This window comes from Astyanax mexicanus, chromosome 12, assembly GCF_023375975.1.
Source record: "Astyanax mexicanus isolate ESR-SI-001 chromosome 12, AstMex3_surface, whole genome shotgun sequence".
Lineage (NCBI taxonomy): Eukaryota > Metazoa > Chordata > Actinopteri > Characiformes > Acestrorhamphidae > Astyanax > Astyanax mexicanus.
The window spans coordinates 860,965-983,368 of record NC_064419.1 but is presented as its reverse complement, the minus strand read 5'-3'; the positions used below and the strand labels follow the sequence as shown (position 1 = coordinate 983,368).

The following is a 122,404-nucleotide window of genomic DNA, read 5'->3' as shown; positions in this document are numbered from 1 at the left end:
GGGAACACTTTTGTTCCCATAGATGTGTCTAACAGGATAATAGGGGTTTTGCACTGGTGTGTTACTGTACTTCCTCACTGTTTCTGTGAAAGTGAGGTGACTCACGCGTAGTTGGGGGGGGGGGGGGGGGGGGGGGATGGGGTTGGGGGCTAAATACTTTTTAGCGTGTTACGAATTCACTTTATTTTTTTAGTAGTAGTTTAAGGACTTTTTAATTTACTTTCTAAAAAGTTACATGATACATTGTACTATAAGTGAACTGGTGTAACAGTTCTTTTTAACACACTTTGCTAAAAATGTGGAAATAAGTATTTTATAAGTATATTGAATTATAACATTAAACTAAAAGTGTACTTCATAGTAATCTATTTTATTTCAAATACACTATATTGTACTTTTTAAAAAGTATGATCAAAGTTTACTTTCAAGCAGTTGATGAACGCATAATATTAATGTACTTTTAATATATTTTAAGTAAGTACATAAATCTGTGAGTTGATTTACAGCATACTTAGACATTTCTCAATATGTTGGAAAAAGTACAGAAAATTGTACCTTTACTTTGCTAAAATTCTACTCAAGTAAAAGTAAAAGTACCCATCTAAAAATCTACTTGAGTAAAAGTAAAAAAGTACTCAATTTAAAATGTATTTAGAATAAAAGTTACATAGTTACTTTTATTTATTTGATGTAAAAAAATACAAATCATAAATTAAATAGTTTTTAATGAATTATTATTCCAAATAATAATTTGGAACTTTCAGGCAGTATTTGTTAAGACCAGCCCATAAAACATTTTCAAGAACAAGTGGCACAGGTTTCTATGGTCCATTTTTTTTTTTACTGTTAAAAAGCTAAAAAGTTTGGTCATATAGGTGAATATAAACCGTATTTATATAGTTTTACAATTAATTATTAAACTTGCCACATGTTTTTTTAAACATCCAAACAGACTGTTTAATGTTCCCAATAAAAAGTTCCCAATAATGCCGTAAAAAGAAGCACATATCGATGGGTAGCATAACTCGACAGAACATGATGATACAATGTAGCGATATAAAATACTTGTGTCAAAATGAGCTTGAGTAAAAGTAAAATTACCTATTTTAAAAACTACTTTTAAAATTACAAATTGCTAATAAAATCTACTCAATTACAGTAATGTGAGTAAATGTAATTTGTTACTTTCCACCTCTGGTTTTAAGTACAATTAAGTATATATTTTTTTCACCAGGGTGAAAAAGGGGTTAAACAGTTAAACACTCAGATTGTCCTAGAAAGTTGTGGTCTGTCCCGCTGCAAGTCCTGTAAGTCCTCCCCCCAGTTTTTGACGCCTTCCTTCCTGCAGGATCTCTCAGATTCTAGAAACTACCAGACAGGCCTGTACTGTCCCAGCTGTCGGGGACCAGGGGGACAAGTAACACCCCCATGCGCCCCCCCCCCCCCCCATCCCTGCGACTGGTGGGGGTTTAACATGTGTTGCTGATTGCTCAGCTGTCATTCCATCACCCCAAATAGAATACACTGGGACACTCTATTCCTATCTCTTATCTGGGGGGAGGAGCTGAAACTTGGCAGATTTAATGTCTTGTTGAAGGATCAGTGTAAGTATATAATGTTGTTAATTATTTTACTTATTTGATAAATTGATTTAATGGAAGTTCACACTTGTGTTTCTACTGAAAAGTGCAAAAAATTAACCATTTGCTTCCTAACAGGTGGTCCAGTTCACCCCCCCCCCCCCCCCCCCCCCCAGTCTACAATGGTTTAGCCCACCCTCCTGATATGTGCCCACTTAACTTCACTTAGAGATAAATATAAACGTGACCTGGAGGGCTGTCTCACTGAGAGTAAAGAACCTGAGAGAGAACACCACCACTACCACCACCACTACCACCACTACCACCACTACTCACGACTACTCTGCTCACCAATCACTGAACTGAACACAGGAATCCACCAACACCAATGACGGTAGGCTGATTTTAACAGAATTCTGCGTTTCTGTTCCTTTAATCATAAGACATGATTTATTTTCTTTTTACTTCTTTCCTTATTTTATTATTATTATACTTTTATATTTATTAGTTTTGTGTTACTGCTTTTTAACTTATTTTGGTTATCTTTTATTATTAGTACTATTATTATTTTTATTATTGCTTTTATGTTATTATGTTTTAACTTCTAATCGACTAAATCAAGTAATTATATTTAGCTATTATTTTCTTTGTAAATGCTCAATGCTCGGCTACTTTGAAATTGAAGGTTGCCCTCAATGTACTTCTGAGTCAAAATAAAGGTTGATTGATTGATTGATGATACAGAAATGATAGATACAGAATGGAGTGATAGTGTATCTTCAGAATAATGAACATTACTGTGAGCTGCTGTGAAGGAAAGGCCTTCAGCATGGCAACCTTTTGCCCAAATAAGGCCTGAGGGAAGCACACTTCAGGTTTGGGATGATAACATGTGCTTGACCATTTGTTAAAGAGCTTTTAGAAGAAGAATAGAAGAATTAAATGGTGGATTTCTTCAAATGAGTAAAAATGCTCTGTTAATGATCTATGTTTAATGATCTATTAGTGTGTAGTGCTGTATGTTGTAGGTAGAATCAGTACCATTAAATTTGAATGAAGTTTGAATGAAAAGAAGCAGTTTTAGTAGAATTAAAGGCATTGTTTGTTTTAAAAGTTAAAAGTAAAATTCCTCATTTTTGCTCGCAATGCCACACTCAATGTATTTCCCGTAAGGTTTTGATCGATTGTCATTCAGTTTGTTAGAGAATTTAAACAGTTGACTCTCTACAGATTGTCCTAGAAAGTTGTGGTCTGTCAGGATTCAGTAGAATTAAAATAAATTTTTATTTTAAATGTATTTTTAATTGGTTGATTTAAGAAAAAGTTAGTATCTTCTTTTGTGCATATAACATTGTGATGCGTGTACGTGTGTATGTATATTGAGTCTGGCTAGTAGTATTAGGATATATAAATATATATGTACGTCAGACTAACTCTAATTCTTCTCTTCACTGCTCAAAACTGAGACTCAGTCCTTAATCTAATGTTAATCTGAGCTAAAGGTAAAGCTGCTGTTTCCATGTGGGTCAGCCAGACGTCTTCCAATAGTCTTTTGAAGGTGTAGGAAACAGTACTCACTGCTCTCTGGCTTCTGTATCTGTAATTTCTCTAAAGAAAAGAACTTCTACTTTTAATAGTTACAGAGTTCTCTGTGTTTTTGTGTCTTTTTCTAGTTATTATGATGATGATGAAAGTGTGAATGTGCTGCAAGTGTGTAAAAGTGTGTAAATGCTCCTACAGTAGAGAGTAACAGCAGTAACTCCATCTGTTCTATATGATTTGTTTTTTTGTTTTTCAGATGGGAGAAATGGGAGATCCAGTCCAGTTAAAAGATGAAGGCAACAAGCACTTTCAGGCAGGAGAGATTGATAAAGCCATCGAGTCTTACACAAAAGCCCTGAAAGTCTGCAAAGACAAAAAGGTCCAGGCAGTTATCTTCAGAAACAGATCAGCCTGCTTCTTGAAAAAGGTATTTTCTCATTAATTTAGCCTAAAAAGCCATTTTTTATTATTATAGTTATTATAACTCAAAAATAAGTAATTAATTTTCAATTTTACATGTAAAACCCCCCCTTCTTTGCACTGTAGGAGAACTATACTTCTGCAGCTTCAGATGCTTCTAAAGGTAAGTCTATTTTTTTTATTTATTTTATGAGTCAATGTATTACAGCAGTAATTAATCAGCTCATTAACATGCCATTGTTGAGTTAAAGTGGTTGTGTTAAATCAGAAAAAGCACTAAATTTTATCATTATAGTTATTCCACCTTAAATTCTACGTCTGGGACATTAAATGTATTCATATTGGCATTATTTCAAACAGGAAATGAAATATAGTTGTTACTAAACATCAAACAAAAGAGGTTTTAAGTACCGAAGTACAAATACTTTGTTACCTTACTTAAGAAGAGAAAACATTAAAAAATATCCTCTTTACTCCTATTTAATTTCAGCTTATTTCATTTCGGGATTCTTATTGTTCAATATTCCAGACAAACTCCAGTCCAACTAAGCTTCTTTATTATATTTACATTCTACTAAAATACATTCATTTACAATCAGCTTATATGCAGCTGAAACACTAGAGAACAGCCGAGTGCAAAATCCCACATTATATTATCAGCATTAACATTTTAATATTTTAACATTATAGTCATTATGGCTTTTAGAAAATTGTGTTTTTGGGAGCAATGCAATAAAATAGAAATAAAACAATGTTTAAAATAGCAGTAAAATAGAAAAAGGCTAAATCCTTTTACTTGATTCTTTAAAACAGCCATAGATGTGGACGCTGCTGATATTAAAGCACTGTACAGAAGATGCCAGGCTCTGGAGAAGCTGGGAAAGCTGGACATGGCTTTTAAGGATGTTCAGAGATGTGCAACACTGGAGCCTAAAAACAAGACCTTTCTGGAGACTCTGAGGAGACTGGGAGCTGAGATCCAACAGAAGGTGAGTCCTAACATTTAGGAGAAATCTGTCTCCATGTTTTTCTAGCCATGTGCTCCTTAGCTCCTATGTGTGACATTTGTAGCCCCGCCCCCTCGTTACCTGTTCCATGGTGTTTCCTGTTACTTCCATGTATATATACACATATATATAACCCCTTTGTTTCACAGTGTTCCCTTGTCGGTTCCCTTGTCAAGTTTCACGTCTGTATAGGTGCTAGTCTCTTGTTTCTTGTTCTGGTTTATTTCTTTTTATTTCAGTTTATTGTATTCCTGTCTGTTTTTGTTTCTTCATTAAAATTACATACATAATTTTGTGTTTTAGAGGGTTTTAGAGTTTTAGGAGCTCTATCTGAACCAACCATTTCTTCCTCCACAGCTGAAGACCAGCTTCTCCACAGACTCCAGAGTGCAGAACATGTTTGACATTCTCTTCAGTGAGGAAGAAGATAAAGAAAAGAAAGAAAAGGTACGAAACAAGGTTTCACATGCTACAAATAATTATACAAGAGCTATAGAATATATGGATTTGGACATGGTAGTATACATAATGATTCTCAAAACAAAAAATTAAAACACTGAATGCTACTGTTACTGTGATAGTGTGATTTGATTTAGATGTTGTATTTGAAGTAGTTTCTTTAAAATGTTGCTTAAACTGTTGATTTCTCCTCTTTCAGGCAGCCAATAACCTGATAGTGCTGGCTCGAGAAGACGCGGGAGCTGAGAGAATCTTCCAGAATAACGGCGTGGCTCTGCTCATGCAGCTCATCGAGACGGGGAAGGCTGAGATGATCTTGGCCGCCATCCGAACGCTGTCAGGAATGTGCACCGGCCACAGAGCGAGGGTGAGTAACATTAGGAGGGGTGTAGGATATAACTAAAACAATCAGATAAAAAAATAAAAATATATAAATTAAAAATAAATAAATAAATCTCAGATTTTGATACAAATTTTCTGTTTTAAAGGATTTATGATTTATTTATGATTATTTTATTTTTTGTGTGTGTGGGTTTGTGTAGGCCACTGCAATCATCCACATGGTAAGAATTGAGAAGCTGTGCAGTATTATGGCCATGGACCATGAAGAGATTGCACTGGCCACGTGTAACCTGTTCCAGTGTATCTATGAATCCCTGTCCGGTGCAGACAACAGAGTTTATGGCAAAGAGGAAGCTCTTGTGCTCGGTAAGATTTATTATTATTATTATTATTATTTTTATTTATTTATTTTTTTACTTTTATTGCATGGTTTGTACCCGGGTCATTCTCAGAATACACTGCATTTTGTCAAGAAAAACATATTTAAGATTTTAAATTATTTTCCATCATGTTTAAAACTTTAAACTACACAGAAATCTTATAGGACAATGACAGGATGTACAAGTTGAGGGAAAATTAGCATTTGATTGTCATACATTGCAAATCAGACATGCTTTATGCTATTATATTATATTATATTATATTAATATATAATATTATATTGCATAAGGTGCATTAAGAGTCTTCAGTATAAAAATCATGATGTCACTAATATCAAAGGTTGTTTTTTTAACAGGGTGTTAAAGAAGTTATTCCAAGATAAATATCCACTCTGCCATCATTAAATCAAACTGTATAAAAGTACAGTATCAAGTAAATCTTAATAAATGTATTGTTACACATTGTTTGCATGACATTTAAACAGCTATGCAGCGAACACAACAAGGATATAATATTGATATTGACCCACCCAATGCTGCACTATGAATTCCTCTGTGCCGACACTTATTCGTATCATATTTAAACTTAATTTCTTCTTTGTTTTTGACGTAAAGACTCCAGTAAGGACCTGAAGACTATCCTGATCGCACTGCTGGAGATGGTCACTAGCAAGAAGGTCTCAGGACACGGCCGAGACCAGGCCCTCAACCTGCTGACCAAGAACGTGCCCAGAAAGGACAAGAAAGAATCGGATCACTCCAAGACCCTGTTCACTATTGACCACGGTGAGTGCTGGAACTGATTATTATGAACTGAAGTTTATGTGAAGATGTGAGAGTCAGCAGGACACTGTGGGGCAGTTTTCAGGACATGGATTCATTTTAATTTTTTATTTTTTACAGTTGAATCTATTTATTTATTTATTAGATTACTAATGAGAGTCACTGCATATAAATCAACATTTTATTTTCTATATCAATGTGATTTTTTATTATTATTATTATTATTATTATTATTATTATTATTAATAAACATTTACAAGGACATGGATTAAGCCTGGTCCACATGCTTAAAACAATTGATGCTACAGTGCCCTCTAGAGTGGCAAAAATAAGAGACAGAGTGCCTTTATTGGGTATTCTTGTTCAGGATAAATGTGATTAAGTGCCCACTTGGCCCACTATTGTGACACTTCTTGCTATAAATTATGATGTGCCTCTGGAATCAAACTCAAATTCATTATAATTCATTCATAAATAAACTAAAGGTTTGGAAGAGATGAACTGTTTGATTTGTGTTCAGGAAAATATTGATTTTAAAATGAAGTTAAGGAAAGAGCAAATATTTTGACATTAAAAGATTTACTTAAATATATATATATATATATATTATTACAGTTACAAATTCTATAACAGTTTCTTGTCAAACATGAAAGCTTTTTATGTGATGCTTGAATAGAAATCCTCAAGATTTGGTGGTGTAATGTCAGGCAGACAATTGACAAAAATCCTAAGTAAAAATGAAGGTTGATCGATTCATTGATCGATTGATTGATTGATTGATTGATTGATATCTCGACCCCAGGTCTGAAGAAGATTCTGAAGGTGTGTGGTCAGGTGCCAGAGCTGCCAGACCAGTTGCCCATGACGGAGAACACTCAGCTGATCGCCAGCGTCCTCCTCAACAAGCTGTACGACGACCTGCGCTGCGACCCTGAGAGAGACAACTACAGAGACGTCTGTGACGAATACATCAAGTACGTAAAATCTCAATCTAATGCTCTAATGCCATGTGGATGGAGTGTGTTCCTTTACACACGTTACTTTTCAGCAATTCCTTTTAAGCAAAACAATCTTCATCTTCATCTTTGTCCTTCGTTCACAGGGGCAAGTTTGACCCCAACGACATGGACAAGAACATCCACGCCATCAATGCCCTCTCAGGGCTGCTGCAGGGTCCGTTCGACGTGGGCAATGCGCTGGTGGGGCGTCAGGGAGTGATGGAGATGATGGTGGCTCTGTGTAGCTCTGAGAGGGAGGTAGACCAGCTGGTGGCCATCGAAGCTATCATCCACGCCTCCACCAAAATGAGCAGAGCCTCCTTCATCATCTCTAACGGAGTGTCTCTGCTGAAGGACATCTACAAGAAGACCAAGAACGAGAAGATCAAGATCAGGGCACTTGTGGTAAGCTTGGGAAAATATGCTATATAACCATTTTTATTTTTTAAAAGTTGGCTTTACTCTTCTATGTAACAGTTACAAGTTTGCACACACCTTAAATGTAGAGTTTTTTCATGATTTTAAAATATTTTGCATTGTAGATTAATGCCAATGGCATCCAAACAATGAAAAAAAAACCACATGTAATTATTTAGTACAAAACCAGAATATGTTTTATATATTCTGCACCTTTAAAGTAGCTTAGATGACAGCTTTGTACATTTTGGCATTGGGTGCTCAGGCAGTCCAGGGTCATACACAGAAAATCTAAAACACAGCAAGCAGGCAAAATCGTCAAAAGTCGAAAATACAAAAGAATCAGTAACACAGCAATCAATATAAAGGCTGTATCAAAAAACAAAACAGATCGATAACGGAAGACAAAACAAGAAATACATTGTATAAAAGCTAGAAACAAGGATCAATAACCTGCAGGGACAAAGAGAAACTGAGGGGTATGTATACACAGGTGAACAGGTGTCTGCAATCAGTAGCTGGGTGATCGGGCTCGCCGTAGCACCACATGATCGATGGAGTGTGTGAGAGTTCCGATGAGAGTGCATGCTGGGAACTGAAGTCCTGCGTGACAAGTTAAACAGAACTCAAATCGTGCATTTATTATTATTAATATTATTATTATTATTTTATTTTTTTTATTATTATGTCTGCTTTTTTTGTTTGGGGCAATAATGAAAATAACTATGTTTCCCCTCTTTCTAAAGAGATGACACTTTGTGGTAATATTAGAACAAAAACTATAATACAACAAACACAAACAGACAAAAGCAAGCAATTTAACATTAAATAATAAAACAATTAAACCTGAAAACAATATGCCAAAGAAAATTTCTCCATAATTCTGCTTTAAATATGATTTTTCTGATTGCTCTCCTCAGGGACTGTGTAAACTGGGCTCAGCCGGAGGTGATGATTACAGCATGAGACAGTTCGCCGAGGGCTCCACTGAGAAACTGGCCAAGCAGTGCAGAAAGTGAGTCTCCCGCTCAGGAATTGGTCCACGTCACTGATACGACCAGCACTGAAAGAATATAGTGTTTTAATGATAGACATGCTGTGACGCATAAATGAAACACACCTTCAGCATGTTTAACAGAATGCAGAATAACGGCATGTTATCGTACACTCGTATTACAGATGGCTCTGCAACCCCACCCTGGACGTTCGCACAAGAAAGTGGGCCATCGAGGGTCTGGCCTATCTGACCAGCGATGCAGATGTTAAAGATGACTTTGTTGAGGATGAACCAGCCATGAGAGCCATGTTTGAGCTCGCCAAGGTAAGACGAGCAAAGCTGCATTTATCTCAAGAACATATCAAATAGATGCTGGTGTTCAGTGGTGCTTGAAGGTTTGTGAATCTTAGAAATATAGAATTTTCTATATTTCTGCATGATATCTGCATAAAACATCATCAGATTTTCACACTAAAAGTAGATATTATACTTGTTAATTTATTTATTGAAGGAAATCATTCGATATTACATATTTGGGTGCCACTTTAAAATAAGACTACCTTTATAAAGGGTTTATAAATGGTTTACACTTAGTTTATTAATGTTACTAATTAGATTGTAAATGCCTTAAAAATGAATCATCAATGAAGGCAAGCAGTCTTGATCCAGATGCAGCAAAATAGGCCCAAACCGTAATACTACCACCACCATGTTTAACAGATGTGATAAGGATCTTATGCTGAAATTGGATAGTTTTCTTTAATTAATAAATTGCCAAGTATAATACTTTTGTCTCTTATTTGTTTACACGGGATCGCTTTATCAACTTTTAGGAAATGTGTGATATATATGCAGAAATATAGAAAATATAGAAATAGAAAAACACCCTAGTAGTGATATGTGCTAGCTTTGTGGATTTATATAAATATTAGATATAGTTTCTATATATATTTAAGGGAAACATATGTTTTTTTCTTTTATAGTCAAAAGATAAGACCATCCTGTACGCTGTCGCCTGCACACTGGTCAACTGCACGAACAGCTATGATAAGAAGGAGATCATCCCGGAGATGGTACAGCTGGCCAAGTTCTCCAAGCAGCATGTTCCAGAACAGCATCCAAAGGTAACGCATTTCTAATGCTGATAGTAATAGACTGCCATAACCTCTTAAAGTCCAGGCTTATTAATCAGTTATTAATGTTAAATTCTACATTTATCTTGAAAACCATTTTGACTAAAGTGATTTATGTGCCAAAAACAGGCATAATTCTTTTATTTTTACATTAATTAAACAGACTGTTTTTGTGACTGTGCCTTTAAGACTGTAAATACACTATATATGTGTGTAAAAAAAAGCAGACACATTAGTTAAACTTTTGGCAATATAGTTTACTGGTATATGTAAATGACTTCTGGTCTGAACAGCCGCCCTCTGTTGAGCCTCGTTCACTAAGCAGTTTCAGCAGTCTGGGCTGAAACCGTCCCTAACACTTTAGTATTAACAGACAATGTATATATTGTATTCTTTATTCACAGGACAAGAAAGATTTCATTGACAGTCGAGTGAAAAAGCTCTTAAAGGCCGGAGTGACTTCAGCTCTCGCAGTCATGGTTAAAGCAGACAGTTCCATCCTGACTGATCAAACCAAGGAGATGCTCGCAAGGTAACAGTTCTGCACTGTAAAGTTTGATACCTTGATTTTAATGATAAGAAATTACCTTTTCAAAGTTAGGTAAATATAACTACTATTTTCAAATCTACTCTCAAAGTGTAGTGAAAACACACTTTTATTTACTTAATTTAGTTGTAGTAACTTTAAATATAAAAATAAATTGTAATTTCTAAGTGTTTGCATAATGGGTGCCCAACCACCATCTCTGGGTCAGGCTGCCTGCCGTTGGGTCTTTAGTTAATACACAAAAAAAGAGCAGGATGTTTTTCCAGGTCCTGAAAGGGGAGGAGCCTTAAACGTCTCTCCTTTTATAGAGATCTTTGGTGCTCCACACAGCAAACCCAGAAAACCCAGAAGATACCTGCAGTAGATACAAACAAAGTAATATTATGAACATGAGTCATAACAAAAAGCTAATATTCAGCATTTTCTCTCTTCCTCAGGGTTTTCCTTGCCTTGTCAGAAGATCCGAAGGACCGTGGCACCATTGTTGCTCATGGTGGTGGAAAGGTAAGCACTAAAAAGTATGACTTTGGTTCTAATGTGTGTGTAAACCTTGTGCATGAACAATTATTACAAACAATATTTTGGCTTCTGTTGTACAGGCTCTGATTCCTTTAGCCGTAGAGGGAACAGACGCAGGGAAAATAAAGGCCTGCCACGCACTGGCTAGGATTGCTGCCATTTCTAACCCAGATATTGCCTTCCCTGGAGAGAGGGCAAGACCATTTTGACACAACTCACACACATTTATGATGGAATAGATGTTATATAGCTAATTGGACACTGTTATTATAAAGCTAATTTGTTTGTTTTTCTCTGTTTCAGGTATATGAAGTTGTACGACCTCTCGTTTCCCTGCTGAATACTGAAAGAGACGGCACTCAGAACTTTGATGCCCTACGAAGTCTCACCAATTTGGCTGCCAAGAGTGATAAACTTCGGTGAGGACCGTATTTTAAATATTTTTTAGTTCAAAGCTATAGAACAGTGTTGTCTAAACTATTATTTTAAAGGAATAGCTAGACCTGCTAATGTTGCAGACATCATCAAGTTGCAAAAAAATAATTTGGGCTAAAATCACTATTACAAACTCTACAGTTTCACTTTTACCAGACATGGATATACTTTAGAGTAGTTAGAGGTGAAATGAGTTTTGATGGGAGCCATGATGCTCTTGAACGCATCCCATCCAGAAGGAAGAAAAATACACTACCCATCCACACTAAAAACTGATTGGCTGACTCACAAAGTCTTTGTAAAGAACAGGCCAATCAGAACAATCTCTGTTTTGTATGTTGTTCATGAATATGTACACGAGGGGACTGCTTTTCTCTCATTGATATTAAATTAGGGGTGGGCAATATCAAGGGGCAATATCAAGGGCCAATAGGAAAGATAAAGGAATAAAGGTAATTTTTGTGTAACGCACAAGAACTGAGGACTTGTCGTACTTGAATATATTCTAAGTGTTGCAAAATTCAATTTTATGGTGTTTATTCTCATAAAAAAGCAGTATATATTTTTGGGAAGTTCTTCAATCTAACCACATGCTTTTTTCTCGACTTCTATAGTTATATACATGAGTTGCATTACGTTCTACGTTAAACATTTACTTATGATTTTACTTGAATACAAGCAATTGGTTACAGTGAACATTACCGCTACTTAACAAACCTTCTATTTCTCTATATCTTACTATCTTCTCTCAGATTGAAGATCATGAAAGAGAAGGCTCTTCCAGAAATTGAAAACTACATGTTTGAGGAGCATGAGCAAATCAGACAGGCTGCCACAGAGTGCATGTGCAACCTGGTTTGCTGCAAAGAGGTAAGAATCAATCTTTCTAAACTCATCTTTTCAAACGTATGTTTATCATAAGATGTGAAAAACTAATTCAATCTCATTCCAACAGGTTCAGGAACGCTATATGGAGGATGGTAATGACAAGTTGAAGCTCCTCGTTCTCCTTTGCAGTGAGGAAGATGATAAACTGCAGATAGCAGCAGCTGGAGCTTTGGCTATGCTCACTGCAGCACAGAAGAAACTCTGTGTGAAGATGACCAAAGTGGTACGTAATTATATTATATTATATTATATTACATGGTAAACACTATAGAAATTAAACTTGGATATACCTTAATAGAGTAAAGTCATCAGTGTACAGCTGAAAATAACCTCTTCTGAAGCAGCTGCACAATAAAGCCTGCTAACAGTTTGCTGGCAATACCATAGCAAGCACATAGCATCCCCATAGCAATTGCCTAGCAATCACTTATCAACACAATACCAAGGACTTGTGATACCATAGCAACCACATAGCCATACCTTAGCGGACCATCTTGCATTTTCCTTCAGGTTTGAAGAGTCTTTAAATAGATGTGTCAATGATTATGATTTATTTATCGGCCTTTGTTGATTTGTTTGATTGGCAGACTGTTCAGTGGCTTGAGATCCTGCAGAGGCTGTGTCTTCACGACAATCCTCAGGTCCAGCACAGAGGAATGGTGATTATCTTTAACATGCTGGAGGCTGATGAAGAGCTGGCCAAGAAGCTGATTGAGAGTGAGCTGCTGGAGATCCTTTCCTACGTGGCCAAACAAGAAGACAACCCCAAGAGACAAGACGCCATCGATGCAGCACGCGCCTGCGTCTCCAGGGCCATGGATCTCGGACTCATCAAACCTTTCACACAATAAATCAGACATTAAACTGATAAATATGATCAAACTGAGACGTAAAGTTGAAGAATTAGAAGTGATAAAAAAGGAAAAGAGGCCCGTAGTGACTGCCCTGCTTTCTGGGAAAGTGGATGTATTTTTGTATTTGTAATGATATAAACACATTCGGATACATAGATCTTTTTTTTTTTTTTGCTTGAGATTGTTTTGATATGGGGTCCTAAATTGGGTTTTTATTTGATTTGATATTGTATACTGTATGTACACTGTATGTTTTTAAATAATATAGATTTTTTTTTAGATATAATGTGTCGGATGCCTTTATATTTTGTCTTGTTCAATAGGAGCTCAAAAATTCAATATTATATTGCATGAACAGGCAGATCATTCCTTCAATTAAAATATAGGTTCCTCTTTGAATTGTAATTAGGAGATAGGAGGTAACACAGACTTTCTATATACTGCACTAAATAATTAAGAGACTTAATAAACAAATGAAATTAAACAATAAATACATTAAAAAGGGTTTATCTTTATCAAATTTTAATTTGTGCTTTAATGGTGTTTTCTGGAAAGGATCATCAGATCAGATTCAAAGTAAAGTTGACAGTAGTAACCTTAGAGTTAAAACCAAAAATAACATTTTATGTATACCCTGTAATTCTTATGCTGTATTAGAAACTATTTTGCTTATACACATATAAATAAATAAATAATTTATACATTTATTGATTTATTTCTACATGTTTTTATTTATTTATTTCCACATTTCGCCATGTATTGTTTTATTTTATAAATTTGTGTGTACAATACAATACAACAGCATGAAATAGACACAATAATAGGACAAATTTACGGCATATAAACACATAAACATAAACACAAACAAACAACAATCATAAACAAACAGAAAAAAGAACAGTGGGATTCAAATAAAATAAAATAAAAACTTTAGAATATCTATGGATTTATTACTTTTTTTTAACTTGTCGAAAATTAGTCAGTAAGTGTATATAATTATATAAGTCTGAATAAACAAGTTGTTAGAATGAGGGTATCTTTTTAGCGAACTTTGTTCTGTGTATATAACATTTATCTACAATCCTTATTACATTTACTATAGTCAAATCTCTCCTTGTGGTCATAAAAAATAAAAATATAAACAAAATAGATTGGACTTTAAGGAGAATTTCCTTACTTTACTTTCTCTTCAAGTTTAAAAAATATATAAATTCAAAAAGAGCAAGAAAATACACAATAAAAAATACAAATACACTTCCATAACTTCCCACCCGATTCAAAAATATATCGTCACCAAAGTTGAGCGGCTTGCGCATGCGCAGACGCCGCTTGGCTCCTTGTATTCCTCCCGCCGCCGCCTCGCGGGTGAAGCGATACGGAGTAAATGAGGAGATTTTAAACAAAAACTGAGGTAAAATTCTCGGGTTTTCGCGGAGCGATGGCGGTGAATTTCGGCAGGATCGTTGTGGGCGTTTACGTGGAAATAAAACGCAGCGACGGTGAGTGGATTTATCTGTTTGTGTGAGGGGAGCTAGCCGGGCTAACCCACTATAACTAAAGTAAGCTAGTTAACCACTACACTTTCCAGCCTTTCTTGGATTAGATTAGCCGCAGCGCCGGCTAGGCTAAGCTAAAATAGCTGTGTGCTAATTCTAGCGCTAATGCTAATCTAGCGCGTTTATTTAAACGGACTTTACAGGGTAGTTAGCTGGGTTAGCTAGGTTAGCTAAGCTAACTTACTATATTGTCGGTTAGCCGGTGCGGCTCTCTGCTCCGTTGCTCTGGCAGCGAACGACCTACATATACACAACACACACACACACAACACAGCAACGGACACTGCGGACCGGAAACCTAACCCAGCCCAGAACCTAACCCACCTGATACTGCTCTCCTCAAACACACACCCGGCTCTCAGCCGCAGCTAAAACCCTTAAAAACCCCTTCAGAGCAGAGTGTGGTCATGCCTCAGTAATGCCAGCATACTGTAGATTAATGTAGTTAAGTTAGGGTTAGTTAGAGTTAGCCATGTTAGCTAGATTAGCTAGCTAACTACTGTATTTTTAGAAACAATGCCAGTTAGGTAACTTATAGTGCTGGAAAAAATAAGAAAGCACTTAAAAATGACGTTTCTTTGATTTTACTAAATTGAAAACCTCTGGAATATAATCAAGAGGAAGATGGATGATCACAAACCATCAAACCACCAAACTGAACTGCTTGAATTTTTGCATCAGGAGTAAAGCAGCATAAAGTTATCCAAAAGCAGTGTGTAAGACTGGTGGAGGAGAACATGATGCCAAGATGCATGAAAAAAAACTGTGATTAAAAACCAGGGTTGTTCCACCAAGTATTGATTGCTGAACTCTTAAGACTTTATGAATATGAACTTTTTAGTTTTCCTTGCATTATTTGAGGTCTGAAAGCTCTGCATCTTTTTGGTATTTGAGCCATTTCCCATTTTCTGCAAATAAATGCTCTAAATGGCAACATTTTTATTTGGATTTTGGGAGAAATGTCTGTAGCAACCTTAGATCATTTGCTTAGTTAAATCCTGGAGACCAGTTAAAGCTAAGCTAAAAGTTTTTGTCATTATTATCATTATTTATAGTAGTTTCTAAAAATGTATTGTTTTATTTAACTTGTTAACTAGTTATCTTAATAAATGTGAGACCAAAATCATTGTGAAACCAAACTTTTATTTTTTTTTTTGTTTTTATACAGTTGGTTGCAAGCTAAAATGAAAGGTACATAAATGTTAGATTAATTTCTAATGTTATATTGAGGTGTGTAGTCTCTTTAAGTTATAAATATGTATATTGGTTTTGGTATCCACATCAGCCGAGAATTCCTACATTGGTGCATCCCTGAAAATGACAATATTGTAAACTTTATAACCAGCTTAATAGTTTAACCCGCTAAAGGATGGGTTCTTCAGCTAAAACGGCTCAAGCTATCTATTATTCACTGTTTTCAGTAATGTTTTGATAAATTAACAACTGTGTTATTGGACATAAAGCCAGGAATACAATATAATATAATGGGTAGTAAAATCTTTTTAGGCTCCATGGTCGAACTAACATATAGTTGAGTAATCCTAAATTTCCTTTGTGATCAATAGTATCTGTCTGTCTGTCTAACTCAGATAATGTGACTAAACTTCAGTGGGTTTAAGCTAAAGCTTTACTGATAGCAGCTACTCTGCACAGCATTGTAAACTGAATATATTGCAAAGATCAGACCTGGTCTTTTCGACTCGTGAGTCATTCTGCTATAAAGTGTTACTCAGTGTGGGATGTGGGTGAATGAACTAACTTGTCCCAGTTTAAATAATGTATATTGCTGTTGCTTCTTATGTAAAAACACCAGCTTTTACCAGGATCAGATCCATTTACATTCCAACATTAGAGGTTAAAAATGACTTTTGTCATTGTTCTGTCTGCCCTTGTCAACTCAATTACACAACGGATGTGTTCATCTCAACACCCCCTCTTCCTTCTTGTGTAGTTCCTGTATGAGATGTATTGTCCTGTTTTTTGGTGACTATATGGTTTTTAAACGCCAGTCAGTTTAAAACAAGAAATAAACCTTTAGAGTCATCTTTTAATGTTGGAGAGATCACAGATTCAACCAATTTAACCATAAATATATTTTCTAGGGATGTCCTGTTAGGTTTCTTTGTGCCAGGTCTGTTTTCAGTACCTCATTGCTGAGATTTCTGTTTAACTTTAGTTTGAACTCATTTCAAATTATATCAGCATTACTGTATTAAAATAGCTGTATTATATTACTGTGATAAAAGTGACATTAACTACTGGTGTAATTAACCATTTTGAATATACATGTATTTAACTTAAATTTAACTTAAATTATGTACATTAACCTACACCTTTTTTTTTTAGGTTTTGAATGTGCTTTCCAGTGCTTGTTTAAAACCAGAGAAATGTGTGCTTTATTCCAACCAGTAAAATTGTAAAATTCTGTAAGGGATTAGTTTCTAACCAGCATTAATTTATATATATATATATATATATATATATATATATATATATATATATATATATATAATTTATATATATATATATAATTTATATATATAGACATGGAAAATATTAAAACACTGTTAAAGCACTTGAACTAAACCATCTACACCATATCTATGGTGGTTTAGTCTGAATACACAGACCGTTACAACATTGGGTTCTTTTATAATGTATTATTTAGTTATTACCCTAAACATTTCCTACTTTCCTACATTTCCTACATGTATAAGTATACTGGATTACATTGTAAACTGACATAAAGATATATATATATATATATATATAATTTTTTTTCCCTAGCCTGTAGGCTTTATGCTACTGGATAAAGTTGAAATATGCTGTTGGCTCTTGTTTTAAGCCGCTGTCGCACTGGGTACATTACTGTTGTGGTTACTATTAAATAATTTCAGAGATTGGGGTGTCTAAAGGGATTTCGCTGAATAATGGATACTGAGACATAGCTGTTTCTGCTCTGTTCTCCTCCGAGACGTTGCAGCACTGAGTACTACAACTTGAGAAATGTCCTGCAAAAAGGAGCTTTGTGTCTCTCACCTCTTGCTTGGCTAAACCAGGTCTCAGGGTTCTCTCTCTGAAGGAGAAAAACCTGCTAAAGTGCACAGATTTCACACATTTCACACATTTCATAAAGGCTGCAATGAGATTTCTTCAACCTTTCAAACCTTTCAGCATTTTCCAGAGCTCTAATCAACATCTCAAAAATATTATTTTTGCTTTATTGCAGGGCGAATACATCAGGCCATGGTGACGTCTTTAAACGAAGACAATGAAAGTGTTACTGTGGAATGGATAGAAAATGGAGACACAAAAGGAAAAGAGGTAAGCCCAACAGTCTTACGTAAGCTTACAACACTATAAATAATGTATGGAACAACAGTGCCAAGCTAGCTGCACTGTATAAAACTCTGCTCAGTGCCCCATACCTGGGGTTAGACTGCTTCCCTGCTGCACAGTTTATTATTATGATTATCCTGCTCCAACAGATCAACTAAACCTGGTAATTAACAGTTGAGTTGAGTTGAGTTGAATCAGGTGTATGTATGAAGTATGAAAAGCACAAAACTGTGCGGTAACCCAGCACTGAGGAAATTCAGCTCCTGTTCTGTACATTTTCATTTGTGAGACTAAATCTAGGTTCCTATGATTTCCCTAATGCAAAGAAAACAGGCACAGAATTGAGGGATAAAATGGAAATGCACAGAATTAGAAAATACAAAAAAAGCAAAATAAATTTGCACTTTTAGTTTCTGTGTGTTTGTGTGTACACTTTTCTTAAATTATAAAATATATTCCATGAATTTTATTTTTACTCCTTACATTTTGCCTAATTGCAAATGTATTTTAGCAGTATATTAGCAATATATACAATATAAAAATCCGACTCAAGACCAGCTTGTCATCAAAAAAAAATTACCTTGCGTAGGGTACTTTTCCTTTTTTTAGGTACTTTTTATCAGTATTAATCAGATTCTTTTAAACATTGTGATCTGCTTTCTAATTATATGTTTTTGATGTAGTTAATTCAGTAAATATTATATAGATAGGTCTATAGGATCAATAGTGAAAAGGGCCAATGTGGTCACGTATATTTTCTCTTTTAGCACATGCTAATTTGATATGTGTTTGTGTTTTTTTTGTTGAATAGATTGATTTGGAATGTATATTTTCGCTGAACCCAGATGTTGCTCCAGAGGAGGAGATTTCCTTGAGCCCTATAACTCCACCCCCTCCCACGCCAAGTTCTGTAAAAGTCAACAAGATGCCTAAGGTTGGTATAAGATTCCAGACTCAGTATAGGATTGCCTCCTATATCCTACCCAGGAAATGTTTTAAAGATTTTGGAGTGACATCACTGTGGCCACACCCACAAAGCACCTGAGCACACATTTTTAAATCAAATAATTACTTATTAATTTATTTATATTTTCCATTTATTTTGAACAAATAAAAAGAGATAAATAAAATTAAATTAAATATTTAACACAAGGCCTCCACTTTTATTTGATTGGCAAATATTTTACATCATTTAAAAAATGTAGTATTTTCTTTGTTTAAACATTCAAATTCAACAGGATGACCATATATATGCTGTTTGCAGCAGCTGTGATTGGCTAGGCAGTATTAGGGGAGCTGAAAATGAGCGTTGTGATTGGCTCAGTTTATTAGTAGTCAACATGTTAAAATTTGTTAAAATCAGTCAGCTCTCCCATTTCTCCAATTTCAGCTCCTTCTCTCCATTCCTACTCCTCTTCTCCGAAATTTCTGGATCTATTGACTTATACAGGTTTATCATTTGAAGTCGCTTGACATAAAATCAAAAATACTCTGTGTTTGATGTATTTTATTTGAAAAGATATTTAACTGTCCTGACTTATTTTGATGTACCCTCTTACTACTGTGCAGAATCGTAGAACCATTGCTCCTGGAAGGGCTGAAGTACCGACCAGAGACAATAGAGGTACGTTTGCTCTTGTGTGTTGAATTCAGATTGAGATTTTATTTGTATTATATTGCTGAGCAGGGTGTTTTTGGATTGAACAATATTGTTTTGTTGTGTTTTACTGTTAGTTGGCTCAACCCGGCTTCGGCCAGGCCAACAGCAGCAGCAGCAGCAGCAGCAGCCAGAGTCTGCCCCCCCTCCACCTGCCCAGCAACCAGCCCAACCTATACAGACCCAAACACAGCAGAGCCAGCAGCAGCAGCAGAACGGTAATCACACATTTAGCCAAACAGCACTTCACTGTTTACCACAGGAGGTAGTTATGGTCCAGTGACTGCCTCCTGCAGAGGATGTATCCTGTTGCGACCCAACAGTAGTGTTTTTGTGACGAGCAGTACTTTCTAATACTATCTAATAATAATAAAAAAATCTTATCGGACATAAGTTAAATGCAGCTTAATTGCAAATACATGACATGCAATATTGCATATTATATTCATCATGTATGGATGCTCATGCCACTCTCTGTAGAAACAAATTCCGCAGCTGTGTTCTTTAATCCTTTAGTAAAGCAGAAAACATCCCCCTTTTTACTGTGGAATTAATTCTTGTTTGTATGTAATCATTGAGCTTCCTCCTAGCGGGGGGTGATTTATAGCAGAGCCTCTGTAAAGAGTGAAGTTTCTTTAGAGCAGTTACTGACCTGGCTCCGGCATTGATTAATCCTCTTGCTTTGAATTTGTGGAGCTTATGTTGGTCTGGCTCCTGCCTTAAACTGGGCTTAAGTCAGCGCACAAATGTCAGTGTCTTAAATCTTAAGGGTGTAAACCTTCCACCATGTTTTTTACTGTATAATAATATTTTGTTTTGAATGGCGGCAATTTAGTATTTTGTAAAAATTCTGTTGTGTCTACTATAATTATTTTTACTGCTTTTTTTTTACTACAATTGTGGTTACTATTAAATAATTTCAGAGATTGGGGTGTCTAAAGGGATTTCGCTGAATAATGGATACTGAGACATAGCTGTTTCTGCATTTTTGATGGTTTTTATATTTGAGTTTCCATAAGGAATAACATTACATTGGCTAAATTGAATTATATTAGTGGTCTCAATCACTTAAACATGAATTATAATCATGATTCTTTTTTTTGTTGTTGTTGCACGGGTAGTGAGTAAGAGAAAGACAGCACGATTTAGTGAAAGAGTGAGTGAAAGAAAGACAGCATGAATTACAGACAGAGCAAGAGAGAAAGAGAGGGAGTGAGCGAGAAAGACAGCACGAGATAGCAAGAGAGAGGGAGAAAAGAAAGCGAGAGAGAAAGACAGCGAGAAAGGGAGAGGATGAGCAAATGAGACAGCGTGAGTTAGTAAGAGAGGGAAAGACAGAGCGAGTGAGTAAGACAGAGAGAAAGAGGGAGAGAGAAAGTGAGTGAGAAAGACAGCGAGAAAGAGAGAGACAGAGTGAGTGAGAGAGAGAGACAGAGTTGGCACCAAAATCAGTAGATATTCTTTATAATAGAGCGTTATCTAGAAAAGCCACTGCAAGCATTTTTGACCTGATCCATCTTTCTTATAAAAGTTTGAGTTTCTCCCTTCAGTCCAACGCTATAACATGCCTGTTATGAGTAAAAAAGTCTATGAAGGAGCATTTTTAGGTTTATATGTTGTACCTATGTCTGTTTAAGGTTTGTTATTTATTGTATTTTTACTTTTATTGATTGATATATGTCTGTTTTGTGCTGTACTGCGGATGTCTCTGTTATTTAATGCTCTTGCTATTGTGAGTTTATAGAACGCAAGGAAAACTGTGTTGTAGTCAGTGTCTGTGCAGTGCTGAGAAAGACCCACCACCCAAATAATAGCTGCTCTGTGGTTGTCCTGTGTAGTCCTGACCACTGCAGAACAGGGTGAAAGGAGGATAGAAAAAGAGTTTAGGAAAACAGAAGGTCTAAAATATTTTTCTATATGCTCAGTGAAGCTGTTCTTTTAAAATCAGAGGTATGATTCACTTCTGGCTGCTTTAAGCTGAGGGAGTGGAGGACTGTACTGAATTACATCACCTGCTCCACTCTTGTCTTGTGTTTGGCTGTTTGTTTGAGTCTTAAATGACTGGGATGTTAGTAGATCATTGTGCCGATCATCTGATTAAACTGACTATTCAATGGCAGTCAGATGCTGGACAAAAGCGAGTGGCTGTGAAGGAGAGAAACAGGCTTTTAAGACGAGTGCCACCTGCCGCAGGCTCTCAACCCGGCCTCTAAGAGAATGCATGCAGTCCTCCTGTCTCTCTTTAAAATGCATAGAGTGGGAGATGATGATAAGAAGAGGAAGAGATTCTCTCTCTCTCTCTCTCTCTTTCTCTCTCTCTCAGAGGAAGTGACCGATGCTTTTGTTGAGTAAGGATTGTCTGACCGTGTTTTCATGCATGTTTGGCAGCGAGGAGGAAGTCCAACTGTGTGAAGGAGGTGGAAAAACTGCAGGAGAAGAGAGAGAGGCGGAGACTGCAGCAGCAGGAGCTGAGGGAGAAGAGAGCACAGGTTAGTGTAACTTCTCACACTGTCAGTTAGTGCTGGGCGATATGGGAAAAATATATATTACATTTATATCACAATAACAATATATATCATGATATATCATATTTAAGTATGTTTTCAGTTATTCTTTGAAAAATATGACAAAAAATAATATAATTGCTTACTTTTTTTCCAACTTTATTTCAAACTGACATTAAACCCAACTTTCACAAATGAGAATTACTACCTTTTAGTGCAGCAATATATGTATATAAAATAAAAAAACAGATGAGGTAGATGCAGTAGATAATTCTTTTAAAAGAACAATGCGTCTCCATTGTTCAGCTCTCATGAGTTTAATAACGTAAAGCAGCGTCACGTCGCAAAAAAACACATTATAAAGATTTTTGTGAAGATTACTTTATTATCACTTATATAAACCGAGTTTATGCAAAGTGACCACGCCAATACATTTCATTGAAGCCTACTTGATATATTTGCATGAATAATTGATGAAATTACTGTAGAAATGATAGAGATGATATTTATTATCATATCTCACAGCACTACTGTCTGCTGATCATGCTTTAGTGAAAAACTGTTTTTTTTCCTCACTCATTTGAATAGCATGACGGGTAAATCTCCCTGCTTATTATATAAATGATGCGTGAATTCTGTGTTAAAGGAAGTTGACACGACAGTCCCTAACTACGAAATACTGCAGATGATTAGAGACTTCAGAGCGAGCTTGGACTACAGGCCGCTGACCACAGCAGATTTGGTGAGTATTAAATTAAATTAAAGTACAGATACACTAAACTTAGTATTTTTGGTGTAATATATGAGCTGGGCCATGTAAAGTGCAAAGTTTGAAATGCTTATTTCATTTACAAAATTTGGTGTTCTGTACTAGTGCATCTGGAAAACTTTTATGGAGATGCAGATTTCATTTTCCAGCAGGACTTGGCACACTGCCCACACTGTTACAAAAGTACCAATTGGTCTTTATTATATTTTAGTTTTCTAAGACACTGATTTTTTGGGGGGGGATTTTCATTGTCCGTAAGCCATAATCAATAATCAACAATAAAAAAATTAACAATTTAAATAGATCACTCTGTGTGTAATAAAGCTGTATAATATATGAGATTAAAATTTTCAACTGAATTACTGAAATTAAATAACTTTTCAATAATATTCAACATTTTTGAGATGCGCTAGCACCAATTTCTTGCAACTGGAAACTGATATAATATCTATATTTTGTCCCTGAATTGACAACTTGTGTTTAAACAAACCTGTTTTTTTATGTAATATTGTCAGATTGAAGAACACCGGATATGTGTTTGTGTGAGGAAACGTCCTCTCAACAAAAAAGGTAAAGATTACCTTTTTCTCTAAACATGTGATCCCATGTGTGATCACGCGTGCTATGGTTTATCTGTTATCACATGTATTATTATGTTGTAGAACTCACAGCAAAGGAGCTGGATGTGATCACCATCCCCAGTAAAGACGTGGTCATGGTCCACGAGCCTAAGCAGAAAGTGGACCTGACCCGATTCCTAGAGAACCAAACGTTTCGCTTTGATTATGCCTTTGACGACAGCACGACGAATGAAATGGTTTATAGGTGACCTTTCTTTTTTCTTCTTTACTTTATTCATAAATTGTGTTTTATAAGTTTATAAGTTGTAGATAATAAACTGCATTATAATGTATGGACTATTGTTGTGTGTGCAGGTTTACAGCGAGGCCCCTGGTGGAAACTATCTTTGAGAGAGGAATGGCCACATGCTTTGCCTATGGCCAAACTGGCAGTGGAAAAACGCATGTGAGGAAATAATATCATTATTATTGTATAATTTCTACATAGCATTTATTGTTGTTGACTAGGAATGAGCGAAATATGGCTCTCAAATAATATCACAATATTTATTTTTTTTTATTTTGCAATAACGCTACTCTTGGCGATATTATAAAAAACACTGAATTAAAAAAATATATATATTTAAAAAATATACTACTGCAACAAAATGAAAATAAAATTTTACTCTTGCATATGATATGGTAAGCAATACCCCTAACTAAGATATAAAAAAAAATACAAGAATTTTATCAGATTTATAACAGAAGTCAATGAATGATCCAGAATGTCATGATATTAGTAATAATAATACACTCTAAATATCTCCATATATCGAGGATTAAAGTAAAGTAAATGATGATGGACAGATATAATCTGTCTTAAGTAGATATATAATGGCAATTTATGAGAACAGTGTGAATTTTTCTTTAAAAAAAATCCTAAAACAGCCAAAAAAAAAAAAAATATTACAATGATGTAATAATTAGGGGGTTATTATTGCATACAATACAATATGGAACTATTATTGACCTGTTGTTTATAGTCAGGCTAATATTAAGCTGCATTTGCCCATTTCTGATGCACTCATACTTTGGAATACAATAATTCAGATGGTGTTGGTTTATCTTATTTTTTTTAATATTATTTTTCAGACTATGGGTGGAGATTTTTCTGGAAAGAATCAGGATTGTTCGAAAGGAATCTACGCATTAGCTGGTACCCTTTTATTTGTGAGATTGTGCAGCTGGAGCATTTTAAACCTGTGATTCTTCTGTCCTCCTAATTAAACCCTTTCACTTGCTCTGTTCCACTTATAGCTCGGGATGTTTTCCTCATGCTGAAGAAACCCAACTACAAGAAGCTGGAGCTTCAAGTCTACGCAACCTTCTTTGAAATCTACAGTGGGAAGGTATTTTTATTTATATATATATATATATATATATAATTTTTTTTTTATTATAATTTTTTTTGATGCATTAATTTATAGATTTTCACATTACAAAGTTTCACACTATTAACATTGATAATATTATTGCAATGTAGACAAACAGGTTTGTTAGTTAGCTTGTGTTGGTTTTGGTCTCCAGGTGTTTGATCTGCTGAATTGTAAGGCGAAGCTGCGAGTGCTGGAGGACGGGAAGCAGCAGGTACAGGTGGTTGGGCTGCAGGAGAGGGAGGTCAAATGCACTGAAGATGTCCTCAAGCTCATTGAGGTTGGGAACAGCTGCAGGTAAATCTTGGAACTATTGTTTATTGTTTGTACACAATGTACCAAACACTTTAGGTGAGATTTATATTAAGTAAGGAGCTATTTCATATTTAGCGGCTAACATAGCCAGTTAGCTGTTAGCATCACCGGGAAGCTGATGGGCTGATCTGCCAATTTTTACTTCAAATTAAAAGCCCCAGGGCAGATAATATTTTTTTTTTTTTTTATATTTTAACTATTTAACTATTTTATTTTGATGTAAACTTTTGATTAAAATATGGTCAAATGTCTAAATTCTTTCATCTCTTAAGCTCTTAATATGATTAGTTTAGATAATTATCACAAAGCATGTAATTAATTGGATACTTTTTTAATCGCCTGACACCATTAATAAAAACTAATAATACAAAATGTAATGATAAAAATGAAAGAAATAAAACAAGATTTGGCAAAAAATACAGTGGATTTCATAGGGCCCTGAGTATTGTACACACAATATATATTGGGATTAGGATTTAAAAAGTCAGTATTCTGGATTAAAAGCAGCATATGATTTACTGTTATTCTTTTTGCAGTTTGCAGTTCATATGCACGCATTAAATATACTATATTCTTAGTTTTTTTTGGAAGATTTGAAATAGTAAAATCTCCTGTTCAGTTTTTCTGTTTTGTAATATTAATCTACTCCTCTGCTTTCTCAGAACATCAGGCCAGACTTCTGCTAATGCTCACTCGTCCCGGAGCCACGCTGTCTTCCAAATCATTCTAAGACGAAAGGCAAAGATGCACGGCAAGTTCTCGCTCATTGACCTGGCAGGAAACGAGCGCGGGGCCGACACATCCAGCGCTGATCGGCAAACACGTCTGGAGGGAGCCGAAATCAACAAGAGTCTGCTTGCACTAAAGGTCAGTGAGACCGCAGTGAAGAGTGGAGGTACATACAGAGTTGGTGAGGGAAAAGGTTTGAAGGGCAGATTGGCTCAAAGTGACTTAAAGTTAGGATAGTTTAAACTGAGTGCCTCTAATTTTAGTATCTTACAACTAGGGATGGAATAAAATATTGATATAGTAATGTAAATGAATACTGACAAATGTAATGGCATTGAGAGATTAACAGCATAATGCAGTTTTACGCAATGCTGGCTTTAAGCTTCCATTACTCTTATTTTCTAGCTATCTTTATAGAATTTAGCTATTTTGCTGACTAAAATGCATACAAAAAAAATAATATCTCCAAAAATAAGACAAAACATCTATGCATTATTTATAGCCTGTATCCTTCATTATTAAGAAGTAAACTTAATATTGTAGTAAAAGTCTCAACTTTTAAGGATGTGCCCTGAATGGTGGAGATTAGTTCAGTGAAAATAGCCGTTATTTCGTTAAACTATAACAAATATTTTGATTATAGGTATAACAAATTCACGCTTTTGACATTTAAACCATTATCCTAAATGTTTAGATTAAAACTATCTGATCAGCTGAGGGCTGTAGGAGATTTTACCACAGGAGGTCATGCAGCATCATGAGAAGATGATTAGGCAGTTTTAAATATTATTATATTATTAATATTCAATAATTAAAAGAAAAATTATTATTAAATAGTTAGTAAAAAGTCTTCACTGGACAATAAAGTGAATCAAAGACAAGGATAAGCTCTCTCTTTTTTTATTACTCCTAGTTTCTGTAAAATAATGAAAAAGCATGTGTCCCAATACTTCTGTCCACACCATGTATTCCTCCTTACTTTTGGGAAATCCTCTTTATTTTAAATGACCAGTATCTTCTCTTTATCAGGAGTGCATCAGAGCCCTGGGGCGGAACAAACCCCACACACCGTTCAGAGCCAGTAAACTCACGCAGGTGCTCAGAGACTCATTCATTGGGGAGAACTCCAGGACTTGCATGGTAAATAACCACTTCCTGTTCCACACAGCACTTTATTCAGGAAAACCTGACCTGTTCATTAATGCAAATGATTGCTGATGGTGCATTTCAGCTTTATAATGATTAAGGCTTTGGTTTTCCTCTTTAGATTGCCACCATCTCTCCTGGAATGGCTTCCTGTGAAAACACATTGAATACACTACGATATGCTAACAGGTATGACCTCAGATGCTTCTTTAGTGCAATCAATTGTTTTTTATATGTTGTTTGCAGGTTTTCCTTGTTAAATTCTGGCTGAGATCATTTCTGTGCTGAAGAGCACATCATGCATTTTTATGTGTGGAATGGTTCAGAACTAGTTTTCAATGTTTTAATCTTTCATTTAAATCCAACCCCATTTTCAACAAAGTTGGGATTTTATGTAAAATGTACTGTATTTTACGGACTATAAGGCGCACTATCATATTTTTCTTTCGAAGTCAAACTAGCCCTGGATGTTAATCTACACAGATTTCTCTCCTGAAAATTATTTGCTATTTATTTGTGTGCGTAAAACGCTTCTGTTTATTTACAGAAAACTTAAATTTCCAGTATTTTAGCATCATTATCAGTAGTTAGCGCTAGTAAATGCTGCCTGACAGTGTGAGTGTTCTGGTAACACCGAGCGCTATCAGCTAGCGGTTAATCCCACCAATAGCTTGTTTTAACACGGTAAACAGGCAGACTACAGTTTGATATACTTTCCTCTAAACAGCAAAAGAGCTAGCGCTTAACACGGTTGGCAGCTAATTCTAATACTGCTCCAGCCTTAGTGCTGGAGAAACTTCACTGAAAACTCACCCTTATAACGCTGTACTTCAACACAGTGACTTTACTTCTCCTTAATATAAATACCTGACTCGTAAAATATATACATTATAAGATGCACTGTCATTTTTTTGGGGGTAAATTTAAAGATTTTAAGTGCGCCCAATAGTCTAGATTCAATTGTGAATAAAATATGGGTCTATGAGATTTATTAATCATTTTATCCTGATTTTATTTACTTTTTTTTTTTTTTGGACTATAAGGCGCACCTTAAATCCTTTAATTTTCTTAAAATCGACAGCGGGTCTTATAATCCGATGCACCTTCTGTATAAAATACACCAGAAAATAAACATTATTCTGGATTGTGCCTTATAGTGTAAAAAATGCAGTACATTTATTTTTATTTTGCGCAGCAAGCCAACTTTTTTGGATTTGGGGTTGCATTTACTATGTTATTATTGACTTATAATTGATTCCTGACTTCTGCTCTTTCTCCTCTTTCTCTGTCTTTGCCTGTCTGTCTTTCTTGCTTCTTCCTGGATTCTCCAGGGTAAAGGAGTTTGGGATTAGTCCTTCAGACATCCCGTTCTCTCAGGGGGGAGGAAGTCGATCTGAGCTTTCCCCCACCTATGAGTATGAGCACAAGCCTACTAATCCAGCTTCCAACCCGCCTCACAGGCACACTCATGCCATTCACTCTCTGGTTGCATCCTGTTGGCTGTTTTTTGACCCATGATAAGATGCATGAGAAAATATGTTCACCCTGATGCAGTGCTGTGCACTTAGATATAACCCACAGTCTGTAACCTGAGCAGGCACAGTGCGTTCTAGTGCAGGAGCAAATGCTGCTTCTTTACCTCTTATTTTGAGTGCTGTGCTTAAATTAATAGTATTCATTGGCTCTTTACCTATTTTAATCTTTTTTTAATTCATTTCATTTTAACCCTGGGCATGCGTGTTGTGCCTTTTCAGTGCTGTTGTCGTTGTGATTGCTTCCTCTCCTTTTTTGTGTCAGAAAACCATCCAATCTAACCTGAAAATGCTTAACTTTCCTCCTCTTAGAGGATCCTCTCTTAGAGATCTAATATCCTGCACACTTTTGTTCCAGCTAAGCCTGGCCTAAAGATAGTCTGTTATCTCAAATTCTGCAGAAGTAAGCTTTTCTGAAGATACTGGGGGTATCGTATTTAAAGAAATGGTTCAGCAGATCAGTAGATAAGCCTTTAGTACTTAGCAATTTAGTACTTAAGTACAAAAATGCTGTATCTGTATCTACTGGAGTATTATTTTTACTATTTCACTACTTAAGTGCTTAAGTACAGTAGTGAACAGATACAGCATTTTAGTACTTAAGTACAGTAGTGAAGTAAAAATAATACTCCAGTAGATACAGATCCAACATTTTAGTACTTAAGTATAGTAGTGAAGTAGTACAAATAATACTCCAGTAGATACAGATACAGCATTTTATTATTAAGTACAGTAGTGAAGTAAAAGAAATACTCCAGTAGTTACAGATACATCATTTTAGTACTTAAGTACAGTAGTGAAGTAGTGAAAAATAATACTCCAGTGAATACAGATACAGTATTTTAGTACTTTATTACGATAGTAAAGTAGTTATACTTTGACACTATACATCTCGTTGTTTGTGTGCATATGTTGAGAAGCTCGTAGGTATAGAACAGACATATAAAGTGAGAGAAGCATGTGGACAGAGGTGGAATAAAGAAAAATTACAGGATTTTTTTTACTGAATTGGACAGTTTTTTTTTTTTTAAACATTAGAAAATAAAAATATTGACTTTTTTTTTTAACATTCTGCCCACTCCTAGTTTAGCCCTGATGTGAAACGCCTGGCTGTACTATTGTGATGCTCCTGAAGAGTCTGAGGAACTCCTGCAGTTAGAGACTGTAAGATCTGTAAGATCGGGTGTGGAGGCACGTGGTGCAGGGTGGTTGATCTCTGGAAGCATGGGTGCACTGCTGGTCTAACCTTTTGTCCTTTAATGTAATAAAACCACTGTGGGGTACCAGGGCAACATTAAATGACATCATAAGCAGTCAAGATACATTAACTAAATGAAGCAATCACTGTATTAAAGGTATTTATATCTGAGAAATATAGGAGTAGAAAACTGTCAGGGTATGTTGAAGTTTTCACACCTGCATTTTGTTTCACCATCTATTGTTCAGCACCTCCAGGAACTCCTATAAGAAACTAAAAACTATTATAGGTGACTCTCCCTCATGAAGATACTAAGAAAATACCAAAAATGTGCAAATCTATCATTAAAAGCTAAACGTTGCTACTTTGAATAATCTCAATTATGAAACATGTTCTAAGTTTTTTATATTAAACGTTACAAGTTTAAAAATAAAAAATAAAGATAACACACTGAATGAAATGAGGTGTGTCCAAATTTCTGACTGGTACTGTCTGTATATTTGTGCAGTTTAAAACACTAAACACAGAAAATTTGTGCAGACGTGAGCAGCAAGCACTGCATATAAGTACTGCATTCAGTGTGAAAATAGCTTAGAATGAAGCAGCACAGAGATGACATTAGTTAGTTAATAGCTGTAGTTATTATCTGAGGAATAAATCAGGTTAAACTGCACCTGAAAAGCCATTTAGCTCAAACATGAGTATATTTGATATACTGGTCGGATCGAGGTCGGATCACTTTCGCGACAAAAACGAAGTGCTCCAGAGTGCGTTTGAGACCAGACCCAAGCCACCTCCTCTCAGTAGGGTCACATTGCGGTTGTTTTAGTTTGCATTTGAGTGTAATTACTGCTTTTACACCTGCAGAAACAAACCGCAACAAAAGTGCAAAAGAACCAGAGTCCGTTTTTAACTGGATCAAATAGTGCTGGTGTGAAAACACCCTTTTAGACTATTTCCTGTGCATGGTGTCCTTCACATTAATGTGTTCCGTGCAGAACATGGTGCAGTAGATATAAATTTACTCTCTTGTTTCTGTTCCCACAGAGTGAAGGAACTGACTGTGGACCCGAATGCTGTGGCAGAAGGGGTTCGACCCAACATGAACGCTATCAACCAACTGGACATCATGGATGAGGAGTGGGAGCTCAGCAACTCGCCTCAGAGAGACGACCTGAAGCTGCTGTGTGAACAGAACGTAAGGAGGGAGCCTCTCTGTAGCCTTTAAGTGCTGGGAATGCAGATATACTGGCCTGGCCTAGTTTTCAGCACAGCAGTATCGTGTGGAAGTTAAAAGACCAGGGTTGCAAACATCTGGCTTACAGTTGCATCAGTTTCTGTTGTGATAAATGATCCTGTCTAAAGATAAAAAAAGTACATAACAGTAGAATGGTAGCCAGTGCTGGAATAATATTAAATGTGCACACAGTAAGTAAGTAAGTTCATTGCTACAAAAATCATGTCTTGTTTTAAAGGAAGAGGAAGTGTCCCCTCAGCTCTTTACCTTCCACGAGGCCGTGTCCCAACTGGTGGAGATGGAGGAGCAGGTCCTGGAGGATCACAGGGCAGTGTTTCAGGTGACTGACAGCCTGTGCTACACTGTGCGCTTACATTTCATGCAAATATAACATACCTGGTTGAATTAATGCAGATTTTTTATTTATTTATTTATTATTATTATTATTTTTTTTTTTTTCAGAAATTAATTTATAATTATATTTTTTTTAACATTTATTTTACCAAGAACATGGGTCCTACTCGAGGTCAAAATAATATTGGGTTGGATAGTGCCTCTGTTTTCTATCATTTTCACATGTGGTAGACCTTCAGCATTAACATGTGATTGGTGGAGGTGTGCCCAGAAACAGTATATTTGCATAAATGTGGCAAAGCTAGAGTTTAGATTCTCTGCCTGAGCCTGAACTCGGGCCAATTTGGGCCAAGTCGGGCTCAAATAGTTTTTTTCTTTTTTCTATAAGTGTTTTTTTAATGCTATTTTTTTAATGCTATTAACATAATTCTGAACAGGTTTTGCTCTACTTGTAAAAAAAAAAAAAAAATAAATAATAAAAAAAAATTGGGGTTTAAATCAGGCTCATTATGAGGAGAGTCGCGGCGGGCAGAAAGTGCACGGGTTTGGGAAAAAGGTATAATAGGAAAGAAGTATATTATGTCACCTTTTTCATGTTTGACAGGGACGTAATATACCTGCTTTAATCTGTAGGGGAATAAATAATTGATTTTCAGTACAGATGTGTTCTCTGTGAGCTGATTGATACTTTCATATGTTATATTTAATCAATTGTTCTTTAATTTTTCATTTATAGGAGTCGATCAGGTGGTTGGAGGACGAGAAGGTTCTCCTGGAGATGACGGAGGAGGTGGATTATGATGTAGACACTTACTCTTCCCAGCTTGAGCAGATCCTGGATCAAAAGATTGAGATTCTGATTGAGCTCAGAGGTGATTCTATCAGTACTTTTACTTGGGAATCACAGGGCATCTCATAATACGATATTATCACCATAGTTGCATAGTTATTCGATTTATCACAAGACAGTTCTCTGATATATCACATCTGAAGAGGATAAAATACTTCTAAATAAGAAAAATACCAGGAATTATGGTTTTATTGGTGAATAATGGATTTATTGGTTTATTTGACGCAATGTAATAATGATGTATTGCAAATGAAAACAATCGATAATACATTGAGGGTGACCCTCACTTTCAAAGCAGCGGAGCATTTACATCTTAAAGGAACTGATTAATTAAAAATAAAGGTTAAAATCAAATATTTAATCAGGTGACCTAAATGAGTAACTTCTTAAACAAAACAAGCTAAATTAAATGGTAAAACTGTAAAAAAAAACAAGCAAGTTATATGATTTAATTAGTAATCAAAAAGTGGACAGGCTAAAATAATCAATATAAAAATTAAAACAAGTAAAACAATAAATAATAGAATGAAATTAATAGACAAAAAGGCTAAACGGTTTAACCGAAAATTATATGAGTACAAAGACAAAATAAATAAAAGGTAAAAGGAACTCCACTAAAACCTAACTCTACTAAAAATAATAATAAAATGCAAAAAAAAAACAATAAGTGACAATGAAGAGTGTGTCTAAACTTGTGATCAGTACTGTATAATATTATACTTTTGTTTTTCTGATTTTAATTTAATAAAACTTGTGTTTTCTTTCATTGCACAGATAAAGTGAGGTCTTTCCGCTCAGCGCTGCAGGAAGAGGAGCAAGCCAGCAAGCAGATCAATCCCAAAAGACCTCGCGCCCTATAGGCCGGGGTCAGAGGTCATCAGCGCCAGCATGTGACTGCTAGACACCTAGCGCTTTACAAAGAAGCAAATTCTGCAGAAAAAAACAAGGAAACAAACAGCAGCAAGGAGGAGGAGGAGGATCTGTGCTGGATGACCGGAGTTCAGAGGAGTTCTTCAGAAATTCATTTTTAAATTTTGTATTTTTGCTCAATATTCAAACCATTCGGTTGCGTTTGTGTTCTGATGAACTGCTTTGAGTTGGACGCTGATCATTCAGCTCGTTCACGTTTCTGGAATAAATCTATATCTGGCAGATCAGGAAGACAGCTGTACGGACATTTCCACATCAGGAAAGGATTTAGGAAGGTGAATTTATTTGTGTGTTTTTTTTTTTTTTGTCTGAGAAGTTGGTGATTCGAGTGAAGTAACACTGGTGGGAGTATTGGGGAATTTTGTTTTTATTTTTATTTTTTGTTCTTTAAATTTTTTTTATTTTCTTTTAATTTGTCTTTTTATTTAATTTATTTTTAGTTTTTAAATTTTAGCTAAATGGCTGTTGGTCCGCTCTTTTTTTTTTTTTTAGGGGTTGTTACCACTTCTTTTTGTTCATTTTTCATTTGAAGTTCTACAATTCTATGCATGAGCATTTAATACCTGCTGTTCACTGTTCTCCATTACCAGCATGACAAGAGAATACAAGACCCATCTGCACTTTAAAAATGTTAAACGCTGTTTTTTTTTAATGGAGTTTGTCAGTGGATCTCCTTCAGCGCTGCATAGACACACAACATGTATTATTAATCTATCGTCTCCCATTGGAGGGTCCATGTCCATTCTGTTGTTTTGTTTATAGTGTTTGTTTGATTTAGACCCACTGTTTAATTTTTTACAATTTATTTTTATGTTTAGTATGTTTTAAAAGGAGGCTGCTGCTATGCAGGGGTGGAAGTAAATAAGTAAGTAGAGCTGAGCTGATCTGGAGTCAGTCATTGAAAGTCTCAAATGGGCTCAAATGTGAAGGTTGTTTTAGTTTTACTGTATCTTTCTTAGTTCTCTTCATTTTCTTTACTGATGTGCCGACTCTGATGTGTTTGATCAGCTGTACAACGCTTCTCTGTTCCTCAAACCGTGTTTTCTGATTTCTGAAACTTAACTGTTGCACAAGCACTCCTCTGTTTGCTTTCTACATTTAATACTTCCAAAATTCTACACCATCCAGTAGCAAGATTTGTAAAATAATAATAAAAACAACAAAACAGAATTAGGACAAGAGGTTATTAACAGGTATTTAGGTCACAACACTCACCTACAGCTGACAGATTTCACTGTTGGCACCAACTAAAGTCAATGGTGTTGAAATAAACATCGATTTGACAAGTCTGATGTGATTTTTGTGGGAGGTGGGGACTATTCTGCATCGTATATATATAGATATATCACACCATCATTAACCTGCTCTTATGTGCTTTTTTCTTGTTTTGTAGGGCCAGAGCAGAGTGAGGCAATAATACAGAGGCAGGCAGACTCTAAGGAACCAGGCTCAGCCCACAGAGTCTTTAGACTGAAGACAGGGAGGAGACCTTTAGCAAGCAGGAAATTAGAGAAGGCATTTAGCATGTGTGGTATGTGCTTGGTTTTTGAGTGTTTTGAAAGAGGAGAATACACTTTTTAGGAGTTAAGACGTTTATTTGCTCTAAATATTGTGTCCTTATGATACACATAAAACAAATTAACTCAAGAGTACAACAAAGCGTTCAGAGATTCTTATTTTAGGCGTTGCACCACTTAAAATCATTTAATTCGCCCAAAAATTGACAGTGCATCTTGTATAAACCAATGCGCCTTATGTTATATTATATTCTACCAGTCAGGTATTAAAGAGCAGTAAAGCCACTCCACTGAAGTTTCTCCAGCACTAAGGCTGGGTGCAGCAGCATTAGCCTAGCATTAGCCACTAACTGCAGCGCTAGCACTGTAGTATGCATATTTATTGTGTTAAAACAAGATATGTGGGACGAACCGCTAGCTGATAGTGCCCTGGGTTACTAGAACACTCAGTCTAGCACTAAAGGTTAGCGACTAATGCTGCTACACCTAGCCTTAGTGCTGGAGAAACTTCACTGAAAACTGACCCTTAGACAAAATATTGGTAATGTAAGCTTACTGTAAATAAAAGGAAGCGCTTTACTCACCTAAATAAACAGTTTTCAGGAAGGAAATCTGTGTAGATTAACATCCAGCGCTCTTTTAACTTTAGAAAAAAAATGCTTTTTTGAGAATTACAGTTTTGTTTACTTCCTACTGGAGAATTGTAGAATTGTATGATGATACTGGTCAGCAGACAGTGAGAAGCATACTGTGCAGAGGTTACCAACTTTCTGCTGGTACTTTATACAAGAAACATTGAAAATTACTCCCAACTTTAAATGAATTATTTATATTGGAAAAAAGGTGTAATCTAAAGTAGTTCATGATGCTGAGATCTGCAGAAAGTCCTTTATAAAATCTGTATCTACCAGAAACATCCAGATTCTGGTACATTTCTGTGCTTCACATCCATCCAGAGTTCACATTACTCTCATGGATTTGGCTCCTCCTGTGAAATCTCTCTCTTAAATCCACAGAAAAGCACCAACAGTTCAAAAATTAGGTGACAGGTCCTCTCCATAGCTTGTCCAGAACATGGTGTCACTCAGACACACAACGCAGAGAAGCTTCATGAAGCAGAGTTCAAAAACTGCATCAATATTCAGTCCAAATATACTGTAGCTGTTTTTATTTCGCTGGATTTATGAGAAGTGGATCCCAGCAGAGTTGAAAGCATGAAGAAGTCTATAGAACAAAAAGAAACGTCATAAAGATGGAGAACATCAGATAGAGATCGAGATCACTTATCAAAATCACTGCATATATTAACTTACACCATGAAGTCGTCTATATCCATGGATCTCGCTCGCTTTTCATTAAACTCCGCCTCCCGAAGAACATCTTCAATCTTCTGAGCAATGCTGAAGTCCTGTGGAACTTCCTATTAATATAGAAATGTGAGAATTATAATTTGCATCACATTTTAATTAGACCTAATGACAAGATGTGCATGATAAAAGTTGTTAAAATGAGAAAACACACAATTGAGATTTTGTTTATACTTACTACGTTGTGAACAGAGCAATGAATTCTGTAGTTCTTCTCCAGAAGCTGCTCAACAGCAGTAGACCTTCAAACACATGATATAAAGCACAGTTATTATTATTATTTAAATATAGCTGAGCTATTTTTCTTCATTTCTCTTGTTAGTTCACTTGGTTTCACAGAAGTAAAATTGCAAGTGTAACAACTAAACACGTGAGCAAACAATGAACATAATGAGCACCCAACCAGAGTCTGTTTTAACTGGACCAAATATTGTTGGTGTAAAAATATAAAGTACTTACTTGAACGCTGCACTGAGTGTTTTGTTCTTTCTGACGAATGCAATCCTGACAAGGCCGTCCCACTCCTACAGAAAAAAAAAACCCAGATAAACATACTCAGTACTTGTGGTCATATCCACTCCAGCATATCCTCCATACTGCATACCTCATAATAAATTATATATATATATTCTATATATTATATAAATAGGGGTGGGCAATATAATATCGTATACAATATATCGTGACACAGAAGTGTCATGATACTAAAAATCCATATTGTGATAATAGGGCTGTTCTGTCTTAAAAGTAGTCTATTATTTACTGTGAAGCTTTAGGTGTATTTATTGTATAATTGTTTTAGTTTGCAGTTTATATGCATGCACTAAATATTCTGCAATATTATTTGCTGAATTATATTATTTTATGCTATATTATTTATTTTGCCACATTATGGTTATACAGTTATACTCTTATACTATATTCCTGAAATGAAGTATATCGTTATCGCAAAAATACCCTGAAATATCGTGATATTATTTTAGAACCATATCGCCCACACCTATTCTGAAATCTTTCTGAAAACTGATTCCTGTACCTGAAAGTTGATTGGTGGTGGCGGATTCTTTGGCTCTATCCTGACGACGCTGGATTCCACTTTAGGAGGCGGCCTGAAGTTGTTTTTCCCGACCTAAAAACAAACAAGAAATCAATCAACTGAAAACAGCAGCTCAACTTTACACTGTGCTGCTGCCCAAACTATCCTGTATTTAAGTCCTGTCTTGTCTGAAATAGTAAAGCTGACTGACCTTCATGATGTGGTCCACTCTGGCCAGTAGCTGTGTGTTGATGGAGAGTCTGCAGTAGAGTTTCTCTCCAGGCTTCGCCACCAAACGCATGGCAAACTCCCTCTGGAACATCAGCACTGCGCACCTTTAAAAATGTAGATTTTATTTATGTAGGATATTTACACTGTTCATATTCTATTTTCATTGACATCCAAATTTCAATGCTTTTGCATGCAATTTAATTGTTATTTGCATTTTAGAACACAAGTGAACTGAAATGCTTGTGATGAGGCTCAGGTAATTCTCTAGAGCAGAGTTACACAAGTATACAAAACTTAATATACTAAATAAAATAGAAAATTTACTAAAAACATACAGAAACAGGACCTATAAAAAAAAAAAAGAACTCTATCATATATCAGTACTGAAATTTTAATTCTGTTATTACAACAACAATTCCACTACCCTTTCCTACAACATATAATGTGAAATTCTGTTTTAATCAGTGTGCAGGTTGATTATAGGGAGCTTTTTTATTTTAATAAATGTTAAAATTCATACCTGAAGGAAGGTCTGTGAAGGAGGAGCTTGAAGACAAAAGGTGAAGAAATCTGCAAAATAATAAATATTACAATACTCATATGTAACTAAAATATAACTTCTAAAAAAAAAATAATACTGGAGGACTAACTAAAATGTAATGTAAAAAAATTGTATATTGTACCTGATATGGTAAATTTGCTACACAGACATCGAAGAACGGCAGTTCTGTCTTCAGAACGTCTCCGATTAAGATCTGAAGTTTGGACTGCAGGGGTCTGTAAATGATATTTTACACAGAACTGAGTTTCTACTGCAAAATAAAGATTTAACCAACATTAAAATAATAACACAGAATAATTGTAAAGAATAAAAACAGGTATTTACGTGCACTGCACTCTTTTCTGCAGTTCAGCCACGAGCCTGGTGTCCAACTCACACGCTACTACCTACATAAATAAATAAACACTGCGTTTATATCAATGTTATTACAACTTTACTATAGATTGTGAGGGGAAGAAATTAGGAAGAAAATATATATATAAAAAAAACATTTCTTCTTCACTATATCAAATGGAAAAAATATAATAGTGAATCTTTACACCAGACTTTATGTTTTTGTCATTTAACACCTCTGATAGTCATGCTGATCAAGTTTTATCATTTAATCAGTTATTCTCCAAAATAACTGATCAGTGTTACATGGGCTGATCAAATATAATCTACTTTATCCGAACTTATTATTATTTACTTTTTTTGCTTTCTCCAGAAGCTTCACCGTCATGTTACCAGTTCCAGGTCCCACTTCCAGAACCACATCTGTAGGTCTCAGAGCCGCCTGAGAAAAATAATAATAGTAATAATAATAATAATAATATACAATAAAACACCTTACATATGAGCATCCTATCATATATGCATTTAATATATTATAACATTATTAATACTAGATACAATTTATAAACACCAAATACTACTTTTTAAAAATGTATTTGTATTATCACTGAGAGATGATTTATTTGAAAGGTACATGCATCACATCAGCCCACAGTTCTGATACTGTTCCACATAAACATGCCCTAAACATCTATAAATTAAATAATCTGTTCTTCAGAAGATAATAAACAAACATGAATTCATTAATAAGATCAGAATTAACAAAGACCCACCTTCTCAATAATACCATTAACCACCAGAGGGTTTTTCAGGATATGCTGCCCAATACCAGTGTTAAACATAATCCCTGAAACATGAAGAGAAAATGACAGAATTTAATTACTGGTGACTTGTATTCAGTTCATTAACGCAGGTGCAGGAATTGAGATGAGGATTTCATTTTCCAGCAGGATTTGGCACACTGCCAAAAGTACCAATTGGTCTTATATAATATTCTAATTTTTTGATACACTGATTTTTGAGTTTTTATTGGCTGTAAGCTTCATAATCATGTACAATAAAAAACACGCTTAAATTAGATCACTCTGTGTTTAATACATCTATATAATATATATATGAGATTCACGTTTTTAACTACATTACTGAAATAAAGTAAGTTTAAGATACACTAGTAAGTTACTTATTAGAGTTCCATATAATACAAGTTAAATACAGGCGGACACAAGGCAGGGTTGTCTATCTATATTATAAATACGATTAAAACAACCACTTTTAGCAGCTCCTACCTTGACTTTTCACCTCCTGGTGTTGTCGAGATTTCTTCTCAGCTTTTACTTTCGGCATTTTGCTGATTTTTGATCATTTAAAGCAGGATTTCGATAAGAAACCTCTAAACACGTGTGTGTTTATAGCTATATGTGTGTGTGTTCACCAAAGAGTCTGTAGAGAGGAGAGTTCCCACTTAACAATGTCTTCTGGATTGGTCTGACCATCAGAGAACGAGATCAATTGAGCAAAATCACAAAAAAAGAAATGAGTTTATGGATCAAATCTGCTACGCTATTTCAGAAGCTTCAGTTTCTCTCTATTTATAATATTAATATTTGTCAAATATGTATATTTATTTATAAAATGTATTAAATTCATGGAAATATCCCAGATAAAGCTATTCATAAATGTATATATTTACTTTATTAGAAATGCAGAAATTCATCAATAATCAACTCGTCAATCTTTAGATCTCCATCTTCTTAAATTTCTCGTTTCTAGTGTCAATTTTCTGTAAGATATCAGGGGACAAATCTGTGAAAGGGTTTTAACCATTTGGCAGAGAAATGTTCGTCTGTGAAACATTATAAAAGACGTTTGAAAGATAATTTGATTAATATATTGTGACATTTTTGTATTCACTGCTTTTGTTTTTTTGTGTTATATAGTTGGAATGTGATATTATTTTGTTAAAATTACCTTAATTGTTAAAATATATTTTTAAAGGGTTTATGTAAGCCCATGTTATGTGTTTGCCTCTGTCTGTTCTGTATTTTATGCTATGTTCAGTTTGTGTCTTTTTAAAAAAAAAATTTAAAACTCAAATTCAAGTAGGACTCATATCACATATTAGCAGACATGCTAGCGTCTCTGTTGTACAAAAATCGTTCACTATATAAAATTAACAACATGCAGGTGTGTTTTCTTTGAGTTTTGTGCGAAATACTTTATTCTACTCTCCAATATTAAATTCATATTCTGGACATGTACTTAAATAGTATTTTTAATTTGAGGTTTTAGCCGTTTAGCTCTATTCAGTCCCATTCATTGAGGACCTTCTTGCGATCGCCCCCTAGTGGTTGGCAGTTATTTTCGCTAACAGTAAGTGGGCAGTCTCGTCACGCAGGGCTCTGTGCGCTGCGGCGGGTTAGCGGTTTGAGCGCAGCGCCTCCTGCCGGTCAGGAGGAGATAACCGCGCACAGGATGTGACGTTTTCTCCGTTTTCGCGGCAAACTGAAGCGGAGCTCAACACAGTGATGACAGAGCGCGCGCTGCTTTAACGCGGTTAACAGGTAAAATATAGAGTTTATTCTTTTAATCAGCGATTTAAAGATGTTTTTTATTGACTGGTTTATTGTAGCTGTAGTCTGAATGTGTTTATTCGGGGGTTTGTTTGTCTGTTTACAGTTGTAGCTGTAGCTAAAGTCAGCAAAGTGAATGTAGGTTAGGTTAGTTAGTTAGTTAGTTAACTAACTAACTAAGTAACTAGCCGACTAAATAGCTTACTAACTAGTTACCTAGCTAACTAACTAGGTAGCTGTCTAGCTTGCTAAATAACTAGCTTGTTAACTATGTTGCTTGCTAACTAATTAGTTAACTAACTAGCCAGCTTACTAACTAACAAATTACCTTGCTAACTAGCTAGCTACCTAATTAACTATGTAAGTAAGTACCTTACTTACGAACTGGTTAGCTAGCCAGATAACGAACTAACTAGCTAACTAGCTTTTTAACCACCTAGCTTGTAAACTGAGTTAACTAACTAACTAACTAGCTTAATAGCTAACTATCTAGCTAGCTTGCTAATTAACTATCTAAGCTTGTGTTTAGTTAGCTTACGTTAACACAAGCAGGTCTGTATAAGAAATTAGCCAGCTAGCTCTTATAATAAGAAGCACACTTAAACACCCCAGCAGAGATAATCCATCTTTTGAGATGTAATTATTAGGGCTGGGAGGTTAATTGTATTAATTTGATTACTCAAATTATTATTTTAAAATGGGATAATTGAGAGATAAAATATGTACAATCAATACGTGATCAATAATTGATTTAATGATTTTTCTTTATTGACTTGATCCACAGTATTAAGCTGTGGAGCTTCATCGACACACTCGTCACTAAATTCAAATGTTATATTTCAGTATAAAAAGGCATGTGTTAAAATAACTCACACATAGATTTTAATCCACAAACACTGGATACAGTTTTTTTCAGATTTGTGCACTGGGCTGGTAAGAAGAGCGATGGCGAACGTTACCAGTGAGAAGATAAAGGACGAGCTGGAGACGTTTGATATAACGTGTGAGGATGATGCCGTGCTGGACAAGAGTGAGTGTAGATTAGAAGTATCAGATTCAGTGTTTGTGTATTGTGTGTAAGTGTTCGTAATCATTTTATTTCTATTTTTCAGTGATGGAGCAGTGCTTATGCCACAGAATTAAAGGAGAGGATATTGTAAATGAGTGGGTGGCTTTCAGCACAACAAAAGGCCTGTTAAAACTCACCGTGAATAATCTAGAGACGTTCGAACATGAGGTGAGTAAATCCAGTAAAAAGTGACTAGTGTCACTTAATGTGCTTTAAAATCTGGTGCGTCTTATAGTTTGTAAAATACAATGTACCTTCTTGTTTTTGTTTGTTTTGCAGGTTTTGAATAAGAAACATAAAGGCAAAAGCTCATCAAAGGGGAGCAAGATTAACAACACCAGAGATGTGCATTCCATCCAGGACCTGTATCCTTTTATCTTTTAGAAATAGTTCCCTGTTGCTACCTACCCACCCAGAGAGAGCAAGGTCAGTTGTGCACTCTCTGATGTGTGCACAATTGGCATCTGATGGCAAGCTGCATAACCGGGATTCAAACCAGCAATCTCCTGGTCATAGTGGATCGCTGGACCACTCTGCCCCCCATGTGGTCCCTAGTTTGAAATTAAGTGTTAGTCTATAAAGTGAGTCAATTTCTTAACTCAGTGTGAACAGAATCAAAGCGGAGGAGGAGGAAGAAAATTTACTGGATTCGTATTCAACCCCCGCCAAGGTATTTCACTTTAAATTCATATTAAATCATTTTAAAAGGTGTCTTGTTTTATTTAGTGCTTTCAGCAGTAACACCTTAACATGGGCTTGAATATTAGTTATAAAAGTGTGAATAATTGTGATTGTATTACAATGACTTGTCAGTTAATCAGTTGTTCCTTTTTGTTTGATACTGACACAGATGTTAATCCTGGTCTTGGACTACACAGCATTTTGAATGGGGATTTTACATTAAAAGGAAATATAGCCTATGGTATAATTCTTGCCCAGGCCTTAGTTGTTTATCTTAAATTCAGATTCTAGGACATCTGTATATGTTTTAAATGTCCTTGTATTGTTTAATATGAGCATTGTTTGTGTATTTTTCTGTAAGGGCTCCCAGAAACGTGCTCTTACCACCCCAGAACATCCTCAGTCTAAGCGCAGTGCTGCTCGCCTCCCCAGTCCCGGTCTGCTGCTCTCTCCTGCCAGCTTCTCCCCCTGGTGAATACGCCGTGTTTATTCATAACTTTCACATTCTACACATTATAATTTACACGTAATGTTATTAGATCTCATAATTTTAACATTGTTTTCCTCTGAAAAGCAAACTAACTATTAAAATGGAAAGGAAGTCCATAAACTTACCTATTTCTATAACTGCTAGAGATGCATGTGCCTTTACAGATTAATCCTCGTAGTTGTTTTACGCTGGAGCTAGACTACATGACCTTTCCTGTGTATTGTTTTGTGTGCAGCGCGACCCCCTCTCAGAAGTACAGCATGCGTGGAGCTCGGGGGGAGGTGGTGGCCATGTTCGGGGCTGTGCAGGGTCCCCGCTGGTCAGGGAAAGGCCAGACCGCTGTGCAGGTGGATCTGCTCGAGGGACGCGAGGACTCACTCACCAGCTCCTATAAATACATGTTCCAGAGGCTCAGAGATGTGCGAGATGGTACGTTCTGAACAGTTCACTCTTCTCTTCTACTCGTAGTTATTGTAGGGGTGCCTACTGTGGTTATGTGACCCATACTTTTGTGGTGGACACCAGACAGTACAACAAATAAGTAACACAGCAAAAATCTCTGCCATATTGCTATCTTGGCAACGGAAACCTCCGGTGAGCCACGGACGATCATTGCTATCTTTGCTTGTGCAGAACGCACATACACCCCAGGTTGTTGTGCACATGTGGAGATGGACAGAATACAAAATTAAATAACATTATTAATTCTACCTTAACACAAAATATAGGTTACTGTCCTTACCTGCTCGCGCAACGTTACAGCGTGATCACTTATCTCTTAAAGGGGATGCAAGTGACGTGCTGATTGGCTTATTTCGCATTGTACTTTTCCTGTTGTTATGATAGCAAAGACATACCAACACTCCCTAAATCAAGCTGCAGGATTTGCAGTTAGCGGCTGACCTGCAGATTGCTAAAATAGGAACCAGGGTACAGTTGTGGTCAAAAGTTTACATACACTTGTAAAAAAACATAATGTTATGGCTGTCTTGAGTTTTCAATAAGTTCTACAACTCTTATTTTTCTGTGATAGAGTGATCGGAACACATACATGTTTGTCACAAAAAACAGTCATAAAATTTGGTTCTTTCATAAATTTATTATGGGTCTGCTGAAAATGTCACCAAATCTGCTGGGTCAAAAATATACATACAGCAACATTAGTATTTGGTTACATGTCCCTTGGCCATTTTCACGGCAACTAGGCGCTTTTGGTAGCCATCCACAAGCTCCTGGCAAGCTTCAGGTCGAATGTTTGACCACTCTTCTTGACAGAATTGGTGCAGTTCAGCTAAATGTGATGGTTTTCTTGCATGAACCCGTTTCTTTAGCACTGTCCACATGTTCTCAATGGGGTTTAAGTCAGGACTTTGGGAAGGCCATTCTAAAACCTTAATTCTAGCCTGGTTTAGCCATTCCTTTACCACTTTTGATGTGTGTTTTGGGTCATTGTCTTGTTGGAACACCCAACTGCGCCCAAGACCCAACCTTCGGGCTGATGGTTTTAAGTTTTCCTGCAGAATTTGGAGGTAATCCTCCTTCTTCATTATCCCATTTACTTTCTGCAAAAAAACAGTTCCACTGGCAGCAAAACATCCCCAGAACATAATACTACCACCACCATGCTTGACAATAGGCATGGTGTTCCTGGGATTAAAGGCCTCACCTTTTCTCCTCCAAACATATTGCTGGGTGTTGTGGCCAAACAGCTCAATTTTTGTTTCGTCTGACCAGAGAACTTTCCTCCAGAAGGTTTTATCTTTGTCCATGTGATCAGCAGCAAACTTCAGCCGAGTCTTAAGGTGCCTTTTCTGGAGCAAGGGCTTCTTTCTTGCACGGCAGCCTCTCAGTCCATGGCGATGTAAAACACGCTTGACTGTGGAGACTGACACCTGTGTTCCATCAGCTTCCAAATCCTTGCAGACCTGCTTCTTGGTGATTCTTGGTTGACTCTTGACCATCCTGACCAATCTCCTCTCGGCAGCATGTGATAGCTTGCGTTTTCTTCCTGATCGTGGCAGTGACACAACTGTTCCATGCACTTTATACTTGCGTATAATTGTCTGCACAGTTGCTCTTGGGACCTGTAGCTGCTTTGAAATGGCTCCAAGTGACTTCCCTGACTTGTTCAAGTCAATAATTCGCTTTTTCAGATCCACACTGAGTTCCTTTGACTTTCCCATTGTAGCTTTTGTAGCTGAGTCTAATCACTGGGTCAAATGAGCCCTATTTAAATGGGCTCATGAGAAGTCAACAGCTGTAGTCAATCAGAATCACTTACAAGAAGTGAAGAGGCCATGACATGAAGCTAATTTGATTGACACAACTCGCTACATCACCAAAATTGACAAATTTTGTTGCTGTATGTATATTTTTGACCCAGCAGATTTGGTGACATTTTCAGCAGACCCATAATAAATTTATGAAAGAACCAAATTTTATGACTGTTTTTTGTGACAAACATGTATGTGTTCCGATCACTCTATCACAGAAAAATAAGAGTTGTAGAACTTATTGAAAACTCAAGACAGCCATAACATTATGTTTTTTTACAAGTGTATGTAAACTTTTGACCACAACTGTATGTGTCAGGGGCAGGGTTGATATATGACCTGCAATAGAAACAAAGATTGTAATTAGTCCTATTCAATTCAAATAATACTTTACATATGGTCCTCATTAGGGGTTTGATAAAATTAATGTAAGGCCAAAGTTTGTGATTTTTATATGTAATGATTGAGAAAAGCTAAATTATTTTTATTTATGTTTGTTGTGTTTCCAGTTCTGACAGAAAAGATTGAAGTCCTGGGGGAGGAGCTGAGGACTCATTTCAATATAGAGGAGTTCTCTCCTGCGTCGCTACCTGCTCAGGTAGATACAGGAGCTTCTTCTAAACCCTCTCTCTCTCTCTCTCTCTCTCTCTCTCTCAGAATGCTAATCAGTGTGTTTCTCATGATTCTGCATTTTAATGAAACATGATTGTCCTGAAAAGCTGAACTGTGTTTTTGTATTTCCTGCAGGACACGATCTCTGTGCTGGGTCAGGTGTGCTGTGACAGTAATGGGAAGCTGAACGCTCAGTCTGTGCTGTTAGAGGCGAGTCAGGAGCACGGGGCCAGACAGGTACCTGTCGATCTGTCTGAGCTCAAAGACTACTCGCTGTTTCCCGGCCAGGTACAAATTTCCTTTAATTTTTTCCCCCTACGATTATTATTATTTATTTTTTACATTATTAGGGGAGGGACAAAATATCGATATATCACACTGGTGCATTTTTATTTGATGCGTTATTAATACCCGTCATCAAATATCAATATTTTTATTGAAACAGGAGCTCTAAACTCCCTAAAATTATTCACCCCCACTCATTCTTACTTAAATTACTGCTTCATTACTCCACAAACTTATATAGGGTTACAAATATGAAAGAACTGTTAACTTAAGAAAAGATTCCACCAGCTAAATAGTGTAAAACTGACACCAATAAATCCATAATTCCTGCTATTTGATTATTAATGAGTATTTTATCCTCTTGGTTGACCTCTTTAGTAACACAGATGCTGTGAAATATCATAGATGTTTGTCTTGTAATGTATTAATAATTGCCGAATCACAATACATGGCAATCATGCCTCACACTTATTCTATTCATGCTGAACGGGAAATTAACACAAATGGTGCATAAACAAAAGGATTTTGGGAAATTGAGTTCTATTACACTTTACACTGAACGACGAAAAGTAATAGATGAAAATACACAGGACATTTTTAAGGGTCCTACACTTACATTAATGTTTTATTTGCAGTGAAATAACCACTATAAAAAGCTTGTGTCTTAAGAAGAAAAGTATTGTTGTAATTTAATCTGATTACATTTATTAACCGATTGACACCACTATTAACAGGATAATAATAATAATTCCCATTTACATACTGTGTCTATGTTCATATTCTAACGTCTCTGCTGATGCTGATCTGTCTGTTTCAGGTTGTTGTGATGGAAGGTATGAACACCTCTGGTTCAAGACTTGTCGCCTCCAAACTCTATGAGGTTTGTTTTTGTGTGTTTTTGATTCTGAAATATTTTGTTTTTGTTTCATTAGTACAGTAGTGGTGTTTTATGTTCTCTATAGAAACTTATAATACTTATAATAATTATAACTATTGATTGGCTGCGTCTGTCTCTCTGTATGTGTGTGTGTCGTTCCTCCAGGGTGTTCCCTTACCTTTCTACTCCACTTCAGAGCTAAAGCAGGAAATGAATGAAGGTAAGAAATAGTTCTTTTGGAGTCTTAAATTAGAACTTTATGGCAATAAAATGGTTTGAAAGGCATTAAATTCTGTTTCAGGATCTGAGCCGGTGATGGTGATGGTGGCCTGTGGGCCGTACACTCCCTCTGACAGCCTGGCATACGACCCTCTGATCGACCTGATTAATATTATTAATAAAGACCGCCCGGACGTCTGCATACTGGTAGGAACTCTGTTGATTGGATGCATTTATATGTATTCTGAAGCTGCCCATTGGTTGTGTAGCGTAAAGAGCTAAAATAGCAATGTAAGGTTTGCTAAAAATTGTATATTATTTAAAAATGAGTGTCATATAAGAGGTGTTTTAGACATAACATTTTGACTGATCTATGTTTTATGTCATTTCTTAAACAGCTTGGACCATTTGTTGATTCTAAGCATGAGCAGATTGAGGTATTTTCTTTTCATTTTTTTTATATGTATTCATCTTTTTATTTTTGTATTAAAACTTAGCAATACTTATTACATTTCTCTCGCGTATTTGTTTAACAGAAAGGGCAGGTGACCGAAACGTTTGAAACCATCTTCCACAAGTGTGTGGACAGCGTCGTGGATGGAACCAGAGGGTGCGTATTTAAATCCTCTTCATGAATTAGTCTGTTTACAGTTACAGTATTTGCTGTATGTGTTTTAATCTTGCTGTTGATTTTATTTTTACAGCACGGGATGCAAGTTGGTGTTAATTCCATCTCAGCGAGATGTTCATCATCATTACATTTACCCTCAGCCTCCGTTCACTCTACCAGATCTAAAGAAGGATGACGTGCAGGTGAGTGATCTCTAAAGACAATCAGACATATTCTTACTTCCAGTATAAGAGCCTGAGAGTTTAGCTTAACAGGAGATAAGCTTTAACTGTTTAAAGGTTCAGACTGCCAGCCCGGATCCTATTTGAGGCAAATCTACACTGAATCCAGATAGATTTTTGCAAGTCTGGACAGCCAGAAACCAAATGAAATCAGATTCTTTTTTATTTATTTGTATTTTTTTCCAAATCTGATCCAAACTACATTTGTAGGTAATTTGTAATACAATTACAATCAGATTTGTAGAGGTGGATTTTAAAAGATCCCTCACTTCTCATCTCAACTGTACAGACTCCTCTCAGTCTGGAAACTTAGGAGATTTTAGTGAGACAGAGAAAATTGAGAGAAAGAGATCGACTGACCGAAAGGGACAGAAAAACAAGACAGACAGAGAGAAAGAGAGAAAAGACCTAGAGAAAGAGAGAGACCTAAAGAAAAAGAGACCAACTGAGAGACATAGAGAGACTGAGCAACAGATGTAGAGGTAGATATAGAGTGAGACCAACCTAGAGAAAGAGGGAGAGATAGATAGAGAGAAAGAGAAACAAGACTGATAGAGAGGAGACTAAGAGAAAGAGAGACCGAAACAAAACAGACTGATAGAGACAACAAGACAGAGTGAGAGAGAGACAAACAGACCGACCAACAAAGAGACCTAGAGTCAGAGAGACCAGCAGAGAGCGAATAACAGACTGAGACACCGAGAGAACACCTTTTTATTTCTATTTCTGAGTTGGTGTAAGTTGGTGTAATCCTAGCCCGAAGGTTGGTTACTAATGCCAACCTAATGTTCCCACAGCAGCCTATGAAATTATGTCTACCACATCAGGACTCACACATCTAATGTGATAACTCTGAAGTAACACTGCGTTTCGTAATCTCAACTAATCTGATTTTAGAAACAAATCAGTTTTTTGGCAGTCTGAACACAGCATTAAAGGTTTTAATGTGAGTTTAGTGTTGATTCTGTTCTTATTTTATACCCATTTGTTGTTTGTTCATCATAGCGAGTCACGTTGGCCCCTGAGCCGTGCACACTGCTGATTGGTGGAGTAACCTTGGGCTTGACCTCTACAGACATCCTGTTTCACATGGGAGCTGAGGAAATCAGCAGGTATGAAATTCATTGAGATTGTGTAATGGTGTTGACCTGCTGTAAACACTGGTTTTAATATCACTGTGATGTTTCAGTGCTACTGGCTCGGATCGGTTCTCCAGGATCATGAAGCACATGCTGACTCAGCGCAGGTTAGCGAGGAGTTCTCAATACTGCAGCGCTCTTATTCTGGTTTATTTACTTTTTGCTTATGTTTTTTATGTTTTTGGGCTTTTATATATTTTTTTGTTTTGCAGCTTTTACCCTCTCTACCCCCCTGCTGAGGAGGTTAATATGGATTATGAACGGTTTCAGCAGTACGGCCTGCTGCCCCTAACTCCAGACGTTCTGATCACCCCCTCTGAACTGCGCTATTTTATTAAGGTAATGTAGCTTAAAGAGCCACTAAACCATCACTAAACCAACCATTTGAAGCAATACATTATACCAGTCCTGTTTAAAGTTTTAATAAATATTTCCTAACCTTTTAAAAACACTTTTATTGTGGTAATTTCTGCTTCTGCAGATGTAAATCAATCGATCACTAATACCACCCCCTGCTGAGGCTCACTGCCCAGTTAGCTCTCCCTCCTGCCCCACCCCTAAACCCATACATCACCCAGTGCCCTAGATAAAACAGTTACTAATGCTAAGCTTCTAGCAGTAACATTTTTGTAGCCCATTTCAAATTTGAGCTGAGAGTCAGCTAAAATCAGGTGAAACATAAGTTATTTTATAACTTGTATCTGAACATTTTTGTTCTAGAAATTGTCCGAACTGGTTTGATGGGACATAAAACAGCTTATTTTAATTTAATTAAAGCATTTAAACTGTTCAAATGGTTGGAAAAGAGCCTGTGATGCTCTCAGGTCTCACTTAGGAACTTCATGAGTTAAAGTAAAAGTTTTTTGTATGTTTTTTAGGACGTGATTGGCTGCGTTTGTGTGAATCCAGGGCGTCTAACGAAAGGACAGGTGGGTGGGACCTATGGGAGGTTACTCCTCCAGCAGAACCCGGTGCAGGAGGAGGGGAAGAGAGTGAACCCATGCTTAGCAGCTCAGGTGGTGAAAATCTAAACCCATCGATCAGTATCCAGGTTTCTGTGTGATTTTTGTTTAAGTTCTGCTGCAATTAAATTACTTTTGTATGTTTAATTTTCTTTTTTATATCTGTAGTACATTTTTACACTAAGGTGAGTTGTGACAAAAATAAAATGTACAGTAATTGGATCATGCACTTGTCTAGTATTTTTTTTTTTTAGCTTGTAAAAATATTTTAAAGTTTGACATCTTGTGCATTGACTTGTAGTGTCTATATGTTTGTTTGAATTACCTGTGAAACATTATGGGGCAGATTCCTAGACTTGGACTCTATTTTTAATAGAGATTCTGAATAGAGACTTTTAATTGAAAGGTAAATATAGTCTAAATAGACTTAAGCTCTGTCTGGGGACACCTACCCTGTTCATTATTGTTTAAATATTTCAGTGTGTATTTTTATTTATTTTTTTGAAAAGTAAGTACTCATTCTTATTCCACATTAAATAAAAAAAAGTCTCACTAACACTAATGCAGATTAACACATTTATAAGCTGTACAAAAACAATTATACATGATTTTTTTTTCCTATTTTCTTTGTTAGCACAAAAAAAAAACATTGAATATTTACTGTACATAAAATTCTCTTTGCTATACATTTGCCTTAAATTTCATTTCTACCAATCTCTCAAGGTTAATAATGATAAAAGGGCACTGATTAGAGATCAGTCAGCTGTGGGTTTACTTGAGGCTAATAACTAAAGCTGCTGTTTTTTATTTGATAAAAATTGCATTTCTTTTGGGCTGTGGTAAAAAAAAAGAAGCCAATATTTACACTGTCTATATTACAAAAACACCCAGCGAGTTGCTGATCTTGTTGAGATTGAATGTGTCCTCCTCTTCAGTCCGGAATGTTTTCCAGCCCCACGATGACGTCCTTCAGTTTAGGATCATTGATCCAGTTCACCTTGGTGGCGAGGATGATGCCCTAAAAACAACAAAAATAAACACAAGAATTTACAGATAACTAGTAGGGCATTTATACAAGAAACACAAATAAAATTATCATCATCAGAATTGTCAGGTTTGTGGTTTTCCTCACAAATTGAGCTTTTTAGGTTGGTAAATACAGATGCTGGTAAAAATTTAAAAGGATTTTATTTCTTTAATTATTTTTGGGCTACTTTTTAAAATTTACATCAGCTTCTAAACAGCCATCATTGCAATGCAAACTTACTAAACTTACTAAAGAGCGGAAAACATTAGAAGCATACCTTAAATAAGCAATAGAAATATGCGACAATTTCTTTTTTTTATAGTCGACATTGTTGATTATGTTGCCTAATTGTTGCAGCCCTAATCCTAAAACACACAAAACAAACCGCACTTACCCGAAGGACGTTTTGGGAGATGGTGGCGATCTTGCGGTATTTCTGCAGGATGTTCTCGGCTCGCTCCACAGCCTGTTTCTGTGCCTGTCCCTGATTCTCCCCCATCTTCTTCAGCTCTGTGATTTCTTGCATCTTCTTCTTAATAAGCCCTTTCATCTCTGGAAAGGCATCACACACACATACACGTACGTCAAGATCTGAAGTTTTTTGGGAGGTTTTAAATCTATCACGACTAATGCATTTTGTCTGTGAGTGAAAATAAATAGTGTATTGTAAACATTTCTTTAAATATTGATATTTTTTTAGCGATAGCACAGAATTTAACAAACTTACTTTTACATACCTAGTTTTAAAATTTGTAAGTTTTTTTTTTTTTGTGAATCACTACTATAATTTTTTCGTTGGCTTGATATTTAGGAAACTGACCGATGTTGGCAGAAATTCCATAATTTAAATCAACTCAATTTAGTAATTTATTAGTTTATTACTAATCTTCAGACTTCAACAACAATGGATATACATCACATTTACACTAGAGAGGTTCGATCAGAAATAAATAGAATGTAAAAAAAAAAAGTAAATACCAAGTCTCTCCTTTTGAATGTCTGTAATTTGGTCCTGAAGTTCACGTGTTTCCTGCAATAAAGTAGCATGAAAATTAGTAAGACAAATAAATAATAATAACTGCCAAACATATCTTCAATCACACTAATCCATCTGCCGAACCGATGCATGAGTCTGGGTTTGGCGACTGCATTGTGCCATGTGTAAAGTTTGGTGGAGGGGGGATAATGGTGTGGTACAACCTAATAAAACACCTTTAGGGGGAATTAGAGTGGAGACTGTGAGCCACACCTTTATTATCCAACATCAGGGTAGGGCTGCATGATTTAGGCAAAATATTCTTAAAGTTCTTAGATTAAACGCAGATATTTATTTTTAAATAAAAAAAAAAAAAATTGCACTTGCAGGCTATTGGCTAATTAAAATCTCCTGCGATTGAAAAATTTCGTCCCTTGAAATAGCGATTCCAATTTAAAAACGATTAATTGTCCAGCCCTACATGAGTGGCTGACCTCACAAATACGCTTCAGGAAGAATGGTCAAAAATGTAATAAACTCACTCCTAAACCTTGTGGAAAGCCTTCCCAGAAGTGATGAAGCTGCTATAGCTGTAAAATGTGTGAAGCAACATCATGTTAAACCCTTTTTAAGATTAGAAATTAAAGGTCAATCAAGTCTGTATGTGTGCGAAGGCAGACAAGCAAATACTTTTGGCAATGTAGTTTATGTATGCTAGGATTAAACTTAATCGTCTAAAATGAACCAACCTAAAATAAACTAAATTAGAGAGAGTTAAATATTAGCAAATCATTGTTCTGTGATACACTAAATAAATAAAGAAAAGCACTTACCTTTACGAGTTTCATTGTCTTTTCAGAGAGATCTGCATTTTCATCAACTATTGCCTTCAGTGATCTGTTTAATATATATATTTTGCATGAGTTAATGCATGTTTTATGGTGTGTGAATTGTATTAATGGGTATATCATTGTGGTAGTGTTTGTGAAGCCTTTAGAACTTTTAGATATCTGCAATCTACTTTTCCATCTTGATGAGCATTAAAAACATAATTTTGCCACTCATAAATATGTAATATTGGATCATTTTCCTCAATAAATAAATGACCAAGTACAATATTTTTGTCTCATTTGTTTAACTGGGTTCTATTTATCTACTTATAGGACTTCTGTTGTATTTATGCAGAAATATTGAAAATTCTAAAGTGTTCACAAACTATCAAGAACCACTGTAAATATACTCCCATAAAACAGACAGTTAAGACACACAAACACAAAAATAGCAGATATGAGCTTTTTTGAGTAAAGTTAAAGTCACTTACAGATCATCAGCATTGTTCTGGAGTATCTTCTCAATAACAGCGTTCCAAACCTGCATTCTGAAATAGATTTTAGCATTAAAACAACATCAACCAGACAGACAGATAAGAGTACAGTAATGTAAAGACTGTGTACAGGTACCTGTTTAGTGCCAGAGTTTTGTTAAACTGAGAGACTCGTGCCTGTTCTATAGCATTTTCACATTTGGACCTACAGATTAAAATGAATAAGATAGATAAAGATCAACTACAAATCAGAGAAAGACATTAATGAAGATTAATGAAAGTTCAAAGACTCACAGATCTGATTCAGCGTCAAACGAGTCACATGATCTTTGAAGTTTTCCTGAGTTAAAACAGATTTATTAATTACATTTTAAGGCAAGTTTATTTGTTAAATACACAGGTTTTTCAAACATTTTTACATAATAAACAGATAATTAAAATGAATAAAATATAAAATAAGAAATAAATTAACTATAAAGTACTAAAAGTACACAAAAGTACAAGATTAACCGTTTGGAAAGCACAGGTAAACAGTAAACAGATACTAGATTTAGATATAAGGTTAAGAAAAACCTTATGCTCTTTAAAATTAAAGAGATAAATAGATTTGCACCACATGTAACAAACTGTACATTATTTACAGCATGCTGGCAAATCAGTAACACAATGAAAAACTGTTATTCCACTGGATACAAAATTTAAAGACACTATAATGAAATGTATGTTATAATTGTCCATTAAAATTTTAAACTTACCCATATTGACCTTAATATTCATCTCAAAACACTGGTTTCCCATAATATCCTTCATCCTGAGGAAACAGCAGCAAACACACTAATTAATATCAGCACTAAAGGTGAGCATGATGTCCCTAATTATTAATTACTCTTTCAGGTAAGGATGCCAACACCTATATGAAAATATGAATACACATATAAAGATTCATTCATAAAAAAAAAATAATATATCATCCAGCTCTATACATAGCCCTACTCTCCATTTAACAATAATGAAAATATTTAATAAATCGTTTAATCGTAGATGTTAGATGTTAGTACACTTGCACAGAACTAATGTTTTAGATTGAGGAAATGATTTATTAATTTAATGGAAAGTTTATTCTAAGTTATGTGAATTTATTTAATGACTGAATAGAAGAAAATAATATAAATATATATTAATAAATCACCTTAATAAATGTATGGGCGTGACCCCCTCTGACACAGAGGATGGAGGGTGGTCATTCCCTGCTGTAACAGGGTCAGTGTTTGAGGGAGCACCCTCTCCAATTTGTGGATCCATCTGTCAATAAATGAGAACAAAACCACTGTTTTTATTTTAAGTTTGTTAAAACTGTTAATTTTACAATCCAATCCAACAGCATGAAATAGACAAAATATTGTCATATTCACCCCACATACAATCAACACCACAAACACACAAACAGAGCTAAACAAACAAACAAACAGAAAACAGAAAAGTGGGATCAAATTAAATAGTATTTTATTTGTCTGAATAAACAAATGCTTGTAATAAGGGTATCTTTTTAGTGAATTTCGTTTTGTGTATAAAAAAAATACCCAATATAATAAATAACTTTACTATAAATCTCTCCTTGTGGTCAAATAAAGGTCAGCCAAAATATACAATATATATAAGTTATATTCGGAATTTCCTTACCCAACCTTCTTTTCGCGTGTAAAACAAACAAACAAAAGATCAGTCCAAAAAGAGCAAGAAACTACACAATAAAAATAAGTGTTCAATGGACTTTGTGGCTCCTTTACAGAAAACACAGGCGTCATTTCATATACAAAAAAAAAATACACAAAATAGTATTAAGCTAACTGGTTAGCATATGTTTTACATTTAACTTGTTAGTGAAAACATTATTTTATTTTGTTATAAAAAACATATTTGTATGCAAGAGTCCAAATAAAACGACTGTTAGTCCTTTGTTGATCTGAACATTTAAAGGTTACAAAATTAAAAGATTTAAGAGATGATATCTTGCTAAAAATAATATTATTTTAATATTTAACGCAGACAGAATAGCGCAGCTAAGCAAAAACAAGCTAACTAACTGACTGCAGCTACTAGCTTAGCTACCGTTTAGCTAACTAACAGTAGCTCTACTAACCCACATAACGAATAAGCCTCCGGTTTAAAAACCAATTTTACCAGTTAATAAAAACAGTAAGTAGTTTATTTATGACAGCTAAGCTGTAATAAGATATAATAAAAGCGCTGTACCGGTTTATACGGTAAACTCCTCTAAGCTCCTGTTTCTTCTTTCAGCAAACAACTGAATCTGCCGCCGCCGCGTCACGTGACGATGACGCTCCCTCTGCGCTGAAGCGTAACCGCTGCAGTCGCGAGAGAATGCAAAACGATTTCTGTCAAAATAAAAGTCCTTCCTAAAATAACTAAATTGTATTTTGAGCCTATAAATTAAATGCTGTGAACAAGTTTAGGAAAATATAGAGTTTAAAACTAATTAAAACCTTATTAAAAGCTACAGACACATTAATGAATGTAGATAACACCAGAAACGTTAGGAAGTTTGTTCTGAAAATAGTGTTCCTTGTAAATATATTTGACCATCTTATTCTTAACCCTTTCAGAGCTGAATTGTCTCCAGAGATGGAAGAAAATTTAAGAATGCTGTTTTCTGTCTGTAATGCGCAGAAAAGAAGACAACTTAAAAAAATGTCATTAACTAAATAAAAATATAACTGTAAATAGGATATTCTATTCTATTCTATTTTATGAACTATATTTAAATTAATGATGTTTGCCATTTATTACTTTCAGTTAATCACATATAAATACTGTAACCATGTAAATGTCTTAAAAAGTACTTATTTTTTAGGGGTTTTTTTTAGGTCCTAGATAAATTTATTTTAGGAGGAATATTATCCCAGTTTTTCAACTTTGGACCTCAACTCTCACGCTTTAATAAGAAGTCGTGGCCACAACTAAATTATCTCACTTTCACACACCTTAATTATCTTGTTCGTTGATGTCACCCTCAGAAAGGGTTAAGGTAACTCCAGATCGCTTTCTGATTCACTAGTTAGGTCCCCTAGTTAGGGGTTAGGAGAGATGTGCACGGATTGGAACGCGTATTTGCGTCCAGTCAAGAATCAAGCGACAGTATTAAAGGACAGTGCTGCTACTTCTAGGCCACCTAACAGTATTTTTGTGTTCCAGCGGAATAACAAAATTAACGACATGTTCCACAGCTATATAGCGATATTTTGGTAAGCATGGAGCTCTTTTGTTTGTGTAAAGATTAGAAAGTGTATTAGTATTTATTTAATCACGAACACAAATCTGTCATTATTAGTATTGTGAGGCTAGCTGCGCTCTATTGTATTCTTTTGGTATAATTTCACAATTCTCCAACACATTTAAATTTAAATCTAAAGTATGGCACACGTTAGCCATACTCATATGTATATAAATGTGTGGATATTTGTGGATATTCTAGCGCTCCTATATAAAATAACACAGTGTTATTTTATGTATGTTGTGTTTGGAACCACTAGTTTATATTAAATCATTACTAATAAGTCAGAAAAATTATATTTAGTTACATATGTAATAAAGCGTTACATTAAGTATACTGATCATGTGCCTGATAGTAAAGAACATTGCACAAAGGTTAATTTATTGGATGTATTAGCTAGATGTATGTTTTGATATTAAAACAACCTATGTATACATCTCAAGAATATAGAAAATCAGTGTCTCAGAAAATTGGAATATTATATAAGACTAATTGGTACTTTTGGCAGTGTGGGCAGTGTGCCAAGTCCTGCTGGAAAATGAAATCCGCATTTCCATAAAAAGTTTTCAGCAGAGGGAAGCATGAAGTACTGTAAGATTTTGCGGGAAAACAAAACTGCACTGACTTTAGACTTGATAATAAAACACAGTGGATCAACACCAGCAGATGACAGACATGACTCTCCAAACCATCACTGATCATCAGTACATTTACATTTCATTTAAAGTAAACCAAGGGAGCAGAGTCTGGAGGAAGAGTGGAGAGACGTTTCCACAATCAGTGATGGTTTGGAGAGACATGCCATCTCAATATATATCTTAATGTTTTTGTTTGTGGGTTATTTTTTATTTGTTTGTCTTGAACTCTTTAATTTTAGTTTTTGTTTATTAGCTGATCATTTGTATTAATTTGTGCTTTTACCTAAGATGATTAAATACTGTTTTTTTGTTATTATTGTTATTTTTTAATCCTTGTACTAATGTAAACCTTATTTTTTCACATATATTTTAAGTAGACTGTTATTAAGTTGTTTTTTTTTCCAGGAAGTGTTTTAGTGCAGCTAATAGAGTTTTGCTAGAAACAGTCGGGGTTTTCATTTAATCCCATACGTCACTAATAATACTAATAACTAATAATTAATAATTAATAATCAATAATAACAGCAGGCTGTGCTGCAGGTAATTGTGGGGATGGAAACAGCGCCCCCTGCAGGCCGGCGGTGAATCAGCAGCTCGTTAACCCGGACGCTGTAGCTGGAGGTCAGTATGGGAGGCAGAGTCAGCAGGGGGAACATGGCCGCTGCCAGTCGGGTCGTGCAGGTAAATATATCGCTTTTTCTTAAATTTAGCTTGAGTTTCTGATTTGTAATCAGAGCCGGAGCGCGGAGCAGCGGCGGGGTTTAACCCCGGGACTGTAGAGAGAGCTGTGGGGGAGGCTGTGAGCTTTCTGCGGGTTATTTACTGCGTGTCCTTGTCCCTCAGATACAGATCTGCTCAGACCAGCGCTATAACTCTGCTCTATAACAGTGTATTTATATTAAAACCTTATAATAATAATAATATTACAGCTCTCCTACCCAGTCTACTGCTATATACTAGCGTTTCTGTTAGAATAGCAGCAGTAAACTGCTCTGCATTTCTGAGTTCAGGCCAGAAATTGAGACCCTGTGTGTAAAAATAAACTTTAAGTCTGTGTGAGTTTATGGAGTAGTTAGTTAGTTAGCTATCAGTCTGAAATAGTTAGTTAACCTGGCTAATTGTCAGTGACTGTACACTTTAACTCGTATCAGATAACTTTTTATTTAACTAAAGGCCTGTTATAATAAATACATTAACGACTTATCATACTATAAATGGACATAACTTAATAACAATATTTTTCACAAACATATCACTGTAGGTGAAAAGAAAAAGTATGTATTTCCAAAAATGCAATGAATTACAAATGTGTTTTTTTATTAATGTTTTGTTATACTACTCTTATCATTATATCAGTGGCATTTATTGTTCTAACAATGACAATAATTTCTGGGATGATATATCATTCACAAAAAATACAAATATTATCGTGACCAGCCTGTTCCACTACATTTTGCTATACTAATTATAATAACTATAATAGTAAAAGTCATTGCTTTTGGTTAATGTGTGCATAAAGGCGTGACATATAAAAAAAAATAGAAAATTATTTTATATGTATAGATGCAGTATAGTAGTAAGGGAAAATGTAAACTTTTATTTATTATAAATAATGTGCTAAAAATGAAAACTTTTATACTTTTACTAAAGGAAATTTTACATTAACTCAAGCGCATGGTATAGGTTTTTGAACCATTATTTTAAATGTTATAATATTGCTGTATTTTTATAGGCGGTGCGACCGCATCTACCATCAATCAAGTTTCCAAATCGTCAGGGATTACCCAGGCCCAACGGTGAGCATTACATCCTGCATACACTTATTTCTTCAGTGAAATACAATAAAATAATAATAAATATTTGTCTCTCTCTCCCCTTTCTGTATTGCTCTGTGTATCTTAGTCTATCTATTTTGTTCACACATTGCCTACCTGTCTCTCTATGTTTCTTTTTCTCTCCTTGTCTGTACCTCTCTCTTGTGTTCTTTCTCTTTCTCTTTCTCTCGTACTCTCTTACTTTTGGCTCATGTTTAGGCTCTTAAAATTGTATTGGGTGCTGTATCGTAAATTTAACAGTTACCCCTTTGGCACCAGTATCAGCTGATGAGTGAACACCTTCTGCTGTGTGATTGGTAATATTTTTTCCATGTAAATTAGACTTATTGTTTTTATTTTCTTTTTCAGTCCAAGAAGCACTAAAATTGCTTGCAGTGAACCTCCCTCAGTCCTCTCCACCTGCATCCGCAGCAGCAGCACAGACAGCTACTCCTGCCCCTAGACCTGCAGCAGCGCTCAGCCGCCTGCCGGGAACACCAGACAGCATCGCTGCTGTTAAAGAGCTTCCACAGAGATACCGCCGACGACCACTCGCACTAGAGGAAATGGACTATATTCAGGTGAGTCCAGCTGGATCTGCACTGCTGCTGTTGTAATTTTGGAGGCTCATCTGATATTAAGACGGAACTGAGTTGCATTTATAATCTTGCATAAAGCACTTTTTTCTGAAAGCTTCAAGTCCGAGAGCCTAATTAAGGCATAGAAACATTACTATTAGTTTAGTAACTTTTGTCACAAGTCAGATTAAAGTGATTTTTGCATGGATTTGTGGAACTTAACCTTTTAGATTCAACCTTCAAAGCAGAGCACACTTTTTTTTTTAGCTCATTATGAGCCTCAGATTCAGTAAAGTTTCTCCAGCACTGAGGCTGGAGCAGCATTAGCATTAGTGACCAACTGCAGAGCTAGCTCTTTTACCGTTCATAGATAAGTATATGGCACTGTAGTCTGCATGTTTACTGTGTTAAAATACGCTATGTGGGATGAACCCCTACCTGTTAGCGCCCTGGCTTAACGGAACACTCATTAGCATTAGCTGCTAAAGCTAATGCTGCTGCACCCAGCCTAAGTGGAAATCTGTAAATCTAAGGTAGTAATCTGTGTAGATTCTGACAGTAACATGTTTTAGTGTTGAGCTCTGCATTGCTAAACATGGTGGTCCTTGGCTGAACATTAAACTTACAAGCTTAAACAGGCCCCAGTCAGGAAAAGAAAGTCAGTTCTAGAACTGTAAACTGTGTGGGTTCGCTGACTCACCTCTGTTACCACTTGGCTTCCCACCACCCCATCATACACTACATGCCAAATGTCATGGAACAAGAACAAGTCTCGTGTCCTATTTCAGTTTTGGCTTTGCCACGGCCAGTGTTCAGCCTCATTCTCAGTAGCTCGATCTCATTACTCTGTTTACTGTAGCTTTGTGCGATATTACCAGGTAGGGGTGGGCGATATGGCCCTAAAATAATATCACAATATTTTCTGGTATTTTAGTGATAACGATACTCTTGGCGATATGACAAAACACTGATTTCAAGAATACACTACTGCAACAAAATGAAAATTAAATTTTATTATTGCATACGATATATGATATGATATGATATGGCACACCCCTAACTGAGATATTAAAAAATACAAGAATTTTATTAGATTTGTAACAGTCAAAAGTCAATGATCCAGAATGATCATGATACTAATAATAATATTGCACTCCTCCAAATATCTCCATATATCCAGTATTAAGAAAAAAAAATGATACTGGACAGATATAAATTGTCTCTAGTAGATATATAAAGGGAAATTATGAGAACAGTGTGATTTTTTCTTTTGATAAAAACATATACAAATATTGTGATATGGCACAATGTTTATTGAGTACGATATGATATGGCACAGCCCTAGTGTGGACAATCCCAAGGTCCACTAAAAGTAATTACATATGCTGCTGTCTCATGACTGTAAATCATTGTTTTTGGCTTTTAACTCAGATATTTGAGCTGGAAATTGTGAACTGTAATTGTAACTGGTGGCTGTGATGTTAAAGAAACTGACATAAAAAAAAGTAATATTTATATTTTTTGCTTTTGTTTGCTTTCTTTGCAGCGTGGCGGCCCGGAGTGACGGTGTTTCAGCACATCTTCTTAAAGCCATTATCTGTGGAAATGGTTTATGTTGCCTAATACTTTTCCTCAGCAAGAGGACTCGCCAGATTTCACCTTACAGGAATTAAATACATTATTGTTAAAATGTACATAGAGATTATTTTGGAGCATCACTGTAACGCCGTGTGCTGGGTCTGTCTGCTCGTTAGTTCAGCTGCTCTCCGGTTTGAGTTCGGTGTGTTGTTCTTCAGTGAGCGTCTGCAGAAATTAACTTCTGGATTAAATCAGTATTTAAGCTTATTTATTCCATCACGAGCTGAGCTGCTGAGTCTAAACTGCACTACACTGATGGAACGGGACCCTTCTTTTTCTTTGCTTGTGACCCAAAAAAGAGAATTATTCAGTTTTCTGTCACTACATTCATCCTGTGCTGTTCAGAGGTGGATTCTGCAGGATGCTGTTCATCTGAATTAAACAGTAGTAATTTTGATTTCTCTGTGTGATCATTTATAGATATTAAATAAGAATTTAATGGATCTGTTTCCCAGACTGTGATTTTTTCCAGTCTATTAGTTAGAATATTTTTCTTTTAATAGAAAATCTTAATTTTAAAAAGGATTGTAGTCCAAATCTACCCTTGTGAAAAACAAGTGTAAATTAAGATAATTAAAAACATCTTAAAGTAGGTAAAGTAAATAAAAGGAAAAAAAAATATATAGTGGCATTAAATACTGCTTCAAGTGCGTTTCGATGTAGATTTACAAGCAAACTAATGCTTTTATGTTGTATTTAAATATAGCTTAATTACAATTTAAATATATTTAATGCCATAAGTTGTTCCAAAATAATACATTAAGTAGGTGTTCATTTTAATGCTAAAAGTATGTACTTTTCCATGTTAAGTATACTATTAAAAAAATATACTTAAATGAACTTTTCTTTACAAGAAAAAAAATTAGCAATGAGTAAATACAGATTATTCTGATGAATGACTAATTATTTTGATTGCCTTGTTTATAATCGATGATTAAAGAACTTTTCATTCTGATGACTCTAGCATTGTAAAAACTTGTTAAAAGATGTTTAAGAAATGCACCAAAGTGACTGCACTCCTGAACTAAGAGCTTAATGGAGGAAATAATTGTAATTGTAAAGAAGTTTAGCTCCATATTCCACACTCATCAACTCAGAGAGGAAACCTGCAACCAGCATAAATAAAAAGTAATCTACCTTTTGAACTCGACAAAAATTTAACAAAAAAAAACCCCTTAAGATTGTATAAACGTCGTCATAGTGCTGGACGATATGGCCAAAATTCATATCACGATATATTCCTTAATTTCGGTCGATACGATATAATTCCGATATCGATATAAATACTTAGAAGGCCTCAGAAAACTGCTAAGAATCCCTGCAAGGGAAATATGTACCTACTAGGGGTGGGCGATATGGCCCTAAAATAATATCACAATATTTCATGGTATTATCGCGATAACGATACTCTTGGCGATATGACAAAAAAACAAAAAACTTTTTTATTATTGTATGCGATATGATATTGCACACCTTTAAGATATTAAAAAAAAAAAAACAATAATTTCAGCAGATTTATAACAGAAGTCAATATTTGAGAATTACATGATACTAATAATAATAATGCACTCCAAATATCTCCATATATCCAGTATTAAAGTAAAATAAATGACACTTTACAGATATAATCTGTCTCTAGTAAATATTTAATAGGAAATTAGAAATGTGTGAGTTTTTCCTTTTGCTTAAAACAGCAAAAAAATTAGTACCCTGATGTGATAATTAGGGATGAGTGATGTGGCACGATATTTCAGAGTATAATATCCTGATATATGATATGGCACACCCCTAGTACCTACTACTGTCTACTTAATTTAAGTCTTTGAAACCTCCTTTCACGAAAACATTATAATACTTAAGAAATAAACAATAGTCAAGATAAATCAATGCTCAATTTTATTTGCATATAGCAAAATAAAAACATGACATCCCTATCAAACATAAGCCAATATAACTATTACCAATAAAAAATAACTTAAAATTAGGATAGAAGCAGAGCTTCTTAGTCTTTTGTAAACAAATTTAACAGATCAAAACAAAAGTGTTCCAACTAGGATAAAGAACACAAGAAGCCTTTATACACATAAAAGCAACTAAATTTCCCCGTCAAATAAACAAACCTATAGGCTTTATCAACTATAAATAACTTAGTTACAATATAAGCTACAAAAGTGCTTCAGCCAAAATACAACTCTTTATGAACATAAAAGGAACATGATATCCCCGTCAAATAAACAAACCTAAAGGATTCATAAACTTTAAATAACTTAAATAACTTACAACATAAGCTATAAAAGTGCTTCAGCCAGTATAAGGAAAATATTGTATGTAGTGGAACTGATTGAGGTGGTGGAACAGATTAGATGTTTTAACGTTACCGCTGCTGGTCGGCTCCACTCTCCGGCACAATTTGCAGCAAACTGAAGTTTAGCAGACCTTCCGAGAGTCGAACCAAATCCTCACCACTGAATTAGACCTCCCTCCTTCAATTAATCACTTGTGGAAGCGGCAGGGGCATTCATTTTGCATCAAAAATGTCCCGCGCTGGGAGCCAAGAGGACCCGCGGCTGACAAAGAGGACCCGCAACTGACCGCTGACCGAGCGGACCCGTGGGCGGACCGAGCGAACCAGAGGCGGACCGAGCGAACCCGTAGGCGGACCGAGCGGACCCGTGGCTAGGCTAGGCTCGGTTCCGTTCCGTTCCACTCCAGCGCGGAACATTTCAGATGCAAACCGAGCCTACCTTAACCTTGGATCCGCTCGTGCCGGCTCCGTTTGGCTCCAGCGCAAGGCATTTTAGATGCGTAGCGGACCCGAGCCTAGCCTAGCCTAGCCAAATCTAGCCTAGCCTAGCCTATCTGGCTACGTGCCTATGTGATTACGTCATCACGCACAGAGATAGTCCAGCTACGGAAGCTGATTGTGTTCAGCTGTGCGGCGAGCTGACGCCAGTAAATCGCATGTCCGTGACAGATCTGTAAATAATACATATCGATATACCACAAAAATGATATCACCGCTATTGAAACATTTCTTATCGCGATAAATACCGATATCGAATTATTGTCCAGGCCTACGTCGTCACATAATTCATTAATCGTTTCCAGATTAATCAGATGTGTTAACGTTAACAGAATTAGTAATGAACACAGAGAGACTTCATACTATCTCACAACTGTTTCCAGAGCTTTATTTCTGGAGGTTTAACATCAAGTAATAAAGTACAACAAAAAAAATACAAAATAATGCCTAAAACAAACCAAAACGAAAAAAAAGCAATACAATTGTATTTACATGTTATAAACAATATGTCTGAATAATTCAGTTATTCAGTTATTAAATGTTATGATTGTCTATATTTCTGGATAAACATTTATAGTATATGTTGGTCTTATTCACAAATGTGTTTTTTTTTTTTTTTTTTTTAAATCCCTTCTCTATATTTCTCCCCCATGAATGAATCTGATACGGCAAGTCTATCAAACATTTTGTTTTTTCCAGTTAAATAAAATTAAGAAACAAGCGCACACACACACACACACACACACACACACACACACACACACACCCGAAACCATTGAGAACATCTTCCAAGCAATTTTTTTTAAACATCAAAAAGTTTAAAAAGTGTCTTACGCGAATTCTATTGGTCGATACATCTTTTTAAATACATTATTATTTTCTCCAAAGATTTTACTATTTTATCCAAAATATAACATAGTGGGAAAAAAAAGACAAAAATGTATGTTTGATGCTTGATCTCTGGGGAAGGTGTCTCAGGTGGTTTATAGGTGGTGTATTTTTTAGAAAGGTTTCCAAATGCAGGTGAAACAATATTTTTTAAACCCTTTTAAAACCTTTAGTACATCGATCCTGTACTGGGTTCAATGCTGAGGCAGCTTACATTCATGTTCTAGGGCTCTAGTTCTATCTATTCTTGGTGGAAATCTGAATTTCTTTGTTTTAAGCATGTTTTTAAATAGTAAAATAAGAAGAGAAATATTCCTCTTTTAGCAGGAAAAGCGTAAACCATAATTTTAACTGTTCTTGAACTTTGTTAGTAAAAAACAACATATTCTGTGTTTGATTAGACAGCTGAGGTGTAGTTTTCACATTACCAGTAGCAGCTTCTGCAAAATATATATGAAATTTATGTAAGTATATTTGGGATGCATGTAAAAATCTGTTATCTACATATATAATAAGGAGAATAGTCTTGCTATTCATGTAATCATGTAGTGGGGCTTCCCAAAATCAAAAATCAAATCGATATCACTAAAAATGTGAGTTATGTGCCACACAACCATCTATACATCCATCAATTCCCACCCCTATATAACCTCCCCCTCCCAGTCCCACCCCCTAGAAACAACAAAAATAAAAAAGATAAAAATAAAAAGAATTTTAGTTTTTAGTGGTAATTAATTTGCAAACAGCCACATCTGGGCATGCATGGCTTTAGATGTCTCTCGTCTCTCACTGCAGCAAATTAAAAAAAGAAAAGGAAAAAAGAGAAGTATAATAAATGTTCTTTAAGGAATATAAGAAATATGAGAATAAAACAATCTGTACATATCTACACACATTATTGCCGTGAAAAACAGGAACGTTAACAGTTTTGCATCACCAACTTCCGGGAAAAGGAAAACCCGTCCAGGACATTAAAGTATAAACTCTAAATTATTCCATTTAGACGTTTGTGTTCTGGATGAACAGAAGAAAAAAGAGAAAAACAAAGGTTTCAAGTGTCGAGTTTCTAAAGCTTTCTAGCTATTTTATACATTTCGACAACTGAAAGTTTCTTCAGTTGCTCCATTTTAAAAGTCATATTTAATTCTTTTTAAGACCCGAATAGATATAATTTAAGGCCCATAAGGAGTCATAATTGAATTAATTTAATAGAAAATTGTTTTTTGTATTGGAAATCCCACTTTTTATATAATCTTTTTTAAAATTTAGTTCCACTGTGATGCAGAACATGTTAGCATGTTAGCTAGCTCTCTGCTAACTTGTAGCTAACATTAATATATTAGCAAGCTCACTGCTAAAGTTAACTCTTCTAACCTTAGTTCTCTCCCTGGTAACATTAGCTAGCTTGCTGCTAATGTTAGTTAGCTCTAAGCTAACCTTAGTTCTCTCCCCTGAAACGTTACCTAGCTAGTGGCTGATGTTAGCTAGCTCTCGGCTAACCTTAGTGCTCTCCCCGGTAACATTAGCTAGCTTGCTGCTAATGTTAGTTAGCTCCCTGGTAACATTAGCTAGCTCATCGCTTAAGTTAACTCCTCTAACCTTAGGTCTCTCCTCAGGAACGTTAGGTAGCTCGTGGCTGATGTTAGCTAGTTAGCCGCTAACCTTAGTTCTCTCGCTGGTAACATTAGCTAGTTAGCTTGCTGCTGATGTTAGCAAGCTCTCGGCTAACCTTAGTTCTTTCCCCAGTAACATAAGCTAGCTTGCTGAGTATGTTAGCTAGCTCTATGGTACCCTTAGTTCTCTCCCTGGTAATGTTAGCTAGCTTGCTGCTGATGTTAGCTAGTTCTCCGCTAACTCGCAGCTAATGTTAGTATGTGATTTTCCACCAGCATCAAACGCACCAGCTAAAAATGTTATCCTATTCTGTTTTCTCTGATTCTCTTCAGCTGCATACAGAACACAAACGTGGTGGAATAGAAGGAGGACATCTCTTAACAATGAACAATATCAAGACAGCAAGCTTAATAACAATTAAGAGGTCAAATCAGGTCAAACATTCAGAAATCTGCGGTACCTCTGGTGCAGCTACAGCAGTTCTGCATAGCTAAAGTAACACTCGATAATTACCAAAGCTATCAACTGTATCAACATCACGTTTACGAGAACTGAAGAACCGCAGAACCGCATTAGCAAACAGTTTATGGCAGAACAGTATTTATCTATACTGTGAGAAACCGATCTGTAACCGATGAGACCGTGAGCAGTGGCTTCGTATTTAAGTTGGACTTAAATCCTCCAAAGGATCATGAAGACAAAAAAGCTCTCTTTCTTGTCTTTTAACATATTTACAACTGAAATACATTAAAGATTTATATAATACTGTCGACAAACTTAAGGGGGGAATGAGCCTGGCCAAAAAAAAAAAATTCTCACTGAAAAGCATTATCTTCTTATCATCAAAATAATCATCAACCTCAAAAGTAGGGCTGCAACGATTAGTCGATATAATTGACAATGTTGATTAATTCAATTGGTCGCCTACAAAATAAAAAATTAATTGTTGACTAATTGTTCATTTGTTAATTTGCAACAGACCCGCAGATTACATATTTTCTCACTAAATATCAGAACTTTCTACATTTTAAACAACATCCAGACATTTAAATGTCTTTTAAATCTTGTGTTTAGCTGTTTCTCTGTTGTTTTTCGAGATGAAGGACATGGCAGAAATACAAATCGCTCAGTAATCAACTAATCGAAAATATAAATCATAAAATTAGTCGACTACTAAAATACTAAAAAATAATCATCATTTGCAGCCCTTTAAACAGTGAGGTCTAGAACTGCTTAAACACCAGTTATCATTCTCGCTTATTCCTCTGTAAATGTTTCTGTTGCTTTTTCTGTAATTCTGGGACATCTGCGCACAATCAGAAGTGCAATCAGCCGCATTTTAAGGTTTAGGTTTGTTTTCAAGTCACATAAGAACCCTGGCAGATATCAGATATCTGTTTTTTTAACAGTGAGGATTTCTTTTGCTCTTAAAGCTTAAACACACTTAAATCCAGCCCAACTAGAACAACCAAATCACAGCTACCACAAATTAGACGATAAGAATATGCAATTCTTCTGTAGAAAACACTAAATAATAATAATAATAATTAAGTGGCCGTCTCGGGTCAGGGTGCCAAAAAACTAAATAAAAAAAAATATTAATGCAGGCAGGATATGTTGCATGCATGCATTCACAAAGCAGAGCAATAAACAAACAAATAACAAAACAAATAACAAAAAAAAAATAAGGAAAAAGGAAACATGGAAAGCCAAAACGTTCTAAGCTCTTAGAAGTGCTCTTCATTGTTATACACGTCGCTGTTTTACTTCAAGAAATATCTCAATTTAAAGACAAAATCTTTTCTCGATATACAAAATGCTACATTTGCCAAGGCCCGGTGTCTCTCGGTTTTTGTGTAAACACTGAAAATAGTACCAGTTTAGAAAAACAACTTACAAACATTAAAATATACAAAAAAAAGTAGAAGAAGAAGAAGAAGAAGAAGTCGTCATCAACGCAGCTCCTGGCAACATTACGTTTGTAAGTTTCCGTGAGTAAATCTGCAGGGCGCCGTTATTCTATAGGGTTGAGGACTCCAGCATTTGGGTTCATCAACTGTAAATCGTCGTGGATATATGGATATTATTAAATATCTAAAAGGACCAGAAAAATAAATGGCTATTTAAACTCTTGAGAAATCAAGATTTCTTAGCTCTGTACAATAAAGACATCACTGATGTCATATTACAAAAAACAAACAAAAAAAAAGAAAATTAACAAAACAAACAAACAAAAAAAAAGTATATTAATAGATAATTAGAAAACAAACTAAGGTTCAGTCAGTGGGAATATCTGTACAGGCTGGATCGAGGGGTGTGTTTTTGTGTGTGTATGTATGTGTATATACAGAGCTCTGGAAAAAAAAAAATAAGAGACCACTTCAAAATGAATCATTTCTCTGATTTTACTATTTATAGCTATACATTTTTTGAGTAAAATGAACATTGTTATTGTATTTTATAAACTACAGATGTATAAAAGTAATGTTTTAAAAGTTTAGAAGTCAGTAAAAGCAGTGGAATAACCCTGATTTCTTGGCATCATGTTCTCCTCCACCAGTCTTACACACTGATTTTGGATAACTTTATGCTTATTACACTCCTGCTGCAAATATTTAAGCAGTTTAGCTTGGTGGTTTGATGGCTTGTGATCATCCATCTTCTTTTTGATTATATTTCAAAGTTTTGTTTGCACATGGAGTGGCATAATGTCATCCAAAAGCAGTGTGTAAAACTGGTGGAGGGGAACAAGCCAAGAAATAAGAGTAATTTCCCCAAATATTGATTATTTCTGAACTCTTAAAACTTTATGAATATGAACTTGTTTTCTTTGCATTATTTGAGGTCTGAAAGTTCTGCATCTTTTTTGTTATTTCAGTCATTTCTCATTTTCTGTAAATAAATGCTCTAAATGAGAATATTTTTATTTGTAATTTGGGAGAAATGTTGTCTGTAGTTTATAGAATAAAACAACAATGTTCATTTTACTCAAACATAAACCTATAAATAGTAAAATCAGAGAAACTGATTCAGAAACTGAAGTGCTCTCTTATTTTTTTCCAGAGCTGTATATATGTTTGTATGTATGTATGTATGTTTGTGTGTGTGTGTGAGTGTAATTGTGTGAGTGTGTGTTTGTGCACTGAGGTCAGTCAGACTGCAGTGCGGTGTGTTGGTGGTGGCGAGAGTGAGAGCTGATGAAACTGTTCGCTTCTCCTCCCGCTATGCTACTGAAGTCTGTAACGGAGACGGCCATTTTGGCTCCCGTGATGCGATGCGTGCGTCTGCCCTCGAAGTCCACGCCCAGGTTTGTGACGGCCATGTCGTTGATGAAGGTCTCGGACAGGCCCATTTTTAGGCGTTTGGAGGGACGCTCGCAGTCCTTACTGCTGCACACTCCCAGCTGACCCAGGTCCGAGCGGTAGAAGGCGGAGTCCAGCACGCCGAGGCAGCCGGAGTCGCCGGCCGCGGGGTAGCCGAGCGCCTCGTCGTGACCCAGCGCTCCGCGGTGTAAACTCTCCAGAGGGGGGAAGTAGGAGGAGTCTAAGCAGCTCATTTCTGCCGGACTGCAGACGGACGCCACGCTGTTACTCAGAGCTGAGGATGAAGACAATTTAAAATGTGGTATTAACTAGGGGTGGGCGATGTAAAATGTAAATAATAAAGCGAATAATAATAAAAATAATATCAACTTGAGATTTTCAAGCATATAAAGATCAAGCATAAACAGTTCTGATCTTGGAGAACCTTAGGACATTTTCACACCAGCACTGTTTGATCTGGTTTAAACAGACTGTGGTTGGTTTGCACTCTTAGTGAGATTGAGCTCAATTGAGCAGGTGTGAAAACTTCAACTCCAACAGGTCTCGGTCCATTCCCAAACAAACTCCGGAGCTCTGGTTCACTTGTGGTGAGAACATGATCCGGTCTCAATTCAACCCAACTATCAAACATACTCCTGTTTTTATTTGAGCTAAACTGCTGATACGGCGCAGTTTAATCTGATATATTAGTCAGATAATGCTATTTATCAAAGCTATAAACAAATGCTGTCTCTGCTGCTCCATGCTGTTTACACACTGAGCGCAGTACGTGCAGCACGTGTGGTTTACTGGTGCTCATTTTGGTGCGTTTAGGTTTATGCCTGTGTGAAACTAAACCAAACAGATTGAGAAACACTCCAAATAAACATCAACTGATCTGGACCATAGAAACTACAACCAACTACAGATATAAAAAACAACTCTAGAACATTACAGGAAGGTGAACTCACCCGTTAGATCACTAGCAGTGATGGTGTTGAGAAGACCGAGCTGCTGTTCTGCCGATACCTCCATCCTCCCTCCGGCTCCACCAGAACACACAGAAGAAGAGCTGTCCACCGCCAGGCCTTCTGCTTCATCCACGAGCCGGTCCATCAGGTCTCTGAAAAAAAGAGAGATCACCAGTGTTACATCTGCATCTGTGCAGCAGGATTATATTGTAAACGTCTACTTTGTTTAAAGGCTCTATGTCTCTGTTTACTTTCTTTTTCACATATGATATTTGTAACAGAACATTTACATTTTAATTGTTGTAGTTGTAAATCTTGCAAAATCGGCAGTGTATTAAATACTTATTTGTATTTTGTATTTATTTCTGTCAGAAGAAATTCATATAAAAAGTGTAATTTGCAGAGCCCTATTAAATCTATCTTCCCTATTTTAGGTTAATCTAAATTTCTTAAAATTAAATTTGATTTACTTACGTCACTCCTGGGTAGATACTGTATTTCTTTTTCCCAAATCGATTTTGTTGAACGAAATAGTCGAACCGTTCTGACTTTTTCCACATGTAGTAGAAGGCTACACACTCCGCAACTGTCCTCGTAGGAACCTAAAAATACAGAATGTAAAATACTTTAAAATACTTTAATCTTTTTTGTTTCTGCAGGTGCAAACAAACAAAAAACACTAGCATACAAATTAACTGAGATATAAAAAAAAATAAATAAAAGCATGTACCTTGTTTTTCTGAATTAGATGGAAGTTCTTTTCATAAATCTGAAGTGCATGTTCAAAATTTCTGCACTCTTCTTCAGACCATGGTGGCAATTCTTCAAATATAAAGAAACAGAAAGTGATAAGTTTATTTCATATCTAGTCGATTTTAAAACAGGGTTTTACCAACAATTTCTGAACCAATAGATCAAGATCGGCTAAACAGAGCAGAATGTGAACTAGTGAACTAGTGTGTAACTAGTACAAAATAAACTGGTTTAAAAAAAACCTCACCTTTTGAAGACTTGAGGTTACTACTGTAACACGCCAGGGCTTCACTCGTGTTGTAGTTACATTTTACAAGCTCATATAAAGCCTAAAAAACAGGAATTACACAAAAATTAGTCAAGAACAGGAAAACAGGAAATTTAGGAACATCTGATTTACAATCTCATTATACTCAATAAATTCTGTAAAATCAAATAAAAGGTGTGTAAACAATAGCATTACAGACCTGTTCATTGTCTTGTATGTGTCCCCTAAATGTAGAGTTTCCTGTTCCGCTGTCTGTAGACCGAGAGAGCGCCTCTCTGAGGTAGTCTTCCACCTTCTTTTCTGACAGTACATCAGGACTCCACAGCAGCTGATCCTCCTCCTCAAACACTACAAAACAAAGTTTAAAAACAGGGTTAACACGGGGTTAAAACCTCAAAGGAACAAACATTAAGAATATATTTCATTTAAAACTACAAGCAATACTGTAGAAAAGATTAAAACTGCAGAAAAAAAATACCCACCTTTATCATTGTCTGTGTAGAAACTGAGGCCTGAAGGAACCTCTGCTTGATACTGCGATCCAACCATGATTTCCTGCAAAAGAGAAAATAGATATAGAAAAAACTCATTAAAAACTCATGGATCTGACTAATTTAAGCCAAAAGTTGCAAACTCTATTTCTCTCATTTAAGAAATCAAATCATATATATATACACAGGTGCATCTTGTTACAAAAGTTACTTTATTTTAGTAATTCAGTACAAAATGTGAAACTCATATATTATATAGATGTATTACACACAGAATGATCTACTTTAGGCGTTTATTTCTTTTATTATTGATGATTATGGTTTACAGCCAATGAAAACACATAAACAAAAATCAGTGTCTCCGAAAATTAGATTATAATATAAGATCAATTGGTACTTTTGGCAGTATGGGCAGTGTGCCAAATCCTGCTGGAAAATGAAATCTGCATCTTCATAAAAACACTACAACAACAGAATCCTATGAATTCCAATGTTGCTTTATTGGTCAGTTTGCAACTTTTTGATCGTATCTGATTCAAAAATCACATTTTTGTAGAATGTGTAAAACTAACAGCAGAGTATAGACTTTAACACCACTACCCCATTAATACCACCGTTGAAATATTGCACCAACAGTCACAAAACTAAAGGAATTACACACAAACTAATGTTTTTAGAGCTTGATAAGCTATGTTTAATAATGCTTCCACCTGAAGAGCTTTACACTGCATTTCTCCATAGGGTTTAAAACTTTGATTCCAGAAAGTACATTTCATCTATCATGCCGAAATACACTTGTTTGGCTCCAAAAGCTAATTAATTGATTAGTACAATTTTTATCTGCTTTATTAGAACAAAAGCCTAATTTATAGTTTAAAATCAGTACATAAGCCTGAAAAAAATCTGGAGAGCAGGAATTAGGCTATAAATGAATGTATGACAACTAAGTTTTTTAAATTACTACAATATAATCTTGCAGTAAACTACACTGACCTTCCTCGAGTCCTCTGGACTGAGACCGTCCTCTTCTCCCTCAGACTCTTTATCACCATCATAAGTAGCACTGGCTGTAATCAGACACAAAGCACATAATTAAGGGATTATTAGCATCATAAGCAGCACTGAATGAGCTCAGACTTAACTTGTGTAATTACAAGATTATCCACATCGTAAGAACAGCTTAGATCTTACACAAAGTATGTAATAAAAGATTAGCAACTGAGCAGAATTTCATGATATCAATGTACGAGTCATTATGTTACATTAATACACTCACATAAAAGCATTTTACTTATGCAGCACTGGAAAAAAATAAGAGAGCACTTAAAATTATGGGTTTCTTTGATTTTACCAAATTGAAAACCTCTGGAATATAATCAAGAGGAAGATTGATAATCACAAACCATCAAACTTAAAAAGCTAAACTGTTTTAATTTTTGCACCAGGAGTAAAGCAGCATAAAGTTATCCAAAAGCAGTGTGTAAGACTGGTGGAGGAGAACATCATGCCAAGATGCATGAAGAAAACTATGATTAAAAACCACCAGGGTTATTCTTTTATTCCTTTATAACTTTATGAATATGAACTTGTTTTCTCGTTTTCTGTAAATAAATGCTCTAAACGAGAATATTTGTATTTGGAATTTGGGAGAAATGTTGTCTGTAGTTTATAGAATAAAACAACAATGTTCACTTTACTCAAATATAAACCTATAAATAGCAAAATCAGAGAAACTGATTCAGAATATGAAGTGCTCTCTTCATTTTTTCAGAGCTGTATTCCACAAAATAATTAAACATTTTTAACATTAATGCTTTAGTTTCTAAGTGACTTACATCTAAGAGTTCTTGGGAAGAAATCAGTGGCTTCATGAGAGGTAACAGAAGGGGTGAGGTCATCTGCTGATGATTGCGTGTCTTCCTCATAATCACCTGAAAGCAAGTCTTTGGCTATTTCCTCCTACAGAAAGGAAACAATAAATTAATTACATAAAAATATCAGTAGAATCATTAATCAGGCAAAGTTTGCAGTTATAGAAATAACCAGCTGCCTTTTGTTTATTAAATTTTATATATTAACCTAAAATGAAAAAGAAATATCTACACAAATCCATACGCTTCTGCATGCAGACACATAGCTTTCTGTTGCAAACCATTATAAGCAATTTATACACAGCACAACAAAAAAGTTACCTTATCCAGAGTCATATCAGGCAGATCATCAGCCAGTTCTCCGGAAGAGCTGTCCAAACTCGACCCTGCAGCCGTACTGACTGAAGCTTCATATCGATACATGGCCAAAAGCTCCTCCAGGGGCATATTTCCCTCCTTAAATCACAATAATACAAACATAACAGGTTACTCATCAACATTATTCAAGATACATCAACTTATTAAAAAGCCACTAAACCATAAACCACATTTTTTTCATTATTAGCTGAAATATGTTTAAGTCCTGATTAAAAATAACAAACAAAAAACATTTCCTAACCTTTAAAATAAGCTTTTATCGCTTTAATTTATTTTGTATGCAGACACTCACAATATGCAGATCAGTCAAAACCATCTGTGTCTCAACTTTATCAGAGACACACTGCTGCAGCTGCAGCTCAACCAATCAGCTCTCCCTCCTGCCCCACCTCTAAACCCATACATCAACCAGTGCCCCTCCTATTTGTTAAGCCTTTTATCAATTTGAGTTAAGGGTGGTTTGATGCTTCGCAGCATATATTTTAGTTTGTTTAACACTTAAACAAGTTACTACATGATTCCTTATGTGTTCCTTCATAGCCTGGATCACTTCAGTATTAACTAACAAGGTAGGAAAAATAAATACATTAAAAACTGAATAAGAAGATGCAGAACTACTGAAAAATTCAAACAAGATAAATAAAGCTACCATCCACTTCTTCTAAAAGCTTACTTCTCATTCAAGAGACTTAACTAGAAGTGGTCTTTACAATTTTTTTAAATGGGAAGAGTCTCCCTCTACTGGTAACAGTGTTGTGTTTACCACAGAACTAATAAAAAAAGTTTTATCATCCTTATCACAATGTGAGCAATACACAATATTCTCAAAAAGATGTATGATTAAAATGAAAATTTACCTTCTCCAGGTCTGCTAATTCTGTGCTGAAATTCTTCTCTCCCTCCAGCGACTCCTCCTCTTCTAATGTCCGTTCATCATCATACTCATGAACCAGCATCTCTGCTGTCGGGTCAAAGTCATGATCCTCCGATGACAGAGAGCCAACTGTACGAAAACGGCATGCGAGAAACAATACGCGTCAAAGATGGGCAGCACTATTCTTTTAAACTGAAAAAGCATTATTTTAAATCACTCAATATAAATAAAACAAATAAAAGACTAAACATACCAGGGCTCGAACTCCCAAGGGAAGCCTAAAAAAGACCAAAGAAAAAAAATATTTCAGGATATTTTAGCGACTATATTCTTGAGAATATGAATTTTAAGAATACACTACTGTAACAACAAACTATTGAAATATGATTAAGTATACATGTAAGCGTTTCATACATTCAGTAGACAGTAATTTACTAATGCTATGATTTTGTAAAAAATAATACGGAATCAGTGTCACAAAAAATGTAACAAAAAAAAAAAACGTAACAACAAAAATCCATCAAAAACAAACAAAGTAAGTACAGTAAATACCAAAACAAAAATTTCAAGAATATCGCAATATCACAATATGGAGGTTGCCTACATCACTCTAGTAATGATGAAGGGAAAGAACAACATCTTCCCATTCAGAGAGTGAAAGTGAAGCCAATTGTGCTTTCTCATGGCTCCAGCAGCTGATAGCAAGCTGCATGAACAGGATTCGAACCGGCAATCTCCTTCTCCTACTGGCAGCCCTTAGCCTGCTGGACCACATGAAGTCCCAAAATTATTTGTAAAAAAACAATGTTTTTTCATACCACCAAAAATATCGTTATAGCAAAAAAACACACTGTAATATTGTGATACTATTTCAGTGCCATACCGCCCACCCCTAGCTAATCGACACCGTTGATTAAACACTCTGAGCAGTAGTAAGGTTAAAACAGGCATTATCTAAGCATGAATACGGTCATTAAACAATCGTTCGCACCGTTTAAATGCTTTTGTCACAATATAAAATAACGTTTATTGCCAGAAAACTGTTGAAAATTATAAAATCTGCAGTTTAAAGAGTGTACCCGCGCAGCCCACTCCTCCTGTGAACCGAGCTCCGGGAAAAACACATAAACAAACCCTGATAGCGCGGAGTAGCGCTTTAATTTCACACTTTAAACACAACCTCCTGCCCTAATAGCGTCTTTAACACGATGACACGCCTCAGACAGAATTATAACATCCTGTTTTATGGGAGGAATATTTTAAATTAAGCGCTGTTAGCTGTTTTTTCAGCTAACAGCGCTTTTTTAGTTACCGTGTCGGTGGAGCGGTTAGCGTTAGCATAAGCTAACGGAATCCGAAGCCGAAAAGGCCTCCGGACTCCGACAGAGCGCTCACAAAAAACGCCCCGCACAACCGGTAGCACCGCAAAATCCGCCAGAAAAACAGCCCGGTCCGAAGAACAGACTGTTCTGCCCGTATATATCCCCACAGAATGTAAACGCGTCGCTGCGGAGCCGCTAAACAAACCGATTTAAAATCTGACACTTCTCCCCAGCTTTCCCTCTTACCTCCGCCATATTGGTACCTTTTGCCTCATAGGCCAGTTTGTGTCCAGTACCCGGATGGACTCAGGCAGCCAATAGGAGGCCCAGCCAGGGGTTCAGCGTCGAGTCTACTCAGCTGACTGTTCAACGTTGAATCAACGTTCATGATTTTATGGTTAAATCAACGTTTACTCAACGTTGGTGTTATTTCAGTGTTGGATTTGGTTATTTAATTTAGAAAAGTGAATCAACGTTGATATGGTAACGTTGTTTCAAACGTACGTTCAACCTCTCATAAACCATAGCAGCTCACATTTGGGGTGCTCAAAACCGTGTAAATCTATCTGTCTGTCTGTCTGTCTGTCTGTTAAAACTTATAACTTTGCAACACTTTAGCAACCACCTGGGAAACCATAGCAACAGCCTATCAACTGCATGCAACCACCTAGGAACTCCTTTGCAAACACCTGGGATATGACAGTAACTGCCTAGCAACCACTTAGCAACAACAGAGCAACCACCGCAATAATGGTTATCATTTTTTTTCATTTACTGGCTGCAAATTAGTGGAATTTTGGTGGGGTTCAAATCTTCAGATTTATAAAATTGATTTGGGTTGTATACAAAAACAAGATCTGTTTGATTGACTAATTTTACTGCTAGTGAATAACCTGAAATGTTTCTAAATCCTGTTAACTTTAATGGTACAAAAGTTAGCTGTAAGTTGCCTTATGCAGCAAAAAAACAAAACAAAACAAAAAAAAAACAGAATAAAGTACTGTACGTTTTTAAAACTAAAAGGAAAAAAAGTGTCTATGTTGTTAGCTTTGGAAATGGATGCAAAAAAAGAAATACAAATTGGGCCATACAGCATACTGCTTTTGGACGTTTAAACATTAGGGGTGCTCTAAAACTTTTGAACAGTAGTGTACAGTATTTTAATACTTCATAATCTAGAGAAACATTTGGTTTGCCTCAGTTGATGCCCTTTAAAATCTGTTATTAAATGACATCATCCACAAGGTGGCGGTGCAACACACAGCACTGAATCACCCATATCAGCTTGAAGTTGATGAGCTGGACATTCTCACAGCCTGTCACAACTCAGTGTGGTACTAGTGCACCTCAAAAAATAGAATATCATTGAAAAGTTACTTTATTTCAGTAATTCAGTTCAAAATGTTTAACTCATCCAAAGTCAGTGAAGTTTTCCCGCAAAATCTTAAAGCATCTAATGCTTGCCTCTGCTAAAAAGAAATTTTATGAAGATGTGGATTTCATTTTCCAGCAGCACTTGTTGTAAACTTGCATTGTGGCTTATCATTAGGAAGCAAATATGGGGAAGGGGATCTCCAAACTTGTGAGAAAATCATTGAAATGTTAAAAACAATTCCTCTAAGAAAGATCGGTATCACAGGGTAGAGTGGTCAGATCTTTTATGGCACTTGCTTATCATTCTCTTTAAGAGTCAGGTGCGCTCTGACTTTGGCAGATTGCTATTTTAACAGTGCAGCTTTCTGGACATGGAACTTACCTGCTCTTTCATGCTGTAAAGCTGCTCCATCAGCTCATTTACGGGAACAGCAATGTTATTTTATTTAGTATTCTGTTTATTGTTGATGTAAAAGCTGGATTTGGATCTTATACTCAAATCAGCCCTTTAATGGTTTCATTATTTAGCATGATAAGAATAAATAGACGTTTTTAAGTTGTATTCACTTATTTATGCATACTCTGAGTGGACGATTGGCCTATAATTTGATGACGAACTGTATAAGACTGACATCAATGCTGATTGCGGCCTGACAATGTCTTGCAGAGTCAATGGTGATTTGCTGCTCAGTTGAGCCTCTACTGAATTCACATTCCTCTTAAACTATGAATCAGAGCATCATTAAAAGTAGGGGTAAGTGGGGTATATGTCAACGGAAGTCTCCCATCTAAACAGGCACATCTCTCGCTCCCAAGCCAGACAGACATAAAACAGAGAAATGCAGCTTTGTTAAAAACCCTGACTCACATACTGAGTCATAAAGCATTTCTCTCTGCTGCGCAAACATTTGGAGTTTCCTTCAGACGTAACCAGGGCAGTGATGTAACCATTTATTCAACTGTTATTCTTCTGTAAATTGACATTTTCAGGTAGCATTTGTGGGAAAAATGGACATATTTGCTGGTCTTCCTTTGCACACATATGCTGTTGTCCCATCCTTTACAGCTATAACAGCTTTAAATCTTCTGGAAACTGGCTTTCCACAAGGTTTAGGAGTGTGTTTATGGGATTTTTGACCGTTTTCCCAAAAGCACTCCTCTATAATTCATCCCAAAGGTGTTCTTTGAGGTTGAGGTCTGGATACCAATCTCTCAAACTAGCTCATACATGTCTTTATAGACCTTATTTGTGCTCTGGTGTGCAGTAGTCATGTTGGAACAGAAAGAGGTCGTCCCCAAACTGTTTTCACAAAGTTAATAGCATGATATTGTCCAAAATATTTTGGTCTGATGAAGCATTAAGAGTTTTTTTTTTGTTTGAAACTAAGAGGCTGAACCCAACTCTCAAAAACAACATCACACCATAATCATAATTATCCCCCCTCTACCAAACTTTACCAAACATGTAAAATGTTGTTTCCTTTTACTGTATCTATCTTTAACTACATCTATTCTAATGATCTGGAGTTTTTACAGTAAACATCTCTTATGGAGTAAATAAATTGTTTTAAATTATGTGATTATATGTGTCTCTAACTGTATGATCAATGATCAATGTAAGAACAAGAACTACAGACATGTCATGCTCAGATATGCTTAGAATAGAATATAAAAAAAGGTTATCCAGTTTTTTTCTTTTTATAACTGCATGTGCACACTCACACACTAAAAGCTTTAGCCATTATTTCTGGTGCATTAGCTTCTGGAAAAAATAGAAACATCCAAGCTGAGAATATGCACGTCTACTATTAACCCCCCCCCCAACACACACACACACACACACACACACTCACACAATACAATACAATACAATACAATACAATACAATTCTCTTCCACTCAGACTAAATATAGACCCTACCTGCCCCCCTTACTCATGAGAAAGAGGAAGTTTTCCAGTATTATTATTAGTAAGGAATCTAAGCTTACCGCCAAATATACAAATATACACTCATCATCCGTAGCAAAGCTTCACCCAGAAGGAAGTGTTGGATTTCAATCCTATTTGGATAAAAAACAGGAGCAATAAATGATTAAAATGTAGAATAATAAAGATAATATTTATTGAGCTAATCATACAAACATCTCATCATAGAGTTGTAGAGGTTCCTAATCCATACTCCAATTCTGCTGATTGTTTTCAATCAGGGTTATATCTGGTGTTGTAGCATCTGTTCAGCATCTTTTAAGGCAAGGCCTTCATACATGGCAGCAGCAGGAGAATTAGCATTATATTTTGGTATGGCGCACTGGAAAAGATTGAGCCCATGCTTTCAGGAACTTTATAATTTAATGTTGAATTGTATTAGTAAAAAAGCAGCTTTTTAATGATGATTACGTTTGAATTTTAACTTACCATTCAAAGCATTGAAAGGCCTGATTACTGTAAAATCAAGAAATCACTAAAATAGAAGCAGGATGAAAATATCTCAAAAATTTAAGCGCAGATTAGAAAAGAAAGTTATTGATCATCTATCAGTCTAGAAAAGGGTAATTAATTTCTACAGTAAGACCACAGTAAGAGCTATTATTTATTAATGGAGAAAAAAAACATGGAATACTGGTGAACCTTCCCAGGAGTGACCGGCCGACCTCCTGAAATTACTCCAAAAGGGCATGAACAACTCATCCATGAGGTCCATAAAAAAGAATCCAGAACAACTAAAGCATTTAGAAAACTGCAGGATCTCACTCGCCTTAGTTAAGATCAGTGTTAATGATTCAATAGTAAGAAAGAGACTGAGTGAAAATGGTTCCAAGCCAAAAAACATCTCGATGATCCTCAGATGTTTTTGTTACTGTTATTTTGATCATTATTATTATTATTACAAGGTATTCCCTCCCCTTTTTTCCACTACTTCCTCATTTCCTTTACTTCTCTACTTCCTTTACTTCATATTTTGTGTATTAAATAAAAATTTAATTAATTTAAATACAATGGAAAAGTGCCTAGTACCAGCCATGTTGGTTTTTTTGCACTTTTTTGCACAATTATTATTACTTTTTTGTCTTCCTTATGTTTTGATGTGCATAAAAAATAACTGATAAACAAAAAAGAGACTTTGGATTTTTTTTCTGTGGAACTTTGTGGAACTGGTGTTAAATTAACACATCATTTCATAAAAAAGAATAATACTCAATCATACTAAAGGTCAAACCTGGTGGTGGTAGTGTGTTAGTGTGATGGTCAGCGGGGGGTGCAGGTGATTCAGAACTGATGATGATGTAGTATCTTATTACTCCTTATTACCAGAAGAGCTCAGTTCCAGGTCGAGACGTGCTCGGTCTGGTCCACTCATCCTTTCTGAATCTGCCCTGAGAGCGCGGCTCTGCTGCTGGCTGACTTTCTCAGAATTGTGTTGAGAGTTTTCTCTCCCATGGTGCTCTGGGGTCAGGAAGTCCTGCTGCAGTGTGTGACCCAGACCTGCGCTCTGCTCACAGCTGGATCTGGACGACTCCGGATGCCTCACCCATCACATGATATAACCCCCCAGAGGAGGTACATCCCACCAGCAGCACGTTCCTGTCCCACTTACTGCATCACTTACCACTTACTGCATCACCACCACCCATATTTACCAACATCACAGGAGTAAGAATGCTGATCTGAGTATCGCCTTGACTTGCTTTGACTTATATCCTCTTGAGAGCCTGTGTCCTCATCTGGAGACATTTAATTTCTGCTTCTTTGCACCATGATACTTATTTTTTTTAACTTTACACTCAACTGATCTAAAACAAGATGGCAGGAATCCCTGTCAAAAGTTTCTACAGCCAGTCCAGGAAGAAACATAGGCCAGGTAAAAATTCTCATGCACTTTTTACTTTTTTTGTTTTGTTTTTGGACTATTTTAAATATTAAAATAAACTAATGTCCCCATATGTGGAAATCATCTTTGCAAAAAACAACTTCCTGTACAAAGACAAAGTTTGTTTTTTATACAATTTAATGCACACCAAGCAAATGTCTGGGTCTCAGGAGGATATACCTAAATGGGTCTTTCAGTGGGGGGGTTCAGCAGTTTAGGGCACTGCCAATATGATCAGGAGTTTGCCAGTTCGAATCCTGTTCATGTACAGAAGCTTGCCATCAGCCGCCGGAGTCCGAGAGAGCACAATTAGCCTTGTTTTTTCTGGGTGGGTTCAGTAACTCCTTTAAACTACCAACATTACCCAGCATTGTACTCAGATTGACCCACTCAGTACAAACAAATAACAAACAAATTACAGAAGAAAACAACAGTACAGAGAGATAATGTGAGCTATAACTTATGTAACAGTTACTAATTTATGAATGTACAAATGTGATGGGCACATAATATAGGGATATGAATAATGTAGAAACAGGTACTAATCTACCAGTGTGAAAAGGTGATGAGCACATAATTGATAATGGAGAGCTATGGCTAATATGGAAACTGAGTGTGTTAACGTGGAGAGAAACAGTGGAGAGCCAGGCGGGGCAACATTAGGAGCAGGGCATCTCCATACATATAGAAGAGATAGGTAGAGAAAACAGAAAGGCAGAGAGATGGAATTAGTTTAGACTGGATTTATGTAAAACAGAAAATATAAAACATTATCAGAGTGTGATTATCTATCTAATGACTCCAGCAGATCTGAATAAAACAGCTTAAAAAAGGGAGAGAGCCAGAAGGTAACATAGACATGGAGGAACCTTGAAACACAGACATCGACGGTACATCTACAGCAGATAGAGCTGTAGATTAAGCTGTAAAATGTATAATGCAAATGTTTGCCTTTAAGGAAAGAATGGAGAGTTTTATTTTTGGACGGGATCTCTATGCGCCCCCCTGTTTGACTTCCTCTCTGTGGATTTTTGGGCCTCAGCGCTGCTTCCTCCAGTGCATCCTTTGAGGAAGGATGCCTCCTACATCCTCTGCAGATGCCTCAGCATCCCCCTCTCTCTCTCTCTCTACCGCTCTCTCTCTTTCTACTGCTCTTTCTCTCTCGCTCTGCCCGACTGTAAATACCACAGAGGTGTGAGATCAATGCTGACACACACTAGTGTCCTCATTAGTGCAGTATACGGTAGAACACAGGAGGCATCCTTATGTAACAGGACTGACTAATGTGCAGTTAGTTATGATTAGGTTTATAATTAGTTGGATTTGACTGTTGCATCAAAAGAAAGAACTCAGTAACGGTGATGGTCGTGGATGTTCTCCAGAGGACTGTCGATGCCAAAGCGAGAGTGTGTGTGTATATGTGTGTGTGTGTGTGTGTTTATTTTCTAGCTTGTCTAATCTCATATAACTCAAGCTCTGTTTTAATCACACTGGTCAGGAGAGCGGAAAATGCAGTGATGCAGGCTCATGCACAGAGGGCAGCACACGCCCACTCCGTCATTGATACGCTACAGCGTGCCTGACTCACAGCCTGGAAGGTGTTTAAAAAATTCATCTGAAAAGGTGAAGGAGAGGAGGAGGGAGAGAAAACACGCTGAAGGTGGAAAGCCAGGGTTGCTCCTCTGAATATGAGTCACAGAGGGAAAGCTGGGGGAACGCTGGGGGAACGTAGGTGGGTGTAAAAAACTGCAGCTGAGCTTGATATCCCATTATATCCCATTATCCATGGGTTTCCCTGGTGCTTCCTGCACCATAGATCCTGATTTGAGACACCGTTATACTCACAATCTCCGAACAAACACAACTCAGTAGAGAATAGTTCACAGAAAAAAACTATTCGCTCAGTAATAATAATAATAATAATAATAATGATGCTGTTGGTGAGCAATCACCTTTAAAAAATATATTATTGGGATGTAAAGGATTCAAGGATTCAAGGATTCAAGGAGATTTTATTGTCATTCGCATCTTATGTGCTACATGAGGTGGAACGAAATTGTGATCTCACGATCCAGTTTACACCCAGGAGCTGTTATTAAATAGATATATAGATAAAAGTACAATAAAGGAATACAATAAAAATAGAATATACAAAATAGTTAAAGATAAATACCCCAAATGAAATAAATAGAAAGAGTAGACAGGTTGCAACAACAAGTCCAGAGTGCAAATGTGCTATAGCAGCATGAAATGAATTAGAGCAGTAGAAAATAAAGTGTCTCAGTGCGGGTAAAGTGACCGTGTTTGTGCAGTAATTGTCCTTGTGTGTCAGTGCAGTGTGTTGTTAAGTGGAGTTTAAGAGTCTTACAGCTTCCGGAATGAAGCTGTTTCTCAGTCTGGTTGTTTTGCACTTGATGCTCCGCAGCCTGCGGCCTGAGGGGAGTGGGACAAAAAGTGCATGTGCTGGGTGGGTGGGATCCTTCCTGATGCAGGTGGCCCTCTTCCTGCATCTGGAGGTGTAGATGTCCATGGTGCTGGGGAAGCTGACTCCAACAATCCTCTGTGCAGCCTTCACCACCCTCTGCAGAGCTTTCCTGTCTGCAGCAGAGCAGCTTCCATGCCACACGTTGATGCTGGAACACACGACGCTCTCCACCACACATCTGTAGAAGGAGGTGAGGACTACGCTCTCGAGTCCAGCTCGTCTCAGCCTCCTGAGGAAGTAGAGCCGCTGATGTGCCTTCCTGACCAGAGTGGAGGTGTTGTTGCTCCAGGTGAGGTTGCTGCTCAGGTGCACCCCTAAGTACCTGTAGCTGTCGACCACTTCCACCGCAGATCCTCCAATGTGCAGGGGGAGGTGGGCATGCTGGCCTCCTATTTAGACTGAAGATATTTTATATACCAGGAACATAAAATTAAACAAAATTTAGACTAATTTGTACAGTATAACATGCATATTTAGGGTAACTCACCCCAGTTCAGTTTCAGTAGTTCAGGAGTTCTGATTGGACAGTGATTACCTACCAAACTGCTCCTAGACGAAATGCAATCCTGTGCATTGCAATTGTAATTAGTTTTTGACCACTTGCACCGCCTCACAGTAAAATACAATTCCGTTCAGTTCATTGCACTTCAAGAAACTCTGAAACAAATTCAGCATCACACAACTTCTTTTTCAGGGTTTTTTTTTTTATTGTGTTTATATATGTATTTTATTAAAAAGAAAATACATCATATAACCTATCCCCCAACTCTCACAATACCAGATATAATACACATGCATTTACATAAAGCCAGGCATGCCTATACAAATACACATACTTACATATGTATATAAATATACTGTATAAATGTACCTACAAGATATACATATATAAACATATGAGTAAACTACATTAACATATGAGTAAATTGAATATGTAAATTATTGTGTATTATTTATTCTACAATAAACAGATTAAGTGCAGTGAAAGGTAATAGTGCAATAGTGATTTTGCATTTCATTTTGGCACATATTCTGCACGTTAGTAAGGAAAAGCAATGCATCACTAATGGAGGATTGCCTTGTTTCTGTATTTTAGGCTATAAAATGTAATGCAACCATCAGTGTGTTGTCTTGTGCATCAGGCCTAACCTTTCTTAGGTATTGTGTTGTATTTGATAGTGATTAATTGCTTATTTACAGTTTTCTAGAGCAATAAAAGCAACGTACTGTGTTCTTTAGAGTAAAATTGAATGTTATTCCACTTGAATTCTGTACTGATGTTACTGATTTTCCTATATAATGGCTATATAAAAATAATAATGCCAGGACAGTCAGTGCAAGTGGATACCAGGAAAGCTGATACAATGGATTCAATATAAGTTTAAATACCGTTAAAATACATTACAGTAGATGCTCTGTAGGACTATTTTTACAGTGTGTTAAGTGACAGAACAATAAACACTCATGAAAAGTACAGATTCTTCAAAATCCACTAAAGTTCAGTAAACAAATATATAAATAGTGTTATTTCCACCTCTGATGTTCAGATTTAAGTGTCTGGCTCTAGATCTCTGACGGAAGTGAGTACTTAACTCTAAATACAGTTTGTAGGCTTGAAATGACGTAGCCGGGGGGAAATCACAGCGATTGTATCCGGTGGGACTAAAATAATCAGACCACTGCTGAGTTCAGTGAAGAACAGCGGGTATTTCAGCATTTCAGCCTGTAATTTTCTCAGAGACGAATAAAGAAAATATCACAGCTAAATATAGAATAACAGAGTGTCCCCTGTGAAAGAGGGAAATAGAACAGGGCCAGGTTAATGTAATCTTATTATAATATAGTATAACCTTTAGATCTGTATTAATCAATTGTTGGTTACCCATCTAGCTTACCAGTATATGTCATTATGCTGGATTTATGGAGTTCTTCATATTGTAAATATTATCTAAATGGAAAAGCAGAGACACATAAAACAAGGTAAAGCTTACCTAAAAGAGAAATCCTTTGTACAATTTGGGCAAAAAAGGAGTAGAAACTTAAAATAATTGTGTGAAAATGTAAAGAGAATTATTAAAAATTGTCAGTAACACTTTTTATAAATGTCATCACTCTATAAGACTCTATAAACATACTCATAGCACATTATAATGCATTCATAAGAAATTACTGTATATACATTACCATGCATATTCATAAAAATATATAACCCACCATAGCAATGTTTATTATGCATCATAAATTAATAGCTAAATTAATTATAATGCATTAATAGCTGTGTAAAACATGTTCATAAGCTTATAACCACTTATAAACACAACCTGTGTCATACTCTAAATATATTTTTAACCACTTATGATTACTTATTGTTGTCTTGAATATAATATTAGTTATAGTCACTTATAATAGTATTATAACAGGTCTTTGTGCTCTCCAAGTAAAGTGACATGACTTTTAGTAAATTGTGAGACTAGACTATTTTAACATCTATTATTATGTTTTATATTCACAAGTCATAATGCATAATGAACAGGGCTATAATAGGTTATGCAATTTGTAGTCTATAAATATGAATATTTATAGCCATGTTTATTATGCCCTATGAATGCTTTATATTATGTTATAAATGCGTTTATAGGGTCTAATAGAGATGACATTCATAGAAAGTGTTACCAAGCTGTCTAAAACAAATAATTGCTGCAGTAAAGTAGAGATAACCAACATTTCTACTTCAGTAAAGTATTAAAGTATTTGTACATTATTGTTAATTAGCTCTTCTGTCTCTGTAAAGCTGCTTGTTTTTCACAACATATGCTGTAAAAAAGTGCATTTTAAATCAATGTAATTTTAATTTAATTCACTTTAATTTAGTTGTTTTGGTTTAATCACTTTGTTGTTGACAACTTTAAACAGGATTTGCTGAAGATCAGACATCTGCGTCTGTGAGGCAACCTCACACTTGTAGGAATGTCCCGACACTTATCGGACTTTCTGTCACCGAAACGCAAAAGTGCAAAAAATCACCACTTAGTCACGATCACTGTCCCAGACTGCAAACGGGAAAGCCAATAAAACGCTGATGTCATCACAGGGTGAAAGTTTCACTATATGCAACATTTCACTAGATATCTGACTAAAAAAACATATTAAAGAGCCCCTAAACCATATTTTTTCCATTATCAATAAATCAATCAATCAATCAACCTTTAATTCCACTTGGAAATACCACCAGCCACCGATAATTCACCATCAGTGTGACTGAGATTCTATACCTTACTTTTTACAGTCTATTTTTTACAGGGTAATAATTAGGTGCTTCTGCATGTGGTAGATCTGATGTGTTATTATCTGGTGTTTAGTCTCACAATAAAGCAGTAAATCACTGTGAAAGTTTCACAGGCTACAGGAAACCTACAGCTATTGCATGACCCAATTATGTCAAAGTGGATCAGAATCTCAAAGAGAAATGTTTTCATCCTCCTGTGGAGTCCATGGCATGAGGATTTAGTTAAAATCTCAGGATTTACGTGTTTTTAAAGCAAAAGGAGGACCTGCTTAATGTAAGAATAGTACATGTATTTTTAGAAAAACACTTTTTAGACACATAAAACTGAAAATCAGTCTGCTTTATGTGTGAATAACCAATCACTAAAACAGATTTAAAACAGGAATTCAAATAAAAAACAAAACAAAAAATGGATCAAAATACAATAAATAACCCTTTAAAAGGGCACCAAACCCTAAACCATATATATTTTTTAATAGCTGAAATGTAAATAAATGCTTTATTTGTGGTCATTTTCACCTCTGCAGCGCTCTCTAAGTCAGTCAATAATAGCATTTCCTCCCTTCTGCCCAACCCCTAAACCCATACATCACCCAGTGGGTTTTTAATTACAGTTTAATGAATTTAAGTTAAACTGTGGTTTTATAGTATAAAATCCTTATATTTGAGAAAGAGCAGTGCTAAAGCAGAGAGTTTTAACCAACTATATGTCTTCTTGGCCAAAAAAAATTATTTGCGGTTCAAGGGTTTGAGCAAATTAGATTTAGTAGTGAATCATTCCTTTTAGCTTTTAAAGGAAATGATCCACTGGTAAATCTAAATCACATTACTCTTACCTCAAATGTAATAATTCAGCCAAGACATGACTAATGCTACTAATGCAGTCTTAACTAGTTTTAATGAATTTCATAAATCGTAGGTACTGTTAACTAATGTATCCTTAATATAAAGTGTTACCAGAAACCAAACTCAAATAAAAAGTTTCTTTGATTTTACCAAATTGCTTTTTTAAAAAAAAACTGCTTAAATTTTTGCACCAGGAGTAAAACAGCATAAAGTTATCCAAAAGCAGTGTGTAAGACTGGTGGAGGAGAACATGATGCCAAGATGCATAAAAAAAAAACAGGGTTATTCCACCAAATATTGATTTCTGAACACTTAAAACTTTTTTTCTTTGCATTTTTTAAGCAAATTAATGCTCTAAATGAGAATATTTTTATTTGTAATTTGGGAGAAATGTTGTCTGTAGTTTATAGAATAAAACAACAATGTTCATTTTACTCAAACATAAACCTATAAATAGCTAAATCAACAGAAACGGATTCAGAAACTGAAGTGCTCTCTTCATTTTTTTCCAGAGCTGTACACATCACTGATTAGCAGATATCTAAAGGAGTTTGTGCATTCATTTTTATATTTTAATGTAAATACTGTTGCTTTTCTCCATATTTAATCTGTGGTTTACAAACAAGCAACATAATGAGTTCAGATTAAGTGCAGTAAACCAGCAATACAGTGGAATGTGACCGCTCCAGATTGTGTAAAACTAAAACAATTCACAAAAGCTTACAGCGGAAAATTCCACCATACCAGTTTATAATCTCTGAGATACTTATCGTTCCTCTCATACATTCAGAGGCGTTGCTGTGAAAGGAAATGTACTGCAGACACACTGTAAAACTTGATAAGTTGATTTTTGATAATTGCCTTGAAAAATGTATGTAGATATAACTGTTGTTTTCAAGTTAAAGTTTATTTAATGTATTGACTTTAATTTTAAACACGAGCAGATTACTTGTATGCTTCCCTCTGCTGACAACTTATTTTATGGAGATGTGGATTTCATTTTCCAGCAGGACTTAGCACACTGCCAACACTAGTGTCAATTGGTCTTTTATATAATTTTCTAATTTTCTGAGACACTGATTTTTGGGGTTTTCATTGGCTGTAAGCCATAATAATCGATAATAAAATAAATAAATGCTTAAAATAAATCACTCTGTGTTTAATACATCTATATAATACACACACACACATATATATATATATATATATATATATATATATATATATATATATATATATATATATATATATTGCATTGTTTTTTTATGTATTACAGAAGTGTCCCTTTATAAAGTAGAATACACACACAGTCAGAAGGCCACTGATTATTGAGTCATTAAATTATTATTAGTAATGCTCCATACTGACGCATTCATTATATTCAGTAAGGGTTCATTACAGCCAGAACCGATACACCAACACATTCTTATTATTACTATTTTAGTGGCTATTAGTCTGATGAGTCTGAAAGTGAATAAAAATGAGTCATTATGCAGAATATGGCCGAGGTTTAGACCATTTCAGTGTTTTTTTTAGTTATACAGGACAAAAATGATTATTTTTAAAGTTATTACGCAATAATAGAGGTTTTAAATTAACATTTCTGTGCCTGAGAAAGGGCTTTCTACACCTTACTCACACTCTAACTCTAGAAAAATCCAATTTTACTTGCTTAATTTATTTGATTTTAAATTAAAATGCCCTTGTTTAACTAGACAAAGATATAATACAGTAAATAAACACAGTTTTTCATTTTTTTAATGGAATTACCTGAGCTACTGCAAGTTTTACATAATTCTTAATCGTTTTATGCAAGCATGCCTTCAGTAAACAATCATTGTAAAAAGTCCACGAGTGCTGGAATGGTTTCATGCACAAACTATGTGCACAGGATCAGGGTGAACCAGTCCGACAGCATATCAGCATATTTTCCACACAGTGAAACTGAGATGTCATGCATGCTTTACTTTAAGCTGAAGTATGTTTCTGTGCTAAACTCTGAACAATGGGTGAAGTTGGTGGAGGATGGAGGGATGGAGGGATGGGAGGGGGGGGGGGGGTAGTGGGTGTTGTGCAGCTGCCTTCACTAACAATGATGTCAGATTAGAAAAGAGGGAAAACAGGATCCAGGGTTTGGGAACTCCCTTTGCCTCCATTCACTTTACTGTGGAAAAGAGACTTTCAGTGGAAAACAACAAAAACAGCAGTGAAAAACAGAGAACCAGTCACCGACAACAACATCCACAACAGCAACAATAACAACAACATTATAACACGTTAAGTTATGTTATGTTATGTTAGAAAAAGCCATGTTATGCTGAAACATGTCACACAAAATATGATACTAATACTGTATACTGTGAGTTGGTATAATCCAGATTATGAGAAGCAAAAACTACTCAACTAAATAAAGAAATAAATTATTTAAGAAAAAATGAAGAACTTTTAAAGTATCCTTAAGTGCAGTCACCGCAAAGACTCTCAAAAATGTTATGATGGTGAAACTGGCACTTATCAGGACCGCCCCAAAAAAGGATAAGTTCATCAGAGTTTCCAGCTTTAGAGTTAGTTAAAGTTAACAGCTCCCCAAGTAAGAGCTCCCAAATTCTTCTTCACAGAGTATTTAGGTTTGTTTAACACTGTTTTTAAGTTACTACATGATTCCTTATGTGTTCCTTCATAATCTGATAGATCACTTCACTATTCAATTACTATGTAAAAAAAATGAAAAAATGAGAAAAACGTTGAATGAGAAGGTGTTTCCAAATATTTGACTGGTACTGTAATTCAATTCCATAAAAACTAAACATTAAACACACAACTTCTAAACATTTTAAATATGCTTATAGTGAATTTAAAATACAATTAATAAGTATAACAATTAAAAACAGAAAAAAAATCTTACTTAAGTAGGTTAATTACTGTAGCAGTTCTTTAAAATCTATAAAAAGTTAATTTGAGAACAAGCATTTAAGCAAAATGTTAAAAACATGTACAAATATAAAATAAGCATATTCAAAATATATGGTAAGTGACCTCTACAATGCGTTTACTTTGTTTTTCGCCCTTCGTTAAAGACTTTTTTTGATACAGACTACTGATTTTTGCCTTGCCCTCTCTATTGTCTAACTGTTAATGTATCTTTGACTACTTTTTTGCCTGTTAATGTTGTTTATATTTGCTACGATATTGTTGCTGACCCTGCCTGTCCCTTACTACTCCTGTAAGTCTAGCTCTTTTATTAATAAACTTTGTGTGTTAATATGTGTTTGGTATCTGCAAGTGTGTTTTGTGTGTCTAGGTTGTGTGACAGTTAGACACACAAAAACACTAAGCTAAAAGAAGTTTATTTACTGTACTGGATTATATATGGACCTCGCACCTTCATTCTTCTTTCCACAATAATAACTACTTAAATTTGCACATTTGGGGCAATTTTACGCTATTCAAGCACAGTCTAAATGCAGAGATTCTCCGGAAACGGCCTGTTCGCTCTGAGATTTGCTTATTACGCTTCATCCATACTATTATTAGTAACGCTCCAAGCTGCCGCATGACTCATCTGAGCAATCCTTGCCCCGCCAGTTCTTTATCTATTAACTCACTTTGAGTCTCTTCTTTTAAACACGACTCAAAATATCCTTTTTTCCAAAAGCAGCTGAGAGCAGTAAATAAGAGAAAGCTCCGGGCGACACAGAAACCCCATTATACTGAGCTCTTACGCTCAAAACACTGCGTTATTACACTGTGCTTCACTCACACTCCACTCACAGGTCTATAAACTGATAAAGGTTATGGGACATGGCAGGTGTTTTGTCTGTTAGCGTGAGTCGTGTCTGTCTGAAAATACTCTCCACTGAACTCCAGTGTAGCTCTGGCTGTATGTTTAGAGTCATCGTCTTGCCGGAAGGTCTGCAGTCTTTTACAGCCTCCAACAGATTTTCTTTTTTCCAGGATTGTTCTGTATTTATTTATCTCCATCCATCTTCCATCCATCAACTCTGACCAGCTTCCTAAATCTGTCCCTGCTGAAGAAAAGCTTATCCCCACAGCATGAGGCTGCCACCACCATGTTTCACAGTGTGGATTGATGGTGTGTTCAGGGTAATGAGCAGAGTCACCTTGCATTTAAGTCAATTCGATCAAATTTGATCAAAACAGCACATCATATATATTTCTTTTACCAATGGTTTTCTTATAGTTGTCCTGTGAACAGATTCTCCTGATCCACCTGAGCTATGGATCTCTGCAGCTCCTCCAGAGTGATCATGGGCCTCTTGGTCTGGTGATTTCCTTGGTCCTGACTTCTTACATCTTTCTTTCAATGGAAAAACAATCATTTTCTTCTTTACTCTTTCATAAAGACCAACTTTTTGTGGAGTTCAGGACTTATATTTGTTCTGTGGACAGATTCTCCTGATCCACCTGATCTGTGGATCTCTGCAGCTCCTTCAAAGTGACCATGGGCCTCTCAGCTGCTTCTATAAACAGAAATCTTGCTGGATCTGTCAGTTTGGGTGGATTATGGTCATGTCTTGGTAGGTTTGTAGAAACAGTTGTAGAATATTTTTTTGAGTTCATTGGTCTTTGGTTTTCTGATGATGGATTGATGGAACAGAGCTGCTTGGGATGCACAAAGCTTGGGATGTGTTTCTATAACCTAACCATATTTTAGGTGTACTTCTTCTACACAACTTTATCCCTGTCCTGACTCTAAACCCATACATCACCCAGTGCTGCTGCCAAACTTACCCCTCCCATTTTTTTTAGCTTTTTAAATTTGAGCTAAGGGTGGAATCAGCTAAAATCAGGGGGTTTAGTTACTTTTAAGCAGTTTTTCTAGTGTGTAAGAATGAAGAAAGCCAGACAGATAAAGTTATTTGTGAGTTTGTAAAGTATTAAGTTCTGTGGTTAATGTTTCCGGGCTGTGTTCGGTTATTGATATGATTTTCCATTGTTTTCTTGGTTTTATCTGATAGTTGGCTGATGTGCTCATACACGTCATCGTGACGTCTTATTTTAGACACTTGGATTTTCCCAGTTTTATAGTGATAAAGTTTGTCAGAAGGTGTTTTCATGGCCTTGTTGTTGCTTTTCAGTAAACAGTCCTTCACTTCCTCCTGGCTGCTTTACTGCAGCTGTGTCCTGTTTCCCTCGCCTGCTTCTGCAGGATATTGGCTTTCTAAGTCTGTCTAATGTAATGTAATGTAATGTAATGAGGTGTAAATGAAGTTAAGTTGAAGTATTGTTTGTTTTTTTCTAACCTTGCATCCAAGTATTTTCCTATATTTTCCTATATATTCATATTTGTTTCATTAAAATGTCTTTTATATGGATCCAAATGAAGTGTACAAATACAGCTCTGGAAAAAATGAAGAGAGCACTTCAGTTACAAAAGTAAAGGAAGTAAACAGCCTTTGAGTTTACCTTTTATCCGAGTTTTAAGAGCGTAATGTTTTCGTAAATGTCAGCTTCACTTAAAACCCATATTTTCAGCCTCAGAGGCTTTAATAAACAAGATAAAGCCAAATATTTGGCAGCAAAATGCACTTGATGCACAGAGAGCACAGAAAAACAGCGTGATGATGATGATGATACGAAGTTCTCACAGCCTCCTCCTCCTCTCTGCCACCTCCTTCTCTCGCTAGCTCTTCACATCACACACACACACACACACACACACACACACAAATCACACACATGCAAAGCTTTTTCTCAGTTTCAGAAAGATGTCAGAGAGCTTTTCTGAGTCAGCAACCTGCCCTGCAGTATCTGAATCTTCTTAAACTCTTTTAAAGATTTTTTTTACTCTCAGAAACATACAGATCTGTAAAAAAAAAACAGAACACTTAAAAATGATGAGTTTTTGATGAGTCTTTGATTTTACCAAATTAAAAACCTCTGGAATATAATCAAGAGGAAGATGGATGATCACAAGCCATCAAACCACCAAACTGAACTGCTTGAATTTTTGTACCAGGAGTAAAGCAGCATAAAGTTATCCAAAAGCAGTGTGCAAGACTGGTGGAGGAGAACATGATGCCAAGATGCATGAAAAAAACTGTGATTAAAAACAGTCCAGGGTGGTTCCAACAAATATTGATTTCTGAACTCTTAAAACTTTATGAATATGGACATGCATATATTGTCTTTGCATTATTTAAGGTATAAAAGCTCTGCATCTTTTTCTTTTGTTATGTCAGCCATTTCTTATTTTCTTCAAATAAATGCTTTAAAAAGTTTAGCGTCTGTGCTCTAAATTATTATGATTTTTATGACTTTCAGAACTTTCAGTTATCTGGGTCAGGATTACAAAAAAGGTGTTCCTCAAAGATATTAAAGCATTAGGAACAGAACATCCTGCTGCTGCTGTGCTCCTCTAACCATCTCACATCCATTAGTTCAGCAGAATCTGAGAAAAAAAGGTCCTTATATTCATCTATTCTCACCCCGCTCTCCACGAGTCAATATCTGGCAACCCAAACAACGCTGCCCTTCACCAGACGAGCAGGAATAATTACAGCTTTGAAATCTCTGCTCTTCAGAAGCTTCAAAAGCATCAGAAAGCTCACGCATGAACACGAGAATCTTTCTGACGGGCTCGAGTGTTCCCTCTCTCAAACACACACACACTCAGCATGTACTGTACATGTGCACGGACAGGTACAGGTACAGGTACACACACACACATTAATACTTCAACACACACCAACACACACACAGACAAAAGCTCTCTGAAAGATTCCTTATATAACAGACTGTGGCCATGTTTCCAACACTCAGACCTTATGTAACATAGGAAACATGGGAGAAGAGAGAGGACACACGCTCTTCCTTTCAGCACAGTTTATTCTTCCTCTTCAGTTTCTCTGTGCTGAAAAGAGGAAGATACACTCATACACACTCATACACACACCACACTACTCATAACTCCACACATCACCACACTGAACAAAAGTCTGGTGGATGAACAGTATATGGTACTCTATGTTTATCAAAAAATGATGTAATCTTGCCATCAGCTGCCGGAGCCCCGAGAGAGGACAGTTGGTCTTGCTCTCTCTGGGTGGGTACAGTACAGTAGATGGCGCTGTTTTACTCTTTTCTCTCATCACTCCTTAAAGGGTGATGTGGATCAGCACAAGGCTGCGTCTGTGAGCTGATGTATCAGAACCGATTTGCTGCGTCTCTTTCTCCGGAGCGTTAGCACTGCTGTGATGCTACTCGGCAATGCTAAAGCATCAACAGCAGTTCAAAAAAGAGGCGGAGTCTGACTTTGTCCATGTGTTGGAGGAGGCGTGTGCTGGTCTTCACCATCCTGGTGTGTAGGGGGATCACAATTGAGGGGGAGTCCTAATGAGTGGGTTGGGTAATTGGCCTTGTAAATTGGGGAGAAAATGGGATAAAAAATACACAGTACATAATAATAAATAAATAGCATTACTTACAGTGCAAGCAAAGGCATATAAACTGATATAGGCTTATATAAAGTGCCTACCTTGATATATAATATAAAGCTACTCTTTCAAACATTGTTTTAAAAGAAACGAGCAGCACAGAGGCGGAGTGCTGCGAGCAGTAAACACTGCACATACTGTGTGTGTAAACAGCATGGAGCAGCAGCAAAGACAGCGTTCAATGGCAGTATGTAATGTGGTTAAAATATAAGATTAAACTGCACTTTATCATCAGTTTGGCTCAAATAAAAAGAAGTATATTTGAAAGCTGGTTCAGATCAAGTAATTTGCTTTTATTTATACATCAGCACACGAGCAAATCATGTAATATTCAGCTGTATTCCATCTGTATGAATGTTGTATGAATGTTCTCAGTAGGTAACCTGCTGATCTGACCTCCAGTTCCTGAAGCTGTTTTATCTGCCAGAAGGAAGGAAGAGAAAGAGGTGGGCGAACGTCTTGTTCTACAGGGGTCAAGAGTTCCAGTTCCACAGGATTTCCTCATCATCAACACTGAGCTTCCTGCTCCTTCCCATCAGCCTGTAACTGAGCTTCATCATTAATACAGTTTCATAACAACCCATTTTTAAAAGGGCACTAAAGACCCTGATTTTAGCTGACTACACCTTCAGCTAAAATTTGAGGCTAAAGAAAGGCTAAAAAATGAGTAGTCTGGGAGGGGCACTTGTATGGGTTGATGTATGGGTTTAGGGGCGGGGGGCAGGAGGGAGAGCTGATAGTGGTGCACTGATAGTGGTGAGACCCAGATAGTTGGACATCTGCAGGATGGGGGGCATTATGTCACACGTACAGCCTCAGTTTTACTGAACGCAAGCGGCTGGTGGAGCATTGGGGACTTCAGAAGAGGAAACTCAGAGCTCAGTAGCTCATTCACTCATAGTAAAAACAAAGAAATGAATGAGTGAAGTTTCTGACTGGTCTCTCTCTCTCTTTTTCTCTCTCCCTGAATTCAGTTTAAAATGATTGTTTTGCATGCAACTTACCGACATCAACTTTAAGGTGGTACATAACATGTTGTACATCCCTTATAAATGCTCAGCTTCATCGACAATAGGAGTTACTCTCAGTTTATGTTATTTTTCAGTGAAAAATAAAGTTTGATTGATTGCTTAAAAAAATAAGGACAGCTATTATCTTTTCCTTTTTAGTCCTTTTTGGTTCTCCTCACTCCTCCCCTCGTCTCTCATTCTCTCAGTTTAGCAGGAACCTGCGGCAGCATGCTTGATCCGAAGCTGAATAATTAAACAGTCCTGGCGGGTTCCTGCTAGTGATGCCGGCGAGATGCTGACAGCAGAGTCAGCTTTCATTAAGATCAAAACTCTCCACGTCTGCCTGCAGCCAACCGGGTCAGAACCTCCTCCAGAATACAGGACCACGTCACGGCGGGTCTGGATCAGCGGTCACTGCAGCTCTCAGGTCACTGTATGGAGGGTCACTGCAGGAGACCCTCACTGCAGGTTTATTATCAGCAGGTTTATGGATCTGTGCGTCCTGAAACAGATCTATTCCAGAGCTCTACTGATATCAGTGTGAAATAAAGAGTCTCCAGATAAAGACAGAGCTTTAATGGACTTTAAATCTCTAATATACAGGGATAATGGATTCCCTCTGATCACAGTCGGACAATGAGTTCGAGATGATTTAGATAGGGCCGCCGGTGAGCAGAGCAGGTGGTTATGATAACAGGATTTGTTCTGGTGTGCTGGTGTGTCGTTAGTCATTCAGCCAGTGTAATTTATTTGTCTCAGGGCGGTTCATTAGGGTGCTGATTGTGTTCTCAGTGTGTTGCTGTCTGGGTTTGGAGGTTTAGACAGGCTGTAATACAGCCTCCAGTCATTTCTTTCTTCTTTTAGGCGACACAAAGATTTTTTTTATTTAATTTTATTTAAAAATTTTCCTCATTTTCTCCCCAATTTACCTAGCCAATTATCTAACCCACTCATTAGGACTCCCCCATCACTAGTGATCCTCCAACACCAACTCGGTTCCGATACATCTGCTCACAGACGCAGCCTTGTGCTGATCCACATCACCCTAGGAGTGATGAGGGGAAACAGAGAGCGCCATCTACTGTACTGTACCCACCCAGAGAGAGCAAGACCAACTGTGCTCTCTCAGGGCTCTGGCAGCTGATGGCAAGCTGCATGAACAGGATTCAAATCGGCTGGATTTCATCTTGATCTTCTTTTGATTCCACCTTTGACTTTGGTCACGCTTTGGTCTTAAATTAATCTTACTCTTATTTAGATGGGGACTCAGCTTAGCCTTGCTTTCAATTGTGCCACTGACATGGTATTGGTGTATGAGGTGTTAATGTGTGTTGTGCTGGTACGAGTGAGTAGATCAGATACAGCATTCCTTTTGAATCTCTGCAGCTCCTCCAGAGTGACCATGGGTCTGTATCAGTTTCCAGTTTGTTTTTGGATGATGGATTGAACAGTGCTGCTGGAGTTTTTGAACACTTTAATGGAAAATTGGAAAATCATTCTATGAGTGTCTCTATGCTTCTACTGTTCTTGAGCGAATCTGAAGCTACATGTTTGGAGTTTAGAGGTCTGTAGTGATTCAGTATACTGAGCCCGGTCTGATATTTTATGCTATTTGACGATTCCATATGTTGTAATAACAATGACATTTGGCTGTGTAATATTTATTAGTGAGTAGTACAATTTTACGATTGGACTTTTGGAATTAGCTAAGATGCTATAGTTCCTTCGCTTAATGTTTAAAAGGAGGCAGACAGAGAGAGAAAGAGAAAGAGAAAGAGAGAGAGAGAGAGAGAGAGAGAGAGAAGAGTTATATTATAGTAAAGTAAGTTTAATAGCACCCTGTTCTTCTGTATGAAAGTACCTGTGTGTTCTTTAGAGCTCATGCTGGTCATTCTGATGAGTCATAAAAAGAATTAGTAGCTGTACCACCCCCCTCTTCCTGTTGGACACACACACACACACACACACACACACACATACACATACAGTGCACAACCTCCAGTTCACCTACTTCCTGTCTCTAGAGAAAATATCCAGAGACAATCACGAAGGACGAATAAAAGAAGAGAAGAGCAGGTCTATCAGCACTGCTTCACACAGACCGAATGCAATAACACACAGAAAGTGCAGCGTTTGATGAATTCAGTTATTACGCACCAAATTTCCATTTCCTCATACCAGCCTTTGTGTTCTGAAGCTGAAGCTTCCAGCTGTATCTTAGTAACTGCAGGCTGCAAGTTGGCTGTGATGTCATCTGCTATTTTCAGAATTTCAGGCTCATATATTCAATTTCCTCCTTATTCAATGCAGTCAATCCATTAATTAATCAATCAATTAATCAATCAAGACCTACAGTACCAGTCAAAAGTTTGAACCCCTTTTAATTCAATGTTTTTCTGTATTTCTTTCTTTCTTAAATTTATTTTCTACGTTGTAGATTAACATTAAAGACATGAAACGATCCACATTAATCCCCTGATCTAAACCTGATGAACTGAGATGGTGATTTGAGGTGATTTAATTGGGATGAGCTGGAGCTTCACAGCATGAAGGAAAAGCAGCAGCTATTGTTCAGACTGTTACATAACATTTTTGACTAAGGGTGGGACAAAATATTGATGTCGCAATATACAGTGGCTTGCAAAATTATTCATATAATTCTTGAACCACAAACCTAAATGTATTTTATTGAGATTTTTTAAGTGATAAAACAATACAAAGTACAAAGCACATAATTGTGAAGTGGAACAAAAAAAAATCATAAGATAAATCAAATAAAAATCTGAAAAGCGTGATGACCAAATGTATTTTTGGATGGTTTCCTTTTTGCCACTCTTCCATAAAGGCCAGATTTTCTGTGAACAGATTCTCCTGATCCACCTGAGCTGTGGATCTCTGCAGCTCCTCCAGAGTGACCATGGGCCTCTTGTTCTGGTGAGTTCCTTGGTCTTCTATGGTGATGTTGTTCGTTCATTAGTGTTCTCTAACAAACAACTGAGGTCTTCAAACAACAACTATATTTATACTGAGACTGAATTACACACAGCTGGACTAGCTCTGTTAACTTATAAATGAGTTAAGACTTCTGAAGGGGTTTTATAATACTATAATGCTTTTTTTTATTTGATTAAAAGTATGAAAACTATGTGTGATTTTCATTCCACTTCACACTTATGTGCTTTGTACTTTGCTTTGTGTTGTGTTTATGACTTAAAATCTTAATAAAAATTTGAGTTTGTTAAATGTAAAAAAAAGGCTAAAGGGATATAAATTTAGCAATTCTGCAAGCCACTGTATATTGCGATATATTGCGACATCAATATTTTGTCCCACCCCTATTCAAGATTGTTATGTAACAGTTTTGGGGTTTTAGAATTGGCCCATTTTACAAGCTAGTTTTTTGTTTTTGTAAATTTATGTTTATGACTTTATATATTTGATGATTATGTCTCGCCACTTTCTCAGTCTCAGTCTTGTCTGAACTCTCACAAACTCTTCTTTTTCAAGCCGAGGGCGATCAGATGCGCCGCGCTGCGAGAGCTACATTGCTATTGGACGTCCAGTGCAGACAGAAACAGACAGATTAACAAAGGGGCATGTCCACAGGGGCAGAAAGCAGACAGATTATTTAATCCTTATTTAATCCTTAATCCTTGCTTACAATCGCCTACAAGGTGATACAGAACAGGCTCCTTCCTACCTGCACTCGCTCCTGAAGGCTTACGCTACCTCCCGGCCGCTGCGCTCCTCCAATGAACGTCGCCTCGCTTTGCCAAACATTCACACAAAGCAATCCAGACTGTTCTCATACAGAGTTCCCCAATGGTGGAACAAACTACCTTCCACTACCAGATCAGGAGAGTCTCTCACTATCTTTAATAAACTCCTGAAGACAGAGCTCTTCAAAGAGCACTTACTCTCCTAACACCTCTAACTAACTACCTTCCACTACCAGATCAGGAGAATCTCTCACTATCTTTAATAAACTCCTGAAGACAGAGCTCTTCAAAGAGCTCTTACTCTCCTAACACCTCTAACACACTAACTACTTCTAACCTCATTTCCTTCTTCCCCTCCTTCACTCCTCTATCCCATTATTTCCCTCTGACCTCCTTAAGGCCCTATCTATAGATGCTTTATTTTTAACTTCTATTATTTTTGTACTTAACCTCTTCTATTGTTTGAACTTCAATATTGTAAGTCGCTTTGGACAAAAGCGTCTGCCAAATGTAATGTAATGTAATGTAATGTAATGTAATCCTGATGATTTAATGCGCTTTGAAAAGACGGCGACGCAATAATAACCCAGAGGCGTTTCAGAGGAAGGGGTGAGGACAGTGTGTATGTGTGTGTTTTAGAGAGTGAGATTGAATGAGTGTGTGTGAGATAGAGAGAGAGAGAGAGAGAGAGAGCGAGAGAGACTAATGTGAGTTCCTGCCTTATCATTATGCTGAAAGTACTAGACAGCTTGAGGACACAAATGCAGTTGAGTGTGTGAGTGTGTGAGAGTGTGTATGTGTGTGTGAGAGTGTGTGTGTGTAAGAGTAAGTGTGTGTGAGTATGTGAGAGAGTGTGTTTTTGTGTCTGAAGCCTCTCTCTGCGTCATTTCTGACACCTGTTTCCTGCACCCTGCCACGCTTCTGTATGACCCTCCTCCGCCTACAGCAAGCTATAACAACCGTCCTCTCTTTCTCTCTCTTTCTCTTTCTCTCTCTCTCCCTCTCTCTCTCTCTCTCTCTCTCCCTCTCTCTCTCTCTCTCATACACACTGAGTGTAGTGCAACTGACTGACTCATCGGCTTCCGCAGGAGAAAGCCAATAGCAGCTGTAAACGCTGTTCTGTACGCACAGAATGTGAACGTGCTCAGAATGGGAAGGGATGGTGGAATCCTTCCTGCCACCTCCATTATTTACTGACAAAGCCAGTCTGATTTCGCAGGCCTCTAGCATTAGCAGTAAACACGCTCTGAATTCGACAGGATGGCATTAATAACGTATTACGTATCACAAAGGCGGCTGGCGGTCTGTCATTGTGATGCCTGTGATGCCAGAAGCACTTTCAGCATCATTCCTGCAGTGTTCAGAAGGAGGATCTCAGCCAGGTACAAATGAGGAAATAACCACACATTAGATATCGATCTATCAGGATATCATCAAGTTCTTTCGAATGTCAGATATTTTTTCTAAATATTTTTTAATAATAGCATAGTCTAATAGTCTCTGATGGGCTTTACCCAAGAACTTTCAAATCAATTTCTTCAGGAAAAGGAGAAGCATCAGCTGAGAAAGCCATTGAGCCCTATTTCAGCCGTCTTTTGGCGGGACGTAAATTGTGCACTATGCAGCCGGATGTATCATAAGGGGCTAAAAAATACACTTTGCGCAGCTCAAAACTAATTCCCCTATTAATTAATTATGGGTGTGTTTAATTTTGGGCATAACGTGAAATAAACCAATAAACATCAGAGTGTCGTCACTTACCAGGTGCGCATTGACTTTGGTGCTTTGTTATCTTAACAGCACAGTGCTTTGTGCACCGTACAGCAGAGTTCATGCTGTGAAGGTACACCAGCAGCTCATTTATGGGAACAGTAATGTTTCAATCAGTAGAGCAGCTCTGTTTTCCATTGCCAAGGTAGCAATGCGCCAGACATTTACCTGAACACACCTTTAAATATCTCCTTTTTTAGCGGCGCAGGCTCAAGGTGTGAAAATAGACTGATGACGGGGTGGAAGATTAGTTATGAGCATCACGACAGGCCTTGTTTAGGGTGTATGATAGAGCCAATAGAGTCAATGATGGTGCTTGTGGGAAGGACCGAAGTAGCAAAATTCACTTTTATTTGCTATAAAAACCAACAAAGCCTTTTTTTTTTTCAAAATGAATACACAGATGTGCATATATCTTCATCTATTTTTATTTCCTTTCCATCTTTCTCCCAAATACCCTTTTCTCTATTACTTAAAATCTCAATAAAATTAGTTTAAGTTTGTTAAATGTGAAAAGGCTCAAGGGCTATGAATTCTTTTGCTGTATATTGCTGTATACTGCGACATTAATACTTAAGAATGTTATGTAACAGTTTGGGTGTTTTGTAATTGGCCCTTTTCCAGACAGATTTTTAATGCAAATAAGTTTAAGCTTCAAAGAAATAAAATCACACTTCCGATAGACTATAAGGCGATGAGAGGAAATTACATTTTTGCTTTCAGGATCTTCACTTTTCACCAGCTGCCACTATCATTCAGGGGTCGCTAGTTTGAATCCTGGTCATGCAGCTTGCCATTAGCCGCCAGAGCCCAGAGAGAGCACAGTTGGTCTTGCTCTCTCTGGGTGGGTACAGTAGATGTCGCTCTTCTTTCCCCTCATCACTCCTAAAATCATTAAGAAATAAATCAATAAATATTAAAATATCTAAACACTTGTGGGCTGTAATGCTTTTTTTTATAATGAACAGATGAAGCGTGAGGTGTTAAATGTTTAAAACATGGTTTTAGTAGCAGAAAGAAGAAGCAGCAGTAGCTTGGTATGACATATGTGATAGTGTACTTTATGGTTGCGGCCTGCACTCTCTCAGCTCATAAATCAGCTTAAACAGAATGACAGATCACTCCATCACTGCTTACAGAGAGAGAGAGAGAGAGAGAGAGAGAGAGAAAGAGAGAGAGAGAGAAAGAGAGAGAGAACAACACCTGGTCAGTATCTGACACATCCTCCTCAGGCCTCTAAACAGGCGGATCTGGAGTTCCTTCATGCCGGGAACGTAAACAGCAGCAGATACGCAAACGAACGGCCCTGCCTACAGACAGACCCCTCTGCATGAATCACACGCACACCCACACGCGTGAGACACCACACCAGCCTTGCTGCTGATGGAAGGCTGATGTACAATAAGACGTGATGTAGATGTGCGTGATCAGACTGCACCCAATAAGAGATGCACCAGACCTCACGTGGATCACGAATCTGCTGGTGGTCCTGCATCACTTTATGGTGATGTGGTGATGTGGGGATGGGGTCCATACCTGACCAGTGTTGGGCAAGTTATTTTAAAAAAAGTAACTAGTTATAGTTACTAGTTACTTTTCAAAAAAAGTAACGGAGTTACTCCACTATAAAAGTATCTAGTTACCAGTAAAAGTAACTATTGCGTTACTTTTGTGTTACTCACTAAGGACTCCACTTCCCAGGATGCACCTGCGTCTATCCTCTCAGACATGCATGATCACGTGATGCTTTGGTGTTCCGTGATGCTCACCGGATTCTGATCATTTTCACATGGTCCTTCTAGTATAAATAGCCCTCTTTGTTTCAGTCCCATATTATCAATGTTATACCATGTTTTCTACCCTACGTTTGTCTTTTTGTTTTTTGTATTTTGTATTTTGACCTCTCCTATTGCCTTATTCTTCTTTCTGTCTCTTTTTGTTATTCAGTTTTAAGGGGAAAGGTGACGAGAGAAAACAAGGTGTAGAGGTACAAAAATAAGAAATGGATTGGGCCTTAGTCTTACTCTTAACAGCTTCCACAAAATCACCATCCAGCTCCATCCAGCTTTTCATGCTTCAGAAGCCTGAATCAAATAATTCTGACTAATCTTTTTTTTTGCAGAACACAGCATTTCACACTTAAATGCACTCTGTTCACCACAAAAACTCTCTTCTTTTGTAACCTCAGAGACACTTCCTTCCAGTGGCATTAACCACACTTCCGATAGACTATAAGGCGATGAGAGGAAGACTTTCAGGATCTTTTTACCAGCTCTTCAAGGTTTCGTAAGGTCTTGGTAGTGCCTCCTAACAGAAATGTATGAGGGCACTACCACTATCATTCAGAGATCGCTGGTTTGAATCCTGGTCAGGCAGATTGCCATCAGCTGCCAGAGCCCAGAGAGAGCACAGTTGGTCTTGCTCTCTCTCGGTGGGTACAGTACAGTAGATGGCGCTCTCTCTTTCCCCTATTCATCACTCCTAGGGTGATGTGGATCAGCACAAGGCTGCGTCTGTGAGCTGATGTATCAGAACCGAGTCGCTGCGCTTTCCTCCGAGCGTTAGCGCTGTGATGCTACTCAGAAAAAAGGTTCAAAAAGAGGCGGAGTCTGACTACACATGTTTCGGAGGAGGCGTGTGCTAGTCTTTAGACCTTGACTTTTTTAATGTGAAATCCTGTGAGGGTCTGCACTTATTTATAGATTTTAGAAATGTGCTATATTATAAAGCAAATTTTGGCCTTTTTAACCATTTTATACACCTTTTAGTCTGAGTTCACCATCATGTTTTGTCTTTACCGTCCATTAGTGTTTCAATTTAAACTGATTTAATCATGAAACGCCACTTGTTATCTTATTACTCTTGTGCTTTATAATCCTGCATTCTTTTCATGCTTTTGTTCATGTATTGAGACTTTCATGGCGTTCCTGCTCTGGTAAATATATTTATAATTTTTAATAACAATGTAAACAGTACCTACCATGCCCAGTTTCACTGTTAGCCATCGCATTAAGGAGAATCCTTGCTTTATATATAAATAGTGACATATTTTTTCACTATTGTTCATAGGATATAGACTTGCATATGTGCCAAGGACTTAGCGCTGTGTGCATTGCTGTAAATACTGGTAAACATTTACCCGGCCGATTGTCTTTCACCACAGTTGATGTAATATGTCCACCGGTGCAGTATTTGCTGTGGGTGTAACTGAGTTTAGCAGAGAAACAGATGTTTAAACAGTTCTCAGAGCCTCGGGGCGATGATACTCTCTCAGGCCCTTTTCAATGGCTTGGTTACAAACGTTATCTATCAGGAAGCACCAAGGCTAAACAGTGAGGGTCAGCTCTGAAAGGCATTGTGCATGTTTGCCTTTGTGGCCTGGGAAGATTTCTAGTACAACACTGATTAAATTGTTAAAAAGCAGCATAAAACATTAGTTTCTACCAGCCTGAACTTTAGGCTGAAGCTTAGACTAGCTGAATAGACTATTTTCTGGCTTTTAGTACCACTGTCTCTTATTTTAAATTCCTAGAAAATCTCAAAGAGATACAGTATGTCTGAGATTGTACAGCAGTTATCTGTACAAATTGTCATAAATAGAATATATTGCATAACAGAAACAACAGTAGCATTAAGGCAAAAATAAATATTTTCACTTTATGAGCATAATAGTTGGTCCAGCTCTGACTGTAAGTCAATGAAGTGCTGATATCTTATTTACTGGTTTTAGTAAAATTACAATAAGTTACAATTACTGTTACAGATCTAAAAACAATTATGCTAAGCTAAGTTAGGCTATAGGCTCTGCTGTGAAATAAGATGTTCAACAAACCCTGGGCTTCTCATATTTTCACAATTCATCAATATATACAATATATTGATTTGCATAATTGAATTGAGGTCTTTCAATCACTTTAATGGCCATAAAAAAATCCCATAGACACACTCCTGAACCTTGTTAAAAAGTGCATGTTTTTGCTGTCAGATTTGAAAGATAATAGTGTAATTATTTTTGTATAAACAATATATTTGAATGAATTGTTTGTAAATTGCCAATGATGTTACAAATTTTACAAAATCATTTAAAATTACGTTAAGTTATGCTCTTGTCCTTATCCTTTTCCTAGTTATGTGCATTCATGCACATGGCTCACATGTGTTCTTCTTGTCTTCACCCCTGTCTTCAATTCTCCCACCTGTGTTAATTTGTAGCTCCGCCCCCTCATTATCTGCCCCTATGTGTTTCTTGTTTCCTGTCTTTTTCTGTGTAGATATAGGCTGCTTGTTTCTGTGTTTCCTTGTTGATTCTTGTGCATTTTACGTTGTTTAGGTGGCCTGTTTCTTGTGCTGAGTCTCAGTTTATTTCTGACATTTAGTTTTGTTAGTTAGTCCTGTTTTTTTTGTTGTTGTTTTTCTGTTTTTTGTGTTTATTTCAGATTTTGGTTTCTCGGTTTAATAAACACTACAAATAACAAAAATCAGAACTAAAATATAACTTTAAATCTGAGTAAATTCTGAGGTCATCAGTTTGGAAATAAAGTTTAATTTTTTAATCTCTGGCAGTAATGGTATATTAGAGCGGGTCTGTTATTAGGGCAGTCTCTCCATTTGGGCTGGTTCTTGTTATCAGCGCTGCTGTTAGATTTGATCTTCTGTGCCCCGTCTCGCTCTATTCTCTGGTAATTAAATGCCAGTCTCCCTTTAGTGCCCGGGGGATATCTTTTTTCCCAGAAGGCATTGCAGCAGCGGGCACAGACAAAGCCTGCCTGTCCTTGTAACATTTGAGTTGGTATTTGTCTGAACTGTAAGGGGTCAGGAGGTCCTGCCGAGCCTCAGAAAACCCAAGAAAATACTGAGTAAGTTCATATTAAGGTGGTTACAGGACCGTTCTGACTCTAATATCATGTAAACCATCATCCATAAAAGCAAAGTAACCCACTGACATACAACACGTGACTTTCTGCTCAACTTTTAAACGTTTGTAGTTTAACCAAAAATGTGATCTAGATTTCCTGAATGAAATGAAGAATGATCGGACAGATGAATGGAATAAATTTTAAAAAATGAGAGGGAGTAGAGAGTGAATGTAAGGAACAAGGGATGAAAAAATGACATCAGATGAGTGCAGTTGAGAATATCTGTGTATTAGAGTTTAGGGATCTGCTGTGAACAAACTATAATATGCAGTTAAAAGTAAATAAAACTAGACTACGGATGTAAATTATGGAAAAACTGGGTATAAATGGAATGAACGAGGGAGGATAGGGATAGGGATAGGGAGATCGCTGGTTTGAATTCCAGTCATGCAACTTGCCATCAGCTGCCGGAGCCCTGAGGGAGCACAATTAGTCTTGCTCTCTCTGGGTGGGTACAGTACAGTAGATGGCGCTCTTCTTTCTCCTCATCACTCCTAATAGGGTGATGTGGATCAGCACAAGGCTGCATCTGTGAGCTGGTGTATCAGAACCGAGTCGCTGCACTTTTAGCTTATTGTTAAATCCACAGAACTCTGTTAACTTTCTTTTTAAATCCTCCTATTTGTTTTATCTTTTGTTAAAAGAATATGAAGGTTTATTTTTATCAGTGTGTAAATGTGGGGAGAGGTGGGCCTGACATGCACTCTGATTTGCGCACTTTAATGAGCTGTCAGAACTGAAAGGCCCTGACACACTCACTCCCACTCTGCACATTTACAGCAGCATGTTCTGCAGATCAGGAGCAGAGAGGAGTTTAGAGTTTAGTTCTGTACAGTATCTGTAAATGCCTCTGATTGGGGCGGATTTTTAACAGAAATACTTTTACGCTCAGTTTTTAATAATATTTTTACTGAGTGGAAAGAAGATTTACATTAAGTACAAAAGTTTACATTCAGTTAGCAGCAAAAAAGTTGACAATAAAGGATTGTGAAGTTACATTAATTCACTGTGGAAGAATATTACAGCATAAAACTGCACAATAAGAATATAAAATTTTCTATAATCAAATTAGAGAGTAATATAACTTTTCTAGAGTGGCATAAATACAGTAAGTACATTGTAATGGTGTAATCAGCTTTCCAAACAAATGTGGTTAATCACAGTTAATTAATGGGAGGGCAATATATATATATATATATATATATATTTTTAACATTTCTCTTAATAAATGAAATCATCATTTAAAAACTGCTTTTTGTATCTACTCAGATTATCTTTGTCTGATATTCAAGTTTCTTTGATAATCTGAAAATTGGAAGTATGATTTAAAATGTAAGCCACTGTATATTTTATATTTTATACTTAATATGGCCATATTTCTCTTTTTTAGAAGGTTTGCACTGGCTCAATGAATTAACTGTAACTGTAATTCCCATCCATTCCATCCAAAAACATGGAGATTAGGTAAATTGGATACTTTAAATTGCCTAGAAAAATGTAATACTCTAAATTAATTTGTATATGTATATATATATATGTATATGTATATGTATATGTGTATTGTATAGAATTGTTGACTGTGTGCCGAGATATGGATTGGCACTCTGTTCTGGGTAAATGCTGTAGTGCTGGATGCAGTCCTCCTCCAGGTGGACGGTGTTTTCTGGTTGAGAGTGTGCTGTGTGCTATTGGCTGCTGCTTCTATATATATATACAATGTACAATACACATACTTCTACGTGCATATACAAATCCATTTAGAGTATTCCGTTTTTCTGGGCAATTTAGAATATTCAATTTACCTGATCTCCATGTTTTTGGATGGAATGGATGGAAATTACAATTACGATTCTTTATTTAAGCGATTGTTTCCCTTCTAAAAAAAGAGATATATGGCCATATTAAGTATAAAATGATTGCTAAGTATAAATGGTTGTGTGTGAAAAATGTGTATACTTTAAAGCATCCTTGGGTTTCTAGAAAGGCGCTATATACAGTAAGTTTATCTTCATGTTGCAAAATAATACTTAAGTACACTAATTTACGTATTTTCCTCCTCTCTCTGTGTTTGTAATCTTCTGTTTTAACTGTAAGACTAACTTTAAGTCATGCGTTTAAGGCCTGATGACCTTTTTTCTTATGTAATAAAAGCAGTTAAATCCAAGAAAGCATGTGATGAACCGTTTCTGAGCGATCCTGTGATCATCTGATGGTTTGTTGTTGCTCAGTACAGTAGAAGAGACTCTGGGAAGCTAAGCATTTTAGAGGGTTTTGCAGTTTGTGTGTGTAAAGAACTGTGAAGGCATTATTTGCTGAGGGTTTCTCAGGAAACTGATGTTGCTGACGTCAGACCCTGCGTTCGGTCTGTTATAGAGGAGGCGCTGTGCGTGTGGGCAGCTCTAGCATTTTCACAGCTTCCAAACATTGTTATTCATAGCCAGGGGAGTCTCCTCCATATGGTTTTACGCAGGTTGTGCAAAATAAAAAAATAAAGAAATCAGATTTTTAGCACCCAGTGAAGTAAAGCATACCTGTGGACTCATTCCCAGCAGGAGCACGGCTACAGTCGTGTTTATTTCTGCTTCAGAGATCATCTGTAATGAAGGCAGGTCCTCCTCTCTGTGTGTAATCCAGCTTTGATCCACCTCAGGCGCAGATCGGAGGATTATTTTATTTTTAACATTTCTGGCTCTTCATATGATTCCCTGTGAGCTCCAGCTGCGTCAGACTCAATCGATATCTTAAATGAACAAATGATTCATAAGAGTTTCCTTTCATGTTGCCATACAAGGATACAAGGATGCTACAATACACAATTCCCACGATACTGTATGTATTTTGTATGGGTTCACATCATGATATGACGCATTTCAGACACAAATATATATACAGTAATTAACCCTTTGAAGCACAACATGAGTCAGAAATGACCCGCATTCATTTTTGCCAGGTTACTATTTCATGCTGGCTGAGTTTTCCTTTGTTCTTTCTTTTGAAATCAATTTAATTTATAACCCAATATTTTACATATAAAAAAAGTCATGAATTGTTTATAGAATTTGGATCAATAATGCACAAAAAAGAGCTTTTCCGCTTGTTATGGCTGCTGCACTTGCACAGATCTCCACATCAAGGAAGTATCCTCCACTATCAGACTGACCCTTGTCCATTCACAGTTCAACCAGCAAGCTTATTGGCTCTTTTTACTAAATGGTGGGATTTTATCTATAAACAGATGCTGATTTTAAGCCCTTCTCGGAAATTCCTACGTAAATACATAGTGACATGACAGCAGCAAGAGGCCATGTTGTGCATCTAGAAAAATCATTGTTAAGCTTTGTGTGTCGTTATCTACATTTCGTAGCTGTAAATCGTTGCTGTCCTATGAAAAACACTTATCTCCATTTTTGTTGATTTTTAGTTTACTACATAATTGGAACGGTCAAACTGTCCCTTACACTCTGCCAAAATGTATTGATGAACGGACCAATAGAAACTCTTCTTCAAAATGACCTGAAATAAACTCTTTTTACATTGACTTCCATTGAAAATTTACAAGGTCTTTTCTCTCTTCTGTAAAGTTGTTGTTTTGGAGATACGTGTTTTTCATTGGACAACGACAAATTCTAAAAAATCAAGTCATTTACAGTACAAAATATTTTTGTGGTTTTGGATATTTTTCAGTTCTGTTTTGGCTGTCCTGAATCTTCTTTTACCAATTTCTGAAACCTTGATAATAAATACAGTTCTTGGACCTTTTAAGAATATGTTTAGATAATTATATCCCTAAACTTATATGATACAGCCAAATTAAAGGTTTAATATCCATGAAGTCATTACTGTCAAATCGACTATTTTCTGTACTCAGTGTAGGTCATGCTCCATTAAAAATAAATGCCTTTATTTTTTTATCAGAATGCTAAAAGGCCTCTGATGGTCAGTGGATCACACCCCCTGCCTCATTCCTCAGCTCAGATATTCCCGCTGAGCGCTGGCATGTGTTGAACGTAGAAGAGATGTGATAGAACATGACCTGCTCAGCGCTCGATGAGACGCTTTGCTATGGTGATGAGGATATCAGAGCCCACGCAGCCCATATGACACGTGCAGAACTACTGCATCTCCACTTCCGCAGCTCCATCTACAGCGTGTGCAGCTTACACCCACGCAGCTGCGGAGTCGGCAGACTCCAGAGAAGTTAAAAAGAGGCTTCCGAAGCTGCTGCTGTGAGACAAGTCTTCCAGAACATCCCCCTCTTCTATAGTCCTCTGTAGGGGAACAGGAGGGTAAATGGTGAGTTAAGCAACTGCAGGAAGAAAAACTCTGGTTTTGTTGTAGTAATAAAAGTTCTTATCTTGGATGAATAGCACACCTCCGTTCTCCCACAGCGTTCAGAGATCCAGACATTTTAACAGTTTATCCAACAAACACTCTTCAGACTGGGAGATACGGGACATAATTTACCCTGATAAATCACTTTTTACACCGTTATCCAGCTCAAAGTAGCTCCACACCTCCTTACTAGAATCTGGAGAGCCCTGGCATCTAAAACGAGGCATTAATAACTTTAAAAGTGCAGAAGAAGCTTATTAAAAAACACTGTTTACAACCTATAACACTACTAGCTTCAGCTCCGAGCGCCGCCATCACTATACTGATAATGACATAGACATATATATACATAGACTCCACATAGTGTAGCAGCTGGCGCATGGAGGCAGACTCTGCGGAGTCTATCTATATGTATATATATGTCTATGTTATTATCAGTACAGTGATGGCGGCCGTCGGAGCTGAAGCTAGCGTTCTGGGATGTAAACAGTCGAACGGCCATGAGTAATGTTTACTGTCACTCATTTTAGATGTCAGAAATGTTTACTCCCATTGTGTTCCTCATCATTGAGTTGAGGATTTTTAAGCTATGCAACAGCTAAGATTTGGGCTGAACCTGGCAACCCACACAGATATCCATGACATACCTCACAGTTCTAGTGATAAAATACTGGCTTTGGCTCTATAAACAATAGATGACAAGGCTTGAACTTTATGTTTTCTTAATATCTGATTACACATCCTGATAATTTTTTAATTTACTACTGAAAATATATAATCTTTTAATGTCTTTTTAACCAGAGAGTTGAATCACAGCGCATGAAATGATAAAATATTATCACAATTTGTTGTGGTAAGGTAAGTAAGGTTGAGGGGCTTAAAAGACACCTGATTCAGAGAATCACCCACCATGCATTGTGTCGGGTTTGGTTTGGAGCTTATGTCTGGCTGATACTGTGAAGTAAATCCCAGTGGGATTGTGGGAAAGGGTTTGAAGGCTGTGGGAAACCAAACAATTACCACACAACGTCTTTTTCTCTGTCCAGCAGAGTGAGATTAGGTGAGAGTACTCATTTTCCTCTCAGTAAACACTGGTAGAATGGTGTAATGCTGGTTATAAATACAGCTTTGTCATGGGGGCTGGGCTTTGTACTCGGGCCTTCCCGATGTTTTTCAAATGTTATTGGAAAAGTCAGTGTGTATACGTTCTTGCATTCTGTCCAATTATCCCAGTTTAATCTGGAGCTCATGTGATTGAGGGCTTTTGACAGGTGGGTGGAGTAAGTTAGCAGCACCTGCCAGTATTTTGGTTCTGTGAATATTTTGAAACTGTGAATATTTAATGGACCTTTTCCTGTACGGAGTAAGAGAAACCAAATAGACCTCTCCCAAAATACAGACTGTAGTTAAAGCTAAATCTAACTTAAATATAATTCAGCCAAATGTGGTGGAGGTTCAATAATGTTTTGGGTTCGTATTTTTGTCTCTGGCATTGGGAGCCTTGACTTTATGGAAGGCATCATGAAATCTATAAACACATATAAAATGTAGGGCCCAGTATGAGAAAGCTGGGCTTGAGTCCTAGGTCATGAGTCTTCCAGCAGGACAATGACCCTTCAAAAAACATACTTAAAAAACATCCAGAGATGGATAAATTTTATATAAAGTTTTATATAAATGTTAGCTCATTTTCTCTGCTATACCCCAAAGGAAATCAACATGTATAACAACACATTTGTAACTGCAATCGTTTTATAAGCTAAATTTTTCATTTTCTGGAAAATTTTCAGTGGTGCCAACATTTTGGCTCTGACTGTATAATGTAATGTTGGTTTGACATCCTGAGATCATATTTTGAGAAATAGAGTTATTAAATAGAGTTATTCATTACTCATTTTGTCTAGTATTTCTCCTATTGTCCCTAATTATGCCCCAATTTTGGTCAAATTTAAAATTATAAAAGGGAATTTCAGCAAAGAGTAAAATATAAAGGATAGGCAGAGGTTTTGTCAGTCCTGTTACTGTTTACTCTAGTGGTCTCAATAAAGACTCCACTTCCCAGGATGCACCTGTGCTCAACCTCCCGGACATGCTGGATCACATGACACTTCAGTGTTCCGGCTCACCGTGGTTCTGACATTGCTCACACCTGGGTTTCCCAGTATAAATAGCACCTGTTTTCTTTCCCCAGTCACCCTTTGGGTTTATGCTGCCCTTTGGTTATTGACCCTGCCTGTCCCTGACCATTCTTATAAGCCTGATTACCTATTTAATAAATTGTGTGTTTGGTATCCGTACTTGTCTGTCTTGTGCTTGGCCACCATGACAGTTTTAGTTGTTTGGTTTGGGGGGTGGGGGGAGGGGGGGTGGGGGGGGATTGACCATATTGTGATGATTTTTGGGGGGTAAAAAATGCTAAGAACATCTGTTTTAGTGTAATTGTGAAATACTCTCATATCATTTTTATGATATATTTGAGATGAATATCTCATACCATTCCAGCTCTAATCCCAACACAGTCCCACAAGCTCTGCACAGTGTTTAAATGTGGTGATTGTGTGGATTATTGGCGACATCACCTGAACTCCTCAGCCCACTCCGTCACTTCAGAGCGCTGCAGTACTTCACTAGTGCTCTCCGCTCACACTCAGAAAGGCTAGAACAAAGATTTAGTCACGTCGGCTCTCGGCCAAATCTCCCACTTGTGAAATTTCTTGCCTCTATAAATTCCCTGGCAAAAATGAAATCCACAAGGAGCAGATATATTTAAAATTCTGTTCTTTTTATTATTAAATAAATAAATAAAGACATATTTACATAATAAATATTTGCTAATGTCTGAGGCGTCGCACGCTCTTTCATAACCGTTCCTCAGACACACACACACATTAAAACACACACACACACACATTAGTCCACTCTCATCCAGAAAGTTTTTTTTGCTTTAAGTCCAGCTCTGTCTCTGCTTCTTCACCTCCTTTCTTTAACGTAGTGCTACATCATGTCTTCTCTTCTTCTTTCACTTCTTCAAGCTCCATCCAAGCCAACCCATCTCTCTCTCTCTCTCTCTCTCTCTCTCTCTCTCTTTCTCTCTCTCTCTCAATCTTTTACACACATTCTCTCACATTCTTAACAAGTAGGTCCTTCAATTAACAGTCTTCTTCTGTTAGGGCTGCACGATATAAAAAAAATATTTCAAAAGGTATATATCGCAATATTAAATAATACAGGGCCCGTGACGTCACCAGCCCCGGACCAATCAAGAGCTGAGTCAGCACCGAGCTCTCAAAACCCTTTAATCAGAATTTAAATGCTTTTTAAAAGGTGAAAAAGAGTGTTTTTTAGTTTTTCTGGGATTAAAAGTGTGAATTCAGCTGTAACTGGAAATATCTGCCCTTTTATAAAACTGTGCTGGACTGAGGTGCACAGCTTTCCACACGTGCTCACGTTTACAAGCACGTGCCCAACCATGTGGATGGAGGCCATGCTGTTACCTTGTGTTTACTCCTGCCCCTCCCCCTCATGCTTCTCAGGCAGCAGCAGCCTGTCACTCACACAGACACAGAGACAGCGCTGTGTATCTACTTCTTGTGTCAAAAAACAAAACATAAAACATGATGACGCGTTTGATTTAATTGACATTGCACCCGATGACGATGCTTAAACGATATATCGTGCAGCCCTAGCTTCTGTGCATTGGGAAAAGTTCACTCCACAGGTTTTTGCATTGTCTGCATTCGCGCACACACACACACACACACACACACAACCACAGTCTGTGGATGCTCAGGATTCCCGGTTGCATCTCTGCTGCAGCATGTTGAGGGAGTACTCCATGCGGTTGCGCAGGTCCGAGCTGCAGCCGGCGCTCAGCAGGGCGCTCAGTTTGAAGGTGGACGAGACTCGCTCCTCGTTGATGTAGGTCAGCAGGTAGTCGTTCTGCTGGGTGCACAGGATCAGCTTGGTGTGGTCGTGGTAAAAGTTTACCTGTTGAAAGAAAGAAAGAAAGAAAGAGAGAGAGAGATGTTTAATTTGCTGGAAGTGAAACAGGATACAGGATATTGTAATCCAGCGCTGAGCCATATAAGCCACTGTGTGTGTGGAGGCTTTATTCTCAGAGCTAAAATAAACATATAAGAAAGCACTCATATATATCAAAATGTTGCAATATTATTCGTCGCAATTGTGTCTAGGTCTGTCACGATAATTGCATTTCTGTTATTGCAATATTCAGCCATTTTTACATTTATTTATGTATTAATTCTTGCATCTGCCCTTAATTTAGAGGTGAGGATGAGTCTGAAAGCGAACGCATCGATAGTGTAGGAAATTGGTGCCTATTCATTGGCTAATCTATCAATAACTCTGCTTCTTTACACAAATGCATATGAATATACAGCATTTAAGAATATAATGGGAACTTTTGACAGACAAAAAGAACTCATAAAATGTATCTCCCACAAAATATATAAAAAATAAAAGTTCACTTCTCTTTAAAAGGCTGTAGTGACATAGTTATAACAACATATCATCAATATGTGGCATAAAACTGGCAAATTCTATGTTAAAATCTCTAATCTCTTAAAATTCTCTAAAACACACAATCAATTTTTACATGAATATCTTACACATAAATAAAGGTGTCAGACAGAGGTTCATTTTGTGTTGTTTTTAAACCCTGTCCACTAGATGGCAGTGTTGTTATCAGTTATAAGATTCCACTGTTCTGATTGATAAAAGTCAACTTTTGTTTTTATTTAGGATTAAGCTTAGATAAGCATGGATACATATATTGATATGTATCCATGCTTTCAATTTATTGAATCATATTTTTGCCAAAACACAGCTTTAACCAGATTCACTACTTCGACTACAGTACATCCTACAGGATTAATGCACAGACGACTGAAACAGGTTTTTCTATGATTTAGCAAACAGAACCTGCTGCGTATAGATTTAAATCTGCCCTGAAGGGTTAAAATAGAGAAAAGCTGTTTATGTACCTGGAAAGTGCCGTCGCTGAACAGCATCATGAGCGCCCGGTCTGATTTCAGCCACTGCAGCAGGTAAATACTGGGCTTTTCAGCGTCTATATCGATTACCATATCACCTCCCTAAAGAAAGAGAACAGTAGCAGTAGAACGTTAAAATAAGCAGTACAGTAAATGTATATTGCAGTTATATATTACTGTATCATGCTTCAGCCCAAAGCTTCTCAGAGTATCACTGAAATCCAGCATTAATGTATAAGGTTTAGTGATTTAGATATCACAGTATTATTGATGGAAACAAATGAAGTGTAAGTAAAAAAAAAAAAAAAATTCGCTTAGCAAAAAAAAGAGATGCAGGTAAACATATATACAATAAAAATATATTAGCATCAAGACACTAGTTAAGCTAGTTTTAGGAGCAGAATTAGGTTCCAGATTTGGTGCCGCTCCCAGTCAATTTGTGGGTTTATTTTGGACCAATTGCAAAAGCACTAATACACCACTTTTTATAATTTATATGTAATTTGTATTTATCATAATATTAGAATAAAAAGTGTTTTACTTCCCCCCAAAAATATTTTTACTAAGGCTGCTCAATATATTGTTTCAGGATCATCATTACAATATGTGTTTAGTCACCATACATTTATTTCCTATCAAAATACTGATCAAAATTTGACTTTATTTTTGATACAAAGAGTGCATTTTTAATGTCAGGGCATGATGGATCAAAAACTTGTATTGAAATCAGTTGAAAATTCATGAATTCTTTTTAAATCTAAATGTATACAGTATCGCAAAGCAGCAAATTATCACAATATCAGCTCTTTAAAGCCTTTGTACAGTACTGGATGAAGTAGTAGTTCAATATATGTAATATATAGCTGTTGGATGCTTTGTAAAATAACCTGTGAAACTCTGAGCTGGAGTTTAACTCTGAGTATAATCTACTCACATCCATCAGATTCTCCTCCATATAGTGAGCGAAGTACTTGAGGATGGTGACCTGGCCCACGCAGTTCTCCGGCACATCCGTCGTGTACATCACAGCACACTGACCCATCTCTGCATGCTGCAGCACCGTCCTGCTCACAGAAAAGAGAGAGAGAGAGAGAGAGAATAGAGCATTAATTATCACAACTAAACCAGTAAAAACACATCTTCTCTTTTATAGAGTTCTGGATTATTATTTAACACAGGGTTGTGGGTTCAATAGCTGCTACCTGCTATTATTGTGTTTAATGCCCAACAATTACACTGGCTTTCTAAACGTGTATATTCTAAATATATGTAAAAGTTAGAGAAGCAGGCTTGGGATTAAAGGTTGCTGGTTTAATTTCCTGAACTAACAGGACTTTAGGGCGCATTTTGATTGTATTTAACCACAAGAGGTTCCCACCTCATCATCCCCAACTACCCTAACTCTTATATGTTGATTCAATTCATAGATCTATGTTTAAATATATATGTATACACATACATGTACAGTACCAGTCAAAGTTTGGACACAACTTAAATTCAGTGTTTTTAAATTATTTTTAAAATGTTCTCCACTAAATTTATACTAAAGTCTTCCAAACTATGAAGAAAAATATATGTGAAATTATTTAGTAAACAATAAAGTGTTAAACAAAACATTTTTTTTTTTTTTTAGATTTTTATCTTAGATATCTCATGCTAAGATTTAGTACAGTTTAACACATCTCTGCTGGATTTTCTCAGTCAGTTTTATGAATTAGAGTCACCTCATAAATTTCAGGCTTTCAGTTAACAGCTGTGCTGAACTCATCAAGAGTTAATTACTTGAATTTCTTGTCTCTTAATGTATCAGATAATGAGAAGCAACAACTACTCAACTAAATAAAGAAAATCGAGAAAAGCAAAGACCATCAAAAACGTTCTGATGAAACTGGCTCTAATCAGGACTATTCTTTAGAGTTACCAGCCTCAAAAAGCGCAAGTTAACAGAGTTAGCAGAGCACCTAAACGCCGTTTAACCTTAATTTTAAGATTTACTATATGATTTCTATTGTGTATAACATAATATATAATGTGTATAGGTCATTTCAGACTAGTAAATTTAATTACGACTCTCATGTCGTTGAGGCCAAGGCTCTCAACTCTTTCTATCTGATTTATTTAATCGTTCTACACGTTAATCACAGATAAGAGTGAGCACTCGACAACAGTGCTAATTACATCACTCGATGAGAACAGGCGACTGAACGAACCCCAGCACCTACGTCTTATCAGCGAGGAGACTCATGTGTGTTCCGCTGTTGAAGAGGACGCCCACGGTGTTGTCAGACAGTTGATAGCCAAAGCCGTATTTGTTGGAGTAGTCCACCCACTTAGTCACCCACTGCAGCTTGCTGCATCCGCTAGCCTTGGGAAGCTTGTCAGCTGGGGGAACACAGGACACGGTATATTGGGTCACTGGGTTTAATTACATGCGGATTAAAACGTTCTTTTCATTATGAATTAGGGGTGTAAAGGTACGTGTATTCATTACGAATCGTCAACCATCTACACAGTAGATGCAGTCAGTCTATAGGAGAATTGTGGAACCAATTGACGTAATGCGAAACTATTGTTCACAAGAGTGTTGCACCCGGAAAGTGTAGCTGTAGCACTGTTGCTAGACCATAGCCTACTCTGAGAACTTTACCTCTGAGAACATGGGTTAGAAAGACGCCCTGCCATAGAAAATGAATAGTGGCCTGCTGCTTTTCAGTGTGAACGCAGGGTTAGGCGCTCGTACTGTCTCTCTCTCTCACTCTCCCTCTCTCTCTCTCATATGATTTATTTTTATTTTTAAGTGATTGACACCACTAATATTAAACAATTTTGACAATCTAATGCTGATATTTCTTACAAGAACTCAAACGCAGTTAATTTGGGCCGTTGTTGCCCTGCCATAGAAAATGAATGGTTGCCTGCCGCTTTCCAGTGTGAATGCAGGGTTAGGCGCTTATCTCTCTCTCTGTCTCTCTCTCTCTCTCTCTCTCTGCTAATGCTGGTGTTTTTGTTTTTAATAAAGCTCCACAATCAGGCTCATTGTTTGTTTGTTCCAACAAGATCTAAAACTTGTATTCTCTCATGATGACAGTAGGAGAGAACCCTGGTTTCAAGCATTTAATAAAAGAGCTCGAGCCCCATTAAAACATTCCATGCCAAAAAATAAAACACGATTATAGTGAAGATTCATTCTTATTATGAAATTTATAAAAGTGAGGATATACAGAATGCCCAGCCTCTTTATTTTTAACACCAACTGAACTGAAAATGTACTGAAAACTTACCAAAAACGTACCGAAAACGTAATGAACTGTGGGGTTTATTCTGAAACGTGAATTTTCTGTACCCTTACACCCCTATTATGAATGAATTTTGCTTGCGTGTTTCGGTGCAGTACTCCTAAAGCAGTTACCTGTGGGCATGTGCTCCAGACAGCCTCTCAGAACACTGGCCACAGCTTCCGCCACAGAGCCTGTGGTGCCGTCCTCCAGACCTGCAGTAACACAACACACAGTTCTGCACTAAGAACACACTCAGAGCTGCTAATGAAGCGTTACGTCACAAGAAAATTACACCATTCGATTGATGGCGAGACGCACTCGCATTCACACACACACACGCGCATGCACTCGCTCACTCACATTCACTGCTGCTGCTGCAGCTTCCCAGGCTGCCTCTGACGATCATGCGGATGGTATCTCGTGCTTGTGGCCGCCCGTCTGTTGCCTGGGAAACGGGCTTCCCATCCGGCTGTGACGGAGTCCCTCGCTCCTAAAAAGGCGAAAGAGGAAGAGAGAGCGGGCGAAGTGAGGACCGCACGTCACTCTCAGACACATTCTCTCTTTTCTCATCCACAATCTATTTCCGACAGCCAATCAGAGACTTCTGCTCACCTCCACCGGCGGAGTGACGAGCTGCTGGTTAATTGATGTCATCTTCAGCTCGTGGCGAAGTTTGTAGATGTCGCCTTCTTCTTTCGCTATTTTATCTATAAAAAGGATAAAACGCAGGAGACTGTGAGTACTGTATCTACCATAGACCCACAATTCAGATTACTGTATCGATTAATCTTTTACAGTCATGTAGAAACAGTTTATATATACACCTCAAATTATACAGCTCTGGACATAATAAAAAATAAGAGGAAGATGGATGATCACAAGCCATCAAATCAAACTGAACTGCTTGATTTTTACACCAGGAGTAAAGCAGCGTAAAGTTATCCAAAAGCAGTGTGTAAGACTGGTGGAGGAGAACATGATGCCAAGATGCATGAAAAAAAACTGTGATTAAAAACCAACCAGGGTTATTCCACCAAATATTGATTATTTCTGAACTCTTAAAACTTTATGAATATGAACTTGTTTTCTTTGCATTATTTGAGGTCTGAAAGCTCTGCATCTTTTTTGTTATTTCAGACATTTCTCATTTTCTGTAAATAAATGCTCTAAATGAGAATATTTTTATGTGGAATTTGGGAGAAATGTTGTCTGTAGTTTATAGAATAAAACAACAATGTTCATTTTACTCAAACATAAACCTATAAATATCAAAATCAGATAAACTGATTCAAGAACTCTTACTTTTTTCCAGAGCTGTATATTGATGATATATTAATTGCATTATATTATTAATTATAAAAAATATGAGATTAATAAGCTTTAATCAGCTTAATCAGCTTTTTAGCTGATCAATACCTTATCACCTATGTGAATTATCTCATAAAAATGTCTTTTATCACAATAATCAGGGAATAAACCGAGGGCACTCACTGATATTCTCATAGTACTTGGCTTTGTCTCTTTTCCCACCGAAGAGGGCAGCTGCAGCCTTCTGGAAAAAGCTCTTGGCAGGGCTGGAGATGTGGAAGTCGGGAGCTGAGAGACAGCAACTGGCAGGAAGGGTCTCTGGCATGAAGCCCTGCGGGACAGAAGTCACACGTTCACATGTGTTGGTGATAAAAACCCTCAGCTGCATTCGGGACACATGAAAAAATGTGATGTGAAATGTGATGCACTGATTTTT

At 36.6% G+C, this 122,404-nt stretch overlaps 8 protein-coding genes across 11 annotated transcripts in view; 4 read left to right on the top strand and 4 right to left on the bottom strand.

Annotated features, from left to right (window-relative positions):
• Positions 1 to 1,773: 1,773 nt before the first annotated feature.
• Positions 1,774 to 14,008, top strand: unc45b (unc-45 myosin chaperone B). The gene is made up of 20 exons (XM_049485815.1): positions 1,774 to 1,974; positions 3,379 to 3,549; positions 3,669 to 3,705; positions 4,356 to 4,531; positions 4,907 to 4,996; positions 5,208 to 5,375; positions 5,551 to 5,716; positions 6,346 to 6,516; positions 7,316 to 7,487; positions 7,616 to 7,916; positions 8,849 to 8,943; positions 9,108 to 9,249; positions 9,909 to 10,049; positions 10,463 to 10,590; positions 11,043 to 11,109; positions 11,205 to 11,318; positions 11,428 to 11,543; positions 12,312 to 12,429; positions 12,515 to 12,670; positions 13,035 to 14,008. Exons 1-20 carry the CDS (start codon positions 1,969 to 1,971, stop codon positions 13,296 to 13,298), a joined length of 2,799 nt encoding a protein of 932 aa, XP_049341772.1. The 5' UTR covers positions 1,774 to 1,968; the 3' UTR covers positions 13,299 to 14,008.
• Positions 14,009 to 14,627: 619 nt separating this feature from the next.
• kif2a (kinesin family member 2a) lies at positions 14,628 to 35,000 on the top strand. 3 transcript variants are annotated; one of them, XR_002650081.2, is made up of 22 exons: positions 14,628 to 14,800; positions 18,087 to 18,181; positions 19,008 to 19,130; positions 19,766 to 19,820; positions 19,931 to 20,071; positions 22,242 to 22,342; positions 23,004 to 23,099; positions 23,642 to 23,696; positions 23,789 to 23,951; positions 24,062 to 24,152; positions 24,839 to 24,902; positions 25,004 to 25,095; positions 25,274 to 25,416; positions 26,097 to 26,301; positions 27,193 to 27,303; positions 27,431 to 27,498; positions 28,641 to 28,724; positions 31,087 to 31,237; positions 31,515 to 31,616; positions 32,367 to 32,502; positions 33,255 to 33,685; positions 34,804 to 35,000. XR_002650081.2 is itself a non-coding variant. In XM_022670567.2 (21 exons), the coding sequence occupies exons 1-21, from the start codon at positions 14,740 to 14,742 to the stop codon at positions 33,338 to 33,340; spliced, it is 2,223 nt and encodes a 740-aa protein (XP_022526288.2). In that variant the 5' UTR covers positions 14,628 to 14,739; the 3' UTR covers positions 33,341 to 34,696. The 3 variants fall into 3 exon arrangements, 2 of the variants coding, with proteins under 2 accessions (XP_022526288.2, XP_022526289.2); XM_022670567.2 differs by lacking the exon at positions 34,804 to 35,000 and having other exon boundaries at positions 33,255 to 34,696; XM_022670568.2 differs by lacking the exons at positions 28,641 to 28,724; positions 34,804 to 35,000 and having other exon boundaries at positions 33,255 to 34,696.
• dimt1l (DIM1 dimethyladenosine transferase 1-like (S. cerevisiae)) lies at positions 34,985 to 39,900 on the bottom strand. Its single transcript, XM_007229103.4, has 12 exons — positions 39,743 to 39,900; positions 39,230 to 39,303; positions 38,812 to 38,898; positions 38,448 to 38,509; positions 38,245 to 38,338; positions 38,082 to 38,131; positions 37,542 to 37,665; positions 37,331 to 37,423; positions 36,754 to 36,818; positions 36,473 to 36,536; positions 36,241 to 36,347; positions 34,985 to 36,151 (listed from the first exon to the last, which is right to left on the bottom strand). Exons 1-12 carry the CDS (start codon positions 39,798 to 39,800, stop codon positions 36,109 to 36,111), a joined length of 921 nt encoding a protein of 306 aa, XP_007229165.1. The 5' UTR covers positions 39,801 to 39,900; the 3' UTR covers positions 34,985 to 36,108.
• Positions 39,901 to 40,908: 1,008 nt separating this feature from the next.
• pola2 (polymerase (DNA directed), alpha 2) lies at positions 40,909 to 50,707 on the top strand. The gene is made up of 19 exons (XM_049485996.1): positions 40,909 to 41,017; positions 41,933 to 42,056; positions 42,139 to 42,263; positions 42,375 to 42,460; positions 42,708 to 42,765; positions 43,138 to 43,247; positions 43,502 to 43,695; positions 46,049 to 46,137; positions 46,287 to 46,439; positions 47,254 to 47,316; positions 47,479 to 47,533; positions 47,615 to 47,739; positions 47,931 to 47,969; positions 48,069 to 48,142; positions 48,237 to 48,345; positions 49,390 to 49,496; positions 49,574 to 49,630; positions 49,736 to 49,862; positions 50,402 to 50,707. The coding sequence occupies exons 2-19, from the start codon at positions 41,972 to 41,974 to the stop codon at positions 50,552 to 50,554; spliced, it is 1,809 nt and encodes a 602-aa protein (XP_049341953.1). The 5' UTR covers positions 40,909 to 41,017; positions 41,933 to 41,971; the 3' UTR covers positions 50,555 to 50,707.
• Positions 50,708 to 51,047: 340 nt separating this feature from the next.
• cenph (centromere protein H) lies at positions 51,048 to 56,194 on the bottom strand. Of its 2 annotated transcripts, none has more exons than XM_049485995.1 (10): positions 56,066 to 56,194; positions 55,002 to 55,114; positions 54,568 to 54,623; positions 54,107 to 54,152; positions 53,949 to 54,017; positions 53,810 to 53,866; positions 53,322 to 53,385; positions 52,491 to 52,542; positions 51,907 to 52,064; positions 51,048 to 51,503 (listed from the first exon to the last, which is right to left on the bottom strand). In XM_049485995.1, exons 2-10 carry the CDS (start codon positions 55,112 to 55,114, stop codon positions 51,417 to 51,419), a joined length of 702 nt encoding a protein of 233 aa, XP_049341952.1. In that variant the 5' UTR covers positions 56,066 to 56,194; the 3' UTR covers positions 51,048 to 51,416. The 2 variants fall into 2 exon arrangements, with proteins under 2 accessions (XP_049341952.1, XP_007229167.2); XM_007229105.4 differs by having other exon boundaries at positions 55,493 to 56,120.
• Positions 56,195 to 56,939: 745 nt separating this feature from the next.
• On the top strand, positions 56,940 to 62,169 carry mrps36 (mitochondrial ribosomal protein S36). Its single transcript, XM_007229104.4, has 5 exons — positions 56,940 to 57,075; positions 58,283 to 58,423; positions 59,475 to 59,538; positions 59,926 to 60,137; positions 61,681 to 62,169. Exons 2-5 carry the CDS (start codon positions 58,370 to 58,372, stop codon positions 61,696 to 61,698), a joined length of 348 nt encoding a protein of 115 aa, XP_007229166.1. The 5' UTR covers positions 56,940 to 57,075; positions 58,283 to 58,369; the 3' UTR covers positions 61,699 to 62,169.
• Positions 62,170 to 65,311: 3,142 nt separating this feature from the next.
• mier3b (mesoderm induction early response 1, family member 3 b) lies at positions 65,312 to 77,622 on the bottom strand. Its single transcript, XM_007229107.3, has 13 exons — positions 77,554 to 77,622; positions 76,239 to 76,263; positions 75,969 to 76,114; positions 75,055 to 75,189; positions 74,698 to 74,821; positions 73,856 to 73,929; positions 72,854 to 72,926; positions 72,571 to 72,719; positions 72,351 to 72,432; positions 72,081 to 72,172; positions 71,825 to 71,952; positions 71,351 to 71,502; positions 65,312 to 70,674 (listed from the first exon to the last, which is right to left on the bottom strand). Exons 1-13 carry the CDS (start codon positions 77,560 to 77,562, stop codon positions 70,226 to 70,228), a joined length of 1,638 nt encoding a protein of 545 aa, XP_007229169.3. The 5' UTR covers positions 77,563 to 77,622; the 3' UTR covers positions 65,312 to 70,225.
• Positions 77,623 to 115,131: 37,509 nt separating this feature from the next.
• Positions 115,132 to 122,404, bottom strand: part of plk2b (polo-like kinase 2b (Drosophila)) — a 13,632-nt gene continuing 6,359 nt past the window's right edge. Inside the window, exons 7-14 of the mRNA XM_007229110.4 lie at positions 122,152 to 122,299; positions 121,273 to 121,367; positions 121,021 to 121,150; positions 120,792 to 120,872; positions 119,605 to 119,764; positions 118,317 to 118,446; positions 117,374 to 117,484; positions 115,132 to 116,357 (exon numbers count right to left, since the gene is read on the bottom strand). Of these exons, the coding sequence (XP_007229172.3) occupies positions 116,157 to 116,357; positions 117,374 to 117,484; positions 118,317 to 118,446; positions 119,605 to 119,764; positions 120,792 to 120,872; positions 121,021 to 121,150; positions 121,273 to 121,367; positions 122,152 to 122,299 (1,056 nt within the window). The 3' untranslated portion in view covers positions 115,132 to 116,156. The remainder of the gene's footprint in view (positions 116,358 to 117,373; positions 117,485 to 118,316; positions 118,447 to 119,604; positions 119,765 to 120,791; positions 120,873 to 121,020; positions 121,151 to 121,272; positions 121,368 to 122,151; positions 122,300 to 122,404) is intronic.

Bases quoted from the DNA above. Each gene is read 5' to 3' on its own strand.
- unc45b (XM_049485815.1), top strand. The intron at 10,050-10,462 runs GTAACGCATTTC...CTTTATTCACAG, and splicing joins TTCCAGAACAGCATCCAAAG to GACAAGAAAGATTTCATTGA. The intron at 12,671-13,034 runs GTACGTAATTAT...TTTGATTGGCAG, and splicing joins GTGTGAAGATGACCAAAGTG to ACTGTTCAGTGGCTTGAGAT.
- kif2a (XM_022670567.2), top strand. From the start codon at position 14,740: ATGGCGGTGAATTTCGGCAGGATCGTTGTGGGCGTTTACGTGGAAATA. The intron at 22,343-23,003 runs GTTAGTGTAACT...TCTGTGTTAAAG, and splicing joins TGAGGGAGAAGAGAGCACAG to GAAGTTGACACGACAGTCCC. The intron at 23,100-23,641 runs GTGAGTATTAAA...TAATATTGTCAG, and splicing joins CGCTGACCACAGCAGATTTG to ATTGAAGAACACCGGATATG.
- dimt1l (XM_007229103.4), bottom strand. From the start codon at position 39,800: ATGCCGAAAGTAAAAGCTGAGAAGAAATCTCGACAACACCAGGAGGTG. The intron at 38,899-39,229 runs GTGGGTCTTTGT...TATTTTTCTCAG, and splicing joins TTAATGGTATTATTGAGAAG to GCGGCTCTGAGACCTACAGA. The intron at 36,152-36,240 runs GTAAGTTAATAT...TTTGTTCTATAG, and splicing joins GATATAGACGACTTCATGGT to ACTTCTTCATGCTTTCAACT.
- pola2 (XM_049485996.1), top strand. From the start codon at position 41,972: ATGGCGAACGTTACCAGTGAGAAGATAAAGGACGAGCTGGAGACGTTT. The intron at 46,138-46,286 runs GTAGATACAGGA...TATTTCCTGCAG, and splicing joins CTGCGTCGCTACCTGCTCAG to GACACGATCTCTGTGCTGGG. The intron at 47,534-47,614 runs GTAAGAAATAGT...ATTCTGTTTCAG, and splicing joins AAAGCAGGAAATGAATGAAG to GATCTGAGCCGGTGATGGTG.
- cenph (XM_049485995.1), bottom strand. From the start codon at position 55,114: ATGGATCCACAAATTGGAGAGGGTGCTCCCTCAAACACTGACCCTGTT. The intron at 53,867-53,948 runs GTACCTGTACAC...AATCTATTTCAG, and splicing joins AAAACTCTGGCACTAAACAG to AATGCAGGTTTGGAACGCTG. The intron at 52,065-52,490 runs GTATTTACTTTT...ATGCCTTTCCAG, and splicing joins CATTCAAAAGGAGAGACTTG to AGATGAAAGGGCTTATTAAG.
- mrps36 (XM_007229104.4), top strand. From the start codon at position 58,370: ATGGGAGGCAGAGTCAGCAGGGGGAACATGGCCGCTGCCAGTCGGGTC. The intron at 58,424-59,474 runs GTAAATATATCG...GTATTTTTATAG, and splicing joins CTGCCAGTCGGGTCGTGCAG to GCGGTGCGACCGCATCTACC. The intron at 59,539-59,925 runs GTGAGCATTACA...TTTCTTTTTCAG, and splicing joins GGGATTACCCAGGCCCAACG to TCCAAGAAGCACTAAAATTG.
- mier3b (XM_007229107.3), bottom strand. The intron at 74,822-75,054 runs GTAACTTTTTTG...TCCTTTCTGTAG, and splicing joins CTGATATGACTCTGGATAAG to GAGGAAATAGCCAAAGACTT. The intron at 72,720-72,853 runs GTGGGTATTTTT...TTTGTTTTGTAG, and splicing joins CTACACAGACAATGATAAAG to TGTTTGAGGAGGAGGATCAG.